The sequence below is a fragment of the Mytilus edulis genome, chromosome 14, assembly GCF_963676685.1.
Source record: "Mytilus edulis chromosome 14, xbMytEdul2.2, whole genome shotgun sequence".
In the NCBI taxonomy this organism is placed as follows: Eukaryota; Metazoa; Mollusca; class Bivalvia; order Mytilida; family Mytilidae; genus Mytilus; species Mytilus edulis.
Window position 1 is genome coordinate 41,698,386 of NC_092357.1, and position 109,703 is coordinate 41,808,088.

Sequence of the window (109,703 nt, forward strand, 5' to 3'; positions counted from 1 at the left end):
GGTTGGTAGTGTATGAGTGTTATGTCTCTTTTGTATTCAACCAATCATCTGATCAGTGCTAGATTCTGTCATAATTAACCTTCGATACTATATAATTGGCTATATATATATGAATAAGTTAAGTGTATATTTTTGGTACAACTTTTTGGAATTTTGGGTCCTCAATGCTCTTCAACTTTTTATTTGTTTGGCTTTTTAACTATTTTGATCTGAGCGTCACTGATGAGTCTTATGTAGACGAAACGCGCGTATGGCGTATAACATTATAATCCTGGTACTTTTGATAACTATTTGCATCATTTATAATGAATTCTAATATGACGTGCTTCTTTCGCTTTGTAAAAAACACCGTGATAAAATTCTCCATATATCTATACTTAGTGCAGACTCAGAGATATACATAATAATGGCTGTTACAATATACTTCCCACGTAAATCTACATGTATTGGAACCTATTTGTAAACCATTTGCCGATTTTATTTTTTTTTTAAATTGCAGTTAAAAAAGACAAAATAACTTATTCTAATTCGGATGCATAATAAAAAGAAGTAATGCACAAGAGCTCGGAGAAACCAACAAATTAAAAATTAAATAAAATTCCGCGAAAGTCTTTTAATGTTTTTGACGCATTTAAGTCATTTCAAAACATGGCGTCATACAAATGAAAACGCTACAGTTGAACGTTTTCTGAAAAGTGAACCATCGAAATTCGTAAAATATTGTATTAAAATTGATTTGTAAGGTAGGTTTTGTTTTATTTTCTATTATATTGCATTTTTCGCATATTTACTGATTTCAGCAAGTCGACATGGTGGCTCCTTAGTTACAAAATGTCAACTTTGGATTTGACGGTAGCTTACGAGAAAAACATGTAAATTAAAAATGGCAAATGTTGGGTTTGTGAATTTAAATAATTAAACAGATTTTTTTTCTAGCGGTTATTCACTAAACAATCCATGCAAGCTACAGATTTTATGAATATTTGAGCTTTATCGAACAAGGAGTAAAAAAAGAACAGCCACACACACAGCATACCTACCATCGCTTCAGTTTTTGAATGACAGTATTTGTCCTATTAGAATCGAAATAATTCATGGAAGCCATAGATTGTTGGAAATTTACACATGGCCTGGGCCGTGATATTCGTTAATTTTATCCCTCGCTAACGCTCAGGATAAAATTCGAATATCACGGCACAGGTCATGTGTAAATTTCCAACAATCTATGGCTTCCATGAATTATGTCTTAATTTGCGTCAGATTATTAATTGTAATCTTTATGCAATTTGCTACCGGCAGTTTTACATTAAATACTTAAACTACGATGACGATTCAGATATGTTTTTGCTACTTTATTTAATCTTCTTGTGGACTTGTGCAAGTGTTATTGACTTTCCATAGTTTAATGCACTTGGTCATAATTTTTTGGCTTTAGATGTGTGTATGCATTCAATGGAAAATATATAATTATGGCGCAAAAAAACTAAATGTCGATGTATTTCACCTTGTTGTATAGAACAACTTGTTTAACCCCGCCACATTATGTATGTATGTGCCTGTCCCAAGTCAGGAGCCTGTAATTCAGTGGTTGTCGTTTGTTTATGTGTTACATATTTGTTTTTCGTTCATTTGTTTACATAAATGAGGCCGTTAGTTTTCTCGTTTGAATTGTTTTACATTGTCTTATCGGGGCCTATTATAGCTGACTATGTGGTATGGGCTTTGCTCATTGTTGAAGGCCGTACGGTGACCTATAGTTGTAAATGTCAGTGTCATTTTGGTCTTTTGTAGATAGTTGTCTCATTGGCAATCATACCATATGCATCTTCTTTTTTATATTTATTAATTTTGCGTTCTTTTGCACAATACATGTTCTTGTATACACGACCTCAAGATCTTCAATCAGAATATTTGTATCCATATTTTACTTAATCTGAAAATAGTATCTAGACAGAGTGACTTGAGGTTGCAGATAACTACTATCATGTTAACAATTCCTCCTTCGATGGCATGCTATGCCGTTGTTTAAATATCTCTGTCAATTTAATGTTTAATTGGTGCTTTTGGTCTCTGCCAAAATGCAGACGGTTGTGAATGCGATGAAAGTTAGAATGACAAAGAATCGATGTGTGTAAAGGCAAATCCACTTAAATGTTTTATTATTTGTTAAAGTTTCAGTATATCAAAATTTCGCTAGATTCCTTGCTGACCACCGATTCGAAAAAGATGCTAATTTAAAATATAAGACCATGTAGAAGCAGTACCACTAAAACAATCACAAGTATTTCAAAAGTGTTCAATTAGGTTTAATATCCATTCTACCAAGACATTTCCTGCATGTTGCTAAAAATTCACAAATTACCATATACAAATTAATACCATCATTCAGATATGTTGCACATAAGTGGATACAAACAAACGTCGCTTAAACGAATAAGGAAATAAAACACGTAGCCATATGCATGTATCTGACAAAACTAAAATGGCGTTAAACTCTGTCAGTTTGAGAAAAGCCCAGGTCTCACTTTCATGCCATTTTTGCAATAAACAAGGAGTACGATGGAAATGTGAGGAATGTGATGTATTCTTGTGTACGTCCTGCAAGGGGAATATTCATCAGCGACTAAAATCTGCGCAGGATCATGATGTTGTCTCTATTTCCGAAATTTGCAGAGACAAGCCTTCTCGAAGGGAAGTTTCATCTTTAGTGATTTCTTCAGTTTTCAAATCCTACATAACCACAATGCCTGCTATTAATTCTTTGTTGTGTTCTGGTAATGATCTTATATATTTCATCGATCAAAATGCTCGTTTGGTGAAGGGCCAATTGCAAGAATCGTCAATAAAAACATTGCAGACTTTGGATAAGAAAATATTTGACATTGCTGTAAATAAAGAAGGTGAAATCCTATTCAAGGAGATGATTAGTAATAACGCTGTTTGTAGTTTAACTCATAAAGGCAAGATAAGGACTGTTGTGGATACCTCTCCAATGCGGCCCCTATCTCTGCATATTAATAAAGACAATGAATTAATAGTTGGATTGAGAGAACATGGACCAGCATTTCCAGTAACCGAATTTTCTGTCAGACAAGTTATCATTTTTGATAGCGATTATGAACGAAAAGTACTTTTAGAAACCGACAAAAAAGGAAAGAAATTGTTTTGCTATCCCGCCCGTATCACAACAGATTCAAAAAATGTATTGTATGTTGCTGACTGGATGGACGAATATCATGGCGGAAGAATAGTGGCAGTAGATGTAAACGGTCGTCTGAAATTTACCTACAACGGTGATCTATATTTAGAAACATTTTTACCACATGGAATTGCCATTACACCGAGCGATAACATTATACTTTCAGACGAAAAGAGCAACTCCTTACATATTTTGAATTCCAGAGGTGAACTTCTTGGACTGCATTTCATTGAGAAGGAATATAATATTGAAAAGCCGCATTCGCTTTGCATAGACAGTGAAGGGTATTTATTAATTGGACGAGGTTTGATAAAAGGCAGTGACGCAAAAATTTATATGGTCAAAATAGCGGAACATTTTATGATATTATAACTAATGTACAATGTGTAATGGAATGATTAAATCAAATCGTTAAATATATTTAAAAAAATCCCTTGAATGTATATCTTCCTACTAGATAGGATCGGAAGCTTATATAAGTGTTTAAGGTTTAATATGTGGTGAAAGCATGCGAGACATATTGTTTTTCTTCGATTTTTAACATTAAATTAGTATTAATAGAACTTTTGGTATTGAAGAATAAGTGCAAAAAAATGTCTGATAAAACATTTACAGTGTAACGAAGGGGTTTTACAGTCTGTCAGGGAATTCGAAATTTTTTGTATTCTGATAAAAAAAAAGTCTCCGAACAGATTTGAGTACAAGAAGGTTTAGTAATAACATATAGACATTTTCGACCATGAGGACTGATTTATATGTGTAATGTGCTAATCGAATGTGCTTTTTGATTATAAAATGCTTAAAACAGCACAAATACAAAATAATGTCTTTCAAGAGCTAACTCATAAAAGATGTGGAGATTTATTTGTGGGTATTATTGTGCGTAACATCTTTGCTTTTAACAAATTTAAAAAAAAAATGAAATAAACATCATTCAAACGCACTTGCTCCTGTGAGCGGTCAATTTTTTTTTCAGTATGTTGACTTCCTTTAAGATCTTATTGTGCTGGAAACTTTTGTCTTTTTCATAATTTCTCTCTTTCATGGTAGTTTCAAAACACACAACCACAAAATTAAACAGAATTCTATTTTCTAAGAGCATTAACTTCTATCAGTGGTCAATTGACAATTTCTATGTTGACTGATTCGTTTTTACTGTTAAGAATTTCTCTCTATTTGTTATAGTTTTCATGGTTATAACCACACACTGCCTAAAGTACATTTCAGGGGTAGCAATCCAAGGTGGGTGATCTGATTTTTGTGGATGAGATATCCTTGGCCTGATGAACATTTTCTCGTCATGTCAGATTTGTTATAATTGTTTTAGTTCGTTTTTTAGAAGCTATAGACTGCATTTTACATCTATGTTCAGGTTTCTTGGTTGATCACATCCTAGGGTAAAAATTGTACACTTGATACTATAGGAAACATGTAGGAAAGTTTAGTAAATTTGTCCCAGCAGTGTCAGAGGAGAATCTTTTTCAAGTTAACGAAACGGACGACATTACCCGGACGAAAACTGTGAACGACATACTACAAATGACAACAACGGACGCAAATTGATTTCATAACCTCACATGTTTTTTGGGGGAAGGTGAGCTTAAATGGTAAAATCGTTATCTGAAGGCACTAGATCCATTTTAAAAAGTAAATTAACAATTTCAAATTCCATATACTAGTAGATCTCTTCTAATGATCATATTTCCTGCTAAAGTGTTTAACATAACTACTTCAATAAAATTCAAAAATGCAAAAATAGTTATTTACGGCAAAATCTTCTTTTTTAAAGAGTTTACTGACATTTCAGCCATGGTGATTATCTCATCGTACTGTAACGAAATGACAGTTCCCTGAAATGGGTTCACCGCTTATAACTTTTATTTCTTATATATTTATTCTTACAAAATCATTCTTATGGCAACACAGTAAGGGATATCATTTTATAGTTTACACTAAGGCTCGACCGCTCGGTTTTCGTTACAGTACTTTGAATAAAGGATACAGATACAGTAAAATATATACCTTAGATCTTGACGTACATCTTGAAATTAAAAATACGGTTAATTTGACAATGAGGGTAATTTGACAATATTAGTAAACCACAAAAGGGATGAATTTCAAACTTTCTTTTTTAAATGTAGATTTTGTTGGTGTGTCTATCAAACCAGGTGCAACCCACCATTTTTTTCTTAAAATGTCATGTACCAAGTCAGGAAAAAGGCCATCGTTATATTATAGTTCGTTTCTGTGTGTGTTACATTTTTATGTTGTGTTTCTTTGGAGTCGTTGTTCTCCTCTTATATTTGATGCGTTTCCCTCAGTTTTAGTTTGTAAACCGGATTTGTTTGGTTTTTGCTCTATCGATTTATGAGTTTCGAACAGCGGATGTCACTAGTGGAGCAGTCTACTCGCCCGTCGTGGTCACCTGCGACCGACTTAACATATTGGTAGAGTTCGTGTTGTTCAGTCTTTTGTTTTCTATGTAATGTTTGATGAACTTGTTTGCCTTTCGTCATTTTTTGTTGGTTTTTTTTTCTGTTTCGTTGAATGTTTCTCATCGAATAATGAGTTTTCTCGCTGTATTGAAGGCCCATTACTGACTCTCTGCTGATTTCTGTTCTTTGATCGGGTTGTTACATGTATCTCTATGACACATTCCTCAAGTTTGTTGTCAATATTTGAGTTTTGTAATAATATATCAGTAAATAAATACTAATTAAAAAAGGCAAATTGCTGGTGAGTCTATAAGATATAAAATTTACGTCTAGAGGACTTAATCATACGCCTAGCATCTTTGGTGACTTTTATAATTACATCAATATACTTACTTTAATCAAATATTCTGATTTACAAATTTTCTGTGATTATACCTTAATTGACCTTAATTGACCTCGAAACATTCAAACATTCACATGCAACTTGAAAAAAATCATCGATGGGAAATATTGTTAACCGGATAAAACCACTTTTGTTAAATTTCATGTATATCAATGAAAGAGATATACCCTATTGTGTCTATCGACATAATTAATATTGTGTGACCCACTTAAAATAACGGAAATAAAAAAAACATTACAATTGTGTGTGAACAACAAATGCATTTCTATATAATTGGATAAATATATTTGAAGACATCACGAATACTCTTATTCGAATACTTTTATTATTATTATTTTTACTTTGTTAGGGTAGTTGTTGTGTGCTTCGTATCGATCTTTAGAGTTAAGAAAATTGCTACTGATTTTTACAGTACTGTGGATTCATTATTATTCGTTGGATACCAATCCACAAAAATTGGTACCCACGAAAATAAATGAATCCACATCATGTTATTTTGTTGTACACTGTTCCTATTTATTTTTGTTATAACTACGAGATGCAGAATTAGTTAATAGAAATATAGAACGTTGATTAAATTGTCTATCTCTAGATTATTGCCAATAATGTACAGTTTTATTGAGAAACATGACGGGAAACGCTTGATGAGCAGAAACTTCTTTTTCTTTTGTAGCGCATGGCTTCTACTTATGTTTTTGCCATATATCTTGTTGGAAAATTATATGTATAGTTTATATGGACATATTATGTTGATCAATGTTTTTTTTATGACCAAAGTATTGTTTGTTGTCCTTCAAAGATTGATTTTATTTATACTCTGTGTCGTCTCTCTCTTATTTATTTATCAAAAATAGACCAATGACAAGAAAGGGTTCAGAAAAATATACATTAACTTTTCTGCCATCACATACAATCTCAAGCATACAATTTATAACTTGTTTTAAATTATTAAAAAAATAATATTCACCTTAAACGTAATTAAACAGTTTTTGTAAATTGTTTACCGGATATACACACTTTTGACAATTTCACTCTCTAGAATTCTATCATATAGTTTCGATCTGACTAATTTCTAAGTGTGAATCATCTAATTTATAGGAAATAAAACATACGATCATCCATTTTGATAAATTGCATATCTAAATGGCGGCAACTTTTTGTTAGCATGGAAAAAGCTCTGAAAATTCAAATTCTTTGCCAATTTTGTGATGGACAAGCAATTCAATGGAAATGTGATGAGTGCGAAAAGTTCATGTGTTTACCATGTAAAGAATTGGTCCATGACAATTTGAAATCTTTACAGCATCATGGAATTGCCAATGTTGTCGATATTGTGAAAGACAATTCCGATTTTGAGAAGGACAATTCTGCTGAAAGTGAGGTTGCATCGGAGATCATTTCTTCAGTTTTAAATTCATTCACAACTACAGTACCGGTCATCAATTCCTTAGTTTGCTCTGAAGACGGCTGTGTTTAATTCATTCACCAAAAGATAGCAGAGAAAAGTAGTCTAGTGAAGGGGGAGCTAAAGGAACCGTCAAAATCAAAATCTTTAAAGAAACGAATATTCGACATTGCAATAAATAGAGATGACGAATTATTGTTTAACGAGATGGTTGACAATAACAATGTATGTATATTGTCTCAGTCAGGGGAGATAAATACTGTCATCGATACCTCACCAATGAGGCCATTGTCTTTGCACGTAAACAAGGACAATGAATTGATAGTTGGAATAAAAGAACAAGGACCAATCTTTCCTGTACAAAAAGATTCAGTCAGACAAGTCATCATTTTCGGCAGCGACAATAAGAGAAAATTGACATTGGAAACCAACACAACAGGAAAAAAATTTTTCAATTATCCCGCTCGTATCGAAACAGATTCTGCAAATGTATTGTACGTAGCTGATTGGATGGATACCGATTTGAGCGGGAGAGTAGTTGCTGTTAACACGAATGGTAATCTAAAGTTTGCGTACGCAGGTCAAAAAGATTTACAACCATTCTTTCCACATGGTATCGCCATAACACCCAGTGATAATATTATACTCTCGGACCAAAGTAACAATGCATTACACGTTTTGAATTCCAAAGGAGAACTCCTCGGACTACATTTATTATATAGCATATTACATATTAAAGCACCTTTATCGCTGTGTTTTGACCATGAAGGACATTTGCTAATTGGAAGTGGGAAGCTGGACAACAGTAACGCAAAGATATATGTGACAAAAGTGGTGACAAAAATCGTTTAAATGGGACACGTACAGATAAGGAGGTGGTCAATTTATCATAATCCGGCTATACTGATATTTCTACAAATACAATTTATGCCAATGCATTGTAGTTTCAAATATTCCTTACAAAAAACAAAGCTTGTGGAAAAAATATCTATTCTATGGACAGCAATTGTTTAAATAAAATATTCATTATCTTGGATGATCTTAAATTACGTATCAGACATAAGTCAATACGTACTATTTGTTATTCTATGTTAACGAAATGTTATTGTAAAGATAGACAGAAGGAATATACATACCAAATATGGTATGATAAATTCTAACCCTTTTTTTCCTCTTTTTAATAGATTATCTGAAATAGTTTTGTGTTACTATAGTATTCAATATTCTTTTTATTGTTCCATGCCATTGACAATGCAAGGGTTTTGTGTTCTTATCACCTCACCTATTCTATTCATGGCGGTCGACATTTAAGGCCCTTATATGTTTTCTTTCCATTTCACACAGTCTTTAGTTGCTGTTCTTGCTGTAGCTCAGTTGTTCAATCCAAGTGATGCTCGTTCTGTCTCTACTGTCCGTCTCCATGTGGTTATTTACATCCAACTTTCCTTTTCCCCTCTGGCTTCATTTCTATAATGTCATCACTTAGATTCTTTAGATTTTCAGATATTAAGTGGAGGTTTTCGTTTGATATAGTACTAGACCATCTTATTTTCTGTATCTGTCTCAGACATCTATTTTAGAAGGTGTTCAATACATTTTTGTCTTGTTCAGTTGTTTTCCAGGTTTCACATCTATACAGTAGGACTGATATGACTAAACTGTTAAATAACCTGACCTTTATTTTAAATGATAGTATTGAGGATCTCCATATTGTTTCTTTACCTGCTGAATAGGCCTTAAGCTTCCTTGAAAATGTTGTCCATGTCATTGTCACAGCCACCTGCTGTTTTTACTATTCCTCCTACCTTAAAGTAAGTAAAGGTATCGACAACCTCTACTGTGGATTCGTGTATTTTCGTGGGTATCAATTTTCGTGGATTGTTGAAAACTTGCATATTCGTGGATATTTGATATCGTGGTTTTGCCAAATCTCTGTATACCAAGCCTATTGAAAATATGATATTCGTTGAACATTTGAATTTATGGTTCACCTGTATCCACGAAACCCACGAAAATTGAGTTATATTGAATCCACAGTATGTCTTGGTTGTTAAACTTTCACGTATTTTTTTATGGTTTTGTTTGTTAAATGTATTTTGTGTATGTTTATATTTTTTGTCACAAACTTATTGTTCAGAGTTTATATGACAATAAATATTTGAATTGAATTGAATTGTTATTTGTGGTGTTCATCCGCACTACTTTTGTTTTAGATGTGTTGATCTTTAGTCGTATTTTACTGGCATTTACTTTAAGTTTACTTGTGTCCAGCTGAATATGTTAGAATTTCGATGATAGTAGTGCTAGGTCGTCAGCAAAATCAAGGTCTTCTAGTTTGGTGGTAAATTTCCATCTGATTTTTTTTTCGTTTGCTTCATGACATGGTTAATGGCAAACAGAAATAAGAAGCCAGACATCATGCATTCTTGTTTTACTCCTGTATTTACTTTAAACCATTCCGATTGTATTCCTTCGTCAATGACTGTGCAATCAAATTAATCGTAAAAGAGTTTTATAACTGTGATGAGTTTGTCTGGGATGTGGTAAGCTTTTAAGATGAATCATAAGCTTTCTATCTGGGTGGAATCAAACGCCTTTTCAAAGTCTACAAAGTTGATGTATTAAGAAGCATTCCATTCAGAACTATGTTCTGTGATGTTTCTTTTAAAAAGTGTTCTGTAGTGTTTTACTCCTTCTGAAGCCTCCTATAGCTGTTCGTCTATTCCTTTCTGGACTCTTTGGGTGAGGATTTTTGTGAATACCTTACTTGGCACCGAAAGTTGTGTTATGCATCTTAGTCTTTTAATTTTTGGAATATATCTTTTCTGAAGAGGATCTATTACCGGTATTTGGCTTATTTTTTTATCAAAGGTCAATGAGTTGTAAATCTTATATAAATATATATTCTGTTCTGTTCTATATATATGTATGATTAGCAAATCTGCAAATACTTGAATATGATTGGTTCTTTTCTAAATTTTCTCCTTGGTTTTCACTTCGATATACTATGCTGTCGATTCTACTTTCTTCATCTAGGTAATATCGGATGGTCCGGCTGGGGTTTTACAGAAAATAAAATAAAGGGCAAAATGTGCAGAATAAAGAGTAAACAAATTAAAGAATAGATAAAAAAATATATACCAAAAACAGTTCGGGCGAAATGAAGATCGATTTAGATACTTCACCCTCGAGAATATTGTTCTTACCTGTTCACAACAACAATGAATTGATATGAAAGGTACCAGGATTATAATTTAATTTATACTGCACTCGTTCTATTTGAGCAGTCAAAATGCGTTGACTGTATATTTCTATGTCATATACAGTCACTGACCCGATATCACTTTTCCTCATGAATATTTAAATAGAAAATGCCGAAATAATATTTAATTATTCATACGACCTCTTCAACCTGTTCTGATCTACTAAACCTTGTTTCTTTTGCAATTATTGGGAAAACATATTTCATTTGTTAATATTTTTTGTTTGCAACCTATAAATTATTATGTTTCATGCTTATGGTTGCTATTTAAGTCTAGACTCAAACGATTTCGTTCACCATCGAGTGTGAGTTTCAACAGGTAAATATGTACATTTCATTGTGTTGTATATTTCTCCGCGAGCATGATATGAGGTTTTTTAAAAGGGATTTTCCCCAATATTCAAATCCAAAAAATAACCTTAACGCATTAAACAACCATTGAAAAGAGAGTGTGATATAAGTGCTTATATCCAAAAGGGAAGTCTGGAATTCCGTATGATATAAGGAAGTAATGACGCGTTTATTAAAATTAAGTGGCACTATTTCCATTCATTTATTCTTTACCTTTCGTGTACATATGTGTGATACTTTTTTATCTCACTTTCATGCTTATGTGCCCAATTTTATAATTGCTGTATATATAGTGCGATCGTTGTGTGACAGCTATTTTTAAGATTCTTTGCCAGATGTAACTTGTTGATATTACCTCTACAGCTATGTGTCTGAATGCACATATTTAGCTTTGTCGAGGCACTTCAGTAACTCCGAGTACTCTCGGATATGTAAATAATTGTCTTTCTGTCGTGGATATGTATAAGTACCCTGCTACGTCCGCCATTTGTCCACAGTGTGTTTTTGTTAGATGCTTGTTTGCTTTTTATCGATATGATGAGTTAAGCCCTTTCAACTAATTTGTATAGTTTGCTGCTATGCTGTACTGATTCACCACTGTCTCAGGTTAGGAGAGTATTGGCGCGCGTTGAAAGTAGTTTGTCCCCGCTACATTCTGTAAGTGCCTGTCCCAAGTCATGCAGGAGCTAGTAGTAATTCAGTGTATTTCGTTTGATACTGTATAGGATATTTCGTTTTTGTTCGTGATTTTGTACATAAATTAGGCTGCTTGTTTTCTTGTTCTATTCTTTTTTTACATTTTTTATTTCGGGGCCAATTATAGCTGACTATGCTGTATGGGTTTTTTCTTATCTAGATGAAGGCCATACAGTGACCTATAGTTATTATAGTTTCTGTGTCATGTGGTCTTTGGTGGAGAGTTGTCACGTTGTCAATTATACTACACCTTCTTATTTTAATACTTAAGATAGTTAAAACTTGCAGTAAGGTGAGAGTGTTTGCTTTTTGTTGAAGGGTTCATTATAGTTTTTAAATAAATATATTAACCAGCAATGAAATCGATGTGATTGTATCATAATTGATTTACCACATAAGATGCAATAAAAATCGTATGCTTGCATCATCTTACCAAAATACAGATTTAATTAAGTCCTGAACATTTCGACATTTGTTTGTTTATTTTTATCAGTACCGGTTTGTAAACAAATCACAATTACATGTTAAGATCCGACTAAATACTTATATCCCCATATCGTCAGGTAAATATGCTACTTTGTGGTACATATTTGACTCTCTGTAATGGATGGTTGTCTCATTGCCATTCCTACCACATTTCCGAATTATACAGCATAAGAACTCTGGTTCAAGCGAGTTCGCTAATAGATGAAGCTAGATAAGATAGACACAGCTTTTACGGGAATGTTATCGCTGACAAAAAAAATAATCAGACTTAATAATACACGCTTGGTATGTCGAAGACTGAAGGTCAGTTGGTAAAAATCAACATGTACCGATCTAAGAGTGCTCGCAGCTAATATAACAAAGAAGATGTGGTATGATTGCTTATGAGACAACTGTCCACAAGAGACCAAAATGACACAGACATTAAAAACTATAGGTCACGGTACGGACTTCAACAATGAGCAAAGCCCATACCGCATAGTCAGCTATAAAAGGCCCCGATATGACAATGTAAAACAATCCTAACGAGAAAACTAACTGCCTTATTTATATAAAAAATAAGCCTATTGAAAGATAGTTCAGGGCCAATTCCCTCTTATAAATATATCAGGTTTACCAAGATTTAAATATTATTCAGAACGTTTCGACTAGATTTAGGACAATAACATGACTGATTATACTTTTTTTAACCAAATCAGTGATTGTGCTGATAAATACAAAAATCTACAGTGTAAAATTGATTACCTTTAAGAATTAGAAATGTGCGTTCATTCACACATTAAACTAAACAATAAACTTTCTCAAAAAGCGTTGACTTAGTAATTTGACGTGATTTAGAATGGATATTGAAAAAAGATAGTTAAAACTGTTAACCAGCTAAACCCTTAACTGTTTCAATGCATCAAATGCATAAAGAGATTTGGTTGGCATGTGATTGTACCATGTAGAAAGCTTGTTTCAAACGGAATAGCACATCCTTAATTTCACGTGAGGTAAACTCAAACCATACTAAAAACTATTCATGTGTACTTTCATGGTACTACAATCTGTTGATACCTATATTTTAGCATTACACAAGGTTATGTTCTGACTGTTACTTGCGTCTTTAAGCTAAAGTCATTGAATCTTGGACAATTTCAGAATGTGCATGATTACTTTTGAATTTGCAGTAATATTTGGGTCCATATCCATTTAATATTTGACTTATTTTACAACAGCGGACGCATAGAAATTAATATGTAAAAAAAATCATCAAACGTTTTAAAATTTCTTAAGCATTATTAATTAATATCAATGTACTAAAATTTTTAAAACATAACTTATTAAGCGGAGGACTGAAAATAGGTTTGCTTACCTTTTGAATTTCGACCGATCACAACCCAGTTATAAATAACTTTAAATATTCTTCACTTTAAATGAACGAGGAAGTCACCATAGTTCTGCATAAACAAATAATAAATGGCGTCGAATACTGTTAGTTTGAGAAAAGCTCAAGTCCCTCTTTACTGCCATTTTTGTAATACACCAGGAGTACAATGGAAATGTGAAGAATGTGATGTATTCATGTGTAAATCGTGTAAGGAGAAAATCCATCAGCGACTAAAATCTGCACATGATCACGAAATCGTCTCTATTTCCGATATTTCGAAGAAGAATTTTCCTCAAAAGGAGGTTGCATCGGAGGTAATTACTTCAGTTTTCAATTCCTACACAACGGCAGTACCTGTTATTAATTCTTTATTGTGCTCTAGTGATGATTTGGTTTATTTTATATATCACGCTGTACCAGAGAATGCTCGATTAGTGAAGGGGAAGATGCTTAAATCCTCCATCAGGACCTTGCAAACGTTAGAAAAACGTATATTTGATATTGCTTTGAATCGAGAAGGTGAAATTATTTTCAATGAGATGGTTGATAACGATGTATGTATTTTAACTAGTTCAGGCGAGATAAAAACCGTTTTAGATACTTCTCCATTGATGCCATTGTATCTTCATGTTGATAAAGACAATGAGTTAATAGTTGGATTTAGGGGACGAGGACCAGTATTTCCAATAACAGACTTTTCTGTTAGACAAGTTATCATTTTTGATAGCGACTTTAAAAGAAAAGTGGTATTAGAAACCGACAAGAAAGGAGGAAAACTGTTTAGCTATCCAGGCCGAATCAAAACCGATTCTAACAATGTTTTGTATATAGCGAACAGGAAATCTGCAGATGGATGCGGGAGAATAGTGGCAGTAGACAGAAACGGTCGTCTTAAGTTTACATACAATGGTAATCCAGTTTTAGACAAGTTTATTCCACATGGAATCGCCATTACACCCAGTAATAAAATCATTCTGTCAGACGTGAGAAACAACGCTTTACATCTTTTGAATACCAGAGGAGAACTTCTTGCACTGCATTTTCTTGATAAAGATCATAACATTGAGCGCCCGTGTTCGTTGTGTATAGACAATGAAGGCTATTTGTTAATAGGAAATGGTCAGTTCAGAGACAATAGAGATAGTAATGCAAACATTTATGTGACCAAGATAATTGAGCATTTTATGTGAAGATGATCAATTAAAAAGACTAATTGTCCCAAATGTATCAAATATCAAATCAGAAGTTCCGTACTTTTAAATGTAATGATTATGTACCATCATAGGGAATTAAAAAACAAAATGTGTGTGTGGAAATTTTTTCAACTTTTAAGGATAAAGAAAAAAAAATTACTGTTTTTATCATGATTGTTATGTACAAATTTATTTATTGGTATTTGTTCCGATTAATATAGATTCCATAAGTGCAATACGTTTGTTACTCTATTTTTCTACTGGAGACAGTTAAGTTTTAATATTTAACAATGTTTAACATGTTTAATACGCGAGGCTTTGTTGAGAGTAGAGAAATCTCGTTATACACGAGTTATAGTGGTGGAATCTGTTTCTCTAATGATTTTCATTCTTCTAACAGTTGCAGAAAGTTGTGTTCTTTTTATTGGACTTCATCAGCCATAGTCGCTTTTTTTGCATGACATTCAATAGGAAATTCAGAAGAAATCAAGAAATCTGTGGAAAGACCTTTTGCTTTAGTTTTTATTCTGCTTTCATCAAAAAAAGTGTGTTGGCCCCTCTCATTCTTAGAATTGGTTGTATAATGATATAACTCATTTACCATACATGTATTACAGACCTGGGAACAATTGTTTTATAATTACTAGGTGTTTTCAATGGTAAGCTCTAATTATTTTGTTATCATTAAAAACAATTTCTACCGCCTTTTTTATTTCGTTATTTGATTGTTTCGCAAGATAACCATTTGATATTTTGTATATGATATCGAACATTTTATGCACGTTCAAAAATGACACCTCTTAATCGAATACTTTTCTTTGTAGGAGTTATCTCTCATAACTGTTTGTCTGGTGTTTGCTACTCTTTCACAACTGTTAAACATAATGACAACATTATTTCACCAATTGCTAGTTTTATACATTGAGATTGGTTTGGACTGAAGCGATCTGGAGACTCAATATGAGAGTTATTTCCCCTTATCCATTGGATATAACTGTTATGAATTTGTAACTGGTAAACAATGGGTGAAAGACGGTCTATTGATTTCGGGTCCTTGGTAAAAAAAACAATTAAGTCAAGGTTAAAGGTCAAGCTCACATTCAACATTGGATTTTGGCTTATAATCATTCTTTTCAAAAACGGCATTTGATAACGAAAACATATATTTTCTTGTTGACAATTGTTAGTTGCAACATGTCATAACACATAAATTTTAGTTTAAAGTTTATATGTAAAATCATTCGGATAGTAGTGATAAAACTCGTTAATCGTATCTAATAAAGATCTATAGTATTTTGATTTTGAAATCCTTGGTTTATAACCTTAAAATTAAGGACAAGGTCAAGGTCAAAGTAGTGTTTGAAGTTCTAGATGTTGACATTTGCCTTTACTTTACATTTATACAAGCTAGAACCATAGGACTTTTTGCATTAATTGCAAGCCATATGACCTTGAAAAATCCAACTGGAAAAGACTTTGTTTAAACCGACAATAGCTATTTTATTTACTTATTTAATGTAAAAGTATATAGAACCGTATATTTTTGGAATCAGTGTTACGTTAACTATCAAATAATACCGGAAGTGGCATTTTGCAAACCGGATGATCCATTATTTCAAACAAAGCTTTTAATAAACCATTTATATTTTTTAGGTTCGCTACTGAACTCTCATAGATTCATAGAGGGTTAGTAAAATACAAAATAGAATTCGCCTTTGGCCTAATACCCTATGGATTAAACGAATCCTCTATTGGGACATTAGCAAACAACATAAATTATAAAAAGTATTTAATAAGACATTTACCAACGATCTGATAAAATCAATGACTTCCAATAACAAATTGTGTAGGAATCCCCCCGGAGTGGAAAGATTACTGACTATTCTTTCGGGTATAACTGTACCGACAGCACTTGCCAAATTATACCCTGTTCTAACCAGAAAACATTGAAAACATACCCTGTTCTAAACAGAAATATTGAAATAAACTCATCATAGATACCAGGATTAAATTTAGTATATACGCCAGACGCGCGTTTCGTCTACAAAAGACTCATCAGTGACGCTCGAATCCAAAAAAGTTAAAATGGCCAAATAAAGTACGAAGTTGACGAGCATTGAGAACAAACATTCCTAAAAAAACATACCTTTTCTAGACACGCTCAGAAAATATATACCCGGGAATTATACTGTTATAGACCATATCAAATAGGTGTTGTTCTAGACCCGGGTTCTAGACTGTATCTTTAACAGAAAAATAAGCGATCCTGTTCTAGACAAATACTTTGTTTAAAAAAAGACCATTTTCTAACCAACAGGCCATGAAAAAGCGACGCTGTTCTGACAATAATGACACGAAAAGGGGAACCTGTTCTAACCAGCAGGTCATGAAAAAGCGACCCTGTTTTGCGGCACACTAATACCACTACATATATAGGGAGTAACTCCCTCCCCCGGGATAGGAATATAATTGTACAATTCCTGATCAGTCAACGGTTGCTAGTGTAGGAGTGTTATGTCTCTTTTATATTCAACCAATCATCTGATCAGTGTTAGGTTCTGTCATAATTTACCTTCAATACAAAATTTTTTTTTTTTACCATATAATTGGCTATATATATGAATAAGTTAAGTGTATATTTTTGCATCATTACTACTATTTATATTGATAATGAATTTGCGTCCGAATATTGATTGTTATCCTCATGTGATTTTCTACCGGCAGTTTTACATTAAATACTAAAACTACGATTACGATTCAGATATGTTTTTGCCTCTTGTGCGCACTTATAACTGTCCTTCGAATGGACTTGTGCAAGTGGTATTGACTTTCCATAGTTTAATGCACTTGGTCATAATTAAATTTACTTTTTGCTTTAGATTTTGTGTTTGCATTCAATTAGTGGGAGATATTATGGACATAATTGTGCAAATCGTGATACAAGCATGGAATTTGGTATAAAGGTTAACTAAATGATACTTATAAAAAATCCGCTGCTGGCCAGAAAAAATAATCATTTTTTCAAGATGGCCACCACACATTTTGAAAATGGCGTCATAACAAATTAGCCAATATTTGTTAATCCTTTGAAAGGTGTGTTATATGTAAAATCCATTGTTAGATTTGATAAAAAGACAATGACAGTTCATAAATAACGACTAGACAATACATTAATGAAACTTAAGGTGACTTCCGGTTTCAAAATGTCGGCTAACGAGTCAAAAATTTCGATTTATTTTTACTTTCAAGCAATTTCACAAGGGATTTTAATCCATGAAAGATGTGTTATGTATAATTCAATGTAAGATATGATAAAACGTTAAAAACAGCTCCTTAGTACGACAGACAAAACAACACATAACTGAAGAAAATAGTGGTTTCCAGTTCCAAATTAGATGCAAATACGTAAAAAATATTTTAATAATTTTCATCCACTTAACAAGTAATAACACAAGCATGAAATACAAGCATGAAATTTGGTATACAGGTGGACTAAACGATAATTAAGAGAAAGCAGGTGCTGGCCATAACAAATTTCCATTTTTTCAAGATGGCCACCGATCATTTTGCAAATGGTGTCATATCCAGTTGTGTTTTAGGTATAATCCAATGTAAGGTTTTATTAAGCGTAAATTACAGTTCCTAAAGTACGGAAAAACAACACATAAATGACAAAAAAGAGTGATTTCCGGTTTCAAAATGGCGGCAAAAGTTTTGAAAATGTATTTTTTTTATAATTTTCCTCAACCATGTCAACTTAACAAGTGATATCACATTCTTTGTTAAGATTAAATGCCTAGTTTTGTTAGAAAGACAGGTTAGTTATCTTATAGTTATCTGACAGTAGCCAATAACAAAACTCGTACAAGGAAGGACAGAACGGTACCATTTACAGTCACCAACACAAATGGATTTTTCGCCTCCTCATTTCAAAAGTTCCCGACAGGAGGATGCAACTTTAACGGTAGCCGAAGAAGTCCTCGATTTTTTTCTTCATCCAACCCAAGTGTTCATGAATTGGTATATAAATCAGGCCGAGCCCAAACTTATCCTCCTTGATACGCTGCTCTTTGGGTGTGCTCCTAAAAAAACCCTCTTGTAGGCGGAATTACATCACAATGCCGCTGCTTCCTGGGTAAAAATTTACATCGTACCTCGTTAACAGCAAATAGTGATGTTGTTCTGTCATACATGATGCAAACAAATGCTTCTTTTATGTCCTTGTATGTGTCTTTATACTTCAGCAAAAAAATAAGTACGTCTCTTACATGTTGAAAGACTTCCTATGTCATCCAAACTGACCTATTCCCTTAGTGTCACATGCACTGAATGTATGAATGAAAGGAAGAGTAGATACACGAGGACCAAACGCATTTGATATATCACGTACAGGAAGCCATCAAAAGTCTTCATTCTTGCCAAAACCTATTCATTGTTCCACCATATTTTAGGAGTGCTGCAATTCTTAATACAACTACATCTGTGTCGGTGCTACCTTAAATTACCGTCCTACAACAATTTTCATAATCAGGCCGAACATGGACAAACATTCGTATATCTGCTTCTCCATGCGTACAAGGGGTACCTGGAAAGTATCCTTATTAGTCTCTACAGAAGCATTTCTGTCGGCAAGATACTTGAAAAATTTCGTTTCGTTGTCATCTTCATAGAGAAAACTACTCCTGAACCCAACTTTTGTCTTCTCACATCTAGCCTTTCAATGATTCATTTAGTAAATCTAACACAATATCTACTCTTGAATACTTATCGATGCAAGATTTTATTTAAGGCCGTATAACACAATTGAAAAATCATCCAATATTGTTTCCCTACAAGGTGGCCTGTAATTAACCATTGCTGCTCTATCAACGATAAATGCGTCAGAATTTGGATCTGCAAATTACAAAATGTTTCAAGTTTATCCATTTGTACCGATTTGATACCACTGTTTAAAATGACATCCGAAGACAAAAACGGAGGAGCAGTTTGTCTTTATGGATTAAGAAATATTCCAAATCAATTTGTCCACTGCGACAAAATATAAAAGTCTAGAAAAGATATCTAAGAGCTCTAGCTTTGTTTTTTTACAAAAACGTCTACAGTTTTATTTTACCGACATAATAGGAGTTGTTCTTTTTAATCTGGTTATAAGAAACCGGTTCTCCTTCGTTTTGTATTTGCTTCAAACGATCTTCAAATTATTTGTCTTTGATCTTTTCAAAGAAACCCTTGTGTGTTCATTAAGTCGTTCATCTATTATAAAATGCCTCAAACCCCTAGATCTTGCAAATTTATCTGATAGTCTACTGACTTCTGGTCTAGCTACCATCAATACGTCTTAATGAGGTCTTCGGTTAAACCTATGACAACACATCGCCCTTTACATTTGCATTATTCTGTTTTTATCTGATCAATTGTTTTATAAGAAAAATGTTTTCTGGTCTTACGTACAGTAAAATTATCATTTTCAAAATCAATTGCCACCTGTTGGTGACTTCAGAGAAGGGAAGCCATATCTCGGAGAAGGTCGGTCGCGATCGAGAATATGTTACACGATCAAGACCTAAATTAATACAGTATCATGCTTTATATGGACTGTTTGTACTCATGAAATAAGCATACTACCAAATTCACAAGAAGTTCTTATTTTATAATTGAACGTCAGGAACTGAACTGTGGTAGAGATGACTATATTTTCTTACGCCAGTCTATCAAATCATTGAACGTCACAGAGTCATGACATGATTATAGGTTCTGTGTTTAGCTTTCTTAAGCCGATATATACCTTTTAAGCTAAAACACATAGAGTTATCTGATGCGCGTGTCTAGTCCTAGATACATTTGAACATGCATACAAGAAGATGCCGTTCTAGGTGTTGCAATAATGGTTTAAGTGAGGACACATGACACATGTGTCCATCTACCTTCACGTAATATATCACCCAGAATTTTATAACAAGTCATTTCAATGTGAAATCCACCTTACATGACGATAAACTTATCTTCTCTGTACAAATCAGGCAATTCCCACTGAATATCCATTACCAAAAGTGGCTGATCTGCCGTTACTATTGATGTTTTTCTCGTTTTTACCACATTTTCCGTCTTATCCATCAAATACCTGATCATTGCAACTGAATTGGCTTGTTTTTAAACAGTGGCATCATAGATTTTACACTTACTTGCTTTTTAGAGTAATGAGATGAACTACGATTTATACCAGTTTGCCCTGGTAGCGCATACAAATCACTCATTATGTCTATAAATAGTTTGCGCATGCGCAAAATTGTTAAATCATGTGTGTCATAACCTTCAAAAATGTTATCAAACCAAATCATAATATCATTCAAAATCCCAAATCATTTATTTTATTGTAAATAGTTAAAATATTTTTAAATGAATTTTGTTATATTTTCGCGCATGCGCAAACCCTGTATGTGTCAAATACTCATGTCTAGTGAATTATTCACATGAAAAGAAGGTAGCTACCAAACCTGACAGCTGTTTTTCACTAAAAGAAGGTAAACGAAAAGTTTTCTAGAAAAAATCAGTATTTTCAAACTGAAAAAACAGCCATTTTAGAAAACGGCGGTGGCCATCTTGAAAAAATGATTTATTTTAATGGCCAGCAGTTGTTTCTTTAAAAGTATATACTAATGATGCTTTGTGGTATTTTCATGCTTGTATCATCATTTGCACAATTCCCTCGATTTTGCCTGCTAATATGGGGACGAAGTCCCCAATAACAGTAGAAAATTCAATAAAAAAAAAAATTCGGGAAAATTTCCCGAATTTTTCATTGTACTAATGAACTCAAAATCGTTCAATTTTTTTTATGTCATGTTTTGAAATCCCGGACCTGCGCAGAAATGTACAATATACTTCCTTTTTCCGGTCTCGTTTGTATGAAACTTTGAGTAAAATATATATTTATCATTCTAGTATAAAATAGGAAGGAACGCGCAATACTTATTTCATTTTTAATAATTCCTTGATATGAAAAAACGTTACCTAATGATAGCGTTTCTTGTTTACATTGCATATGACGTCATAATTTAAATAACGTCACAACTAAAATCCCTAACAACAGAACCAAAATAGGAAACGTTACTGTATTTCCGTGTCTTTTTTTTGACAAATAATTGAGTTACAAAAAAATAATTCATACAGACTTCGTCCCCATTTACAGGTAATGCCTGCCTCATATTATCTTCCACTAAATGGGAAATATATAATTATGGCCCCAAAAACAAAAATTTCGTTGGTTTATTCACCTGGTTATATCGAACTTTATTGATTTTGCGTGCTTTTGCACAATACTTGGTCTTGTAGACACGATCTCAACATCTTCAATCAGAATATTTGTATCCATATTTTACTTAATCTGAAAATAGTCTGTAGAAAGGGAGAGTTGAGATTGCAGATAACTACTATCATGTTTTTAACAGTTCCTCCTTCGATGTCATTCTATCCTGTTGCTTAAATATCTCTGTCAATTTTCTGTTTAATTGGAGCTTGTGGTCATTGCTGAAATGCAGACGGTTGTGAATGCGATGAAAGTTAGAATGACATAGTATCGATGTGTGTAAAGGCAAATCCACTTAAATGTTTTATTATTTGTTAAAGTTTCAGTATATCAAAATTTCGGTAGATTCCTTGCTGACCACTGATTCGAAAAAGATGCTAATTTAAAATATAAGACCATGTAGAAGCAGTACCACTAAAACAATCACAAGTATTTCAAAAGTGTTCAATTAGGTTTAATATCCATTCTACCAAGACATTTCCTGCATGTTGCTAAAAATTCACAAATTACCATATACAAATTAATACCATCATTCAGATATATTGCACATAAGTGGATACAAACAAACGTCGCTTAAACGAATAAGGAAATAAAACACGGAGCCATATGCATGTATCTGCCAAACTAAAATGGCGTTAAACTCTGTCAGTTTGAGAAAAGCCCAGGTCTCACTTTCATGCCATTTTTGCAATAAACAATGAGTACAATAGAAATGTGAGGAATGTGATGTATTCTTGTGTACGTCCTGCAAGGGGAATATTCATCAGCGACTAAAATCTGCGCAGGATCACGATGTTGTCTCTATTTCCGAAATTTGCAGAGACAAGCCTTCTCGAAGGGAAGTTTCATCTTTAGTGATTTCTTCAGTTTTCAAATCCTACATAACCACAATGCCTGCTATTAATTCTTTGTTGTGTTCCGGTAATGATCTTATATATTTCATCGATCAAAATGCTCGTTTGGTGAAGGGTCAATTGCAAGAATCGTCAATAAAAACATTGCAGACTTTGGATAAGAAAATATTTGACATTGCTGTAAATAAAGAAGGTGAAATCCTATTCAAGGAGATGATTAGTAATAACGTTGTTTGTATTTTAACTCATAAAGGCAAGATAAGGACTGTTGTGGATACCTCTCCAATGCGGCCCCTATCTCTGCATATTAATAAAGACAATGAATTAATAGTTGGATTGAGAGAACATGGACCAGCATTTCCAGTAACAGAATTTTCTGTCAGACAAGTTATCATTTTTGATAGCGATTATGAACGAAAAGTACTTTTAGAAACCGACAAAAAAGGAAAGAAATTGTTTTGCTATCCCGCCCGTATCACAACAGATTCAAAAAATGTATTGTATGTTGCTGACTGGATGGACGAATATCATGGCGGAAGAATAGTGGCAGTAGATGTAAACGGTCGTCTGAAATTTACCTACAACGGTGATCTATATTTAGAAACATTTTTATCACATGGAATTGCCATTACACCGAGCGATAACATTATACTTTCAGACGAAAAGAGCAACTCCTTACATATTTTGAATTCCAGAGGTGAACTTCTTGGACTGCATTTCATTGAGAAGGAATATGATATTGAAAAGCCGCATTCGCTTTGCATAGACAGTGAAGGGTATTTATTAATTGGACGAGGTTTGATAAAAGGCAGTGACGCAAAAATTTATATGGTCAAAATAGCGGAACATTTTATGATATTATAACTAATGTACAATGTGTAATGGAATGATTAAATCAAATTGTTAAATATATTTAAAAAAAATACCTTGAATGTATATCTTCCTACTAGATAGGATCGGAAGCTTATATAAGTGTTTAAGGTTTAATATGTGGTGAAAGCATGCGAGACATATTGTTTTTCTTCGATTTTTAACATTAAATTAGTATTAATAGAACTTTTGGTATTGAAGAATAAGTGCAAAAAAATGTCTGATAAAACATTTACAGTGTAACGAAGGGGTTTTACAGTCTGTCAGGGAATTCGAAATTTTTTGTATTCTGATAAAAAAAAAGTCTCAGAACAGATACATTTTCGACCATGAGGACTAATTTATATGTGTAATGTGCTTATCGAATGTGCTTTTTTCACTGTTTTTCACTATTTATTATAATATGCTAAAAACAGCACAAATACAAAATAATATCTTTCAAGAGCTAACTCATAAAAGATGTAGAGATTTATTTGTGGATATTATTGTGCGTAACATCTTTGCTTTTAACAAATTCTCTCTAACTTTAATTTCTACGAAAAATTAAAAAAAAAAAATGAAATAAACATCATTCAAACGCACTTGCTCCTGTGAGCGGTCAATATTTTTTTCTTCAGTATGTTGACTTCCTTTAAGATCTTATTGTGCTGGAAACTTTTGTCTTTTTCATAATTTCTCTCTGACATGGTAGTTTCAAAACACACAACCACAAAATTAAACAGAATTCTATCTTCTAAGAGCAATAACTTCTATCAGTGGTCAATTGACAATTTCTATGTTGACTGATTCGTTTTTACTGTTAAGAATTTCTCTCTATTTGGTACAGTTTTCATGGTTATAACCACACACTGCCTAAACACAGTGTAGATACTATTCTGTACGCTATCCGGAAGTCGCGATTGTCGAAGCGAGAACTTTTTGGATCACATTTTAAATTTGATGGGTATACTGAATTAAACGGTAAGTTGATCATCTGTACATTGCTTAATGATTAATTCAGCCGACATCGATATTCTCAAATGGTTTAGAATTAAATTCCGCACATTCATTATTCGTATCTTTGCCTTAATCAAGAGATTTTCAAGTGCATCACTAGGAAAAATCAGTCGGCGAACCTAAAAACAAACTTTTTACCCTCTTAGTGTACAAGTTAACGTAAAAACCTGACTTACTTATCTAAATGAAGTATATATCAAGTGGTGGTAAAAGTTTCAACCAGATCTTTGAAGCCAGAAATAAGAAAATTACACTTGTTTGAATTTCTCACTGTACGATCAGTCTCGCTTGTATATTTTTAAAACTGTATGATCAGTCTTTATGTCACTGTATTCTAGTGGTGATTTCAAAGTTATTTACGATACATTAGAAGGTGGCATTTTTCTAAATAACACAAATATATTTCAATACATTCACATCCTGAAAACTTATGAAACATGTTTTAGCTTGATAGGGTGTACTCGACTTACTACATTGAGTATAAGGATGTTTAAATGTTGCTGAAATAAGAGGAAGGTTTGATGTATACTAGTATATTAGTTTCAGAAATGTCCTCCGTTATTCTTAAAATTGTACAAACACACAGATTTAGTTGTTATATAAAAATGCATGTATTTACACACATTCGAGGCCGTACTGTAGCCTATAATTGATCACAGTTCCTTCACTTTGTTTAAGATGTAGAGCAGCCTGTCTCTTTGACACTCAATTGTACACCACTTTGTCAAGCGGGGGGTTATAGTGATAAAGAATTCCGTCTTTACGTTTGTCCGTTGGACCGGTACAATATGTTTCGCCGGTTTTGTAAGCGCATCTCCTCATAAACCACGTAATCTACATTGTGGGTTCCGGCCATTTTTAAATGGAGAGGGGTCCAATCCAGGAGAAAAGGGGATTCCAAATGTATGTTCCCATCCAAATGCATTGATAGTTAAAAAAGGGTTTGAAACTGCCGGATCCCCTTTTTTTGAATCCGTCACTGATATAACTATTAATTAATCTAATTCGGTTTCCTTATCATAAATGATAATGACTGTATTGTGCACCGTCTATTTCGAATTTTAGTAAAATCTTTTATGGGGTTACTTTATATAAGATACGGACTTGAACATTGCATTATATGGCGGCATCCATCAGGTATTTCTAACACCTCCTAAACCAATCATTAAAGTTTTCTGAAATTGCTCCATTTTTACTCGATTAATGCATTATGGACCTTCTATTTCTGTAAACTTACCAAAATTATATCACATGAATTGTCCCCCTACGCAAAGCTGTCTTTATTCATTTTTTGTTATTTTAAAAGAGACAAGCTTGATTTATGTTATCATCAATTGGTCAAAGGCGGACGGTGTAAATAATCTTTAAAAATGTAATAGCTAATTCTAATGCAACAATGTTTGTAACGTTCATTTTGATTGGATAACGTCACTTATCTACATGGCATCGATTGGCAATTGATGCTATGATACGTACGCGCAAGCGCAGACGGTATATGACAGATTTTAAATTCATGTTTTAACGTTGTTTTTTGTCAGTTTCATTAGAATGGAGATAACAATATTGTATGTTAAGCTCCGACGGCATCAATTGGGGATTTGATGGTCGCAAATACCGCTAACGCGTCGCCAGTAAACTTAATTTGCGACCATCAAATCCCCAATTGATGCCATCGGAGCTTAACATACAATACAGTTATCTCCTAATCAGATAACTGTAACGATACACTATTACAAAGTCCACAAGCGAATCATGTATTACTTTTTAGGCATTTGATTTTAGATAAGACTGATTATTTTGCCGTCTAAAAAATTCATCAGAAATATATTTGTATTGTCTGATGAAAGTAATTACACGTTATAGTTCCCTGGATAGGTCATAATATCACATATACACGTATATATACCTTCAAATTGCTGTTGTTTTTTTCTTGAAAATCACGACTGGTCATACAGTCAAAGAATCTGAAATCGCTTCTAGAATACAGTCAGTTCTAGACTGATCGTACAGTAATTTATTTTGGGATCCTCAAGGAAAACATATTTTTTATTGGAAATACGAATATTCTACTTAAATACGAAAAGAATATTGAAACAGTATATATTTAACTGTAAACTGGTGCAAATATTTGCAATAAAAGATTATTTGCTTTGTACTACGAGAGCAAAATTGTCCATCGATTTCACTTTTTTCTACCAAGTTGATGTGATGCACACGTATATTTTATATTCTAATGCATGTTTTTGTTACAGTTACTCATATTTATGATGCTATATATACCTTGAAGATGTTCAAAGCACTTTGTAGATATAGGAGTAAACAAATGATGAGAAAAGTTACCGTAGGCAAAACCGTCCTGTTATTCAGTTGGAAATCATCGCTTCGAAAATCGCGACTTCCGGATAGCGTACAGAATAGTATCTACACTGTGCTAAAGCACATTTCAGGGGTAGCAATCCAAGGTGGGTGATCTGATTTTTGTGGAGGAGATATGCTTGGCCCGATGAACATTTTCTCGTCATGTCAGATTTGCTATAATTGCTTTAGTTCTTTTTTTAGAAGCCATAGACTGCATTTTACTTCTATGTTCAGGTTTCTTGGTTGATCACATCTAGGGTAAAAATTGTACACTTGATACTATAGGAAACATGTAGGAAAGTTTAGTAAATTTGTCCAGGCATTGTCAGAGGAGAATCTTTTTTAAGTTAACGAAACGAACGACATTACCCGGACGGAAACTGTGAACGACATACTTCAAATGACAACAACGGACGCAAATTGATGTCATAACCTCACATGTTTTTTGGGGGAAGGTGAGCTTAAATGGTAAAATCGTTATCTGAAGGCACTAGATCCATTTTAAAAAGTAAATTAACAATTTCAAATTCCATATACTAGTAGATCTTTTCTAATGATCATATTTCCTGCTAAAGTGTTTCACATAACTACTTCAATAAAATTCAAAAATGCAAAAATAGTTATTTACGGCAAAATCTTCTTTTTTAAAGAGTTTACTGACATTTCAGCCATGGTGATTATCTCATCGTACTGTAACGAAATGACAGTTCCCTGAAATGGGTTCACCGCTTATAACTTTTATTTCTTATATATATAGTCTTACAAAATCATTCTTATGGCAGCACAGTAAGGGATATCATTTTATAGTTTACACTAAGGCTCGACCGCTCGGTTTTCGTTACAGTACTTTGAATAAAGGATACAGATACAGTAAAGTATATACCTTAGATTTTGACGTACATCTTGAAATTAAAAATACGGTTAATTTGACAATGAGGGTAATTTGACAATAAAAGTAAACCACAAAAGGGATGAATTTCAAACCAGGTGCAACCCACCATTTTTTTCTTTAAATGTCCTGTACCAAGTCAGGAAAATGGCCATCGTTATATTATAGTTCGTTTCTGTGTGTGTTACATTTTTATGTTGTGTTTCTTTGGAGTCGTTGTTCTCCTCTTATATTTGATGCGTTTCCCTCAGTTTTAGTTTGTAAACCGGATTTGTTTGGTTTTTGCTCTATCGAACTATGAGTTTCGAACAGCGGATGTCACTAGTGGAGCAGTCTACTCACCCGTCGTGGTCACCTGCGACCGACTTAACATATTGGTAGAGTTCCTGTTGTTCAGTCTTTTGTTTTCTATGTAATGTTTGATGAACTTGTTTGCCTTTCGTCATTTTTTGTGGTTGTTTTTTTCTGTTTCGTTGAATGTTTCTCATCGAATAATGAGTTTTCTCGCTGTATTGAAGGCCCATTACTGACTCTCTGCTGATTTCTGTTCTTTGGTCGGGTTGTTACATGTATCTCTATGACTCATTCCCCAAGTTTGTTGTAAATATTTGAGTTTTGTAATAATATATCAGTAAATAAATACTAATTAAAAAAGGCAAATTGCTGGTGAGTCTATAAGATATAAAATTTACGTCTAGAGGACTTAATCATACGCCTAGCATCTTTGGTGACTTTTATAATTACATCAATATACTAACGTTAATCAAATATTCTGATTTACAAATTTTCTGTGATTATACCTTAATTGACCTTAATTGACCTCAAAACATTCAAACATTCACATTCTACTTGAAAAAAGTCATCGATGGGAAATATTGTAAACCACTTTTTGTTAAATTTCATGTCTATCAATGAAAGAGATATACCCTATTGTGTCTATCGACATAATTAATATTGTGTGACCCACTTAAAATAACGGAAATAAAAAAAAACATCACAATTATGTGTGAACAACAAATGCATTTCTATATAATTGGATAAATATATTTGAAGGACATCACGAATACTCTTATTCGAATACTTTTTTATTATTATTTTTATTTTGTTATGGTAGTTGTTGTGTGCTTCGTATCGATCTTTAGAGTTAAGAAAATTGCTACTGATTTTTACAGTACTGTGGATTCATTATTATTCGTTGGATACCAATTTTCGTGGATTTCGTGGGTACAACAGAACCACGAAATTAAATTTTCAACGAAAACAAACTTTTATATAGGCTTGTATACAGACTTCTGCAAAACCACGAAATTATATACCCACGAACATGCAAGATTTTCTTAATCTACAAAAATTGGGACCCACGAAAATAAATGAATCCACAGCATGTTATTTTGTTGTACACTGTTCCTATTTATTTTTGTTATAACTACGAGGTGCAGAATTAGTTAATAGAAAAATATAGAACGTTGATTAAATTGTCTATCTCTAGATTATTGCCAATAATGTACAGTTTAATTGAGAAACATGACGAGAAACGCTTGATGAGCAGAAAATTATTTTCCTTTTGTAGCGCATGGGTTCCACTTCTGTTTTTGGCATATATCGTGTTGCAAAATTATATGTATAGTGTATATGGACATATTATGTTGATCAATGTTTTTTCTTATGACCAAAGTATTGTTTGTTTTCCTTCAAAGATTGATTTTATTTATACTCTGTGTCGTCTATCTGTCTACATTTATTTTAACAAAAATAGACCCATGACAAGAAAGGGTTCAGAAAAATATACATTAACTTTTCTGCCGTCACATACAATCTCGAGCATACAATGTATAACTTGTTTTTCATTATTAAAAAAATCAATATTCACCTTAAATGTAAATAAACAGTTTTTGTAAATTGTTTACCGGATATACACACTTTTGACAATTTCCCTCTCTAGAATTTTATCATATTGTTTCGATCTGACTAATTTCTAAGTGTGAATCATCTAATTAATAGGAAATAAAACATCTGTTCATCCATTTTGATAAATTGCATATCTAAAATGGCGGCAGCTTTTTGTTAACATGGAAAAAGCCTTGAAAATTCAAATTCTTTGTCAATTTTGTGATGGACAAGCAATTCAATGGAAATGTGATGAGTGCGAAAAGTTCATGTGTTTACCATGTAAAGAATTGGTCCATGACAACTTGAAATCTTTACAGCATCATGGAATTGCCAATGTTGTCGATATTGTGAAAGACAATCCCGATTTTGAGAAGGACAATTCTGCTGAAAGTGAGGTTGCATCGGAGGTCATTTCTTCAGTTTTAAATTCATTTACAACTACAGTACCGGTCATCAATTCCTTAGTTTGCTCTGAAGACGGCTGTGTTTACTTCATACACCAAAAGATAGCAGAGAAAAGTATTCTAGTGAAGGGGGAGCTAAAGGAACCGTCCATTAAATTATCAAAATCTTTAAAGAAACGAATATTCGACATTGCAATAAATAGAGATGACGAATTATTGTTTAACGAGATGGTTGACAATAACAATGTATGTATATTGTCTCAGTCAGGGGAGATAAATACTGTCATCGATACCTCACCAATGAGGCCATTGTCTTTGCACGTAAACAATGACAAGGAATTGATAGTTGGAATAAAAGAACAAGGACCAATCTTTCCTGTACAAAAAGATTCAGTCAGACAAGTCATCATTTTCGGCAGCGACAATAAGAGAAAAGTGACATTGGAAACCGACACAACAGGAAGAAAACTTTTCAATTATCCCGCTCGTATCGAAACAGATTCTGCAAATGTATTGTACGTAGCTGATTGGATGGATACCGATTTGAGCGGGAGAGTAGTTGCTGTTGACACGAATGGTAATCTAAAGTTTGCGTACGCAGGTCATCAAGATTTACAACCATTCTTTCCACATGGTATCGCCATTACACCCAGTGATAATATTATACTCTCGGACCAAAGTAACAATGCATTACACGTTTTGAATTCCACAGGAGAACTCCTCGGACTACATTTATTAGATAGCATATTACATATTAAAGCACCTTTATCGCTGTGTTTTGACCATGAAGGACATTTGTTAATTGGAAGTGGGAAGCTGGACAACAGTAACGCAAAGATATATGTGACAAAAGTGGCGAAAAAATTCATTTATATAGGACACGTATAGATAAGGAGGTGTTGAATTTACCATAATCCGGCTATACTGATATCTCTTCTTTACAAATGACAATGCATTATAGTTTTAAATATTCCTTACAAAAACAAAGCTTGTGGAAGAAATATCTATTTTATGGACAGCAATTGCTTAAATTAAATATTCATTATCTTGGATGATCTTTAATTACGTATCTGACATAAGTCAATACGTACTATTTGTTATTCTATGTTAACGAAATGTTATTGTAAAGATAGACAGAAAGAATATACATACCAAATACGGTATGATAAATTATAACCCTTTTTTCGTCTTTGATTAATTTATTATCAAATACATGTAGTTTTGTGTTATTCAATATTCTTTTTATTGTTCCATGCCATTGACAATCCAAAGGTTTTGTGTTTTTATCACCTCACCTATCCTATTCATGCCGGTCGACATTTAAGGCCCTGATACATGTTCTTTCCATTTCACACAGTCTTTAGTTGCTGTTCTTGCTGTAGCTCAGTTGTTCTATCCAAGTGATGCTCGTTCTGTCTCTACTGTCCGTCCCCGTGTGGTTTTTTGACGTCAAACTTTCCTTTTCCCCGCTGGCTTCATTTCTATGTCATCACTTAGATTCTTTGTTCCAGATATTATGTGGAGGTTTTCGTTTGATATAGTACTGGACCATCTTATTTTCTGTATCTGTCTCAGACGTCTATTTTAGAAGGTGTTCAATTAATTTTTGTCTTGTTCAGTTGTTTTCCGTGTTTCACATCCATACAGTAGGAATGATATGACTAAGCTGAAACCTGACCTTTGTTTTAAATGACAGTACTGATGATCTCTTTGTGTTTCTTAACCTGCTGAATTGGTCTTAAGCTTTCTTGATTATGCTGTCCATGTCATTGTCACAGCCTTTTCTTACTCCTAGATAAGTGAAGGTATCGACATCCTCTACTGTGGATTCGTGTATTTTCGTGGGTATCAATTTTCGTGGATTCGTGTATTTTCGTGGGTATCAATTTTCGTGGATTCGTGTATTTTCGGAGGTATCAATTTTCGTGGATTGCTGAAAACTTGCATATTCGTGGATATTTGATATCGTGGTTTTGCCAATCTCTGTATACCAAGCCTTTTGAAAATATGATATTCGTTGAACATTTGAATTTATGGTTCACCTGTATCCACGAAACCCAGGACAAATGGTATCCAACTAATTATATTGAATCCACAGTATGTCTTAGTTGTTAAACTTTCACGTAATTTTTTATGGTTTTGTTTGTAAAATGTATTTTGTGTATGTTTATTATTTGTCACAAACTATTGTTCAGAGTTTATATGACAATAAATATTTGAATTGAATTGAATTGTTATTTGTGGTGTTCATACGCATTACTTTTGTTTTAGATGTGTTGATCTTTAGTCGTATTTTACTGGCATTTGCTTTAAGTTTACTTGTGTCCAGCTGAATATGTTAGAATCTCGATGATAGTAGTGCTAGGTCGTCAGCAAAATCAATGTCTTCTAGTTTGGTGGTAAATTTCCATCTGATTTTTTTTAACCGTTTGCTTCATGAAATGGTTAATGGCAAACAGAAATAAGAAGCCAGACATCATGCATTTTGTTTTACTCCTGTATTTACTTTAAACCATTCCGATTGTATTCCTTCGTCAATGACTGAGGCCCCTCATGGGGGGGTCCTAGTAATCACATAATCATCATTTTTTTGCCAATATAATCACATAATCATTAAATATTTGCTTATCTTTAGTAATCAAATAATCATAAACTAAAAATACAGTCCTAGGTAATCAAATAATCATGAAATATTTGGCTTAATAATCAAATAATCATTAAAAAAAAACGGCCAAGTAATCACATAATCAAAAACCCCATGAGGGCCCTCATGACTGTGCAATCAAATTAATCGTAAAAGAGTTTTATAACTGTGTTTGTATGGGATGTGGTAAGCTTTTAAGATGAATCATAAGCTTTCTATCTGGGTGGAATCAAACGCCTTTTTCAAAGTCTACAAAGACGTTTATGTATTAAGAAGCATTCCATTCAGAACAATGTTCTGTGATGTTTCTTTTAAAAAGTGAAGAGTTGTTCTGTAGTGATTTACTCCTTCTGAAGCCTTGGTCTTGTCTTAGCTGTTCGTCTATTCCTTTCTGGACTCTTTGTGTGAGGATTTTTGTGAATACCTTACTTGGCACCGAAAGTTGTGTTATGCATCTTAGTTTTTAGTTTTTGGAATATATCTTTTCTGAAGAGGATCTATTACCGGTTTTTGGCTTATTTGTTTATCAAAGGCCAATGAGTTGTAAATCTTATATATATATATATATATATGTATGATTAGCAAATCTGCAAATACTTGAATATGATTCTACTTTCTTCATCTAGGTAATATCGGATGGTCCGGCTGGGGTTTACAGAAAATAAAATAAAGGGCAAAATGTGCAGAATAAAGAGTAAACAAATTAAAGAATAGATAAAAAAAAAAATATACCAAAAACAGTTCGGGCGAAATGAAGATCGATTTAGATACTTCACCCTCGAGAATATTGTTCTTACCTGTTCACAACAACAATGAATTGATATGAAAGGTACCAGGATTATAATTTAATATGCAAGACGCGCGTTTCGTCTTCATAATACTCATCAGAGATTCTCAGTTCAAAATAGTTATTTAGCCAAACAAGTACAAAGTTGAAGAACATTGAGTACCCAAAGTTCCAAAAAGTTGTGCAAAATACGGATAAGGTAATATATCTCGGACGCACATAATTCATCAGATTAGAAGTCAGTGCTTCGGTACTGACATGATATATAATCTAACCTACTTCTGCTTACCGAGATGTTATATATTTTTTATTTTTATTTCGTAGACGGTTGATTCTCTTTTTTCGTTTAGTTTTTTTTTTCTTCGTGATTTTGACGATTTCTTACCGTCTTTAATATTATTTCGAACATATCGTGCCTTTGGTAACAACATTCCTAGGAGAGGATAACCGTTGACGGATTAGGTTAGGGAGCTAACATTTGATTTTTATGGTGGCTAGGATGAAGTTTTGCCTTGCTGTAGTCTCTGTCCTCCCTTTTGTATTTTTCATTCTATTCGGTCCTTAAGTTAATTTTCAATTAGTTTAGACTGCCTTTGTTGACATAAATTGATTTATTTAACTCAAAACCCCTGCTTTATCTTTTCCAATTTCTAGCCCCCCAGTAAAATCAAATGGTAACTCCCTGGTTGTCATTTTATATACCTTTTGGTCATAGCTACACCCGTACTCTATTAGGTATGCAGGTGGTTATATACCTTGGCTTTCCCAAAATTTTGAGTTGGAGCGACATTTCACATATATAAAATCGCCCTTTGTCTGAATTTTAACTCCTCTGATCATGTAGCAGATATTAGCATGAAATTTAAGTGCGACCGGATGGAAAAATAATTCATTACATGTCCTTTCTTATATATTTACATTTAATGTAATAAAACAATAACTATTGAAAAAAACAAATAGCATGATCAATGTTCGGTCACTCGTTGCATATTTCCCGCTGCTCGAATTCTTCTTCTCTAAGGCAGACGACATGTTAAAAATCAGTGTAGCAGACGTCAAACGTAGCTCTACATCCGTTATTTACAAATACCATATTCCTTTTCCATCCATAGTAAACCTTGTCCAATCCGAAGTTGCAATAATACCTTTGACTGACTATTGTCATGGAAACCACGCGACCAGCTCCCAAGTTATCAACCGGACACTCCTGGTACTTCCAACCCCAACTTTCACAACTTATTGAGGTACAACCTGTAAAATTGCAAAATTTTAAAATAAAAATATTAAAATAAGTCATAACAATTTTGTTGCTACATAATATATTAAAATTTATTCAAGGGGAGAAAATCTGACAAATACCAATGTGTGCTGCATGTCCAGTAAAGGGCCATGAGTAACACACAATACAGGTCGCAGCAGTAGAACACAAGCGCATGAAGAAATATGTAGTCAAAATTTGAACTCATTAAAAAAGTAAACTCACACGCCGTTGAATGATACAAGTTAAAAACTTACCATTAGGTTTTGAACTAAAACCAAAGGGATCTACAACAAAAAAAAATCTCATTTACCGTTACTTGTTTCCACATAATGATCGATACGAGGCCATAAATCAGTATGATTGAACTAAAAACCAGTGTGTACACTTATATCATTGTGTTAACTTCATATGTTTCTGTATAAGCGTTGAAATGAAAAGTTATAAAAACACGTGCAATTTAAGTACTCCCAGACAATCAAGCTCGTGCAACCGTAGTACTTACAGACAAACAAGCTCGTGCAATCGTTATACCACAGTCATCAAGCCCGTTCAACCGCAGTACTTACAAACAATCAAGCTCGTGCTTGGAAAAGCAGATTTTTACCTTCAATTTAGAGTCGCAGATGCGCCTTCAGTGTGTAGCAACAAAATTTCTCTTGTTGCTTAAGGTATTTTTCCAGCTACTACACAGCACATGAGACAAACCCTGCTACTGCAATAAAGATACCAAAAGGGACAGTCAAAATCATAAATCGAAAATAAACTGACAACGCCATGGCTAAAAATGACAAACAGACAAACAATAGTACACATGACACAACATAGAAAACTAAAGAATAAACAACACGAACCCCACCAAAAACTAGGGGTGATCTCAGGTGCTCCGGAAGGGTAAGCAAATCCTGTGCTCATAGAGAAAAAACTATCAATAAACGTCGCGTTATTGTTGTTGTTCGTCCCAAAGTCTACATGAAATATATTTCTTGTCGATTGTCAGTCATGCTATGAAGTTTAATTATAATGTGTTTAAGGCGACATTAAGTTATCTAAAGAGAGTGTGATATAAGTGCTTATATCCAAAAGGGAAGTCTGGAATTCCGTATAATATAAGAAAGTAATGACGCGTTTATCAAAATTAAGTGGCACTATTTCCGTTCATTTATTCTTTACCTTTCGTGTACATATGTGTGATACTTTATTTTCTCACTTTCATGCTTATGTGCCCAATTTTATAATTGCTGTATATATGTCATATATAGTGCGATCGTTGTGTGACAGCTATTTTTAAGATTTTTAAGATTTCTTTGTCAGATGTAACTTGTTGATATTACCCATACAGCTATGTGCCTGAATGCACATAGTTAGCGTTGTCGAGGCACTTCAGTAACTCCGAGTACTCTCGGATATGTACATAATTGTCTTTCTGTCGTGGATATGTATAAGTACCCTACCACGTCCAGCATAAGGCCATACAGTCCCCTATAGGTTTTATAGTTTCTGTCAGTTTCATGTGGTCTTTGGTGGAGAGTTGTCACGTTGTCAATTATACTACACCTTCTTATTTTAATACTTAAGATAGTTTAGAAATTGCAGTAAGGTGAGAGTGTTTGCTTTTTGTTGAAGGGTTCATTATAGTTTTTAAATAAATATATTAACCAGCAATGAAATCGATGTGATTGTATCATAATTGATTTACCATATATGTAATATATCTTTTCTTGTCAATTGCCCACATGGTCGTATTTATGTATCTTTCCAAATTGAAAAGGGGACTGAAAATCGGAGAGTGGAATAAATATTATAACTAAATTGTGTTTTGTTAATTAGTATAGAAACATTTGTATTTATTTCAGTTAGTTACCTAAAGGATAGCAGGTATGACTTGCATTTTGCATGACAACACAAAGTTCGTTGCTTTGGCAACTGTAATTTTGACAACCACCTCCATAATCCTGAAACAAAACGAAATTGTATTACAATTTTATCTTAATTAAAAGTACAAGCTGAAGTATTAAGCATTTACCAAATAAAACAGCTTTATTCTTGTAGACAATATAGTAAAATCTAATTGGTTTAGTTAGCGGAAGCTACTGTATAGTTGTGATTATTTATTTTAGTTTTCTCTCCATAAATCCACTATTCAATATAAATATGGCGTATAAATTATAAAATATGTTCCTTTCTATATTCACAACACAGGACAAAAGTAAAAATTTCAAGAACTCGAATCTTTTAAGTTCGAATTCCGAGATAAAGTTGAAATCTTTAGACTTAACATGTCAAAATCTCAAATTTTTTTCAAAACGTTTCATGCTTATTTCATTTTCACGAAGTTCATAATTCTTTTCCGCATAAACACGACTAGCGTGATTCATTTGTTTTTCAGTTCTGTTGAGGATAATCATTGGTATATTGATTTTAACCTTAAATTTTGAAATAATTTAATTGAAAGCATCAAAAACTAAAAACAAATCTGACTCAGACAAAATCTATAGCCTCCTTTTTTAAAGTTAAATGGTTGCTTCCTGAACAATATATTTATGTATTTCTGTCATCATATGAGAAGATCGGTGGTATATCTAGTTTCAATCAAACATGAAATCTTTGTCTGTATACAAATTTGGAATTAACTGGCCTGCAAAATAAGTCAATCTATATTGGCAAATTCATATGTCAAGCTTTAAATCTTCATGCGTCTAAAATTAGTGACACAACTTCAACAGACAATTCCAAAGACCTGACATTAAGGACATATTCTGCAATGTATGAACAAAAAATTATTAAAAAAAAACAATGACCGGGTACCTGGCTCGGGATAAGCACATGTTTATATGTCTAAGATGTGTTTTGGTGAGGTAAATTTGGTGATAGTGGATACAATAATACATCATACAATAAAGGGATATTGTGTTTAAATTCGTGACACAAAATAAACAAAAGCACAATGGAAATTTTCCAAAGCGATTATATTGTTGTCCTTCATATTATCTCACCATCTTCGTCATGATCAGTTGATGAACCTCCGATGGTGTTTAATATTTTTATGCGTGAATTTTAACATAACTAACCTGGTGTATGTCGTCTGCGTCAATGTAAATAAATCCATTCAAAGAAGTCAAAATTGTATGAAGTCCATCTGCCTTTTTATTATTTATATGACACATTTTCTCATTAGGGAAATAATTAATTGATTTGCATGCCAACATTTGCTTACAAAATTGAATACAGTGCAGTTTTTGGTCAAACTTCTGCTGGAAGGCCACGTGACCCATCAGAGCGTGATTGTTCGTCTGCTTGACAGGTATATTAATTGAGAATACGTTAATCACCAATGCAAAGAACACAGCAAAATGTTTCATTCTGAAAACAAAATGGGTAGATAATTAAAAAACTGAATAACCATATATTGCAAAGAGCAGTGGCGGATCCAGCCATTTTGAAAAGGGGGGTTCCCAACCCAGAGTAAAAGGGGGTTCCAACTATATGCTCCCATTCAAATGCATTGATCGGCCAAAAAAAGGGGGGGTTCCAACCCCCGGAACCCCCCCTGGATCCGCCACTGCAAAGAGTACAGCAAAAAGTTTCATTCGGAAACAAAATTTATCAATATAAAAAAAAAAAGTGAAAACCAATTGCAAAGAACTGAGCAAAATGTTTCATTCGTATTTTTGTTTATCAATAATTAAAAAAGTTAGAGTAAAAAAACTACGTTGACATAGAGCTATTGATATCCATGCATACCAGTTTGGACTCCGGTGGGTAGCTGTCTTCTAAATTAGCAATTTTACCACACTCTCCTTATTCTTATACTTAACTCATCATGTGTAACGGTACAGAAAATTATGTTGTACAATTCAATAATTTTTAACGTAGAATATATACCGTATACAAAATTCCATAAATATCAATCTAATTAAAAACCGTTCTCTCATGCTCCTGTTTTCTGATATGTCGCGACATATCAGAAAACGGGAGCATGAGAGATCGGTTTTTAATTAGATTGCATAAATATTTGACTCAAAGTTTAAAAAATTATAAGCAATTCGCATTAAATTGAATTTCTATCTCTTTTGTAATATATACTATATAGTTTTAATTTCCAAACTCAATATGTGTAATTTTTTCGCAATTAATGGTACTTTATAATTTTCATTTCTCGTCCCTTCGCCTATTGTTAAAAAATCACTGTTAAAAAAAAAGTTATTACCAAAAATTAGAACTCTTTTTTAATCAATTATAATTTTTATTAAACTCACTTTTTTATTCGTTTAAGCCAAATCCTAACAGAGTTATTGAAACACAGTACCACTCATAATCAGTGCCTAATGAGAAGCTAAAACTTCAAGACAAGGTTACTGTATGCGTTGTTATGTCCAGAGATTTAATTCAGGTCGTCATTATAAATATTTTACAAGTGTAATTGCTCCTTTTGAAACATTTGTTCTTTGAATAATTAAAACATATAAAAGCTACATATCAGATACTGGTCAAATAAAAATCGTTCTTGTTCAAACTTTAAGTTTTTTTGTTTGGTTTACATGGTCGATTATGTCTAAATATCGTTTTCTTAGCTTATGTAAATAATGTAAGCGTGCCGTTTTCCCACCGAGTGACTTATCTTTTAAGTGGACATCCGAGTATGTTATCATGATAGGCCTAGCGATAGGGAGTCTAGAATAGCCGATAAGTTACGTTTTAGTACATTTTGTCCCTTCAGCATTGCAAAATAATAAAAAAAATATTATTTTCCACCGTATGATGATGGAAGTGTTTAACGACCTTGACTAGCTATACAGCCCTCGCATGGTCGGTATCTGGACCATTTTAGGGAGCTATCATTTGATTTTTATAGGGGGTGCTAGGAAGAAATTTGAAAAAAATAGGCAAAACAGGAGTTTTAAATAAAAAAATTTCGTAAGGGTTCCGCGGAACCCAGTGTCTCGCCTACTCTTTCTGTTAATCGCAGGCTCAACAAAAATGAGGAAATAAATCCTGTTGATACTATCTTTTGGTTGTAAGAAGCTTCTGTCCAAGTTTGGTAATAAAATTCGTAAGGGTTCCACGGAACCCAGTGTCTCGCCTACTTTTGCTATTAATCGTAGACTCAACAAAAATGAGGAAAAACATCAATAAAAATTTCCCTCTCGATACTGTCTTTTGATTGAAAGAAGCTTTCAAGTTTGGTAAAAAAATCCAGGATAGTTAATGAATCTAATAAATGTTTTATAAACTTTAACTGCAGACTGTATGTAATGTTATCTGGAAGAAAAACTAAGTCCATTTATAAGTATAATACGGAAAAAGTGAATTTTTTTTTTACAAAATTTACTTCTGAATAATATCTTATGATCAGAAACAAGCTTTTGTCTAAGTTTGGTAGAAATCCAGGATAGTTTAAGAACATTATGAAAATTTTAAAAACTTAAACCACAGAGTGAATGTAATGTTTCCTTGCAGAAAAACTAAGTCCATTTATAAGTAAAATACGGAAAAGTGGAAATTTATTTTTACAAAATTTTCTTCTTGATACTATCTTATGATCATAAACAAGCTTCTGTCCAAGTTTGGTTCAAATCAAGGATAGTTTATGAAAGTTATTAAAATTTTAAAAACTTTAACCACAGAGTGAATGTAATGGTTCCTCGCAGAAAAACTAAGTCCATTTATAAGTAAAATACGGAAAAAATAGAATTTTATTTTTACAAAATTTACTTCTGGATACTTTCTTATGATCATAAACAAGCTTCTGTCCATGCTTGGTACAAATTCAGTATACTTTAAGAAAGTTATTCAAATTTCAAAAACTTTAACCACAGAGTGAATATTAGTGGACGCCGCCGACGACGATGACACCGACGACGACGGAATGTAGGATCGCTTAGTCTCGCTTTTTCGACTAAAGTCGAAGGCTCGACAAAAATCCAGGATAATTTATGAATCTAATAAATGTTTAAAAACTTTAACTGCAGACTGAATGTAATGTTAGCTAGAAGAAAACAAAATTTCTTTCTCGATACTAGCTTTTGATCATAAACAAGCTTCTGTCCAAGTTTGGTACAAATCCAAAATAGTATAAGAAAGTTATTAAAATTTTTAAAAATTTAACCACAGAGTGAATGTGTTGTTTCCTGGCAGAAAATTGAAGTCCATTTAAAAGTAAAATACGAAAAATAGATTTATTCTTTTACAAAATTTCTATCTAGATACTAGCTTTTGATCATAAACAAGCTTCTGTCCAAGTTTGGTACAAATCCAAAATAGTATAAAAAAATTATTAAAATTCTTAAAAGTTTAACCACAAAGTGAATGTGTTGTTTCCTGGCAGAAAATCTAAGTCTATTTAAAAGTAAAATACGGACAAATGAATTTGTTTTTTTACAAAATTTACTTCTGGATACTATCTTATGATCATAAACAAGCTTCTGTCCAAATCTCGTACCAACCCAGGATAGTTTAAGAAAGTTATAATCAAAGCGCGAAAGCGCTGTAAAGGCAGTTAATTACAGGTTGTGTGTATTTCTAGTCCAGTTATATCATTATCTTCCATAGAACAGAGGTGGTTTGTAGCATTTAAGATTTAGAGTTCTCTTGTACCTAAGTTCACCTATATCTATAGTCTACTGTTTACAGTATATTTTCTGTACCTCGCCATGAAATGCATTTTTAAGACATAAGAACTTTTCCTTTTTAATGTAAATAAAACTATTTTTAATTATTGATTATATACACATATTCAATTACTCCTATCCTATGAAAAATAATTCACAAAGATTGACTAGTCTCCGTTCTGTGTGTATTGCTAGAACATCAAGTAACATAATGGTTAATGTACATAGTAACATGTCAACTCTTTTGAAGACAGAACTTTTTTAAAATTCTCCCTCCAAGCAAAATTATTTTTCAGTATAAACATGATAAAGTTATCTACCTGTATTAATGACCTAGAGACTCTCAAGAGCCTGTGTCGCTCACCTTGGACGGTCTATGTGCATATTAAACAACGGACACATATAAAATGACAAAATTGTGTTTTTGATGATGGGGATGTGTTTGTAGATCTTTCTTTACTGAACATTCTTGGTGCTACAATTATCTCTATCTATAATAAACATGGCTCAGTATTTACAGTTGAAAATATTTTTTAAAAATTAACAAAAAATACAAAAATGTATGAAAATTGTTAAAAATTGACTATAAAGGGCAATAACTCTTTAAGGGGTCAACTTAAAATTTTGGTCATATTGACTTATTTGTAGATCTTACATTTTTGTACTTTGCAGAACATTATTGCTGTTTACAGTTTATCTCTATTTATAATAATATTTAAGATTATAACCAAACTCTGCAAAATTGCCTTCAAATTACTAATTTGGGGGCAGCAATCCATCAACAGGTTGTCAGATTTGTCTGAAAATTCCTGGGCAGATAGATCTTCACTGAAGAGACAATTTCACCCTATGTCAGATTTGCTCTAAATGCTTTGGTTTCAGAGTTATAAGCCAAAATCTACATTTTACCTGTATGTTCTATTTTTGGCCATAGTGGCCATCTCGGTTGGTTGACCGGGTCTAACCACACATTTTTAAAATAAGTTACCGCAATGATGATTTTGGCTAAGTTTGGTTAAATTTGGCACAGTAGTTTCAGAGAAGATTTTTTGTAAAAGTTTATGGACGACGAAACCAAGTGATGAGTCAGGTCAGGTGAGCTAAAAAGGAGTTTTTAATCAAGGTAACAATGACATCTGGTGGCCATAAAAGCTGTCTCATTAGCATTTTAACCACTTCCCATATTTGCTTTTAAGACAATAGAAGAAAATTATTCAATGCAAAAACAAAACTTACTTGTAAATATGAAATTCTCTTTACAGTATGAGTTTTTCTCATTGTTGGAGATTGTACAGTAGTACAGTCCTGTAACTGCTTATACCCATTTCTTATCCCCTTTAGTTTGATAAACTCACAGAATATCATATATTTACATTGTGCCACATCTCCTTATTTTTATATGCATTACAATAACATGAACAATTGTAATTCAAATCTATATATCAAAGCAAAATGAATTTCACTACTTTCATTCATGCATCCTTTGGAAAAATATAAGTTCTAAAATGACACAATATATGTTTATTTATATAAAAATGATATTTAGTTTTCGACTCTTAACAGGTATAAACAAGAATGTGTCCCCAGTACACGAATGCCCCACTCGCACTATCATTTTCCATGTTCAGTGGACCGTGACATTGGGGTAAAAACTTTAATTTGGCATTAAAATTAAAAAGATCATATCATAGGGAACATGTGTACCAAGTTTGAAGTCGATTGGACTTCAACTTCATCAAAAACTACCTTGACCAAAAACTTTAACCTTTTAACCTGAAGAGGGACAGACGGACGGACGAACGGACGCACAGACCAGAAAACATAATGCCCCCCTACTATCGTAGGTGGGGCATAAAAATGCACAGCTGTGTCATGATTTGTGAAATCTGTGCTGAAAACATAGGCATTTATGGTGTTTGAGTAATTCCATCTGTGAAGCTCAACATTAGCTCGTCAGTTGGTGGTGGACAGTTATAAATCTTTCCTGCAGGATGAATGTACATCTGTTCAGGAAAACCAATTTCACAAATCAAAACTTTCCTCTAGATTTCTCCTACAATATTCATCCAGTTTAGTTCTTTTGGTTTAACGGGACACCGTCCTGATTTTTAATTTTGTAAACCATTCAGTCTCTTGCTTACAAATGGTGCATGAAAATAGGATGGGAATGCATGGCAGTAGACAAGTCTCTATAATGTGGGTATGTGCCCTGAAAAAAGTTTTATAACATTAGCTTTTTTGAAACTTGTGAAAGACTTGTGCAACACACATACCTAAATAACTATAACATAGGTGGAGAGCATCATTCATGTCAATGTTTTGTTCCTGTTTACATTGTCATTGATATTTTTCAAGAAAGCCCGAGGCATAGCTCATGAATTCTTGTCATTACAACCGAAATTTACATAATTACTGCTAAAATAACCAGTATAATATATCTCTTGTAGAAAAACCATACAATTGTAGTATTAACCAAAAAATGTCAAACAGATGATATTGAATCGTAATCCCAAAAGTTATGACGTCTTGAATTCACCCCCCTTTTTATTCTAAAACGATAATTGCGGTTGCAAACAGACTTTGGTTTACTTGCATGGCGATTATATAAATAACAGTATATATTTCTTAAAGAAAATAAAGTTTTACCATGAATAGTTTCCTGAACGTAGTCGTTTTCAGTAAAATGTGCCTTGCAAACAACAGCTGATTGATATGGGTTCTACGATTGCATCGCACATGACAATCTACGTTTGAGCCATGGCGTTGATCCAACTTTTCCTTCTTATTAAGTCATTTAGAAATGCAAGTCCTCCTCTTAAATGACACTCAGGTACACACCAACAAGGACTAGGCATCGTTAATTGTGTGATTGTTTTGCAGTGCAAAAACGGAAGTTAAGGACGGAACTGACTGGTCTCACTAATAAGAGACAAGAAGAATTTTAGAGACAAACAGCGACAAGAAGTTTAATTTAGTGACGAAGCGACAATAACTAACAAGGGACAAGCGAATCGTAATTCTCTCACGAGGCTATTCTCATTTGATGTGATAGGGTGAAGCTACACCTATCAAATATGTCCCTATGAAAAAGAAGAATTTCACTGTTAGAAAGGAAATGATATTGCATGGTTTTGATTCAATAAATTCTTTAAAAGGAAATTGTTTTTTTTTTGTTTTGATGGCCAATTTTTAGCGTGTGCATAAAATATATATTTTTTTATATCTAATAAAAACTAATCCCTTTCTTCTTAATAAAAACATATTTTTATCTATCAATGTACAGTAATATAAAAAATGTTTTATAACCGCCCCTATAATAAAAAATAATGCATGTTTTTTTTAATATCTATGGGGAATAAGTTGTTGCAATGACATTTTTTTTATTTATGTATAGTCGCTATATAGTCTTCTTGACGCTTCTTCTCGCTAAATTAATTAAATTGTCGCTTCTTATCGCTATTTTAATTTTATTGTCGCTTCTTATCACTTTTTTGACGCTTCTTGTCTTTAATTAGTGGAACCCTATTCAGGAACGATAATTTCATATTTTACATAACTGAGACCGAAATAACTATAACGTCATACGGCTTCACGTACAGAAATACTTTAAATTGTATATTATGCAATATAATTCACGGTCAGTCGACTTTTAATTATAATATCATGTTATATCAACGAGTGAAATGATTTTAAAATATCTTTAGATCGCAAATAGTACTCGAAATTGAACGGACCTCTTTCCACACGGAATTCGAATAATGATAGTTTGTAATCAGATTGACTGCTTATAATGCAAAAGACACATTAATAAACAGATTTTTAAAACGAACAATACACACTGATCGTTTCTTTATTTCCCAATGTAAATGAAAGGAACAAAAACCAATACATACCACAAAAAGTAGAGGAGAAATTTAAACATTTCCGGATCTATTTCTTGCAAAATGACCCCCAGCAAAGATTTGCGTAAGGAAAAATGAACCTCATGACTTGAAAGTCAGGCCTTAAAGCACTGCCTTTAAAAATTGAAAAACTTTAACCACAGAGTGAATGTAATATTTCCCGGCAGAAAATCTAAGTCCATTTATAAGTAAAATACGGAAAAAAAATGAAATTTTATTTTTACAAAATTTACTTCTGGATACTATCTTATGATCATAAACAACCTTCTGTCCAAGTTTGGTACAAATCCAGGATAGTCTAAGAAAGTTATTAAAATTTCAAAAACTTTAACCACAGAGTGAATATTTGTGAACGCCGCCGCCGACGACAACGACACCGATGACGACGGAATGTAGGATCGTTTAGTCTCGCTTTTTCGACTAAAGTCGAAGGCTCGACAAAAAGGCAGGATGACAATTTAAGTTAACGAAAAGTAAGAATAACCTATATAAAAAAGACAGGACCGTTTAGAGTTTAGACTCACTCTTTAAAAAGTTATTAATTTAACAAAGGATTAAAATTTTGTATGTAAGACTATGTTTACAAATTCTTGATTTTACATTGTAGGGAGCTCTTTGCATATGCATTTTGACCAAATCGGTACAAATTCTATTTCTAATAACTTTTAAATAGCTAAGTCCACATGTAGTCGCTATATCTAGTTGTTTACAATCAGGGTTTTACATCCTGTCGAGACTTATATTTTTGGCACTGGCTACGGTTACATGGAAATTTTTGCATCTAACAAGGTCATGCTATTCCAATACTGTTTATGACGTCGAACAGATTGATTATTAAAAGTCTGGAAAAATATAATTTACTTATAGTCGGAATTATTTTTTTTTAAAACAAACTCCACTGGGTAACTACGATTTCCTCTACCTCATATAAATAAGAAGATGTGGTATGACTGCCAATGTCGGAGACAACTCTCCACAAGAGACCAAAATGACTCAGACATTAACAAATGTAGGTCACCGTTCGGCCTTCAACAATGAGCAAACATCAACCAACCAACTTATACCTTGTTACGCAATCAACATTATGATTATTTGAATATCTATGTAAATAAAATTGTTTAATGCTTTGTCTACAGGGTTAACAACATACTAGTGTAATGAAGAGAGGATGGAGAATTTCCAACTTCAACCTTCTTTTGTTCAAATGCTTCACCGGCAAGCTTTGGAATATTAAAATAAAATGCTCCGCATGGTGCAGTTTGTTACAACAGCATAAGTCAAACCCATTCAAGCTTGATACAGTCTAGGTTTCTGACACAGAATGAACATATATGGTCTTAGGACTAAGAAATTTGACATTGAACTTTCTGCATTTTGGGTAGTTCTTAGGCAATTCTTTAAAATTAGTACAAAAAAGTGTTTGCTTTAACATAAAAGTCCTTTAAAACATAAGAGCTCATGGTTGATTTAACAAGCTTACATATATATCCGTCTTGGTTCCAATAATCATCCGATATTTATAGTAAACCTCATATTGCCCATGTTGCAGTATAATCACTATTAACCCAAAATTGACACCAAGAGTTAATGTCCCTGAACTTTGACTCATCAGGACCATTTCCATGGTCATTTTAAAAATTCATATAATGCAGATTTTGCTGTTGGTTTTCCTGTTTCAATGGTCATTAGTCATTTTGGACACTTAATAGCTTGCAGGTCCTTATGAGCCCAAGGGAATCTAGTTGGTTTCAATCCTAGAACAAGTTCTTTCAACTTTTCTGCACTAATTTCTGACTGTTAGTATAGCAGAATCCTTTCCAGTACCTTTATTTGATTTATTGTTAATTGCTAGTGTATGATGCCCGTTTCAAACTCTTGGATATATTATGGTGGCAGGTTTTTAATGGTACTAGGAACCATCTTCCTTCAGCAATAATAGTTACCAGCAATTAAATTTGGAATCACCAGTGTTGTTTGAACTGGCAAACTAAGTGTTGACGGGTTAGTCATCTCTGTACATATGACAGTGGAAGATCCCCTTTTATGGTAGATTAATGCTTTTGAATGTGATAAGATCAAATATTAAAGTATGAATCAAATTTGAAGCTAGTCTCTCCAGTTTTGATTAAGACATTCTTTTACTATGATTGATTTCAAATAGTTCTTTCTAATCAACAAAACTATTTTGCTATGAATTATCACAAAAGTATCCTCATAAATGTAAATTTACATTTTTTGGGGGCATTTTAATATGGGTACACATATTCCTAGATACTTGAATTTTTTGTTTTCTCAACGTCTGCACACTAGCTTTTATCATTTAATACTTATTTGAACATACAAATTTAAGTGTCCATTTAGCAATCTATACAGTTAGGATTTTGCTCAATGTTGAAGGCTGAAGTTGCCTATAATTGCATACATCCACCTCATCTAAAGCTTGTTGGATAGCGGTCTCATTGGCAATACCACATCACATTATTTTTATATAATACCTACAAATATATAAAACAGAATACGTGATACATAATCCACCAAAATAGGCATACCTTAAATTACAAAGAATTCTTCAAAAATTGAATGATTAGGAAAGGGCTATAACTCAATATAAAAAAAAACTAAAATCTTCATTTAGTCACAGGAAACAACACAAAATTTTTTTTAAACCATTTTCATGTTAATGAAAGGACACTGTTTACCAGTCGCCCGAGCCAGCCTGCTGTACATTCCCAAATAAATAACAGATTTTTTTCCTCCGAAAATCTGGTTAAAATGGGCACAATCATAAAAAGAAATATTTCAAGGATAATTTTTTATTCTACAGATTGACATTATTAAGATGAATAAACCACTTGCACCAGTATAGCAGTTTTCTAATATTTTTTTTGCTACTAACAATAATTGAGCCAAGCAAATACAAATGTTATCCAGTAAATGAAAAATTCCCCACCTTTTCAATTTAAACTATAAAGATGAAAATACCTGAAGCAGTCAATTTAGAGAAGTAATGAGAAAATCAAATGAAAAATGGTGTTTCTAGTTTATAAACCCTAGAATGGAAAGGGTCAGTTGCGTGTATTTTGTGCATGTTTCTAGTGGCTTCAAATTTATGCTATTTTCTTGTATAAATATAGATTTGCATCGAAAAGTTGATTTTTTTAAAAGTAATTGTATTGTGTCAGATTCTGTTCAGGACATAATAGAAATTCCCATTTTTGAAATTAGAGAGAAAAAAAATGTTGATTTATAATAAGTTTTCAGTTGGGTGAGGAGAGATTTCTTACCTATGGACTAAATTTTGACTTTAAAAATAAATTGTAATTATATTCTTTAATCAATTCAATGCAGTTGTCAAAAATAATAAGCTCCACAAGCAATGTTTACAAAGCAATTTACAGGAAACAAGTCCCACCTGGCCATTTAACAGTACTTGTACATTGGACATAATTTATAACTATGTAATTGTGGAAAAATCAAACCTGCGTGCAAATGCATAATAATCTATTTTTAAACAACATAATGAGGTCATGACCTTTTTTTTTTTCTTAGAATTTTGACGAAACGCAATCCTTCACCTGTGTTTGATTTCAAACTTTTACAAAATAGAAATGATACCTGATTAATGAAAGTGGTAAAAAGTAATAAACAAACAAAAATATTTCCATGACAACAGACAACATGTCAAAAATATTGGATAGCAAATTTAGAATTAATGAGATGTACGTGTGTAACAGTGAGCAGCAACCAGGCACTGCCTTGTCTAGTTATGTCAAAGAATGATTAAAATTTTAATGTATTAACTGATTTATGCTTAGATAAATCAAACTCCTTATAATATCTGTCAAGAAATTACTTGTATACCCTTTCTTTGAAAACTAAAGGCAAAAAATGCAGCTGCATATGTTGGTTTCATCACATAATGAATTTTCAATGGTATTTATAAACACTCTGTAAGACTGTACATCTCAATATTCTAGCATTTGTTATCAAGGCAAATCATTCAAAATTTACACATTCAACAATTACACAAAAATACTAAAGAAAATAAAATTGACAGAACTGCATTCAAAACGGCAGCTTACTTAGAAATACACAATATAGATTTGGTCCGGCGAGTACAAAAATATTTATATATTTAAAAAAAATTCTTGAACTTTCAAAAGCTTTTCCTTCTTGCATTTAGCACAGCTAAGAAACAAAATACACAATATATTGCCGATGTACATGTCGTTTCCAAGGAGTACTGTTTATATATACTCCGAGTCAATATTCTTCAAATATTTTTCTTTCAGAACTTAAATTAAGTAATCACTGAGATCTTTTCATTATCCAATACTTTTTATTAAGCATAAAAGCCTGCATACAACATCATCACTGAGTGTCTTTGATTGAGAAAGTTCAAGATTTTGATTAATAGAAAAAATACTGAACAACATCTTACAATAGAAAATATTTTACAGGTTATTTTTAGTATACAGTAAAAGTAAACAAATATTTCTACTTTTCTTTTTACAAATAACAAAAAATGTTTACAAATATAATATTGATCAAAAAAAGTTATAAAAAGATTTTCCCTATATCTTGAAAAATAAATTATCATAAACTTAACCGTATCCTTGGTTCAAATACATATTAGTTGGTGCAAGATCTGTATCGAAATGGTTTCAAATTCACCAGGAATCTTGAAAATAAATAACTACTGGTATTTTCTACAATACTTTCTTAATTAACCAAAATAATAATTAAGAATTTCCCTATAAAGTTTACATTTTTTTTTCAGTGTCTTCAGCTAGGATGCTCACTGTATATTTATAGGTCAATGGAAGAACTAGTGGTATTAATATAGAATGAGCCCATTCAGAATCGAAAGAACTATGGGTAATTTTATTTTTTTCAAATTTCAAAATAATGTCCCTCCATTGGTTGATTTTCCATTGTTTATGACATTTTTAACCAATCACAATGTTTTGGTGAATGCTTGTGAAAAATTACCCAGATATCATTAGATTCTTATTTGACAAATAGATCAAACAGTTAAGATTTCAGAATTAATTGATTGTACATATTTTAATCTACACCAGTCCTTTCGATCAAAATCTGAAAATAAGTCCCAAATTGAATCTACTTTTTTATAAATATTTCAATTTACAGAAATCCAGAAGATAATTTGACTGTTTAAGCTACCATCATACCAAATAAATAGAATATTTTCTTTTCTACGTTTATTAACAAAAGTTCTGACATAACACCCAGAAAACAATCGTCCCTCCCCCTTTTTTCCATGTGCTCTGTGTCACAAATATAGTAGGGAAAATTCTTTGTTTATCTATCACTTTACACGACTTCATATTCTTTCTTTACTGCACGTCCCAGACAGCAGGCAAACAGGATTCCAATGATCTAGAAAAAAATAAAATATGGATTATCTCCCTTTGCCCATATTACTTTTCAGATGACTCATAATTTGTCAGCACTGACCGTGCAGGGCTGTATAGCCAGTCAAGGTCATTAAAAACTTCCATTTGTTGTATTTGTCAGCTCAGTAGTTTAAAGTTTTAAAAATTATTATTATATTTTTTGGAAAAATTGCTATGATCTTGTGGATGTTGGCTAGATTAGAATCTTATAATAAAAGGTCATTCCCAGCTTGGTCCATGCTTTTCTTTATAAGAGGTACTAAAATACTTCTCTCCTTATAATGCAGTAATCCTGAGCAATTGAATGTTTTAAGTCATGATGAGTCAAAATAGCATGTCAAAGTAGACAAGTGATCAAAACTCAAAATTTGTCTAAAGATGGCTGTGTAGTATAAAAGAGGCAAATTAATTCAGAAATTCACAAGTCATCATGCCTACAAATAGGTTTAACCCTCCACATTTGATATGAGCCTGTCCCAAGTCCAAATCCTGTAATTTAATTGTTTGTCATTTTAATTTTTTTGTTTGTTTCATCATAAATCATGCCTTTGATATCTATTGAATTGTTTCACATATGGTCATGTCCAAACCATTTACAATTAACTATACGGTAAAAGCTTTAGTCATTGTTGAAGGCGGCACAGTGACCAACAGTTGCAACAATCCTCTTCACTTTGACTATGGTTGTAATATGTCTTATTGGCACTCATATGTAATCTCTGTATTAAAGAGCTTATATGGGTGGGGTGATAATTTTTCATATCTTTTTTTAATCACAAATCAATATGATTTAAATATGCCTAACCGTGGGAGACCGTCATAGGTATTCAAAGTTGTTAAACATCCCCTAGTGATTATTCATAATTGACTTAAGGATGTTTGCTCCTCTATTTTTTGAATTTTTGCCAGATTTTCGAAATCCTCTGGTTTTATCCATGTATTGCAATTAAGAAATTTTGCCCACTCACCCCTACTGTTCTTTTTATAATTTTATTGCAAAAAGTGTAAAAAGACACATTTCAAAGTCTTATAAAATCCTTGTTATTTTTTCATAGTTTTTGAAACAAAAGAGTTGCCAATGTTAAATATATGAAAAATCTAGTGAGAATTATTTCCGGCCAAATTTTCAATGGCTTATATCTTGAAAACAAGCACAAGGACCCTCCATTTTTTTCTACTTTTTTAGTTTCTTTATTTATATACTATCAATTCATAGCAGCTTGTTATTTTTAAACAGAGTAGCGAACATCCTTAATCCACTACCACAGCAAGTCCTTCAAATTGTTGTATTGTATTATAAAATAGTCATGAAAGTCCTTTTCCACCCTGTATTTAAATTTAAACCGTCTAATGAAGACCACATCCATCTCTTAGATGGATATAACCTTTTATTGACCCTATTTTAAGCCTGATATTGTATAATATTTACCTGGATGACAGCAAATCCAACACCAATACCTCCAATTACAACAATCTTGTCTTTCACAAATTCCTTCAACTCTGTGTAGCATCCCTAGAAAAGAAAATACTACTTTCAACATTCTGTGGATTTATTTATATTCGTGGGTTCCAATTTTCGTGGATTAAGGTAGTACCTAACATGACAGGGAGATAACTCTGTAAAATCAGCTAAACGTTTTAATTACGTTGTGTTGTTAAGGGAATATTAAGCTTCTCAATGATCAAAATAAGTGTTTGTCAAACTGCTATATAACCAGTGTAATTTTTCTGATAAAACGGTTGGTTCAAATTTTTTTAAATTTTTATATTTTTGTAAAAGGGTCAAAGTAAATACCTTGTCAAAATTTTAAGAAAATTATACAAGCCAAATTCATTTTAGTTAAAGTGTTGGGTACCACCTTTAATAAGGAAAACTTACATGCTTGTGGATATTTAATTCCAGGCTGTACTGAAGCCTGCTTTCAAGCCTATAGAAATTTTGTTATTTGTTGAACATCTTATTTTGTGGTTAACTTGTACCCACGAAATCCATGAAAATTGGTATCCAACAAATAATAATGAATCAATATTAGGTGAATTTTCTATCAACTAATTATTTTTTTCTGTGATTTATGTCTAGTGGCAAAAATTTCATGCATGTTCAGGACAAGAACATATTAACTTTGACTTTGAGATCAAGAACAGCAATACACAGCGGTTTCTTTGCTTTGTGTTTTATTTTTGCTTTGTATGAACTGATTTTGTGTCCTGCATAGATACCCCTTATCTTGTGTTTTTCTAATAAAATGGACCTTACATACATGTGATTCTCCCGGCGGGAGTTAAAATCTCCCGCTTTTCAGACCCTCTTCCCCTTTTTGAAAATGTCAATCTCGAAAAAAAATTCAGTAGACATTTCTGTTTACAAAATAGATACGCACAGGGAAAAAGTCCAAGAAACTCAAAATTGATATGGGAAAAGTCCAAGAAAAACGGAAGTTTCCTGTAATGAAATTTGTGTCAAAAAGGTAAATAGGAAGATAGCCTCGAGTAATCAATGAAGGTGTAAAGGATTAGACTGTATATACAACAATAAAAGATGATTGGCATTTACCTAGTAATCAACTAGCTAGTGAAATAAACGTATAAACATCGATTTTGATGCTGTTGAAAACATGGAACAGACTACAGTTTATACTGAACCTTAAAGACAATAAAATCAACTCCAATATGATATGTATGGCTTGTTTTCTATCAAAGCCAATGGAATACCTTTACATATTAAAGTGTGTTTGTCTTATAATTTGACAAAATGCAAACTGTATGTAATTATCACCAAATACCCCAGCATCAAATTAAAGAAAACAAAGTATCTTAGCCAAATTTAAAAATGGTGCAAGTTAAGTGCCAAGGGTCAAGACCATGCTTACTACACTTCATACAAAGCTGACTATGGTGGCCCTAATTACTTGACTAAAAATATGGAGACAGCTACCCACCGGAAGACCCACAACTCTATCAATTCAACACCTTCTGTTACAAACATGTTCAGTAGTGGTACTAAAGTTGACAATGTAGCTAAAGAAGAGGTACTTTTTGCCATGTATGATGGCTGATCACTTTATCTTGGAACTGTATATGATGAATAAATATTTGAACCCCCTTATCTTCTATTTTACTGAGTAAAAAATGGCTATGCAGGTGTTCAAAGGTATGGAATCATTGTTTTTTTAACAAAAAAGGAAGATATATATGCAGTTTAAACACACACAAAAAATCTTGTGTATGTCGATAATAAGGTTGATAAAAAATCTCCAGTTATGAGGCCCAAAGTCCAGCTGAAATTTCCAAATCTCCAGTTGTGGCTTGACAACTCTGTCACATGTCTGACCTTACTTACCACATCATAATGGATGCAGGAAGGAGATTTACCACCATCACTACAACATGAATCTGGAAATGACGCATTTGCACTTGTCTCCCAGTCCTTGGAACTGTTCACTCCACAACATTTGAACTGAAAACAGTAAGTGAAAAGTTACACTTTATAATGAGACAATAATTTTTTAGTAACGCATATTGTATCTTAAATTCAACGTAGGTGCATATTATAATTTAAATTTAATGTTGATACATATTGTATCTTAAATTTAATGTTGATGTTGATGCATACTGTATCTTAAATCTAATGTTGATGCATATTGTATCTTAAATTCAATATTGATGCATACTGTATCTTAAATTCAATGTAGGTGCTTATTGTATCTTAAATTCAATGTTGATGCATACTGTATCTTAAATTCAATGTAGGTGCTTAATGAATCTTAAATTTAATGTTGATGCATACTGTATCTTAAATTCAATGTAGGTGCATACTGCTGTATCTTAAATCTAATGTTGATGCATACTGTATCTTAACTTTAATGTAGATGTTGATGCATAGCATACATAGTGTATCTTAAATTTAAAATTGCTGCATACTGTTATCTTAAATTTAATGAAGATGCATATTGTATCTTAAATTCAATGTAGGTGCATATTGTATCTTAAATTTAGAGTTGATGCATACTGTAGCTTAAATTAAAGTTGATGCATACTGTATCTAAAATTTAATGTAGATGTTGATGCATAGTGTATCTTAAATTTAAAATTGCTGCATACTGTATCTTAAATTCAATGTAGGTGCATATTGAATCTTAAATTTAATGTTGATGCATACTGTATCTCAAATTTAATATTGATGCGAAATGCATCTTAAATTCAATGTAGATGCATACTGCATCATAAATCTTATGTTGATGTAAAATGTATCTTTAACTTTAATGTTGATTTGGAAGAGTCTCATTCATAGAAAAACTATTTTAAACATTGCGATGTATTATTTTCGCAAAGTTCCAATTTTGAGATATCTTGGACTAATAAATTGCAGCAAAATGAATATAGCAATATTCAAATTTTATTCATCTATTAACAAATCCTGGTATCAAACAAGAAACTATTGACACACAGATATGTCTGGCTTTTTGTAAATTTCATAGTAAAAGGCAAATGTTGAAATTAAAATGTCGATATTTAAACATGTCAAACCTCCAAAACATTCAAAGTCAAACAATCCTGTGCAAGTGACAGGCCAAAATACAGCAGAACTGAAATATGACAGTGCTTATAAAACTGCATAACACAAATACCTGAAAACAATTGACTTATTATCATGATTATAAGTGGTTCTCTTTAAACCAACCTAAACACAAAACTTTTAACTTGTAAACTGTGCAAAGTTTTAAGTCAATGAGCCATAATGATGATGGGAGCTTTTCTGTCACAAGTTTTGCAATAGAAATATTTAGAATTTTCAGTATGTGCCATATAGAGAAGACAATGCCAAAAGTAAAATTCAAAATTGTTCAATGTTGCCTGCCCCCAAAAAAATTGACACAAATCGTTTCAATTTTTTTTTAATTAAGATTTTTTTCTGCTTCAACTTCGTTTTCTTGTTTAAAACATGTAACTTAAGGTTTTTGGTCATAAAGAATAAAATCACTCCCTACCTAACTACCAGGGAAGGCAACATTGAACAAGGCATTTTTTAAGAGTGGCCAAATACACACTGCTCTGAAATTATGGACAGAAAGTTCAAACTAAATGTAGTTTTACCTCTTGTTGAACTTTGTTCCAATCGTCTAACGCTTTACCGTCTTTGATTGACTCTTTCATCAATTTGGAAATCTGTTCGTCAACCTGAAAATAAAATATAATAATTTTTACCATGTACATTAGTAGAAAATGCCCACAAAATCTCTGTACATTAGTGGGCAATTGAAACACTGTTAAAACAAAGAGTTCTTAAATTTCTCTGGCAGTACATGTACGTCAAATCAGCATGTGCAAAATGCTAGCTATAAGACAAGCGTTTAATAATCTCTGAATAGGGATATTTTCACAAAAATATATGATTTCTGAGGAAAAAAATATTTTATATACAAATTAGGAAGTACAAAACACTACTTTATGTGTCATATCACAATTATTTCAGACTTTATACAATTTAAGAGAAGTTATGGCTCAATGAAATTTGTCTCTTCCTTTAGCATGTTTAGTAATATAGACAATGATAGATGTTCATTTGTATATATTTGATCGATTGATTTTTTTTTTAAAAAGCACTTTACATGAACATTATGATTGTAAAATCAACTAGATACAATTGAGATGGGAGTTATCTCTGTGGGCCCCGCTGTCAATAACGTATGTCAAGTTGAAAATGTTTGTCAGGTATAAAGTATGAAATAATAACAGCTGTCCTCTCAAAATATAGTGTGGATCAAATTTGTTAGCGATGGACAGACCAACAGACAGACCTTTGACCTAGGAAGTTGTACATACATCATGACACACCCTCTGGTGTTGGTTAAAATGGATGTCAAGTATAATATTTGAAATCATAACGGTTCTCAAGATATAGAGCGGATACGATCTTCACCACAGGACACGGGGTTGTCAACTGAAACCAAAGTTTTTTTGACCTTGACCTTTGACCTAGGAAGTTGTACATACATCATGACACGCCCTCTGCTGGTGGTTAAAATGGATGTCAAGTATAAACTTTGAAATCATAACGGTTATCTAGATATGGAGCAGACACGATCTTCACCACAGGACACTGGGTTGTCAACTGCAACCAAAGTTTTTGACCTTGACCTTTTGACCTAAGACGTTGTACATACATCATGACACACCCTCTGTTGTTGGTTAAAATGGATGTCAAGTATAAACTTTGAAATCATAACGGTTCTCAAGATATAGAGCAGACATGATCTTCACCTCAGGACACAGGGTTGTCAACTGAAACCAAAGTTTTTTTACCTTGACCTTTGACCTAGGAAGTTGTACATACATCATGACACGCCCTCTGGTGGTGGTTAATAAAACATGTAAAGTATAAAGTATGAAATCATAATGGTTCTCTAGATATGGAGCGGACACAAAGTTAAAGTGTTACGGACGGACGGACAGACTGATCACTATAGGGCGACCTGCCTAAAGGCGGGGCCCTAATTAAAAAAAAAATGTACTTCTTAGGACATTTAATTCATGATTTTGCCTATACCAATGGAATTGGTTTCCTACCAAAAAAAAAAGTAAAATCACAAAAATACTGAACTCCAAGGAAAATACAAAAAGGAAAGTCCCCAATCAAATGGCAAAATCAAAAGTTCAAACACATCAAACGAATGGATAACAACTGTCATATTCCTGACTTGGTACAGGCATTTTCTTATGTAGAAAATGGTGGACTGAACCTGGTTTTATGACAGTCGCACCAAATGATCAACATTAAACATGGAAAAGTTTTGGTGTTTCTCAACTGATACAATTAATATTTATTGCTGTGTTCTTAATTTTTTGTCCATTATGCTCTATTCTTTGGATCAAAGAACCCAAATATTTCCTCTTTAATGTTTCTCCATCCCTTTTTAGCACTTTACTCTCTACTTTACATGTTTGCCCCTTGTTTTCTATTCTGTAAACCCAATCTAGACTGGCATACATGATTGATTGTAGGTTGCTTAACGTACAGTGGCAAATATTTCATGCATATTCAGGACGATCAAGACTGGCATACATGTACAGGATTAAATAACTGATGTAATCCTCAGCCTTGTATCTGTAGAAAGCAAACAGATAAAGATTAGGGAAACCAGTTTGCAGGGGTTTTTTTTGGCATCATGTTCATGCATTATTCTGTAACCCTCTGTCTTATATCTGTTGAGAGCAAACAGATAAAAGAATGGAATGAGAAACCAGTTTAGTTTTTTCGTTTTTTTTTCATATCATTTATTGTGTACTTACTTTGTCTTTATAAATGAATCCGGCAATACCAGCAGCCATTTCACAAATGAAAATGATTACAAGAATACCAGCAAACTGTAACAGAAAGTAAAATTCATTTTCCACAACAAAATTCAATTTAAAATTAATGAACATGATGAACATGATTAGTCTATTCATTATTATATAATATGTGATAAAAGTACATGTACAGGTAATTACTTATATGAATTAACTAGTAAAACAGTAAGCAGAGTTCCCTACAGACTTCTTTCCACTATTTTTATAAGTATGGCAAGTCCATGTTTGGTTAAGGATACTTCAAACATTCATTTGCATAAATAAATAAGGCCATAAAAAAGAATAGGTTTGTTTGCCCAAACGCTACCTACACAGAAAAAAGCTGCCTACTCAAATTCTTTCATTGTCCTGATTTGAAGAAGTTTTTTTTTAATCAGATAGGCATGAAGACTAATGAACATCCGATACTTCAATTTTTTATTAAAAAAAAAAAATGCCTACCTACCTACCCACTGCCTCAACCTTGGGTAGGGTTTGGGCAAACCAAAATATTCTAAATTGTGGCCTAAGATAAATGTAGAATGTGCACAATGGCATTATTTGTGAACATGATGAAAAATGCTCGTCAGAAAATTTTTGATTTAGATAATTTGATCAACACTAAATTAATTAAATGGATTCTTTTTCTTTTTGAAAGTTGTGTTTGCAAGTATGTAAATAGATAGTCATCATTGGGTGCAAATTTTTTTCCACTTACAGTCATAATACAACAATAGTTTTCTTTGTATGCTCCACAGCATCCGAAAGCTGCAATCATAAATATGAATACACCTAGTATTATTAAAAACACCGCTGCCGCACTAAATTGCCCGCCTATTATTTCTGAATATCCTTTAAGGTTGATCTGTACATAGGCTCCTCCCGCTATCAAACCAATACCAATTAACTGAAAAAGAAATAAGGATAATACTATATTACATTGATGATGATAATGGATGGCTGACCAGAACATATTAAATGTAATATATACTGTGGATTCAGGCGCGGATCCAGAGGGGGGTTCCGGGGGTTGGAACCCCCCTTTTTTTTGGACGATCAATGCATTTGAATGGGGACATGTACTTTATCCTGGGTTAGGAACCCCCCCTTTTTAAAATGGCTGGATCCGCCCCTGGGATTCATTATTTTTCGTTGGATACCAATTTTCATGGATTTCGTGGATACAGGGGAACCACAAATTCAAATGTTCAACAAACTACAAATTTTCTAAAGATTTTGCCAAAACCAAGAAATAAAATATCCAATGCAAGTTTTCCTCAATCCACTAAAATTGATATCCACGAAAATAAATGAATCCACAGTATAGATAAATGAAGATGTGGTATGAGTGACAATGAGACAACTCTCCATTCAAGTCACCTTTTGTAATTTTAGTAAACCATTATATGTCAAAGTATGGTCTTCAACACAGAGCCTTGGCTCACACCGAACAACATTTACCCTGCTGTGTACTAGACCAATATGCTAAGCTGGATTTTAAACAAAATTGTTCACAACAAGACATAACACCCTATCCTTACATCATAATCTGATTCTGAGCTGACCAATTTTTGCTCCTACTAACGGGAAGGATTGTGCCTGATGTTCATATGATGAAATCATAATCTTTCAGTCAGTTTAATTGAAGTCTGGAGCTGGCATGTCAGTTAACTGCTAGTAGTCTGGTGTTATTTATGTATTATTGTCATTTTGTTTATTTTCTTTGGTTACATCTTCTGACATCAGACTCGGACTTCTCTTGAACTGAATTTTAATGTGCGTATTGTTATGCGATTACTTTTCTACATTGGTTAGAGGTATAGGGGGAGGGTTGAGATCTCACAAACATGTTTAACCCCGCCGCATTTTTGCGCCTGTCCCAAGTCAGGAGCCTCTGGCCTTTGTTAGTCTTGTATTATTTTAATTTTAGTTTCTTGTGTACAATTTGGAAATTAGTATGGCGTTCATTATCACTGGACTAGTATATATTTGTTCAGGGGCCAGCTGAAGGACGCCTCCGGGTGCGGGAATTTCTCGCTACATTGAAGACCTGTTGGTGACCCTCTGCTGTTGTTTTTTATTTGGTCGGGTTGTTGTCTCTTTGACACATTCCCCATTTCCATTCTCAATTTTACTCTTATAATTTATGCTCCATGCTAATACTAATCTTTAAATTCCAATGCTTAACCAGTCAGGGTTCCATTAAAACCACAATCCTGATCTCAAGGCCAGCATGGTACCACAAGGCCATATAAATCCAGTTTATTACATTGAAGCTTATTACATTACTCAACAAGAAAATGTGAAAAGAATATTTTGCAGACTTATAAATTTTATTTGGCATGTTACATTATGATGTATGCATCTTCTTTCTTATTTAATAGGAAAGAAGCTACTTTATGTAAATGTATGCATTATCTTCAAAACAAATGAAAAATGGACATGAAGGGAAAAAAAGAAGATCAACAAAAAAGGGAGACAAATCTTGAGATATTCAATTTATGGCAGTAAATCAAAGCTATTTATGCTTCCTACAACACCTATATTTTATAGCTTTTCATGTCATACATGTACATAAACCATGTGAAGCCCCTGGTTCCGCAACATTTAACATTAATAAATAAATGGTCAGAAATACCATGTACATTTGTACCCATCTGTTGGTATAAATAACCTTGGGTTACATGTTATGATGTACCAATACAAACAAATCTGTCGATAATTAGTTATGTTTATGTGATAACAGATCTAGATAATTGCAACGTGTTTATGCTCCTGACTAAATCATGGTTGTATCTAAAGCTTTTTAAGCCCTATCCATTTTAAATTAAATGTAATCCAGCAAGCAGCATTAAACATGTGTACCATTGGTTGCCTTCGGCTGTTGTTTGCTCTATGGTCGGGTGGTTGTCGCTTTGACATATTCACCATTTCCTTTCTCAATTTTATGTATAAGTAAATATAAGAAGATATGGTATGAGTGCAAGTGGGACAACTCTCCATCCTAGTATCTTTTTTTCATATTTGTTTTTAATCTTATAAATTCCAGATTAGATTTTTTTTTCATTTTTCATATTTGTTTTTGTCCTGGACAACAACAAAATACCAGTGTCAATAACTAAGAACAATAATAAGCTGTGCTATATTTTCACCTATTTCAAAATTCTAAAAATTGAACATGATCTGAAATGTCAGTTGACAAAAGGTATTATTATAATATTTAAAATAAATAACAGACAATTGCAAGGTATTTTATTTGCTAAACAACAAAATAGATTTAAATCTAAACAACCAATACAGGTTACGGTACCCTTATTGCACCCCTTTTTACCTTGGCAAATGTATTATTAAATAAATGGAGTAAAAAGACTTGTGTTTATGATTTCTTAGAAAAGCGTGCACAGTAAATGATCATGTACATGCTTATGCTGTTGTAATATTTTTTCTCTTCTAATTATTGTTTAATATCAAACTGCAATAAAAAATATTTCTGGTCTGTCCAAGTCTGAACTACATCCTTATGTTTATCATAATTAGCCCTCATACATGTATTACTGACCTAAACTAAATCAGAAATTTCCCTGTATACAAAAAAATAAATCAGAAAAAACAACAACAAAAACAATAGATTGTCATAAATTGCATGACACTACAGACATTTTTTTTTCTCATCAATAGAAAACAAATATTATACTATTACTGTCTTTTGATGAGGTAAATGTGTGGTTTTATTGACTTTTGAAAAACTGATATTCACTGAGGCCAAGGGGAGGAGTTTTTCAAAAAATTTTATTCCATATTCCGAGAGAAATAAATGTAATGGAAAATTTTTACAAAACCAATTGTACATCAAACGTTTTTTTTACCAAAATTAAACACATAATTTTAAGCATGTGACGTTTTGAGCAGTGAATATCCTTTTTCCACAGGTTAATACGCTTATTAATTCAAAATCCCATTCATATAGAACCAGATGCTCCGCAGGGCGCAGCTTTATACGACCGCATAGGTTGAACCCTGAACGGTTGGGGTAAGTATGGACACAACATTCAAGCTGGATTCAGCTCTAAATTTGGATTGTGATTAAATAGTTGACACAGCATAGGTTTTGGACACAGAATGAATGTTATTTTGTCTTTGAGCAATCACTATGCTGTTGAATATTAATCCTCTCAAAAAAATGTTTGAAGAAATTTTCTTTTTATTTATGAAATCTGAAATGAGAAAAATTAACCCCCCCCCCCCCCCCACCATTTTTTTTTCACATCCCCCTTTCCCTTTTTTCAAAACTGATCTCAATTTAAATTTCTAATGGAGTTTGCAACAATAACTTCTCATTTAAATACATCATAAAATATTAAAATGTAACAAAAAGTGCTTGTTATCACTGAATGGTAAAGAGTGTTTTAATTTATCAGTTGGTATTTAAAGTGAATATACATTGTGCATTGTATAAAACAATGATTTAAGTTGATTCAACTACTATTCTGGACAAAGAAAGATAACTCCAATCAATTGAAAATTTCTTGCTATTGCACAATATTGTGCAATTAGATATTTCTTGCTATTGCGCAATACTGTGCAATTGAAAATATTTGCTATTGCACAATACTGTGCAATTGAACATTTCTTGCTATTGCACAATACTGTGCAATTGAACATTTTTTGCTATTGCACAATACTGTGCAATTGAAGATTTCTTGCTATTGCTGAATACTGTGCAATTGAAAATTTCTTGCTATTGCACAATACTTAATATAATAATTTTGGATCCTGATTTGAACCAACTTGAAAACTGGGCCCATAATCAAAAATCTAAGTACATGATTAAATTCAGCATATCAAAAAAGCCAAAGAATTCAATTTTTATTAAAATCAAACTTAGTTTAATTTTGGACCCTTTGGTATTTAATGTAGACCAATTTGAAAACGGGACTAAAAATTAAGAATCTACATACACAGTTAGATTTGGCATATCAAAGAACCCCAATTATTCAATTTTTGATGAAATCAAACAAAGTTTAATTTTGGACCCCGATTTGGACCAACTTGAAAACTGGGCCAATAATCAAAAATCTAAGTACATTTTTAGATTCAGCATATCAAAGAACCCCAAGGATTCAATTTTTGTTAAAATCAAACTTAGTTTAATTTTGGACCCTTTGGACCTTAATGTAGACCAATTTGAAAACGGGACTAAAAATTAAGAATCTACATACACAGTTAGATCCGGCATATCGAAGAACCCCAATTATTCAATTTTTGATGAAATCAAACAAAGTTTAATTTTGGACCCCGATTTGGACCAACTTGAAAACTGGGCCAATAATCAAAAATCTAAGTACATTTATAGATTCAGCATATCAAAGAACCCCAAGGATTCAATTTTTGTTAAAATCAAACTCAGTTTAATTTTGGACCCTTTGGACCTTAATGTAGACCAATTGGAAAACAGGACCAAAAATTAAGAATCTACATACACAGTTAGATCCGGCATATCGAAGAACCCCAATTATTCAATTTTTGATGAAATCAAACAAAGTTTAATTTTGGACCCCGATTTGGACCAACTTGAAAACTGGGCCAATAATCAAAAATCTAAGTACATTTATAGATTCAGCATATCAAAGAACCCCAAGGATTCAATTTTTGTTAAAATCAAACTAAGTTTAATTTTGGACCCTTTGGACCTTAATGTAGACCAATTGGAAAACAGGACCAAAAATTAAGAATCTACATACACAGTTAGATCCGGCATATCGAAGAACCCCAATTATTCAATTTTTGATGAAATCAAACAAAGTTCAATTTTGGACCCTTTTGGCCCCTTATTCCTAAAAACCTGTTGGAACCAAAACTCCCAAAATCAAACCCAACCTTCCTTTTATGGTCATAAACCTTGTGTTTAAATTACAAAGATTTCTATTTACTTATACTAAAGTTATGGTGCGAAAACCAAGAATAATGCTTACTTGGGACCCTTTTTGGCCCCTAATTCCTAAACTGTTCAGACCTTAACTCCCAAAATCAATCCCAACCTTCCTTTTGTGGTCATAAACCTTGTGTTTAAATTTCATTGATTTCTATTTACTTATACTAAAGTTATTGTGCGAAAACCAAGAATAATGCTTATTTGGGCCCTTTTTTGGCCCTTAATTCCTAAACTGTTTAAACTAAAACTCCCAAAATCAATCCCAACCTTTCTTTTGTGGTCATAAACCTTGTGTCAAAATTTCATAGATTTCTATTTACTTAAACTAAAGTTATAGTGCGAAAACCAAGAAAATGCTTATTTGGGCCCTTTTTGGCCCCTAATTCCTAAAATTTTGGGACCAAAACTCCCAAAATCAATCCCAACCTTCCTTTTGTGGTTATAAACCTTGTGTTAAAATTTCATAGATTTCTATTCACTTTTACTAAAGTTAGAGTGCGAAAACTAAAAGTATTCGGACGACGACGACGCCAACGTGATAGCAATATACGACGAAAAATTAAAATTTTTGCGGTCGTATAAAAACCTACTAATATTTTATCAATATGGAATAATGATAATTATTCATGTTTCCAAGAAGAGTTATTTTTTTTTTCCACATAAAAAAACTTGGAATGCATTAGTTCTTGACCCTCAATTATTTACAAATTCTATTCATTCATTGTTATTGTTTATCATGTTTATGTACATGTGGTAAGCATGATCTAATTACCTGGATTATTACAAATGTACATTTCAAGCTATCTTTATACAACCATGAATCATGAACATTCTAAAATCTCAGCATTTACCCCACAAATTTCATTTAACATCCTGGTAATTAGGGAATTTTGAAATGGCATCTTTTTTCAAGGATTGGTAAACGTACAATGTATCATCACATTTATAGTATAATAAGTTTATAACATAATTAATACATGTAGAATTTATAAGCATATTACAATGTACTTCAGATAGATTTGCATTCTAATGTAATCATGAAACTGGGGAGAACACTGACTCTCACAGACAAATAAGTTAGAAGAGTTAAAATATGCAAAGATCAAAGAAAACAGGATCTTTTAATGTTTTAATGCTCTGATTGAATGAATGAAGACTGTTTAACATCAAACTGCAAAATATTAATTGCTCTTTCAGAAAAATAACCTGTTAATGCATAAGGCCATGCAAAATAATTGTTGGGTTTCCTCATACCCTACCCTACATATGCTTTATCCTTTCAAGGCCATTATCAAGAATTCAAACAGATTCATTAATGTAAGATGCATTGTTTATTTTTAAAGACAATTATTGATGATGCTCAACATTGTCCAATTATCCCTTTAATTCTAAAACTGTTTTTAAATTGCTCTTTTATCATTCTTTAATAAGTTTCAAGTTGCTTGGTATTATTTTTTAGTTTTGAATTGCTTGCAGCAGTCATTTTAGTGACAGAATTTCTACATAAATTGTCAAAAAGTTTTGTTCTTCAACTGGGATATTACACAAGTAGTAACACAGACTGTGTCAAGATTTAATTTTTCTGTTGGACTTTAAGGTGGTCCCTAACACTGCAGGGAGATAACTCTGTAAAGTCAGCTAAACATTTAAATTACATTGTGTTGTAAAGGGAATATTAAGCTTCTCCATGATCAAAATTGGTGTTTGTCAAACTGCTATATAACCAGTATAATTTTTCTGACTGAATGGTTGGTTATTTTTATATTTTTTTGTTAAAGGGTCAAAGTAAATACATTGGTAAAATTTTATGAAAAATTAAACGAGCCATATTAATTTTAGTTTAAGTGTTAGGTACATGTATCCATAAATGAGAAAAATCTGTCAGACATATCAGACCACGGACAGAAAGCAAACTTTAGCTGGCAGTGGCGGATCCAGAACTTTTCCTAAGGGCGGGCCCGCTGACTGACCTAAGGGGGGGCCCGCTCCAGTCATGCTTCATTGATTCCCTATATAATCAACCAAATTTTTCCCACAAAAGGGGGGGGGGGGGAACATGATAAAACTAAATTATACAAACAGAATAATGTTAATTAACATGATTAAGGGTTACTAGATTTTGTTAGGCATTTTTACCCATTCCTGCAGAAGGTGTGAAACTATACTAAGTTGGGTTAAATTTCCAGATGCCCGCGCCCTCTCTATAGTTGACAAATAATTGTATTGTGTTGACTGACATGGACAATGTATCTACACAACAATAGCAGGTGTGACTGAGTGGACATAAACAAATGAGATTCAGGTGTTTTTTTCTTTTAAATTTGCTGTAGGAAAGAAAAGCATCCCATTAAAATACGAACAAAAACCTCATCAAAATCCATAAAATATATATATATATATTGTTCTGAAACATTTCATACAATTAAAACTTTTCAAACTACACAGAAAAGTCTGTACTTCGGAGTGGTTTTGAGTAGTAAGCACAGTGTTTAATGTCAAATCGTCATGAGAACCCTACATATTTCATTAGTATAATTTCTTATAATAAAATCTTAACAATATATAAACCGAATAGTATCAAGTGCACCTTTTTGGGTTATCTCCCTTCTACGCATGGGGAATTCATTAAATTTTATATAAACGAACTGCAGACGTGTCAGTTTTCTCACAAATTCATGATTTAAACACATTATTGGATAAAAGAGTTTTAAATAGCTCAATATTATGTACTCTCAAAAGTGTGTGACCAAAATATTTAAATTTATGAATTATCGTGAGAACTACTTTCGTTTTTAAAAGATGATGTACAAATCCATTAATTGTATACTTACTGTAAATAAAACATTAAATGCAAATAACAAAACACGAATACATTTCATTCCACCTTCAACCATCTTGACGAATTATGTCTTTCCTTCACAAAAAATGAGTTTATTCACCACACCCGAACGATAGCAGATTTCTCCGGGAACCTGTTAACGTAGGAATTCCAATTAAAATACTTCCGTTTGAATAAATCGCCCAGAAAAAAAATGTCACTAAGCTTCTAATTGATGTTTAATATGCAAATAACAAAATATATGAGATTCAATAATGTGCGTCTTGTTCACAAATGCGATATACTGATGTTTGTTAATTGAAACGAACTATTTATTATGTGTAATCACATTTGGAGATTGTTCAACGTCATGTGATTGTTTTCAGTGTCACGTCATAGGTGAGGGTCACCAAAGGCAACATCCAAGGCTATTGCGCTTTGTTTTCGAGAAATGTATTTCATTGGATATGCTTTGTTTTCAGTATTACCAATTGACAGTGTTTGTAATTAATTTATGCAAACATATGGCCATTTTTTCCTTAACTATTGATGTTAAAGGCAAAATTAAAAGTATTTTAAATGACTATATTAATAAACATGTATAATCTACACATGTGATTTTATCGGTCATCCATTTAGACCGCGAAGTCTGACGTCAGGTATTTATTTTAAGGAAGAAATCTAAAGTTTATCAATCATACTCTGGGTGACTAATTTACTTATGTTCGAAATTATATGTATTTCACAATCATAGTAGACTGAAAATTAAACGCATATATATAAATATATATGATTTCAGTCCTTCACCTTTGATACATTGATTAAATATTACCTATTGCACTATAGTTTGGTTTTTCACATATGCCTAGTATAGGAACAGTATGTTTTATATATGTACTTCTTTTCAGTATACTCTCTGTTTGAACTTGGTGACCGATTTTGTGGTGTTACATTTAACAAAGTGTATCTAAATTATTTTTGCCAATAATTGATTCCGTTCAAGGCCGGTGCAGCTGCTAGCAGCTTTTTTTTCTAATCCGGCACATTGTAAGCCTTACTGTGACTTTAAGATGAAGAACATCAATAAAAGCGCGGTTACTTTGCTTTCCTTTGTGTGTGTGTGTTTTTGGTGTGTGTTTATTTTTTTGGTGGTGGTTGCTGTGCATGAAATGAGTTTGTGTCAGTCGGATGGATACTCCTTCTCCTTTGATTTTTTCCCCCTATTATATGATTCTAATATCTGTGATTTTTAGTGTTTACCATTTTACTGTGTAACTGGTCATATTTGCCGCTTATCAAATAAAAAATATAAAAGATAAATAGCAACGTTAAATTCAAATTTAAAAAAAAACTGATCTCGGCAGGGCTGGGATGTGCTAACCAGTCAAGGTTTGCCGATGTAGTTAGTAGACTGTTGCGCACTGTCTATGGCGATTGCCCTCGAATGAGGATTGTGTTACCCTCTATTATGTTTTGAGCAAAAACTAATGAAGATAGAGAGAAACTAAATTCAGCTGTTCTCAATCTGAAACACAGTATTGATCGTCGGCACTGCTCAATCATGACAACTTTCTATCATACCAATGGTTTTTTTCCAAAACGAGAGACAGAAGAAATAATAGAGAATGGAAACTTAAAATGTTTCAATGAGACAAAAATCCGACCAAACAGCACTGAAAAAATAATCAAATGCCACCAATAGGTCTTCAATGCAGCGAGAAAATCCCGCGGCCGGCTTCGGCAGGCCCTTACCAATAATGTATACAAGTTTAGCGAAATGAACACCGAAACTTACCAATGTTTCTTTTAAAGCCATACACACATTTAAAAAGTCTGGATGTTCATGACTTGGGACAGGTTAAAAGATGTGGAGGAGTGAAACATGTTTTGCGAGATCTCAATCCTATCCATATACCTCTCAGTAGAGTAGCAAATAAACAAAATCACAGCAGAACGCACACTTAAAACTCAATAAAAAGAAGTCCAAGTCCGCCGTTAGAATAAGCAACAGTAGAAAATAAGCAGAATGGCATTGATGTATTAACATAAATAACAAGGACCAGGGGCGGATCCAGCCATTTTAAAAAGGGGGGATTTCCTAACCCAGGACAAAGGGGGGGGGGGGGGGTTCCAATTACATGTCCCCATTCAAATGCATTGATCGTCCAAAAAAAGGGGGGTTCCAACCCCCGGAACCCCCCCCCCCCTCTCTGGATCCGCGCCTGAGGACTTAAAAGACACTAATTGTGACAGGGATAGTCATTCTCATAAATCAAAACTATTCTGAAAATGCCATGAAAAACACAGAAAAACGAGCAAACGATAAAAACAGTCTACAACTTACAACTTAGAACTCTAAAGACTAAACAACTGAAATCTCCACCAACCAATTAGAAATTATTCAAAACTGATTGCCTTTTTAAAGTAAATTTGCAACTGCATAGTAAACTGCGCGATTTTTGTGCAAATTCTTAGATCTGACCAAGGTCATTGGAAAAGGGGAATGGTGCGCCAACAAGCCAATGTAAGGAGTGGGACATGTAAAAGTCAATGCAAAAGCCATATATGTATCTCCATAAGAGAGACACCGCCCCTCCAGCACAAGATTACTTTTCAGATAGCGTAACAACTATAGTCATATTTTGCCCTATAACACCCATTTATCTTTTTATATAAGACTTAATAGCTCATGAAAGGTCATTTACCAAAATTTTAAAAGATTCTTAATTTTTTTTCTTTTGTTTTGAGACCTTATGATACCAATGCAAATATAAGGTAAAAGTCCGAGTCAGCCTTTTCCCGCCATATTTTAAATCTCAAATATCTCGAAAAGGAGGTCTATGACCTTTCAATTTTTATCCTTAACGAATGCTCTAACAGGTTATAGTATCAATTTTAGATTGTTGATTTATTAATTTTCACATAACCTCACCTAAGTACATCCTTAATGGGGTTTACAGAATCATAAGAAAGGGTGGTACATGTAGAATAGATCAATATGGCGTAAACATTTAATATAATATAAATGAGGACACCATTATCAAGACTCTCATGAAAATACTCTTGGACCTGTCTCCAGTTCTTGAAGTCAATTTCAGAATCAAGATAAATATCAATTTCATAGCCGAATCATGATTTCAATGTTTATGAAGATGATTATGTTTCGATCGTTGTTGTTCTCATTGTGGTATGACTGCAGATAAGTGTGATCATAAGACGAATTATTAATTCACCGTGAAGAATCTAATGCATCCTGGGTAATATTTTCAAAAGTGTTCACCAAAACGTCGTGATTGGTTAAAAATGTCATAAACAATGGAAATTCAACCAATGACGTGACGTTATTTTCATTTTGGGGTACGAACAATGAAATTACCCATGATTCTTTAGATTATAGATATGATAAAATTATTTTTTTCAAATGACATAATCAGCTGAGACACATCTCACGTGAATATAAATGAGACTACATAATCAACGAAATACCAAATCACGATAACTGCTACATGTACCACAGTTCAATGAACAATATATAAGACAGTGCACGAGAACTTAGACTTCTATAGGGGTTATACTAGTACCTAAGAAGTACTTCGAAAATATATTACATATTTTCGGATTTATACCAATCATATATTTTTACGCTGTAATATCAGCCGCTGTATACTTTTAAGTAGATTTCATATACAGAAAAAAACATGCATGACCTTGTGCAATGACTATATATTTGGTAAATACGGATGTCACACTGGATGTGTTGGTCACTAATATTTACACAGTACGGACGTTGTGAAAGTTCATTGGCCTATTGGCCGTTCGAAATTTGACCTTTCCTTATGTATTTGATATAATTATCCTTAATCATGCACTTAGCTATGTACTCCATCACAATTAAACGAACAAAAAAGATTAAGTTATAAGATAGATGGCAGCAATGTGTTGAAATTTTCAGTAACTTATTTTTTTTTTAAAGGAAAGTGGAAAAGAGGTTGGATTGTGCCACAGTTTTGCTGCAGGGCTATTATTCCTTTGGTATATGTATAGAGCCGGTAACAACAGCCGCAGATTTCCCTTAAACATTTTTGGACGGAGAAATTCATATGTGATCATATGTGTGCCAAATTTTGGATGATGGGAATATAACACTTCATTTAAATCCTGAACAAATCCAACTGGCAACCCGTAACTGCAAAATTTTTCTACAACAACGAAGAACTAGAAATTGTCGATTCGTATATATATCTTGGTATGCTGATACACTGTAATGGAAAATTTTTAAAAACACAGAAGCGATTAGCCTTACAAGGTTCACGATCTTTGGCAGCTCTGAATAATTCTACAAGTGGTTTATACTTGACGAAGAAAAAGAAATGTGATTTGTTCGATAGTATGGTTGCGTCTGTGATAAATTACATGTATGCTTCGGAAATTTGGGGTTTCCATCGTGGAAATGATGTTGAAATTATCCATAACCGTTTTTGTCGATCTATTTTGAAACTGGGTAAAACTACGCCAAATGTATTTTTATATGGCGAACTAGGGCGTTTGCCAATGAATGTAATTAGAAAACAAAAAGTTTTAAAATACTGGTTAAAAATTGTAACTCATAAACCACTTATTGTGTATGATATTTATATATTGTTACTCAGAGATGCAAATACTGGTAAAACTAATTGGGTTTCTAATGTTCGTGACCTATTGTTTAGTATTGGTTTAAACTTCGTATGGTACCAGCAGTCTGGTATACATATATCATTAGATATAATAAAAACTAGGTTAAAAGATCAATATATTCAAAGCTGGTCTGCATCTATACAGGATTGTGAGAAACTTACTATGTACAGAATTTTAAAATTAGATTTTTGTTTTGAAGATTACGTAGATTATAACTATAATTCACATTTTTTCACAAAGCTACGTAGTGGTACTATGAAGTTAAATGTTGAGGTGGGGCGTTATACAAATATACTAAGAGAAAACAGATTATGTACTTGCTGTAATATGAAAAGTGTTGAAGATGAGTACCATTTTACGTTAGTGTGTCCTGTGTATAGACATGTACGGCTGCAGTTTTTACCAAATTATTACTGTTCGTGGCCAAATGTGACAAAACTTATGTATCTGTATCAAACAAAATCTAGATCTTTAGTTGGAAAATTATGTAATTATTTGAAATCTGCCTGGCAGATTAGATCACATCTAATAAGTTGATAATTTTTCTATTGTAATATCTAATTGTATTGTTCTCTGTTGTTTATTGTGTGTCACAATGTAAATATGTTTGTGTTGCTATAGCATGTAACTACTGCTTTGCAAATAAAGAATTCATTCATTCATATAGCAACAAATTCAACTACATAGTAACACATTCGACTCCATAGTAACACATTCGACTACATAGTACAGTGGCGGATCCAGAAATTTTCATAAGTGGGGGCCCACTGACTGACCTAAGAGGGGGCCCGCTCCAGTCACGCTTCAGTGATTCCCTATATAAGCAACCAATTTTTTTTCCAAAAAGGGGGGCCCGGGCCCCCTGCCCCCCCCCCCCTAAATCCGCCTCTGTAGTAACACATTCAACTACATAGTAACACATTCGACTACATAGTAACACATTTAATTACATAGAAACAAATCCAACTACAATGTAAAAAGTAAAATCACAAAAATACTGAACTTAGAGGAAAATCAATTCGGAAAGTCCATAATCACATGGCAAATCAATAACAAAACGCATCAAAAACGAATGGACAAGAACTGTCATATTCCTGACTTGGTACAGGCATTTTCAAATGTAGAAAATGGTGGATTACACCTGGTTTTATGACGCTAACCCTCTCACTTTGATGACAGTCTCATCAATTTCCAAATTAACAAATTCAACTACAATGTAACAAATCCAACTACATTGTAACAAATACAACTACAATGTAACAAATCTAACTACAATGTAACTACATGAATAGTAAGTAACAAATCTTACAGCGAAAGCGATATTTTTAATCCTTTCTATATATCTTAATATTGAAAATGAAAAATGGACAGCCAACGTTTTATTTCATAAATATACTAAGGCTTTTTTTTCATCCATTGTATCATTGGAATAGGGTTTTTTTTCGAGCTAAAATCTCTCACGATAGCCCTTCAAGGGTTTCGTACACAACGCTCTTTTCCTATGGAATACGAATGAAATATTTGTCACTGGACGTTGGACAAACACCAATTAAACATGTATCAAGCATCTGCGATGAATCGTTAACAACGCGATTGATATATTTGGATAATTTTGCACACAAAAAAATGTGTACTTTTATCAAATATTCATTAAGTCAGCCATTTCGTTTTTTGAAATATATATTAAATATATATATAATTCTAGAATTTATAGTATATTTGTTTCAATATGATCAATATTGCCTATACAGACACATACATTTCAAGTTTCAACATCTCCTTCTATTGATTAAAATGACATTTATACGGGAAATTGAAAGTTTGATTGTCTAGTAATACAATTGTGCATATACGAGGTTCTGGAGGAGAAACAACTTTTATTCTGTATTTTAAGCCATTTTTCTCTTTTCTTATACGACGTTTTGCTTATTATTCTGTATTCATTAATTTTGCTAATCATTCTCTATTATTTATAAATTTTGCTTATTATTCTCTATTCTTTTAAAATACGTTTTGCTTATTATTTTCTATTCATTAATTTCGCTTATTATTCTCTGTTCTTTTAGGATTTTGCTTATTTTTCTATAATCTTAACAAATTTTGCTTATTATTCTCTATTCTTTATATATAGTTTGCTTATTATTCTCTATTCTTAATAAATTTTGCTTATTATTCTCTATTCTTTTGGGGTTTTGCTTATTTTTCTATAATCTTAACAAATTTTGCTTATTATTCTCTATTCTTTGCATTTTAGCATCACATTATTCTCTATTCTTTATATTTTTGCCTATTTTTCTCCATTTCTTATTAATGTTATTTTTTAGTCTTTTATTTTGCACATTTGTCCATTATATTCTTTATCCCGTTAACCCCATCCAAACCCTCATACGATTGTGCATATATACATTTTATACAATGCGTTTCGTTTTTATTGAGATGCAGATACGTGTGTAAACAATAGACACATACTAGCTATATATATCTGCTTAAATAGGCAACATATTGATGAAAAGATAAATGTATTTTTCTAATTAAATGATTTATAACAATATTGTGAATATATATAGTTTCTCGTAAAATAAGTAATATAAGTCTGCATGCATTTATGTTACTACATTCAATTGGAATGAACTAAATAGAATTAGAAGATTTTTAAATATCTATTTAACTCAATCTAACGATTTTATGAATACAGTAATGACCAATACTGCCAAAAACTTAATAATACAAGGGGAGGGACTGAGATCTCATCAAAACATGTTCACCCTGCCGCCTTTAAAATTGCTACTCTCTCATGCAAAGTGTACCTGCTTAGCGGCTTAGGCTTATATGTTTTATCACGGTTTTTCCAAACTATGGTCTGGAGTTTAGAGTTGACCTCATTTTCAAGTTTTTGTGTTATGATCCGTTTTTCTGATTCTATTAGAAATAGGTCAACAATATTTGATTTTTGGAATGATACACGATATGATTGTACAATGTGCATACCTTTCTGGTTGGTTTCATTTGTCCTTGACCTCATTTTCAAGTTCAATGTTATATTTTAATAGTTCCTTGTTTAACATACCATAAGCAATATATTTTATATATATTTAAATATATTGTGTGTGTTGTATAATTGTTAGAAATACAGGTCTGTTTGACAGGGTTCATATGACCTTGACCTTATTAACAATTATCTTTGATAATATCAATTTTATTTGAAAATTGTGTAAACTATTGCATACTTTCAATGTTATTTCAATTATGATAAGAAATGTAGGCAAGACATTTTAGTATGCACATTCTTGTTTTTTTCTCAAACTTTAGTTTTCTATCAAATGAGTTTGTGACTAAGGCAGCAACCATTTGATTTTCCGGAGGGGCTATGGTATTTTTTTCGCGACAAGTCGAAAAAAAAATTTCTTTCAATTTTAGCATTACATATAGTGGCAGCTGAGGGTGAAACAAACAATTTTTTTTCTCAGAATCAAAAACAAATTATTTTTTTCTCCAAAAAATGGAAACAAAAAAAAAAGAAAATCAAATGGTTGCTGCCTAAAAGCCATACCATTCCTGAAGTTTTTATTTTGTCCATAGAGTTGCCCTTTTGTGTTTGCATAGATATAAGAAAATGTGGTATGAGTGCTAATAAGACATCTCTCCATCTAAGTCACAATTTATAAAAGTAAACCATTATAGGTCAAAGGTATGGTCTTCTATATTTTAATTTTTATTGGTCCTTATTGTCTTCTTATGAAAATAACAAAATTAGATTCATGATAATTTCATTAGTTTTTATTTGCTTTGAACAAGCTGTCTATTACTGTGATTACTCTCAGAGTCTTTTTTATGTGGAATGTATAGATACGCTGCAGGTCTGTGTTTTAACTAGATATTTTTTACTTTGTAACGATCTGATAAGTTAAGTGAGCCATTTTCATTTGATTTTTATAGTATGTTATGTTGTTTGTTACACCACTGTCCAACATTAGGATAAGGGTTTGGCACTAGCCAACTAGTTTAGCCCTCCATATTCAATATGTGCCTGTCCCAAGTCAGGAGCCTGCAGTTAAGTGTTTTTCATTGGTTCATGTCTTTCATATTTATTTTTGTTACAAATTAGACTATTAGTTTTCTCAATTCAATTGTGTCATATTTTTCATGTCAGGGGCTTTTATAACTGTACGGGTTTTCTCATTGTTGAAGGTGATATGAATTGAGTTGAGCACATCATTCAAGTGCTGGGTTTCAGGCTTTCCAGCTCACAATCTCAGTGTTGACAAGTTTATGTTATACTGTGGATTCATTAATGTTCGTTGGATTCCAATTTTCGTTGATTTCGAGGGTACAGGAGAACAACGAATTTAGATGTTCAACAAATAACGCATTTTCTAAAGGAATGAATGCAGACTGTGCCAAAACTACGAAATCAAATATCAACGAATACGCAACTTTTCTTCAATCCACGAAAATTGGTACCCACGAAAATAAATGAATCCACAGTAGTATCCTTTGCCTCTCTTTTATACAGTGATGAATAACTTAGCAGGTGCGGATCCAGCCATTTAAAAAAAAGGGGGGGGGGGGGGGGGTCCCAACCCAGAGTAAAGGGGGGTTCCAACTATATGCTCCCATTCAAATGCATTGATCGGCCAAAAAAAAAGGGGGGTTCCAACCCCCGGAACCCCCCCCTCTGGATCCGCCACTGCTTAGACCTCTCTGTCATTATGGTCACTGAACAATAATATATTCACAGTATTCCTGACACAATCATTTTCTAAACACAATCTTTTATAAAACAGATATATTTTTTCTTTCTTTTATTGGCTAACAGATGTAAAATAGTCCAAAGTATAATATTTTTTTCTTACAGTCAAAACAAAATGGAATAAAAATTACAATAAAAAACATTAATAAATATATTTTTTTCTCAAGCTGCATCTTTACAAAGGACGGAATGAATTCATCATAACACTCAGTTGAAATTTACAATGTATTCAAATAAATATTTCAACTAAATGAAACTTAAATAATTATATCTAAAGTTCATTACAGAAAAAAAATTAAATATAATAAAAAAAAAAAAAAACATTCTACCTGTTCTAGTTAAAAAAAACTGAAAGAAATAATCTATTAAATGCATTTTTTAAAATTAATGTTGCCATTTTTTCTCACTGTTTCATCTTCAATGCTATTCAAAATCATTTGCATAACATTTGAAAAATAATATTTATTGTGACCAATTATAACAGATTTGTTATTTCTAACAATTACATTTTAATAAAAAAAGGTTTTTATAATTATATTCTATATTCTGTTCTTCTAATACTGGTTACTGAACTTCATAAATTTGTTCTTAAGATATCTTAATTCTAAAGAAATAACAGTTGTTTTTATTAATAACAAAGTTTATTTTGTAATAAATAGATGTTCTTCTACTGCAAACAGAATTTTAATGTAGCTTATTGTTGTAATATTCTAATAGCCTGAGTTTTTTTGTAATTGCATGTTCTATAAATAATTGAATTCAAATGTTATCCATTTTTGGTCTACTGCTAATCTAATTCATTTCAATTTGTTGTTAAAATGGGAACTGTATATTATTGTTGTTGTATAACTTATCAAATTCCAATGTATGTATAATTTATTGTTGTTCATCAGAAAAAATTTGATGTTGTTTCATCGATGTTAATTATTAAACTAAATTTAATGAATATTGGTTGTTATTTATTTTCATTTTCAGAAGTTACCAGACAAAAATCATATAATGCTAGATATATATTGCAAAATGCAATTGCATGTACACTGATGTTACCCCTCCCCCCTTTTTCATCGCTTCCTCCCGTTAAAAATTATCCCCAACATCAGCACTAACTTAAAATTACATATTTAATAGTCTGAAAATAACATTAAATTTAAATATTGCCAAAAATATTTTAACATGTATCTTTACAATATTAGGCAGTACAATATTCTTTTCCCCCCATAAATATCACAGATTTGTCATGTAAATTAAATTGTTGTCCATTGGTTAAACAGTCTTGCACTATGAGTATCGAGCTTTTTCATTAGCCAGTGCCAGTCTTCTTATGTTTCCTATACAACCAGCCGAAGCTTCCTGTAATTCTTCATCCTGTGCTCCGACCATTTTTATTAAAGGCTGAAAGAAAACGAAAGGAAATATTTATAAACTAGATGTGTCAAAGCAACACATCAAATGGCACCGTCCCAAAAAGTTTCAAAATCTGCAATTTCAATATAAACACATGCAGACACAAACATGATGGTAGTCTCACATATCAAAAATCAGATCAAAATCTGGAGGCGTATAGAACAAAAATCTGTATAACTGTGATTTTTTAATAATTTGTCAAAGTCCAAAGCCCGTAATTTCAGCAAAAATTAGCACAGCGGAACGAAACTTTATCTTGACCTGTAACTCATCATGGTTTAACTCGCATACCAAAAATAAGCCCAATATCTGAAGGCGTTTAGAAAAAAAAATGTATAACTGTGATTTTTCAACAATTTCTCAAAGTACAAAGCCCTTAATTTTGGCAAAAAATTAGTGGAGCGAAACGAAACTTAAACTGTAACTCATCATGGTTAACTCACATACCAAAAATCAGCCCAATATCTGAAGGCGTTTAGAAAATAACTCCATCTAATGGTTTGTTGCGGAATGACGAAATAATGGAATGTTCGGACAAGGGTAAAACTATATGGCACCTACAACTTCGTCCAGCAAAGAGAAACCAAAAAACTTGACCTGCCTAGGCCTAGTGCCTTTCTTTTATTTGTATTGGTTTAATAGATAAAAGTCCTGGGTTAATGTCAGGCTCACACTACTTTAGAATGAAATGAGAAGTGACTTCTCTATCTGAAACTGTCCGAAAATTTGGTGAGATTCGAAAGAGAAGTGCATGCTACATACCTAGCAGCCCTTTAATGTATTGATTGGTAAAATCATACTATTTGTATCCTACATATTTCTTTCTTTCTTTTTTCGGTACTGTACAAATCTTCTAATGTTTCATTTTAAGACTAAGTAACTATTAAATTAAAGTATGAAAATTTCGGAATGGGATTATTTAGGCTCATTTCACAATAAACATGATAAAAATATTTAATATCCTCTAGCATAGACACATCCATACAAAAAGTTAAGAATCTAGGACAAGAAAAACACTAAAACGAAACCTTGTAAAAATAATAGAAATCATGACATTATAATAAAGTACATAAACTCTTATAATAATAATAAATAAATCCAATTTCAACAACACAGAAAAACATGAAATATGTTACCTTAACAACTCCAGCTTCATGCATTGTTATACAATTTTCAGGATTTTTGGATAACTGGAACAAAGCTCTGGCTGTTGATCTGTGAACATCTTCATCTGTGGATTTCAAATATTTAACAAGAGGGGCTACAGCACCTTCTCGTCCAAAAGCTGTCCTGTTGTTGCCCCAGTTACAGCACCTTGCTATGGCTTCTGCTAAATGCCTCCTCAATCTGTCATCAGTCTGTGAAAAGATACAGATTAAAATGTTAAGCTTAATAAATTAAGAAAATTAATTCAATATTGTACACCAAGTTAGATTTAACCAAGGAAAAAACAACTTGAGACCACCAATATTATACACCAAGTAAAATTAAACCATTGAAAGACAACTTATGAATTTCAATATTGTACACCAAGTAAAATTTAACCATTGAAAGACAAGTCAGTTGCAGAAGCTGTTGTCTATTTTCAAAATGTAGCTGTAGTAGGTACAATCTTTCTGTTTTAATTTGAGATTTCACAAAATATTAAGACATATTCTCTCATTATTTTACACCTACATGTATACTTCAAATAAAACTGAGTTAGTAGTCTAAAAATAAATTACATCCAACTACAAAAAGTCTATTTTCTGCATAATGTTTATCTGTAGACAATAACTTTTTCCAATCGTCAATCAAGAATATTAAAACTGTCATGAATAATTTATATATTTGGTATATTGCAAAGCAAAAATTTATAAATCAACAAATTTCTTATTTTATGCATATTTTGTAAGATGTCTGGCCTTCTTCAGTTTCTTTATTATCCTTCTTAACTTCAGAGTAGACATTTTCTATAGGGAAAACGGTAGTATTACATTTTCCTAGCATTAGGTTGGCCTTTTGTGTACCCAAGACAGGTGAAGGAAGTCAACTTAGGAGCGCCGTGATTGGATGTAAGGGTACAATATATTTTTTTATTTATCTATGAATAACTGCAGTGTTTATATTTACAATATAAATTTTAAAACCTATTTAAATATTTTCTAGAGAATTATTCGAAAAGGCTTTCAAAATTTTATAAATTTGCTGCAAAATGACGGTGGGCACGGATAACATAAACAAGCTCCGTTGGAAATTGGTCATGATACTATTTGGCTTCAATTTTTAAAATAGAGTAATAAAGTACTAACACCACACATAACTGTTTTATCCAGGTTTTTATTTTAAAAAGTGTTAAAATTAGAAAATGTTAGTATTGTCGCCTATGGCAGAATAAATAGTACCGTTTTCCCTTTAGCTATTCATGTCTACCATGTTATATCAAGTATCTTCATGTAATACAATGACATAATGGTTTTTTCCTATTGGAATTTTGAAACAAGGTTTTATGCTTATTGTAAAAGTTAAAATTTGTAGTTTTGCAAATTATGTAAATGCAAACTTAGTAATGAAATTAGGAAATCAATTAAAAGTGAATTTTCATGGTTTAAAGTATGTCTGGTAAATATATATTATTATTGAAAAAAAAATGATATAGGAGTTAATTACCGGTAAGCCAAATTTACACTTTCACCTTCTCATAAGTCAGAATAATTAACTTAACAAAAAGCAAACATTTGATCTTATATCGAAAAGCTTTTTCTTTCATTTACAACAAATACATTACAACAACCAAACCAATATTTAGAGTAATGGGTTGTGGCCAGATAGTTCAGAAAATGACTGATGCAAGGTCTAAGTGTCAATAAGATGAGAATTTTAAGAATTTTGCAATAGAATAATATCTTTTTTTAAATATAAATGTGAAAATTCAAAGCTTGTTCAGTAAAAAATCCTTTTTGTCTTTGTACACAATTTTTTAGCAGAGAATAACATGATGTATGGAAAGTCAGCCCCCCCTTTTTTTTTAGAAGAATTCTGAATCTGTATCAAACATCTAAAGTAATAATAACAATTTTGAGCAGACATACATCATCAAAAACAACGCTTTAATCTACTTAAAAGATTTATCCGTCCGCGTAATACATTGGTATCCTGAATTACGAAAAATACGATTGTTTAATCTGTTTTTATCAAATCTATTTCAATGTTTACAAACAATTATTAACGCATTTCGAATAAACGTCCTCCATAGAGATAGGATTTACCGCTTGTCAACCAATATTGCTATAGTAAATATCTGCCCTACAGAAAATTACATAATAAAAATCAATTTTTTTAATGGAAATTTAACCTGAAAACTGTACATTATTGATAAGGTATAAAAATACAGTTGTTGCAATTATGTGAGGTTCTGTTCTGGGAAATTATTTTCAAGTGTTGGGAATCAACTGGAAAATTATATTGGCTAAATGGGGATATTATGCAGACAACAAACAATGCAATTCAATTTTTTCCAATTATAATCATTTTTTTTTTTATTTTAAGCAAAAAAGGTTGAAAATTGTTTTTCCTTTTTTAATTTGTGCTAGCCACATGGTGTATTATAATACAGATTAACCCAAACATGTACAAAAACATAAATGCCAAGTCCTGTAAACCAGAAAAATCTATATATTTACAAAATGGATATTTTAGGAATGTTTATAGCTTTGCATTCCTCACATATATAAAGAGATAATCAAAATGAAAATAACATCAAATAATTGTGTGCATCACATGCATATATATAAACACTTTACTGGGTTTACCTTTATCAGCAATGCAGCTTATGATGCCTGATCTAAATATTTTTTTTTTTAATTTTAAAAATCCAAAGATGTGAAAGAAAAAGTTATGTTAGAATGTATTAGATTTTTTTTAATTACTGAAAAATTAGAACCAATCAATGGAATTTTTCAATATACCGATCAATTAAAAGATTTTTTATCATAATGACCGAATTTTTACTGATTCAGGACATACTTTAGGATGTAAAAAGATTAACAACAGGAAATATAAATACTCATGTCAAAAGTACATAATCTCCATACTTTTAACTACTCATTTCCTTATGACGATTATATGACATGTTTTTAAAGTATATTATCATATGGTGTAATGATTATTTATATTTTGTGGATGTCTGTCTTTTAGTTTATTTTTTGAAAAAAATTTTTTTTGCTTTTGAATTTCTTAAAAAAAAAAAAAAAAAACTTTTTTGTATTTACGACCTTAAACAAAATAAATTAAGATATGCTTGACAACTATATAGTCCTTTCTGGTTTTAGACAATCACATAAAGAATCTGTGAAGAATTTGTGAGAACAGAACCCTCTCTTATACCTTAAAACATTTGTAAAGGGTTCCCCAGAATATTTATGCTGATATAGTGATAGTTTATGTGTGTATATTCAGGAACCTCTGTTAGTCTTAGTATGATTTTTAATTTTAGTTTCTTGTGTATGTTTTGGAGTTTAGTATGACGTCCTTCATAACTGAACATTTTTGTTTAAGGGACAGCTTAAGCATGCCTCCAGGTTTGGGAGTTTCTCCCTGCATTGAAGACCCATTGGTGGCCTTCGGCTGTTGTCTGCTCTTTGGTCAGGTTGTTGTCCCTTTGACACATTCCCCATTTACATTCTCCATTTTATAGATGACTGTAAAGTGAGTCTATTTATCAGTTAAATATAGAATTTATAAAAACCAAACTTCCTGCAACATGAATGTCACAGACTCGACAATAATCAGTTGTAAAGGCTTAAGCGATTGCCTTATCAGACTGAATTAAATTGCACATTAATCGTCTATATCCTCAATACTAAACACGTCTACATTGTATTGCTTGCCCAAGAGATTTAACAATGTTAGCACTTGAAAATGTCAATAAAAATCTATAATATTGATAAACATTTAAATCCAAACTTAAACATTTCAATCGACAAATTAGGTTATGTTTTATCGGAAATACTAAGGATGGTTTGTAACATAATTACCACATTAAAAGCTGGGGGTTTATGTATGTGGGGGAAGTATTTTATGACTAGATTAAGGAACCCTTTAACCTTTTGTTTATGCACTCCCTTTATCAATCTCCAATTTCATATTTACTATGAATCCTATCACTTCTATGCTATTCTATTTACTAATTTTCATTTTAGTTAAATTATATACTGGAGTTCAGTAACTTTAATATGAAGTCCATTTTTACTGAACTGGTACACATTAATTATGCTGAGGGACCAGCTGAAGTCCATCTCTGGGTGTGGGATTTTCTCGCTATGTTGAAGACCCGATTGATGGCTTTGGCTGTTTTCTACTTTTTGGTCAGGTTGCTGTCTCTTTGACACATTCCCCATTTCCATTATCAATTTTATTTGTCTACATGATTATATCTGAACCCTGTTGGCTTGTTTGAAATTCCAATATCTCTATATATATGAACCTTGAACAATGAACAAAAAGGATTCAACCTAATTATTGACATAAGTGCCCTCTAGTACAGAAACACATCTGTCCTAAAGTTGGTGCTAGTAATTTTTGGGGCCCTTTATAATTAGCTTTCTGTTTGGTGTGAGGCAAGGCTCTGTGTTGATTCAGAGACCGTACTTTGACCTATAATGATTTACTTTTATTAATTATGACTTAGATGGAGAGTTGTCTCATTGGCACTTATACTACATCTTCTTATATCTATATTCTGTTCATTATTTCAAAGTCCTTATATTCAGCATTTTTCCCTGATTTTCATTTTTTCAAACCTCAACCCTCCACAGACAATGTAGTACAAGGGTCTGGATGGGGGTTTACAGAATAGAAATTATAATGTTCCAATTTTTCTTTTTTTTTAATTGAGAAAAAGCCACAAATATAGAGATTCATAAAGTTTAACAATATTTAAGAATAGAGAACAATGGGGGAAAAAAGAAAAGAAAAAAGCCTTAAATTCAGAATCGACAACCCCCTCCCCCCTCATAGTAAGATGATTGTAAATCAATTCAAATTTATATTAAGTCTAGAACTACGATATAAAATGTCAAAATCAATCGAAGAATGCAGAACCAGAATAATAAATCTTGATACTAAGGAGATGGACGATGCCTGGATATTTTGACAACTTGCCATATACAGTTAGATACAATTAATACGAATAAATCAAGGTTGCCACATATGTTACAAAATATCCAATTTCAATACAATGAATATTTGTCAATGAAATAGATGTTTATGAACAGATAAAAGAATATCTATTAGGATCCCGTCCCTAGGATTTTCATGGCATTCCATGGAATTTCCATGGCAAAATTGTTGCCATGAAAAGGATGGAGTATTGAAACGAGCTTTTTCATGGTTTTCATGAATTCCATGGCATCGAAAAAAAGAGTGACAGGGATTGTATACCCAGTATTTCCATCGTTGCCATTAAATCATAAAAGGATGGAAATCATGGCATCGATGGCAAATTGCCATGATTTCCATGGAAAGTATGGCATCAATGGCAGGTTGGCATGGCCTCTATGAAAAGTATGGCATCTATGGCAGGTTGCCATGAAAATGATGGCAACAATTACAGATTGCCATGGAAAGTATGGCATCCATGGCATTTCCCTGGTATTCACTCACAAATGGACATGCAGACCTGCAATATTACCTTATATAGTTCTGTATAGTTTAATAACATATTCTTGTCCTTTGTCCTTTTCAAAATAGGACACTGGGAAAGTAAATATCTGCAGGAGTTCTCATCAGATTGAATTAACCTCATTACTTTCAAAATAAAGCTTCACCGTTAAAATTTCATTGCCATATATTGCTAGCAAAATAGATAAAAAAAATTAAAAACTATTAAAATTAGACTATGTTTTAATGTAAAGTTAAACATTTTGGAAATGTTCAAAGCTCATTATTGCTATCTGACGTCTATCTTGTCTTGTGTTCCTTTCTTGGCTTCGGCAGATGGTTGATGACCTAGTGGACAACTTTCCATTTCTTTTGTATGATGCCTAAAAAAAAGTTACCATATATATTAATATCTATTCTGAAAAATATCATATATATACTAGTGAAATAAAACAAGTAGGTGGGGTTTTCCTTCGTTTTGACATATTGACTTGATGGGCTTTTCTCATTGTTGAAGGCTGTATGGTGAACTATAGTTGTTAATGTCTGTGTCATTTTGGTTTGATAGTTGTCTCATTGGCAATCAAACCACAACTTCTTTTTTATATTGAATTTACTATTTTTACCATATATCATGTATATCATTCAATATACAACAGAAACATCTAAAACGCGAAATTATAAAATTAAACTATGAAAAATAAGATGTTAAGCATGTTTTAAAGAGTAATTGTATTTTTAGAAAAGAATCCTTGTAAAATCAAGGGCAGATAATTATAATGACCTGTTTTGGGGATTTTTTCAATAAAATAAGACCTGTGGGCTGTAGCCCCAAATTTTCAAATATGTATATCATGTTTATATAAAAATTAATATTACAGATGGTTTTACAACTTTTGATTTTTTTCAATAATGTTTTGAAAGTCCAATATGTGCAAAAATTACTTAAAAAGCATTCATAAGAATTTCTTTCATATAAAACTACTTACTCCAAGTCTGATTGAACATGTTGAATGTGTCCATTCTTCAGTCCTATCAGAAAACAATTTTCTTTTGTTTCACCATGCAGTTCTGAAATATAGAACATATTACAATTAAAATATAAGAAATATTACAATTAAACAAAATAATTATTACATATTCTGTATGAAGCGTATAGGTTATTCTATTGGTCTTTTATTTCACTTTAACATCATAGGCCCATATTTACATGTATGTCTTGCCATTTTTAAAATCTTAAATTTGATCCATAATCATGATAATTCAGAACATATTGTACTAATTTTAAAAGATAATACTTTTTGATTTTTCAGAATAGATGTCTATATATATCATGTATATAATTATTACAGTCATACTACAGATCTCTAATTTTGCCAAAACTACTATCGAATAATATTCTATAAAATAGATTGTCTTAAAGATATAAGTCTTGTCATAATACCACAGTAATTATGTACATGATGTAATTATGCAAAAATTGCATGGTCTTTTATAGTTATTCTCTTGATCCTACATGGTACTTATATGTGTCACAATTTATTTGAAGGAAATAGCAGTTTCATAATATTCAAAAAGGTTGAAATACTTATTCATAATTTGTACTTACCAGAAGATTTAATCCAAAATATATGAAAACATCAATCTTCACAAATCCAATAGTTATGTCATCAGAATAATACATCTGCACTTTTTAATGTTAATAGAATACTTTGGCTCTTTTTAGGCTACAACTCTACATCCATGGTAAAATTCATATTTTGGTCAAGATAAATAAGACATCTTTTCTTGTAATGTCTGCAAGTTCAAATTTTGAATCTGACCAGTGTTGGGGTTGTTTGGGGAGTTGTTTGATTCCTTGAAATGTTTCCCTAATTATACTATTAATTACCTAAATCTTAAATATTAGATATATATAATAATAAATAAAAAATATTCACCAATTTTTATCTATTATTTTTATATTTTAGACTGTAGAAATTTAAGAGAAATGTACAAAGCCATATGGTCTCCTTCTTTGGGCCCCAACTCTTGTCAATGAATGTGTACATATCATTTCCTGTCCATTTCACAGAGGCAAATGGAAACAGATGTGGAACCTACATAACATTTCTATCACTAATTGTTAAGAAAGAGACTGCATGGAAATAATATTTGTGTATTATCGACACTGTATCATGATTATTATTTAATTTAAAAGAGATACACTTAATCATTAATTGTACTTGAAAATAAATTAATTTAACCTGCATTTCCTATGTTGGAAAATTAAAAAATAACTTATTTCCTTAATTACTGTTAGTGAAATAAATATATAATATTCTGGTCACTTTTTATTTGTTTAAATGTATATAAATAGCAACACATAACATAAAGTTATAAATTACCTAACAATGCTATCACATTTTATATTTAATTGAATTTTGAATATGCAATCTTTAAGACTCTTCAAATATATGTTGGATTTCAGGGTGGTACAAATACTGGCTTTATGACACAAATAATTATCATGCACACTCTCATCAGTATTGATATATTTTTCATTTGAAAAAAAAATTAAAGGAACTTAATTTTTAGGTGGATTCCATCTCGGGGATCCAGCTATTTTTAAGCGGAATCCTCCTAATATTCTCATACAAGAGTATTGATAATGTTTCAGTAACTTTTTATGTTTCAAATCATCAAAATATTCTAAGTCCAATTTGCCTTCGTTTTCATCTTAGAAAATTTCTAAGTGTTGCTTTTCCATCGTTTGCCTTCCTTAAAAATTTCAAAGTCCAAGTTTGCCATCGTTTCCATCCCCCCAAAAAGTTAAAGTCCAAACTTTGCCATCGATTGCCATAGATTTTCATCCTTTCCATGGAATTTCTTTTATACAAAATATGAAAACCATGGCAATGTTTGCCATGGAAAATTTTTGCCATAAATTTCATGGAATTTCATCAAATTTTACATCGTTTCCATCCTTTTTCCATGAAAAATCGATGGCATAGATGGAATGCCATGAAAATCCTAGGGACGGGATTGGGGAAAATATTCATATTATCATCATGAGTAATCGTGAGATAACTTATTTTATACAGTAAATATGTGATTTGTATCTGTAAATGTGAATAGCATTCTATTGGATTTTTTTTTTATTAAATGAAAATGAAAGCAAAGCATTTTTTAAAAAAATGAGAGTTTTAATAAATACACGCCACAAAATTTTATTGATAAAATAAATGTTCTGTTCTTCGTTGAGCAGATGCTTGTTAATTTTTTTATACAGTCAGGCTATTTTTTTATTGATTGTTTATTGAATACTTGTTTTGTTTATATGCCAGAGAAAATCAGCTTAATCGTCAAAAAGAGGCTTTACTTTTAGGGGGGGGGGGGAGATGACACAGGCTGCCTCTTTTGTCTTTTGTGGGAAATTCAGGTGGTTATATTATTATGATTGAAGCATGACAGGCCCCTCATTTTTAAATTGAAAGAAGTATGCTGAAATATGATCACGTAAATTTTTCACATTTCATCTATTTGGGGGAAATTCTATCCATCAACATACGTCAGGATAATAACTAGGGTCAAAAATATGTTTTTAACAGGTACAATTATTTAAAGGTAAATCAAACAAATAATAATGGTTATTAAAAAGATTTTATCACATGATATGGGTACAAATTGAAATTTAATAAGCTGTCTTAAAAGATTTTTTTAAAAGTCAGTTATGACTGTTCAACACAATAGAAAAAATATGAAGAAAAAATGGGGACAATAAAATGACAAAAAAAAAATAAAAAAATCTCCACACATAAATTTCTGATGTTTGAATTAGAAGTATGCTGGCAAAACCAACATGATACTGTTAAAGGCTAATCTGACTTCTTAAAAAGTGGAGGTTCAAATGCTTTTGACCACCAAAAGTTTGGAAGAATCAACATAATTTTGGTATTTTACTATTTTCAATAGTCATTGAAAACAACCTAAGATTTTTAATTCAGCAAAGAATATCTTTAATATGTTTAATAACATAATTAACAATGTTAACCATAATAATATTTTTTTTTTATGAAGTACATATATGTATATAACGTTAGTATCATGATCATATCAGTACAAATGAATAAATAAATTCCTAATTGAAATCACCAGATATAGATAGTACTTCCTATATTAGTCATTTTGGTATTTTTAATCTCAAATGTGTACTCTGCCCACTACATGCTTCCTGGTTACACCTAAAACCATCACTAAAAGGCTATTTTAAGTTCATATATTGTTTTAACAGGGGCTCCATTTAGGAGTTGTGGAAAATTAATAACTAAATAAACTAGTCATCTTAGGATTGATAGCTGTCCTATATAACGATCATTACCACTAAATTTTTAATATCTCCTGAACCTATTAAATCTATCCTTTATCCTTTAGTTTTATAATTAAAGAGTAAAAGCTGAAATAAACCAAAGACCAATTAAATTTCAACTACTTGTCTTACTCTTGCTTTTTTCCAATGTTTTGGCCGATAGACAACAAAATCTTCAACCTGGAACATTCATTCAAATTATAAACATACAAGGGGAGATAACTCTACATAACACGTTATCACTGCTTATTTTTTTAAATGTCTCTTAAACCTGTTAAATCTTATACTATCCTTTGTTCTTTTAAAATTAAAGCTGAAATAAAACCATTGACCAATTAATTTCAACAATTTGTCTTAGACTAGCTTTTTTCCAATGTTTGGGGTGATAGATTCGAATTTTTAATACATACAATGGGAGATAACTCAATGCAAATCAATATTTATTGATGCCATTGATAATAAATAGTAATATCATTTTTTAAAGATGAGAATGAAAATTGAACGATACGGAACAGTATCCAATATTGTAAATTTTAACATGAAAGGCAGCTGTAGCCAATGAACGATCAGTTAGTTAGCAGTGATCGCATGAATTCACAATATATATGACAGAAAAATATCGAGCAGCCAATCTTATGCTTATTTAGAATCACATGTTGAGGTGAGCTCAAAATGGTCTGCTGTCAAACTTTGATTAATGAAGTGCAGCATTCCAACACTGTGGAAAGATTATAACTCATGGGTGATATGTGAAATCACTATCAAAGAAGAAAGAATACGTAATGATACTTTTATATTTTATCTTCACAGATAGTCAGTCATTTTGATCTTTTAATAAAAGTTTATTTAGCAGTTTAGGAATTTCTATTCTAATGACCTATTCAGTAGCCTTCACAAAACAAGCACTTAAAAATTTGTGTTGAGTTTAAGATCCCTTACAATATTTTTAAAATATAACCTTGGAAGTCTGCATTTGATTTGGTTGGATATAATAATGGCTTAAAAGATATTTCTTATGATACAAAATAACCAAGCAAATTCCCCCCTGCATTCTATCAAAAAACAGAAACTGTCAAAATTTAAATTGAAGCATGGAAAATATGAGACTTTGGTATTTGCAGACTTCACAACTGCATTGATAGAAATGTTCTTCATAAAATTTGTATGTATATTTAAACTATATTGAGGTTTATTTGGTACCGAAGAATTTTCACTTTTTTCTTCTTTTTGCAACAAAATATAATTTATTTTTCTTTAATAACATGAAACATGAATGAACTCAAAACTTGAATTAAAAAGATAAAATTAACATGAATCAAAAATATATGTCATTACGTCCAAAACATTTCCATTATCGTCAGTTTAACTTAATTTTTCAAACAATTCTAAATAGCCTTGAATTTGGAATGCTGTATTTACCATAAACAGCAAGCCGTACAACATTTTCCATTAAATTCTAGTTGAGGCATTTTTAGTCATTAAATTAAATGTGTAATTGCCTCCAATTTAAGGTGGTACCCAACACTTTCACGAAAATTAATTTGGCTCGTTTAATTTTCATAAAACTTTGTCAAATTATTTACTTTGACCCTTTAACTAAAATATAAAAATTTCAAAAATTTTGAACCAACCGTTTTGTCAGAAAAATTACACTGGTTATATAGCAGTTTGACAAACACCAATTTTGATCATTGAGAAGCTTAATATTCCTTTTCCAACACAACTTAATTAAAACGTTTAGCTAACTTTACAGAGTTATCTCCCTGAAGTGTTAGGTACCACTTTAAGTAATTTTGTTCTTATGGCTTATGGTAAAAGCAAGATTATTTTGTTTCAAATGGGAGACAACTCATTTAAAAATTGTTGAATAAATTATAAAAAGAATATTTCTGAAATGATGGATATGTGGACATAGTACATATATTTTAAAAGATAATAGTTTAACAAGAATTGCAACTCTTCAAACTTTTTGAACAACCGTTTACCTCAGAATTTGTTCTTACACCTCTCCATGCAAACTGTAATGGCCCACATAATAATAACATCAATTGATTATTTAAAAAACAAATAGAGAAAGGACAAAATTGATTGTCATTGCACTCTCCTATTAAATGGGTTTATGATCACCTTTCAATTTTGTTTTAAATTCTTAAATATCTATAAAAAAAAAAATTAAAAATGTAAAAATGTTTTTGTGAAAAAGGAGAGGAATTTTAATGTAACTTTGTTCAATACCTAAAATGCAAAAAGGTTTAAATAGAAAACCTTATTTGTCAAATCTAACTAAATATTTGGTAAAGGGATGTAATTACTTTCAATTACTACATTCCCCCTTCAAACAAAACTTACAGTATTTGTTAATCTTGCTAACATTGGAACCACACCATGATCTGTTATAACTGCTAAATTCTCTTCATCTTTGGCAATATTTGCTATAGCTGCACAAACACTTGCTAATACTTCTTTATGTTCTGATTTTAATAAACTAACTATCAGTTCTAAACCACCCACAAATGATCGAACCATTTCACCGGCATCCTGCAAAATAGATTGAATATGATGTAATTTGACTCAATTTTTTACAGGTTTTACAAAAATTAAAGAAAGATTAACAAAGAAGTTTAATTTGAAAGTAGATATATTGCTACATGGAAAAATTAGAAACAGTATCTCATTTTTGTAACCTTTGATTTTATAGCCAATTATCTCCCTTCTTTATATATAAAAACCAATTATTCTTCACTCTTCATTTTTTATGCCCCACCTACGATAGTAGCGGGGCATTATGTTTTCTGGTCTGTGCGTCCGTTCGTCCGTCCGTCTGTCCCGCTCCAGGTTAAAGTTTTTGGTCAAGGTAGTGATGAAATTGAAGTCCAATTGACTTCAAACTTAGTACACATGTTCCCTATGATATGATCTTTCTAATTTTAATGCCAAATTAGAGTTTTTACCCAAATTTCACGGTCCACTGAACATGGAAAATGATAGTGCGAGTGGGCATTCGTGTACTGAGGACACATTCTTGTTTTGCCTAGTTTTCCCAATCTTTTATGTTTGGAACATTATACTCTTCACAGTAAACCTCAACCACATCCTCTTATATTTCAGAATAGTGATGAAGTAAAGTCTGGAAGATCATCTCTTTGTAGAAATAACTTGAATCAGGAAATAACCTTTAAAGGGAGATAAATCAAGTTAACGCAATGATATCTGAAATAAATTTTGAAATATTATTCCTTGGAACTTACCTTTGCATTTTCTATACAAGGACAGATAGCCCATGCAGCACTGGCTTGGACCTCTGGATTCTGGTTTTTAAGTAAGGACCATAATAATCGCACACCATCTAATTTATCTATAATACTGAAATAAAGTAAATTTTATCAGTAAATTCATTGAAAAATAAGTGCTTCTCTTAATTATTAATTTATAGAAATTCTCAAACCCAAAAATCTGAATGTCAACTGTTTTGAAGTCAGATCAAAAGGGACCTCAGAAGAATAACCAAATCCATCAAAGGTGTAACTTAACTGCAGGGAGTTGTAACTAAGTTCCACAATAATTTCTTAATTTATCTACAGATATTTCCGAGAGTTAAAGGTATATAATCAATCATGTCAGTAATGAAGCACTAAATGCTGAGTCGACCCCTCAAGCAGTTCAAAACAATGTATTTTCATTGATATAAGATTTCAAGGTTTTGCCAAATTTCTTCATACAAGTCTATTGAAAATTTGTATAACATTGAACTTTAAAATTCATTGTTGATATCTTTAGCCAAGAATCCACAAAAACAGGTATCAGGTATGCAGTATGGGCTTTACTCATTTTTTAAGGTGGTACCCAACACTTTCACTAAAATTAATTTGGCTCGTTTAATTTTCAGAAAATTTTGACACAGTTTTCACTTTGACACTTTAACAAAAATATAAAGAATTCAAAAAATTTTAACCAACCGTTTAATCAGAAAAATTACAGTGGTTATATAGCAGTTTGACAAACACTAATTTTGATCATTGGGAGGCTTAATATTCCATTTACAACATAACGTAATTAAAATGTTTAGCTGACTTTACAGACTTATCTCCCTGTAGTGTTAGGTACCACCTTAAGAACTTAAAGTGACCTGAAGTCGTAAATTTCTGTGTCATTTGGTTTCTTATGAAGAGTTGTCTCAATGGTAATCATACCACATCTTCTCTTTTATATCTAACACTTAAAAATAAAATTATGGAAAATATAGACATACGCCATGTTATCTTGCTCTTCTGCACACTGCCCCACTGCTGTTGTTACATTGACTAATAATGATTGGTTTGTTCCTGTTAATAGATTAACTAATGGTGATATTCCTCCAGCTTTTCTTATCTGTGCTCTGTTGGGTGGATCTTTGGCCAGTTCACCTAATGCTCCAACAACATTTACTAATACCTGCAAACAAAAATATAATTCAATTTTAAGTTTAAGGCTAATTTTTTAATTGATATACAATAAGAATGTTCTGTAAACACCTAAATCTGGGTCAAACATAATGACCCCTGCAATCATAGGTGGAACAATAAAAGACAATATGAAACAAGAAAAAAAACATGTTTGCATCTTGTCATACTGCCCCTTATTTTCTATGTTGACTCTAAAACATTTGCCAGCAAATTTTAGACACTGCCAATGACAACTACAAAATTAATGTCCAAAATATCTTTTAATTATATTCAGAACAAAGCTTTATGACCCAACAATTTTATTTTCATATATTATATTTTTCAGATCTTAGTTGAAGTGTAATTTTTCAACTGTTTCTTTCAATTTCGAGAATACACTAAACTGAATATGTTATCTACCGGTATATATAAACTGATTCTATAAACATGTTTAAGACCCATTGGCCTTTGCAGGCCCGTAGCCAGGAATTTCCAAAGGGGGGTTCGTTGGCCTCAAAAACTCGACTTTAACAGTCACAATTCGAACAGAACGTTGACTTTAACAGTCATTATTTGTTTTCAAGGGGTGGTTCGTCCAAACCCCCCGAACCCCCCCCCCCCCGGCTACGGGTATGGCCTTTGGCTGTTATCTACTGTTTGGTCAGGTGGTTGTCTCTTTAGACATTTCCCCATTTTCATTCTCAATTTTATGAGTATTTCAATTTCTGTAAATTTACCTCTTCAGGTTGATTATTTAATAATGCTACAAGTCTGTCAACTGCTTTTAACTCCTGAAATCTCTGAACATTTTCTGGACTTATAGCACACTTCCAGATAGCTCCTGTAGCTGCTGCTAAAAGTTCTTTATTTTCAGTTTTTTCTAATAATTTCACTAAAGGATCTAATCCACCATACAATCTAACTAAATCTCTGGTTTCTTTTTCTTCTGCACACTGGGAAAAGATATTAAGATGAAATGAATAAAAATTAAACAAATAAAATAAAAAATCTTTTTATTATCCTACCTCACCCTTCAAAACATCAGCAATAAAAGTATTATCAAGTTTATTAATATGAAAACTGTGTATTGAAAATACTTTCAACAAAAAATTGCTTCAACTGTTTAATTATCTTTCACTATTAATGCATTTTCTTTAAGATTTAAATTTGCATCTCCATTTAGTAATTTAACAAGAACATAAAACAGAACAAAAAGTAATTAAGGTGGTACCTAACACTACAGGGAGATAACTCTGTAAAATCAGCAGAACGTTTTAATGACGTTGTGTTCATGAGGGAATATTAAGCTTCTCGATGATCAAAATAAGTGTTTGTCAAACTGCTACATAACCAGTGTAATTTTTCTGATTAAACGGTTGGTTCAAATTTTGAAATTTTGAAATTTTTGTTAAAGGGTCAAAGTAAATAATTTGTCAAAATTTTAAGAAAATTAAACGAGCCAAATTAATTTTAGTTAAAGTGTTGGGTACCACCTTAATTGGATTCTGCATGATAACAGCTTGGATAATTTAGTTTATCATATACTTAGAATAAATAACAAATGATTTTTACTGTATGATATTAGCATTAAATTAACGTAAATTCCATACTTTTTTCATTGGTGCTTAACGGGCTGATATGAAAAGTTTATCACACGCTTTGATTGTTATCACATGCCTTTCCCTAACGTTATCTCATGGCATTCCGGTGATACGCGGCATATTCCGAAAAGTATTGTACAAAACAACAAACTTTACTCATTTTTGTAAGTTAAACAAGAATAATCTGAGTTCTACTTTGAAACATTCAAAGATATCATTTGATTGTTCAGAATATGCATGAAATATTTGTCACTGTACATTAACAAACAATATTACCTTGAAGATAGCTGCAGCACAATGCATCTGTAATTCATCTGTACTACTGTTTAAATTTTTAACAAGGTCCTGTACCATGCCCTCTGTTCTAATGGCTAGTCTGTAATTTTGCTGAAATAATAAATTAAATATTTAGCAAGGTTTATAAAACTTGAAGAAGAGAGACACAAATAGCTTTTAAGGAAAATATCAGTCTGCTTGAATATTTAAATAAATTCACTCTTTATATCTCTTCCTTTTTTTCTCAATGTTCTCAATTGGTAAAGTGACAGACAACTCATTTGCCTCAACCTAAATTGTGCAGTCTTTTTGTGTTTGTCCCAAACTTATATCTAGATGTCCTTTGGCTTTGTTACTGTCTTTACTTTTTTACTACAAAAATCAGACTTAGTTCTCTTATTTGAATTTATAACATCAAGTGACATGCCAAGGCCTCTTGTACTTGACTGACTATGCTTTGTTCATCTTTAAAGACTGTCAAGTTACATATCCTTGCTCAAATACAAGTCATTAGGACTGATGGAACGCTGTCAGATTGGCAATCATTTCACATCTCCATATATGGTGCACTAAATTCTTCTCCAAAAAAAATAATTAAATCAATAAAACAAGTCCCCTTATGATATCCCTTAAAACCGTACACTTTAAACATATCAAGAAAGTACCTCAGAAGAACATTCTTGCAATGTTCCGACTACTGGAATCAACATTTCTTCATGTGTAGATTTGAGTAGTTTAGCGAGCAGTGGGATAGCTCCAGCTTTTCTCATGGCTTCTTTGTTTTTCCTGCTCTTACTACAGCTCCAGAGAGCTAATGCACCACAGCGGGCTACTTCTACGTCTCGTTCAATCTCCGGATTCATTGGTCCGTTCACACTTCCACAGTCTAATAGTCCAACCTGAAATTAAATTCATAAATTTTGTTGTTATTATAGCTTGAAAAATTCTATAAAATTTTCTGGCAATAATATTTTAATATTTTATGCTTGTTAAGCTTTATAGATGCCTATAAGAAAAAAAAATGAATGTATTTTATAATTTTTTTTAATCAGATTATGATACAATTTTAATATTTGACTTTAGCCAGTGGTCCTTAAGTTTTACCAAAAAATTTGCAAAGGTAAAAGACATCATCGTCACTCACTTAGCTTTATGAAAGTGTCAACTTTGGGGTTATGAGTTAAACCCCTAGTCCCACAGTAGTGGCAAAGAGTGTGATTTTGATCTTATTTGACTTGGAATGCCAGTTTTCTCAATGAAGAAAAGGTTTGTTTATTGTAAATAACACTTGAATACATCAGTTACAATCTTTAGTGTCCAATATGAGAAAACAAATGAATTTTCAAGTAAATAAAATTTTGTATTCTGAAGAAAATTTGTATAATCCACTTACCAATTTTTTAATCCCACCGTGTTGTCTAACTGTACGTCTAGCTCTTCTGAATTTAGCAACATTGGCGATTGTCTCTGCGGCTAAACATTTGAGTTCCTTGTCATGCTCACGTAATATTTTCACCATAGTCTGTAAACCTCCCAAGTCAGCAATAGCTCTTCTGATCTGGGTATTGCGTGAAATTTCTTTCAAGATTTTCAAAGCTCCAATCTGTAATACATTAAAATAAATTTTCATCAGGTCAAGTTCTTTTTGTCCAGATTACTTTTAAAACAAAGATAATATCATGAGGCAACAATAAAAAAGAATATGTTTTAAGGGTTTCCATTTGTGAAAAATTAGTAGATACTCTTTTATCTTGCCAAATATTTTGTAGACCCTATACAAAAAATATGCACGGTATGAAAGTCCTTAACCAAATATTTTTTTTAATTTGGTCTTAATAATCATTTGATGTCTTTGTAATTGACAATAGAAATAATAAAAAAAAACTAATCTTTTCACTTCAAAGCTTAAAATATATTAATATATGAAAATGGTTCACACAAAAGTTGTGCACAGAGATATTTCAAAAGTTGTGTCCCTTAAACTCAAGACGAGTTTACTATTTTTCACTTTCAGTCAAGAGTTACCTACCTTGCATTTGATTTCCTCTGTATCCAACAGGTTGATAAGGACCTCTAGACCTCCAACATCTCTGATAGCCAGCTGACATGTCTCCTGAGCCAGGTTGAAATCTCTCATTGAACAAAGGGCAATAATGGTAGCTGTTTGGTTTCCTCCCTAAAATAAAACAATAAGTTTCTGCATTATATGTTTGAAATATGTATAAAGACTTATTTATTTAAGTCACTTTTTGTAAATGATCACATATCCCAACTGTGGTGCTTCTACTGATAGGAGGATGTCATCTATACAAATAGATAAAGAGAACTTGTATTATACAAAACCACTTAGCTTAAATGATCCATTTAAACATTAATCTTATTTAGCCATGATCAAAAGCATATAAGCATATTTGTAACTATGGCTTGGCAGTATTTACTAGTGGTATTCAAAGCCTGGTCATGTCTATGACCATTTGACACTAATCTTAATTGACCAGTTTTTTTCAGCAATTGTTTGTGTTTCTTTCAGCCTCTTATGGTACAACTGTGAGCTTCTGCACCAGGGAAAACTACCCATATGACTTTTTGTATAATGTGTTCAAAGATTTTAAACAGTTTGATAAAAATCTATTTAATTCTAAAAAAAACTCTTTTAATACCTTTAGATATTTAACCAGTTTCTGTATTTGCCAGTATTCTGATGGCAGATCAGCATTCGTTTCACTTCTTCTCTCTACTGCCTCTTCCTCCTCCTCACTCTCTGTAGAACTTTCACTGAATGAGTCCTCATTATCAACTGGAGTTTTGGATTTCATTCTGGAATAAAATCAGAAGGGAATAAAATGAACAATAACATTTTGTTAAGTATAACAAAGTCATAGAGGGAATTCTAAAATAAATTATATTGGCACAATGGGTGCCACATGTGGAGCAGGATCTACTTACCCTTCCGGAGCACCTGAGATCACCCCTAGTTTTTGGTGGGGTTCCTGTTGTTTATTCTTTAGTTTTCTATGTTGTGTCATGTGTACTATTGTTTGTCTGTTTGTCTTTTTCATTTTTAGCCAAGGCATTGTCAGTTTGTTTAAGATTTATGAGTTTGACTGTCCCTTTGGTATCTTTCGTCCCTCTTTTATATCTGTTTTTGGGGATTTTGTGGGTAAAGGTAAACAACGAACTTCACTCTTCTACGAATAAAATAATTTCTTTAAGATCGTATATAGACTTTCGCATAACCACAAAAATTGTCAACCAGGAAAATATATGAATCCCCAGTATACAGTAATACTCCATATCATAACAAACATTCTGAGAATAATGGACTAATTTTATGAGAATAAGTTCTATTGATTGTACAGAAAGATGTAGAATCAGTGTCTTAAGATTAAATGATTAATTGCTTGTTGGTGAAAATTCCATTTTTGTCTATGGTTTTTATTGGCAGAGGAGGATGGAGTACCTAGAGTCTAAGAACCACTGTAGGAAAACTGGTAATCCAGGCCAATGAAGATCAGAGCTGAACACTTCTAACCAAGATATGTGGCCAAAGTCATAACTTCAGTGCAGTTTGTCTTTCTATTTTCATTTCATCTGATTTTTGATTGACTTACCTTTGTGTTGTCTTCTTTTTCTTTAATACTCTCTTCTCTCTATCCATTTTCTCTGCACTGTATTCCTCCATCCCAAGAGCTCTCCATTTCAATGATGGTTCTAATTTCTTCTTTTTCTGTGATTTTGACTTTTGTTTATCTTTTTCTTGGTCATCCATTGTTTTCTGGCGACCCCCTCTTGGTGCCTCAGATCTGTATGTTTCATTTGCATCCTCGTCATCCTGCTGTTCAACTCTAACATCCATGTATTTGTCATGTTTGTCGTGTTGTTTTAATGCAAAATCCTGAAATAAAAAAATAATTATGAAATTTATCAAGTAATTATATTTTTAATTTAATGTAACAAGAAGCGATGGCGAAGCAGTGTCAAAGTTTTATGATAACTTTAAATTTATAAATTGTTGATTTTTTTTTTTATGTCATGTTGTTTTAATGCAAAATCCTTTAGAAAAAAAATGATGAAATTTATCAAGTAGTTTTATTTTTAACTTAATGTAATAAGTAGAGATGGTGAAATAGTGTTGAGTTTTTATAACTTTAGAATTATAAATTGTTGATTTTTAAAAAATCGTATAAACTGTTCAGTATTTGTTATCCCTCTCTATGAAAGGATTATTCTAATAAAATGAAAGCAAGATCTATGTTAGACATTGGGTTGTGAAACATATTTCATGTATGTCAGTTTAATGAATGAAAAAATTAAAAAAACAAAGTTTGTTGGTTTTGTTTTCTAGCTACCGTTAAACACCAGTTTAATTTTTATTTGAATGTAAATGTAATAGCTTGTTATTAATTAATGACCATCTACCATCTAATGTGTGAATTTGTCAAAATTTCTAGGATAATTTGTTTTCAACTCTAACATACATTCAACCAAACATTGGATGGCATGTCTACACTATGTTAAAATCAATTAAAGGGAGATAAATATAAATTCAATGGGAGATAACTCACTTGTTTATCAATCATTTCAGCAAACTTTGGACTTTTCTCTTTCAACATGGTAACAAGTTCTCTGTATGAATCTCCTTCTTTTTCATAATCCATATCTCCTTGGTTATCTGGACCCTATAAAGAAAACAAAATGCATATTAAAAAAGGATTTGGAATGATAAAATGTGTGTTGGAATTGTCAAGGAAGATGACATCCATCATCTTGTTCAGTGTTCAATTTAGTACTGTGAAGAGGTTAATTTTGGTGGATTTCAACAGCCATATCTGTTTGCCAGGTTTCACTTTCATGCTTTTTTTCAAGTCTTTGATTTGATCTTTTAAAAAAAATCATCTAATATGAAGAAAGTTAAACTGGATTAGACAGCAACATAGAAACTTGTCCATGTGTATTTATATAAATAAGTTTCAACACAAAAATTCAGGTGTTGTTAATGTTGAGTTTTTTCTTGTCTGTGTTAAAAGCCTGACTGTGACTTTGAGATGAAGAACAGCAATAAAAGCTCTGACATTTCTTTTGCTTTTTTGTGTTTTTTTTGCTGTGAATATATACAGTATACAGATTGTGTGTCATAGATGGATATCCTTTCTTTTTTATTACACCCACACTCAAGTAATAAAAAACAAGAGTGAGTTTTGTTTGAATCACAGTGTTCTTTAAATAGTATGAAATTTTACCTTATTTGCAGAATGATTGATTGAATGTTGGTATTTTAAAGCCACTTTTAAGCACCACATTTGGGCTATTAAGTGGCGGTCATTTTTTATTGGTGGAGGAAGCTGTAGTTACCTTATTGCAGTAGTAACCACTTGTGTTGGCAGTAACATAGAAGTTTTGTCCATCATGAGGTTTAACTTCTAAGTAACAAATATCTCCATGGAGTTGTCTTTTTGGTTGAGCTCTACAGCCGTTCTTGAAAACATAGTTATCACCTGTGAATGAAAAAATTTGATTATGCAAAAGTTGCCAAGTAAAATGCATTTTGCCAAAAAAAAAAAGGCATACATTTATCTTAAAAATATTCCTGTCTATCTTATTTTCAAAGTTGACATTTTACAGTGAAATTTAACCTAAACGGACATTTCACTGATCTGTGCTATGCATTGTTCAAGTTATTTTAATAAGGCCTAAAAAAAAAGATATGTGTTTCCGGTAACATCATTTTGAAAAATAGGGTCGGTAGGTCGGAATTCTTTTTTTTTTTTTTTTAACCTATTTGGAATACCTTTTGACATTAATAAAATGTTTTACTGGCTTTCTATGCAAGTAGAAGCAAGAGAGAAAAAATATTATGTCATCTATCAGAAGCCTGTGTCAAAAACGGGGTCGGTTGATACAATTTTTTTTTTTTTTTTTGAAGATCCAATAAAAAAGTTAGGGTCAGGGGCTAAAAAACAGGGTCGGTCGGGTTACCGGAAACATCGATCTTTTTTTTCTCGGCCTAAGGGAATAATGAATGAAGCAAGGATATGATTGCACAATCTTTAATAGATCCAGCATTATAAGATATAGGCCATACACATGGCATAACATTAGGGTATTGACTATAACAAGTATAATATAAGTTTAGAAATGTGTAGCTATACAGATGTTCGAATCAACACTATAGGAATAATTTTTAGCTAAAGATTAAAATGAGGATTTGAATAGAATAGAAAACTGATTTTGTTGTGAACAAAGCTTTTTTTTCAATTATTTTTTTTATAATTACCCCAGTAATCTAATTTTTCCAAAACTGTGTTGTCATCCTCGTGTCCACAAAGTTCTTTCAAGATGCTAACTTCTCCATCCACAGTTACTGGTGTAAGTCTGACTTCTCTGAAAACATAAAGAGGTACAGTTAATGCTGGTGATCGTGGAGATATGTTTTTACATGGATATTTTTGACAGTTATTTGAAGTAGTGAATCTAAGCTAGTTCTGGTGATCGTGGAGCAATGTTCTTACATGGATATTTTTGACAGTCATTTGAAGTAGTGAATCTAAGCTACTTATGATGATCAAATTTAAAGCAAAGTAGGGTTTGAAAATAATTTTGAGGTTAGATGCATATATGAGAATCATGGAAGACAATTCCTTGTGGAATACTTATTTGATTGTATGGTTTAAATTAAAGTTCTTTCACTTAATATGATATCCACCTATTTTAAAGTGATTCTGTCAACACCAGCATGAGTAATTTTCCCCTGCAATGATCACCTTGTGTGCACTGTAAAATGTGAAATACGGTCTCAATGACATATTTACAGAGGCTGATGTTTTCATGAGGGTTAGGAATCCTATATGTATATACTTTCCTGAGTTACAAAGCTGTTTTGTGTTTTCACCTGACAATAATTATTAATTAGATAAGGTATTAAAAAATTTCAAACAAAAGAATGACAATCAACCACTTTTAACTTTATTGATATTGTTATTAAGACAATAAAATTTTAATACCCAAGCTCACCTATTGTGTGTTAAAAAAAATGGAAGTGGTGATTAACACCTGTAAAAACATTAATTGATGTGTCAATTATGTCCCAACAGACAATAAAACTATACTTAATTAATTTTTCCTTATTTGTTCAGGTTTTAGGTTAATTAGGCAGTTGGTTAAAATTTGTAGAAAAAAAATAAAGTTAACTTATATCTTTAGAGAAAGGACATGCACTTGTCTGTAATAGCTATTTTATCAAATTACACATGTTACACTGTATACGTACTTGTCTATAAACTCTTTTAATTAAGATGAATAATTTAAGGCTTTAAAAAAAATCACCAAAATTAGCTTTTTTGTGAGGATAAAAAAATTATAAAAAAAACTTTGATATTGCAATATACAATGTAATCATAAGTAATCTAAAGTAATCATGATTACTTTAAAGAAAAGTAATCTTATGTAATCGATTACATATGAAAAAGGGTGTAATTGTAATGTAATCGATTACATTTTATTAGCAAAGTAATTGTAATTTAATCGATTACATTTTAAAGTAATCGACCCCATCCCTGGTTAGGATGGGGTTAAATGATTAAAGAATAATGCCCTTAAAAAATGAAGATTAGAGAAAAAAGGGGTTAATTTTTTGAAGATTAGAGAAAAAAAAGGTTAATTTTTTGAAGATTAGAGAAAAAAGTGGTTAATTTTTTAATGATTAGAGAAAAAAGGGGTGAAAATTAAATTTTTACAGAATAACAGACCCCCCATCCAGACCCTCTTTCAATTTTCAGTGGAACAGTTGTTTTCAAAATCGAATGCCAGCAATTTTTGTGGAGAAAAAAAACTATTCATGTTCAATACAGTGTCTATTATTTAATTATTATGCCATATCATGAAGAACTAATATTTTGTTTTTATTTCAGAACTTACTTTGAAATAATAGTAATGCTCTGGTCCATGAGCTGTTGATCTAGTCGCTGAAGACATAGTCTCAATTTCAATATACTTTTCATTTCTTCAATTTCTGCTTGTCTGTCTTCGTTTCTTTCTTCAGCACTTTGTTTGGCTAACATTTCCTGCTCTTTGGCAATTTCTTCCATGTAACGGAAAATAGAGTTGTCATCTCCTTCAACTGTGGCAAATCTGTCACCAAGCATGTTTGCAACTGGATCTCTGTTGGCTGAAAAGAAATAAATTAGTATTTAAACAAATTATTAAGAAGATTAACATCAGTTCTTTCTTTACAAAGTTTAGTGAGGAATCATACATATATGTATGTTAAATGTAAACTAAATTCTTTAATTTCAATCTTACCATAAAAAAGATGAGAGCAAGGAATGGTTAAATTATGACTGAGAGTTTCATTTATTTGCAATCATACCACATCTCCTTATTTTTATACAGAATGCTTTCAGTTTGGTTTCCTACTTCATAATCTTAAATTACTATGACAGTATGGATTTTGCTCATGGTTGAAGGTCATACTTTGACAAGTTAAACCCTTACCATATGGTGGAAAATCTTTTTAAGTGCAACTGTACCACATCTCCAAATATATTTAATCATATTATGGATATTTAAATGTATGTTAAATTTTTGCATAAAGTGCCTAAATACCATACCTTCTAAACAAGCTCTAACTTCATGCATTTTCTTATCTCCGGCAGCTCTCATTACTTCCTCTGCGTGGTGCATTGTCATGACACTTACATTGTATGTCATTTGATCGTGTTTCTGTAGGCAAAATAAAGGCTGATCTTTTCCTGCAGTTTCTTCTGATACAAGATCTTCTCCTCTGAAATTATAGAATAAATTTAAGGTTATAATCTAAGCTATAAACCAGGTTTTATCCAAAATTTTCTACATTGAAATGAAAATGCCAATACTGATTAAGTCAGGAATATGACAGTTGTTTTCCATTCATTTGATGTGTTTGAGCTTTTGATTTTGCCATTTAATTAGGGACTTTCTGTTTTGAATTTTCTTCAGAGTTCAATATTTTTGGAATTTTACTACTTTGACATTTAGAAACACAAACAGTACAAAAAGACCCATAAAATGTATGTCTTAAATTATTTAACTAATATGAAAAAAAACTTTGAATTTTAGGTATTGTTTTTAACATATTTCTATATTGACGGAGCTGTCCCCTTTGTAGCCAACATCTTTAAACTAACTTTCGTTACATACTTTGAAAGATTGCTAAAACAGATGATTAGAGCCACTGAAATCTTAATCACTTTTAATATGTGGTCTCTTACACTGTACATGTTCATTCAAGTATACTTTAGTGAAAAAAATAAAGTTATTGAAATAAACCAGAATTAAAACTAGACAGTCATTCAGTCATTCCAGTGAATAAAAAAGGTCTGTACTTTCAAATTGAATATATACATGGTCTACATGTATTTGGAACAGGCTTTTAATAAGTGTTGTTTATTTCTATCCATCAAAAGAATACTAAATAGTTCACTTAAGTTTTCAAAGCTCTGCAAAATTTCTTATTCATTGTTAGTCTAGCTTTTTGTGTATTTCTTGTACAACAGTTTTTTAACAACCCATTATGTTATTTTTATTTGTATACAACTATACCTGTCTGTCATTCCTGGGCCTTTTATCATATTTGGTTTTAAAGATGACTGCCATGTTAAGGGTTTTTTAAACACAAGTTTGGATTCTTCTGGATACTTAGCGCTGAATCCATCTACGAAAGCTATGATACTGTTTAGAAGTTCCTCATTTATTTTTGTGTATTCTAATTTCCCACCAGACCCTCCTTTGGCTGAGGTCCACTGTGCTGCTCTGCCCAGAGCCTGTCCCATTGTGATGTTTTATGAAAGTTTTTCCTAAAAATAGATATAAGTTACACAATGTACATGTACATCAACACAATCATGGCAATATTTTTTATTATTACCATAATCTATCTATATACATTTAGGGTCAAGACTATTTGAAGTGAAAGGACAGAAAGATCTAGATCATGACTCCCTTGTTGCTGCTACATTTAATTTTTTTTATATGGTTGCATTTTGCTGAAAATATACAACTGTTTGACAATCATGGCACCCCTAGTGACGCTACATATGGGAACCATTGAAGAAAACTATTACATTGTTTATCAGTCCTTGCCATTAACTAGCAGTCCAATACCTCAGACTTGTTAAGTTTTAATCTGACTAGTAAGTAGTTTGTAAATATTCATTTATAAACATAGTTAAACTGTTGGAATATTGGCCATCGGCTGTTTCTGCTCTTTGCCTTTGAACTGGTTGTTGTTTCTCTGACATATTCCCCATTTCCATTCTCAATTCTTACTTCAGACTTGTTTGTAAATGATTTGGGTTCAGATTGGTTAAATCAAAGTATTCTATTTACATGTAACAGAGATACTGAGCACTGATTCAAAGTTTGCATAATTAAACATACAAAATGTATGGACATATGCATCCTTTCTGCAGAGCCAGTAAGGATATATACATGTATAGTCCTCCGTCAGCAAGAGGGTTATAAAGAAAGACAAAGCTTGTTTACATGTAAAGCATTGATCAGGGTAAACATAGGAGTCTTTTAAAAGTTAAGAATGAAAGTTTATGTTATTTACAGGCAGTTACACAATTTAATAATAAATAAATAATAAACAAGCTTTCTTTAGAGTCGACAAGGTAATTTTAGGTATACAAACATAGACAAAATAAGCTCTAATGAGATTTTAACTGACATAAAAGAATAATTGATTGGTTTTGCAACTTGTCAATTAGAAATTACGGCAGTTCTGTCAGTTTAAACCTTAACCAATACCGTACCCAAACATAAGAATTATTAAACTCTCAACTTATATAATTAACACCAACAAAGAAAAAACCCTAACCACAAATAAATGAACTTAAAGGCTGCTTTCACAAGTTTAGACACAAGTCGACACAGCCTTCTTTTACTTTAGGGGTCCCAACCCATAAAGAGCTATAATAAACTATTCCTTACCCCAAACCTTACCCTAACCCATACCTAAACCTAACACTAACCATAACCAAGAATGAAACTTAACTCTAAATAAAAGAAGGCCATTGACACAAGGTCATGAATCTCATATGTGACTGATGTGTAGATTTTTTAGGACCTGCAATTATTTTTCAGACTTTATGCTCAATGAACATGATGAATCTTTCGATCTATATGGCATGTTAGTTATTAGTTTGCTAGGTTATTGTTTCACAGTCTGAGTTCCAAGACATGGATCATGAATGCATTTTTTTTTTATAATCCACGACACACAAGCTTCCTAAATCGCTATTTTATTATGGATCTGTCGTACAAATTATCAAATTTTTAACTAAATGATCTTGTCTGCAAAATAAATATATTGATGCATTAATGTTAAATCAATAATAAACCGTTAACTTACCAAGAATGTGATGTTTATGAAATTTAAATAAATGTAAAGCAGGCAAAATAAGTTGTTATAGTTGCTATGGTCTATGCGCAGGTGTGTAGGAAGTTGGTATGGGACATAACTCCGTAAAAAAAATCCGCGGCAAATTTAAAACTTTTTAATCACCGGTATCAAAAAATGAAGTATCAGTTATCAATACAAATATATAAAACCAGATTCAATCCTTCATTGTTTACATAAAAAAAATCCCTGTACCAAGTCAGAAATATGACAGTTGTTATTCATTCGTTTGATGTTTTTGAGCTAAATTGATTTTTAGACCCCTTTCGGACTTTCCGTTTAGAATTTTCTTCGGAGTTCGATCATTATTTTTGTTAATTTTTTTTCGTATCAAGGATTTTTATTGTCTTACACATTCTTGATCATATCAATAGGAAAACTACAATATTTTGAATTTTATCTATAGATGAGATCACCTGCCGACTGAAAAAATCTTACCAAGGATTTGTATACAGTATTACTCATGATACAAATCCTTTACCTTAGGCAGCAACCATTTAATTTTCGGGGGGGGGGGGGGGGGGGGGGCTATGTTTTTTTTTGGAAAAAATGTTTGTTTCCAGTTTTTGGAGAAAAAAATAATTTGTTTTTGAACCTGAGAAAAAAAAATAGATTGTTTTTCGCCGAAGGCGAAACAAAAAGTTTGTCCGGAAAAAAAATACATAGCCCCCCCCCCCCCCCCCGAAAATCAAATGGTTGCTTCCTTACTTAAAAGGTTTTAAACCTTGGCAAGTTATCACCGGCAGAGACAAGATTGAACCATATAGCACTATTAAACTCTAAACACGGACATAGAACAAACCCTTTAATGAACTTAAAGGCTGCTTTCACAAGTTCATTGATCGCATGTGACTGGTGTGTATAGATTTTTTTAGGACCTGCAATTATTTTTCAGATTTTATGGTCACGTGAAATCAGGGACATTTTAGTTTTTATACTTGTATAGACTCTCCCTGGTTGAATGAATTTTTCGATCGATCTGTATGGCATATGATAGATATGAGTTTACTAGACATTCCTACTCTCTAATGTCACTGTTATATATATATATATATTATTTTCACTGGTAAAAGGAAAACTTGTTTGTTACTTAAAATTTCAATATTGTTTTCAAGTACTACAGATATTTCCTTATGCATAACCTTCAATGATCAAAATTTTGACAAAAATCAAACAACCACCACCAAAAAAAAACCCCATTCAGGCCAAAAAAAACCAACAAAAACATTTTTTTTTTATATTGATAATTTTATTTGCAAAATACACCCATATGGGTCAAGCAAACACAAATACAAACATATATACTAAAGAAAGTAAAAATTACAAATATAAACATAGAAACATAGTTGTAATGGAAAGGTAAAATTAAAATTGAGAATGGAAATGGGGAATGTGTCAAAGAGACAACAACCCGACCAAATAAAAAACAAAAAACAACAGCAGAAGGTCACCAACAGGTCTTCAATGTAGCAAGAAATTCCCGCACCCGGAGGCGTCCTTCAGCTGGCCCCTAAACAAATATATACTAGTCCAGTGATAATGAACACCATACTAATTTCCAAATTGTACACAAGAAACTAAAATTAAAATAATACAAGACTAACAAAGGCCAGAGGCTCCTGACTTGGGACAGGCGCAAAAATGCGGCGGGGTTAAACATGTTTGTGAGATCTCAACCCTCCCCCTATACCTCTAACCAATGTAGAAAAGTAAACGCATAACAATACGCACATTAAAATTCAGTTCAAGAGAAGTCCGAGTCTGATGTCAGAAGATGTAACCAAAGAAAATAAACAAAATGACAATAATACATAAATAACAACAGACTACTAGCAGTTAACTGACATGCCAGCTCCAGAATTCAATTAAACTGACTGAAAGATTATGATTTCATCATATGAACATCAGACACAATCCTTCCCGTTAGGGGTTTAGTATCATACCATCATAACATATATGAGAAGAACATAACCCGTGTCATGCCAACAACTGTTTTTAGAATAAATGTGTTTAGTTCCGATGCAAAGACCTTATCAGTGACTCAATATTAACGCCAAAATATGCAATCTTTAATGACTTGACAACAGTATCGTAATTATATCCCTTCTTAATAAGTCTATTCAAAGGTTTTGTAAGTTTCTGAGGTGAATACTGACACCTTTGTGCTTTATAAAGAATATTTCCATAAAAAATTGGATGTGAAATACCTGAACGTATTAGAAGTCTGCATGTTAAGCTATATTTACGAATGATGTCTTTATACCGATGATAAAATTTAGTAAATGTTTTGACTAGTTTGTGATATCGAAAACCCTGGTAACCTTTGATGGACATGGACCTCATTTTTGCAATTTTAAAGATTGCTTTATAAAGTCACCAACTTCTGCAAAATGTAAAAGTTGTTTAACTTATAAATATGTAAATGTTACAGGTATTTTCTATATTTAGGCATTTTGTAAAATGACTAAATTTTCCGGCAATTTATAAAATGCCTAGAACCTTGACAGGCATTATACAAATTGACTTAAAAAATCTAGTCATTTAATACATTTTCAGGCAATTTGTAGAAGAATACTATCATTTAGATGTTTATGACAAAAGTGGCAAAAAAACACAATACCGTGCAAAAAAAATAAGTAATGCTTTAGTAGAATAAATGAATTTTCCAAACACCAACTGGGAAGGTTTGTTTGTCATATGATATTTTCTTTTTAGTGAAACTACGTTAAATATGTTCTCAATCTGCATTTCAGATAGTAAATTTATGATTATGCTTTTTTAAGATGAGAATGATTTAGTTATAATTCATATGAGTATTTTTTGCAGTGGATTCTTCTGGATAAAGAACAGGAATAACGACTGTCGCTTGCCCATCTATAGCATGGGTATCGCGATACAAAGTGGTTTATGGTTGTGATGCCAATATATGAGTAATCTTCATATTCACTGCCTCAAGTAAACTCCAGTTACAGATGCATCACCTGTTAGGGGCAGATCTGATTCACAGTGAGTTCAGTCAGTTAAAAGCTTTTAGCCAAAAGATACAAGTCAAACTAATCGTGATAATTTACTTTGAATCTCCTGGGTAC

The 109,703-nt window shown here is 32.1% G+C and overlaps 7 protein-coding genes and 2 long non-coding RNA genes across 11 annotated transcripts; 5 read left to right on the plus strand and 4 right to left on the minus strand.

Annotated features, from left to right (window-relative positions):
- The first annotated feature begins 2,482 nt into the window (after positions 1–2,482).
- Positions 2,483–3,571, plus strand: LOC139504210 (uncharacterized). The gene has a single exon (XM_071294276.1). The coding sequence runs from the start codon at positions 2,483–2,485 to the stop codon at positions 3,569–3,571; it is 1,089 nt and encodes a 362-aa protein (XP_071150377.1).
- A 4,078-nt stretch (positions 3,572–7,649) lies between these two features.
- LOC139504211 (tripartite motif-containing protein 2-like) lies at positions 7,650–8,294 on the plus strand. The gene has a single exon (XM_071294278.1). The coding sequence runs from the start codon at positions 7,650–7,652 to the stop codon at positions 8,292–8,294; it is 645 nt and encodes a 214-aa protein (XP_071150379.1).
- A 5,401-nt stretch (positions 8,295–13,695) lies between these two features.
- On the plus strand, positions 13,696–14,912 carry LOC139503659 (protein wech-like). Its single transcript, XM_071293480.1, has one exon. It carries the CDS (start codon positions 13,696–13,698, stop codon positions 14,794–14,796), a length of 1,101 nt encoding a protein of 366 aa, XP_071149581.1. The 3' UTR covers positions 14,797–14,912.
- An 8,083-nt stretch (positions 14,913–22,995) lies between these two features.
- On the plus strand, positions 22,996–23,823 carry LOC139504212 (uncharacterized). Its single transcript, XM_071294279.1, has one exon. It carries the CDS (start codon positions 22,996–22,998, stop codon positions 23,821–23,823), a length of 828 nt encoding a protein of 275 aa, XP_071150380.1.
- A 6,167-nt stretch (positions 23,824–29,990) lies between these two features.
- LOC139502451 (tripartite motif-containing protein 2-like) lies at positions 29,991–32,592 on the plus strand. The gene is made up of 2 exons (XM_071291929.1): positions 29,991–32,211; positions 32,280–32,592. The coding sequence occupies exon 1, from the start codon at positions 30,142–30,144 to the stop codon at positions 31,252–31,254; it is 1,113 nt and encodes a 370-aa protein (XP_071148030.1). The 5' UTR covers positions 29,991–30,141; the 3' UTR covers positions 31,255–32,211; positions 32,280–32,592.
- A 2,318-nt stretch (positions 32,593–34,910) lies between these two features.
- On the minus strand, positions 34,911–36,999 carry LOC139503420 (uncharacterized). The gene is made up of 3 exons (XR_011659096.1): positions 36,920–36,999; positions 35,313–35,342; positions 34,911–35,048 (listed from the first exon to the last, which is right to left on the minus strand). It is a non-coding gene; the product is annotated as an uncharacterized lncRNA (long non-coding RNA).
- An 11,366-nt stretch (positions 37,000–48,365) lies between these two features.
- On the minus strand, positions 48,366–67,708 carry LOC139503421 (CD63 antigen-like). Of its 2 annotated transcripts, none has more exons than XR_011659097.1 (7): positions 67,078–67,431; positions 59,033–59,221; positions 58,276–58,350; positions 56,080–56,163; positions 52,865–54,442; positions 52,415–52,580; positions 48,366–50,968 (listed from the first exon to the last, which is right to left on the minus strand). XR_011659097.1 is itself a non-coding variant. In XM_071293200.1 (7 exons), the coding sequence occupies exons 1-7, from the start codon at positions 67,138–67,140 to the stop codon at positions 50,903–50,905; spliced, it is 678 nt and encodes a 225-aa protein (XP_071149301.1). In that variant the 5' UTR covers positions 67,141–67,708; the 3' UTR covers positions 48,366–50,902. The 2 variants fall into 2 exon arrangements, 1 of the variants encoding a protein (XP_071149301.1); XM_071293200.1 differs by having other exon boundaries at positions 52,415–52,498; positions 54,326–54,442; positions 67,078–67,708.
- An 8,817-nt stretch (positions 67,709–76,525) lies between these two features.
- On the minus strand, positions 76,526–106,667 carry LOC139503422 (outer dynein arm-docking complex subunit 2-like). Of its 2 annotated transcripts, XM_071293201.1 has the most exons (20): positions 106,567–106,667; positions 104,754–105,007; positions 103,784–103,956; positions 103,092–103,341; positions 101,452–101,558; positions 100,530–100,672; positions 99,743–99,856; positions 98,789–99,072; positions 97,838–97,994; positions 97,207–97,353; positions 96,571–96,780; positions 95,843–96,076; positions 95,178–95,288; positions 94,038–94,253; positions 93,129–93,310; positions 92,128–92,242; positions 91,229–91,417; positions 90,865–90,897; positions 79,029–79,250; positions 76,526–77,880 (listed from the first exon to the last, which is right to left on the minus strand). In XM_071293201.1, the coding sequence occupies exons 2-20, from the start codon at positions 104,981–104,983 to the stop codon at positions 77,767–77,769; spliced, it is 3,231 nt and encodes a 1,076-aa protein (XP_071149302.1). In that variant the 5' UTR covers positions 104,984–105,007; positions 106,567–106,667; the 3' UTR covers positions 76,526–77,766. The 2 variants fall into 2 exon arrangements, with proteins under 2 accessions (XP_071149302.1, XP_071149303.1); XM_071293202.1 differs by lacking the exon at positions 90,865–90,897.
- LOC139503423 (uncharacterized) lies at positions 84,803–86,271 on the minus strand. The gene is made up of 3 exons (XR_011659099.1): positions 86,141–86,271; positions 85,521–85,602; positions 84,803–84,914 (listed from the first exon to the last, which is right to left on the minus strand). It is a non-coding gene; the product is annotated as an uncharacterized lncRNA (long non-coding RNA).
- Positions 106,668–109,703: the final 3,036 nt, after the last annotated feature.

What these genes read in the sequence shown, in the direction of transcription:
- LOC139504210 (XM_071294276.1), top strand. Translation starts at nt 2,483, where the DNA reads ATGGCGTTAAACTCTGTCAGTTTGAGAAAAGCCCAGGTCTCACTTTCA.
- LOC139504211 (XM_071294278.1), top strand. Translation starts at nt 7,650, where the DNA reads ATGGTTGACAATAACAATGTATGTATATTGTCTCAGTCAGGGGAGATA.
- LOC139503659 (XM_071293480.1), top strand. Translation starts at nt 13,696, where the DNA reads ATGGCGTCGAATACTGTTAGTTTGAGAAAAGCTCAAGTCCCTCTTTAC.
- LOC139504212 (XM_071294279.1), top strand. Translation starts at nt 22,996, where the DNA reads ATGCCTGCTATTAATTCTTTGTTGTGTTCCGGTAATGATCTTATATAT.
- LOC139502451 (XM_071291929.1), top strand. Translation starts at nt 30,142, where the DNA reads ATGGAAAAAGCCTTGAAAATTCAAATTCTTTGTCAATTTTGTGATGGA.
- LOC139503421 (XM_071293200.1), bottom strand. Translation starts at nt 67,140, where the DNA reads ATGGTTGAAGGTGGAATGAAATGTATTCGTGTTTTGTTATTTGCATTT. An exon ending in GGAACAAAGTTCAACAAGAG is followed by an intron (nt 54,443 to 56,079) that starts GTAAAACTACAT and finishes TACTGTTTTCAG; the next exon opens with TTCAAATGTTGTGGAGTGAA. An exon ending in CCTGCATCCATTATGATGTG is followed by an intron (nt 52,499 to 54,325) that starts GTAAGTAAGGTC and finishes TTTCTTTTCTAG; the next exon opens with GGATGCTACACAGAGTTGAA.
- LOC139503422 (XM_071293201.1), bottom strand. Translation starts at nt 104,983, where the DNA reads ATGGGACAGGCTCTGGGCAGAGCAGCACAGTGGACCTCAGCCAAAGGA. An exon ending in TAGCAAGATTAACAAATACT is followed by an intron (nt 90,898 to 91,228) that starts GTAAGTTTTGTT and finishes GGGCCATTACAG; the next exon opens with TTTGCATGGAGAGGTGTAAG. An exon ending in ATGAAGCTGGAGTTGTTAAG is followed by an intron (nt 77,881 to 79,028) that starts GTAACATATTTC and finishes GTTTTCTTTCAG; the next exon opens with CCTTTAATAAAAATGGTCGG.